We start from the raw sequence: 144,179 nt of genomic DNA, 5'->3' as shown, positions 1-144,179 counted from the left end.
CTGTACTTTCGCTCAGTTTAATTTTTAATGCAGTTTTACTCTTTCGATGTCTGCCGCAGATTGGCGTTTAATCTCGTTTCATCAGTAAACCCAAACCTGATTTTGCTGAGCGTTTATACATTTATTGCCCCTCCGAACTCCTAATATCTGTGATTTATTGTCGAATCGTATAGAAATTCATCTTCGGCTTATGTGGCTGACGGCCAGCTAAGACAAATCGAAAAGTGCCTTGGTTGCATTAATAGTTAATCAAAGAAAAGTGTAGGCTATGTGTGTGTGTGTGTATGTAAATTAAAAGCATCACTAAGGACATTTTGAAACCTAAGTGTATTTTGAACACCAAAGTGTTCACTACTAGCAATATTTTTTTTTCTTAACAGAACGGTCATGTGTTGGTCACAGGGCGCTGGTTAGGAAGTTAGGAAGTAAGCCAATCCAAACACGGATGCAACGCTTCCTCTCATCAGATCCTTACAGGATGCAGGAAGTTATCTGATGATGTCACATCCTATCACTGATGTAACCTCAGGTGTTGTATATTTCCGACAGGAAAATTACAAGATTTTTACAGGACAATCTAAACGGCGCTTGCTTGTTTGAAATATGTCAGCCCAGTCTCACGAAATTTCGTTATATATTCACATATTTTTTATTCTTTTTTCGTGCTATTTTCACGAATTTTCACCTTTTTTCGTGATCGTATAACGAATTCCTGTTTTCGTGTTATTATCACGTATTGGTTACTCAACTGTTTTGTCCTATTTTCTTACCATTGTCGCTTCGGTTTAGGGTTAGATTTACATAAAATGACATCCCTAAACAAACCCAACTCTAACCCTAATTTAAAAATAAATCAGAAAAAATTGTATAAACCAATATATAAAGTTACATTCTAATGCAAGCACCAAATCTAACCCTAAACCCAAGCGACAATGGTTTAAAAATGGGAAAAGCAGTTGAGTAACCAATACGTGATAATCACACGAAAACAGGAATTTGTTATACGATCACGAAAAAACACGAAGATTTGTGATAATAGCACGAAAAAAGGATAAAAAAAATACGTGACTATATCACGAAACTTTGTGAGACTGGGTAGCATATGTATACGTGTGTAATTGTAAAGTTTTGGGTATGTTTAAATGTCGTAGATCTTTACTATTTGAAATCATATTTTTTTGTGGATCCAATAATGTTAAAGGAAAACACCACCGTTTTCAATATTTTACTATGTTCTTACCTCAACTTAGACAAAGTGATACATACCTATTTTTTTCAATGTGTGCACTTTTAATCTTTGTCCAGTGCTTCTTGAATGTGTTAGCATTTAGGCTAGCCCCATTCATTCCTATGGCTCCAAACAGGAAGAATTTAAAAGCCACCAAACACTTCCATATTTTTCCTTTTTAAAGCCTGTTACATGAGTAGTTATATGAGTAAGTATGGTGGCACTAAATAAAACGTTTCTTTAGAGCCATAGGAATGTATGGGGCTAGGCTAAATGCTAACAAACTCAAGAAGCGCTGTACAAAGATTAAAAGTGCACGCATTTAAAAAAGACAGGTATGTATTATTTCAGCTAAGTTGAGGTAAGAACATAGTACTCGGCCAGACTCTTTTTTCCAAAGTGTTTTTCATAAATCATGCACCCCGCCTTTAACTTTACAAATTAAAAAAATTCAACTTGTTTTTAGTTATGTCAACTTCATCACAAATAATTGGTTGAATTGACTTGCAAAACTAAAGTGTTTTAACTTCATGCTGCATTTTTTATTTACATTTTCGTATGGAAACCATTGTGTACCGACTAATATAGCTTCGAAGGTCTATGTGTGTGTTTCTGTTACTGAAAAAGACCAAAGCCTCATCAGACAGAAAAACACAAGTTGAACTCATACCAGGTTGTCAAGGAAACAAACTTGTCACATCTTCATTACTTTTAATTGTTTTTCTTCCTGATAGGCCATATGTTTTATGATTTAACATTTTAATAATGAAAACCAGCAGGCACAATTACCCACAAAAATGAACAAGCTGTTTAATTTCAAGTTTTTCAGTCCAGCTGGACGTTTCAGGATGTGTGTGTGTGTAAATCTTTTATTTGGGCTCCCCCTTGTCTTGCCAAAACTTTGACCTAAAATTCTGGACTTGGTTCTTTCTAATGAAATCATGGCGTTACACCCTCTCGTCTTACACAAATGAAGTCAAATCCTATCATAGACGTCTTTTACATGACGTGAAATTGTTTGTCTTGCGTTTTTTTGCAGGTTTCCGAGAAACCGCCTTAAAGTGTTCATTATTTCGGTGGGCAGCCATAAAAAATGGAAATTGAGCCATATACGCACTAAATATGAAGATATGGGAGTGACACTGGAGTGAATCCCCCAAAACTTGTGTGTGTATGCAAAACAGGAGTCACTCCAGTTTACAACATGAGTTTTAGTTTAAGTGCCAATGTTAGGATTTCCTGAAGAATTTTTAAGATAAACCACAAGTCAGATCTCTTTGATATATCAGATATATTTTAAAAACCCCCAATGTGATTTATAATACAGATCCTGTAGCTCACTTGATAGGGTTTGATCTTATTCATCACATGTACGGCCTAAATAAGTTACTTTGGATAAAAGCATCTGCCAAATGCATAAAAATGAAATGAAAATAATAAGTGATTCATCTCCTGTTTCAGACCTCACAGGAATCTCCAAAAACCAGGAATGTTGAGGACTTCTGGATACAGAAATGAACGCTGTCCTTCATTCTCATGGTGTTGTAAGTATCCAAACCCTCAGCACCATTTTTCCAACACCTCATAAAGCTTAAGCTCTTTGTGTGTGTGTGAGGGCTGAAATGATTCACCGCACCATGGAAACATGGCTCACGGCTTCCTGGCGCACATATGGAGATTGTAATGCTGCCTGTGATCTCATATCAAAAACAGCGTTAGACCACGAGAGTTCAAACCGGTCTCTAGGGGACAGATTCATCTCAAAAACCTTTTAAAGAAACAGCTCACCCAAACATAAAAATTGTGCGTTACCGCAAAACAGGTTACCATTGATAATGGCTTGGTGTGTGTGGTTAAATTCTTAGGGGTTTGAGTTGTTATGGTTTGACACTTTGTAGGGTTTACAAGCACTGTGATGGACAGAAAGAGGAGAGAGAGAGGGTGAGATAGACAGCGAGAAGAGATTTTTTGGCTCATGAATTTTCGTAAGCTTTTCTGTGTCACATTATACAATCCAGCCCACAGCTCAGTACTGCTGACACACACCTCAGCTTTAAAAGATGAAAGTAAGATGATGCATATTTCATCAATTTGTATCATATAAACATGATGGGTAATATTACAAGAGCTGCTATGGTAAAGCAGTTAACTATAGCTATACCAATGGGACAAAATTGCATCTTTTTTATGTGGATGATGGTAGACATTTGCTGACCGGAAATAAGTTATTTTTGTTTTTTATCTGTTTTTACCAAGCAAGTTTACAACCTTAAAAGACAGTCATAGAAACAAAATGCATGTAGCTTTCATAATGTGCCAAGTTTTCATGTCTGGCCAGGGATAATTATTTTAAAAAGCAAGAAGGATCGATTTTGATTTCTCGCAGTTTTAATAGGGTGCCACAAAGATGGGAAGTTAGCGGGACTGGTTCCCTCGCCAAAAAAATAAAAAAAAAAATATTTTTTCCTTAGAGTTTTAGATTATCACCAAAATTAGGCTTATTTGACTTTATATGGCGCTGCACAAATCGATAGGCGGATGACGTCAAAGTACCGCGAGAGTGATTCGAGAAATCATACGAAGAAGTCTAATTTCGAATCGCTCTCGCTGTACTTTGACGTCATCCGCTTGTCAGTTCGGAGATCGCATTTATAGGCTGCATAAGTCAACGTCTAATTTCAGAATATTAACAATTATAAAGTTCATTATTTTTCTTAATTAATTGTAAATTGTTGTAACATGCTTATGACTTGCGATTGTAATGCTCAGTTAACTTAAATAAACCAGACTTGATGACGTACACAAACTGCAGCGTTCTGAATCGGATTGAAAAACAGCCTGTGATACTGCCCCTAATATTTATCTTTTTTTAATCTTTTTTTTACTCACTATTTAAGTTCATGTAAATTATAATTTCAGATTTCTATCGATTTATTTTCTTTATTTTTTCTAAACAATTTATTAGTTATACTGTGTTGAGCCTGTAATACCTATCTACACTGTAAATGTATATTTGCCTTTGTTGTTTATATATTTTTGTATTCAATAAAAAAAATAAAATAAAAAAAAGGATTGAAAAACGGCCTGTATTTTAACAGCGCCACAATTTTTGATTGCTCGGTTTGTTAGCCAATGGCGTGTCAGCAGTCCAAAGCTCCTAGCCAATCACAATGCTACAGTCACATCATGAACCCGCCCAAAGTCGCTCGTTTAGGGGCGATGCATGTTCTTTGTAATGTTTACATGGAGTGACAGAGTCGTCTATAGAATACTAATCTCGAAGCAACTCACAGCCGCTGGAGTGGAACTGGATTCAGTTAAGAGATTACATTTTCCTCAAAATATCCCATTTGTGACATATCTGGGTCTCTACGGGCCAAAATGTCACAATGTAATGCCCTGGAAAAAAATCTGATATTGTGACAAGTCTCAACCTCAACAGTGCCCTGCTTTCAAAGAGGTGAGAAAAATTATATAAACACGCAAGCATCCATTCAGCATACAATTTGTGGTAAATTATATTTGCATTAAAGCAAATGAGTGTTTAAATTCGGCACTTTCGTGAAAAGCATTTGTGCAGGGTTAAGGCAAAGAAATATGACAGGATTATATTTTAAAAGTGAACATTTGGAGAAACATTTGAGTGCTTATCTTGTTAACCAATAAAACAGAGGTGGCTTTGAATGTTTCCATTGTGATCTCACAGAAATTCGTAACTATTTTATGAGGTAATAATATGTGTATGAATGTGACTCGTACACACCCATAAACCTGACTTCACTGGTGAGACCACAGATCGTACATGGCACTTTAAAGTCTCATTTGGTGCAAAAAGGTTCCCCAAATTGCCTCATTACAATCATCTAAACAAACTTTAGAGCAATTTATGATCAAACATCTGACAAAACACTCCAATACTCGCCATACTCTCACATCTCTGACATAATGTTTTCCATTCCCCTCTGAACAATGGTGTGTGTTTGGACCGAAGCCCGCCGCGGTGCCGTAATCATTTACTTTACTAGAAACAGACGGAAGGTAAGCGTCTCCGTTTACCCGATCAACGGACCCGGTTACGCGGCCCGTCCCTGACAGAGTCGCAGTAAGCCGCGTGCAGATGTGAATTATGACCTCAGGTCAGTCAAACAGGCTGGTTTCTGTCCAGACATTGTTGGAATGAGGGTCTGTTTAACTTAAAGTGTGGAGGGGTTAGCGGGACCACAGCAGCGCAATTACAAAAGTATGCGTGCACGCACATACATAGCTTGTATATGTACACACATTGCAAACTGGATCGTGTTACAAATACATTTATCTGAGGCCTAGAGGTCTGGCTTAAAGCCAGCTGTCTGCTGAACTTCACGTTATTAAAGCCAATACGTATACGAAAGAGTGTGTGCACGTGCGCGTGTGTATGCATGTGGATGTCTACTAGTGCGACTTACAGTGCAACATACAGGTTATTAGTAACTTTATGGGATCAAACCCATGATCTTTTGCATTATGTATGTACAGTGTAGTATCTATATATAGACACACACAAAGAAAGAGAGATTATTGCACTCTCTGTTGTTTAGCCTGCATTCTTTATCTGTGACTATCAGAGGCATTTAATATGGCTAGTAAACTGCTCTCGCATGGCCATTAAACTGCATTTAACTGCTGCTAGCTTGTTCATTTATCTGCCTGTGTGGTCGAAATAACTGCATGCAGGTCTGTGTGTAAAGCAGCCGTCTTAAGTCACCTGCCTGCGAACATTAACAGCCAATGTGGATCAAAGTGCTACTTTTGTTAGGTGGACTATTTTGACTTTAATGTGGTTAATTGTGCCGTTTCGTCCCTCGAGGCCTTGGCCAGCTGGGAACATTTTTTGTATTGTCTGGGGCAATGCAGGTATAAGTGTGTTTAACATCAAACATGAGAAAGCCATTGTAAAGATATTTTGAAATTGGAAATTGTTAAATTGTTTTGTTAATAGAATATTAAAACCCAATTTCAGCCTGTATTAAAGGTATAGCGGAGGATTTTCTCGAATTTTAGAAAAGAACCGCCTTCTCCACTTTTTTGCGCAACACTCCTGATTGACAACTAGGAGGACCAATAGTCTTGATGATCCACCCGGAAAAAGAAAATCCTCAGCAATACCTGTAATCAACATATTGGATCTTTAAATATAGTTGATGATTTAATTGGTTAGTATTATTCTTCCCCTCCCACACAGCCTTGGTTACATCAACAGATAAGAAAAAGTAGTTTGATGAAATATTCTCTTTAGAAACATATGGGCTGACGAATCGAGCACAATAAAACCTGAGATTTTTGTTAAGAAAGGTGTGTATTTATATTTATGAAATTAAAAGTTTTTTGGGTCAGTGACAAGAACTGTTTGGCAAGATGAGAAATTGAAATATTTGTAAAAACTTGTTTCAAAAGCATGCATCAGGTTTATTTCAATGCACAGTATATGCAATAAAATTTACATTTGCACCATTTCTATGAAATGGACCTGAAAATATCAAATGGTGTAACCGCCAATTGCGCCAAAGAATGAAAAATATTAAATATTTTATCCACCTTGATGGTACGTAAGAGTAATAAAAAAATAATTTTAAATATAATTTTATTAGTTATTTCTAAATGTACATTTTAATTCGTTTTTGTAATATTTGTCCTGACATATGATGAAAACAGCTGTTTTCTAAATAATTTTTGACAAATGATGTAAAAATGTATGTAAAAAAATCATATTACAATAAACGTGATTACAATAGATGATTATATTTTATTTCACATTTTTTATGAATATATTTATATTTTCATTAAAAAAATATTAGTTATAGACGGTTGCAGCAGTAACAACATAAACAAGCGGCTGTCGCGGTCCGCACGTAACGTCCGGTAAACTCCGCTAATAATAAATAACAACAAAGTTTTTTAAACGTAGTTTATTTATATAACAAGCAAAAAACAACACATAGATTACCTAGGACACCAAAACATTTTTGAAATTATCCCCCAAATATTCTTTTAAAATGAAATAAAACCAGAAATTTTAGGCTTGGTCCTCAAAAAAGAGAATGTATGCAAGTAATCTGCAAATTTATTTAGAATTTTTTAACCCTTTTACATTTAATTTATTAATGCGGAAACAAAATAATTAACTCCACGTCATTGACCAATTAGTCATTGTACCACAGACCTGTTGAATGCTTAATTCTGATTGGTTGAGAAATGTGCCATGGGTGTTGATTATTTTTCTGTAAAATGCACACCTAACCTGTCAAATGTCTTAAAATAATCTGGTAACCGTGATATACGCAGAATAAATGACTCCGGGTCATTGAATTATTTGAAAGTAGTGCACATTATCACCTTGGGTGTGCATTGTTTTCAAATAATTAATTGGCCTATCGTCAGTTGTTCCTTACGTAATTGAAATGCCTTTTTTCATTTGTCATTTTGTATTGGTATTTAACACATTTGACTTATAAAAAGTCTCCTCTCCAGTCACTCTTTACTGTCCTTTCTTAATAAAGATAAAAAGCTTAAAAACTCAATATCCTAATATATTCAGTAAACCTCATTTAACCGGGTAAAAACTTGTGCATCTTGACGTACACGTGCCGTCGTTCATCCAATTCTCATACGTGCCCTTAGAGGACTTTGCTGAAAAATCATTGAGGCGTTTAACGGATTCTGTCGCTATTTCTGATTGGCCCGAGGCTGGGTGATATTTATAAAACATTACATGTAAGGAATAATTGAAGATGGGCCATTGAATTTTAGAAAATAATGCACACCCAAGGTGGTAATGCGACGCCGAGTGCCGGTACACCGCATGTGTGCATTATTTACAAATAATTCAAAGGACCGGAGTCAATTATTCCGGTTACACCACGGTTACCACAAGCATTGCTCTGGTGTCTATTTTTAAGACATTTGACAAGTTAGTTTATGGTTTACTGAAAAATAATCAACAACCATGGAACATTTCTCAGCCAATCAGAATACAGCATTTAACAGACCCCTGGTACAAAAAGTAATATTTAAATAGTGTTATCAGTTATACCCTAAGCTTAACCACAAGCAACATTTAAAGGTGCCATGTGGGACTTTTAGCGCATCTAGCGAATTGCAAAAAGCAGCTCCCAAATGGCACACTCCGGACTTGTGGACTCCCTCAGAGTCCACACTTTGATGACATCCTGTAGTGTAGACCTTGGGGACCCTTGACGCGAGTCCATGAGGGCGCACCTGATTCATATTTTGGGACAGACTCAAGCATCACACCAAAAATAGAAAGATAAGTTGCCCATCAGTGTGAACTCCTCCCATCCGTCGTCTGATTGTCCGCAAGGACTTCTGGGTTGGTAAAGTGCGCTAAGCCTGCAGCAGTGCGGGCTTCGCCAAAGACCACATCAAGGGTGCAAAGGGGGTGCTGATAAGCACACTTCACAGCGTAAAAATGACAGATTGGACACCCTACGGACTCGTAGACTAAGCGAGCAAGCGCAATTTAAGGCCACAAGACAGTAAGTCCACGTAAAGTGCGCCATTTGGGACAGGGCCCTTTTTGAAACGCATAGGGAAGCTATGGTAGCCGCCACAGGACAAATACGTCATTGTCTGAGATGACGTAGTAACAAAATGCGCTCTGTAGAACAGTTTGTCCGTTTAAGGCTACTGTAGAAACATGGCGATCCAAAATGGCCACTTTCATGTAAGGAGACTCGCGGTGTATGTAGATAAAAATGGCTTATTCTAAGGTAATAAAAGCAAAATACACCACTGATAATATAATTATGTATATTATATTGCATTTCTGTCAAGACAGACAGCTGGCTTTCTGACATTGCATCTTTAAAAACATATTCCCACAGATGTTTTGGGGTGCGGCTTATTTCTTAAGCTCTTCTAGAGGGAAGTGTGCGCTTATATTTTGTGTGTGTGTTTGTCACATACTGTGTGTGTGTGTGTAGTGTTCTTAATGACCCTGTCATATGCCTGCAGGCCTGTGCACTGTGTCTCTGTCATGGGGTCTTTATTGCCGTAGTTTGTGGTTATGTGTATAACTGTGTGTGTGTGTGTGTGTGTTATTGAATGCATGTCCACATGTCTGTTATTCATGTTGCGTAAACGGCAGTACTGCAGGGTATAGAAGAAATTGCACAATACATTTTATCTGCTGAATGCACACTATTTCTTTCATTCGTGTCTGAATGTGCATTCATACATATGAATATGGTTTGACTCTTATGTTTGTGACCGAATGCTGTCTTTACACACACAGAGACGCACACGGTCGCAGATGCTTGCAAACAAACAAAGTCAAATCTGCATTGCTAGTCGCATTTCCATACTGCAGTAAAAACATGTCAAGCTCCTCCCTTCTCCCATGAGCTATTATTTGCATGCCTGCATGTTTGTACGTGATTGTGTGTGTGTGTGTGTGTGTGTGTGTGTGTTTATGTTCAGTTGCAACAAAAAAACTGATGAGCAAGCAAAATATCTGAGGCAGAAAATGGGATGCAGTGAAATATAATTTCAAAAGTCAACATAAAACAGCATTTGTGATTTAACCATCATGTGACATTTTTTAAAGGAACAGTGCACACAAAAATGAACATTCTTTTGATGTCACTTAAAGACATTCGTGGACATCAGCATTTTTCTGTTGTTTGCACCAGTATACTTAATTCTGTACTTAATGGTTATTATATTAATTTGTTCTTTCTAACCCCAAATAGCTGGAAGAAATCTGAAAAAAAGACAAACCAAAGCTCAGGTCTTAGAAGGTTAAACAAACAAAAACACCTTAACCCATCCCTAACCCAACCTAACCCTAACCCACAGCATTCATTAATCCCAAAAATAACCATTTAGACCATTAACCCAACCCAAAACCTTCAGCTTTTTCACACTTTCATAGCATAATCACGTCTACAGTTTTCTCCACCATTAACACTCAACAGTGACTTAAACTTGCAATCACGGTCAGATCCCTGCGTTTCCTCCGAGGGTCCGGTGTCAGGCACCAGCTGCAGCAGACATGCCTTGAAACTCACAAGATGAGATACAGATCACCTCTAAAAATACTCATCTCTCAGGAAATAGCGGGTCACAAACACACAAGCTATTAGGGAGGTGCGCACGATGCTTGTGGTTTGAATCTTAACTGTATTCGTTTACAGTATATTAACATAACCTGAGATTTTGACATATTTAACATCATTGTTTGATGTAATGTATTATTTGATCATACTCTTTGGGGCAGTTTTCCAGACAGGGTTTAGATTAATCCAGGACTATAGTTATATATGGACATTTAAGTAGTTTTGGGTCAATGACGTGCTGTTAATTATTTTGTGGCCGTATGGTTCAATTAAATCTAAAAGGGTTAAAATTTCAAAATAAATTTGCAAATTACTTACATGCGTTCTCTTTTTTGAGGACCAAGTGTAAAATTTCTGGTTTTCATTTTGAAATTTGACCGGTCTGTGTCAATTGGTGTAACTAGTATTTTCTTAAATGAAAATATAAATATATTCATAAAAAATGTGGAATAAAATATAATCATCTAGTTTAGTGTAATATCATTTTTTTACATACGTTTTTACATCATTAAAAACAGAGCTGTTTTTAGCATATGTCAGGACAAATATTAGAAAAACGCAATAAATTTACATTTAGAAATAACTAATAAAATTATATTTTAAAATGATTTTTTTATGGTTACGTTAACATGTCATCAAGGTGGATAAAATATTAAATATTTCTCATTCTTTGGCACAAAAAACATCATGTTTGATGCCTGAAGAAGATCGAGAGATCGAAACGTTGCAATAAAGCATTTTCTATTTTTGCAAGTGGATAGTGTGCGGGACCTCTCTTTTTTCATTTGACAATATTTGGACTTTCGTGTCCTGCTCTCCTACGCACCTATCGTACACAGGTGTGCGACGTTTATGTGATTGAATTTTATTGCATAAAATTAACATAAATACACTATGTGGATTGAAATAAACCTGATGCATGCTTTTAAAATAAATTGTTTTGAATTAATTTCTCATCTTGCCAAATCCGTTTTTGTCACTGACCTTTTTACAAACAAACCTTTCAAAAAACTATATTTGTGTGCATCTTGAGACCAAACAATGGGACCGATATGTTAAAATATGTCATGGTTAGTGTTGTTAGTGCTGTGTTTGTTTTGATCATGCAGATAGTTAAACAAATTAGCAAACAGTTCAAAACAACACAAACGGAAAATCTTTCGTAATCGGAAAGCGTAACAAATGAGTCATTTGATTTCCCTTCAAAATAAACAAGGATGTTTTTCTCCAAGTAGAGCATGAAATTTCCTTTATTTCATTGGTCGGGGAATGCAAGATTTTTAAACATAAATTACAATAAATAGCATTTTCACAGTGCCTTCGGTGATGCTACGCATGCGATAATACAAACGTCTGCTGAATCGGTTATTCAAGTTTTGCTACTTGTTTTTTTAGTTATGGGTCAACAGGGACAGTTTGCATGGTGCGGATTTATAACACAATGAGGTATTAAGACATTTATAATGACGGCGTAAATAAAACCTAAATGTTTAAACAAGATAGCATTCGTTCTCTGTAAACACAATTTTTTTCTTGGCTTAAATACTTGCATTCCTCTACAAACATTTACAAAAAAGGAAATAGGGGAAGCTAGGGTGGAAAAAATGCATAAAACGATTGTGAAAGAGACAGCAGACATTTATTGGAAGACTATTTTGGTACTTTCCTTTCAAAATGACATTTCTTTAGTTGACACGAAACGACTGAAAGATTAATTTACTGCTGTTTATAAAAGAAACAGAAAGGCATTGACATTTTAACACTGATCTTTGTGTAAACCCAGACAAATTCACATCTCATTGTATAGTGCAGCCCAAGTGTCTCTCTCTCTCTCTCTCTCTCTCTCTCTCTCTCTCTCTTCTGTATAATAGCAACTAGGCACCAAAGCATTCATAGCTGTACAGTAAACATGCCACCAATTGTGTGATTTATCTATCTATCTGTAATGTGACAACTAAACATTTTTATCGGCAATGTTTGACAATAATTATGCTACCCAATTTATGGATCCATAAATAATTGAACAAGCAACCAAATAAATAAACAGATGCTTGCATAAGTGTTTTAATTTGAGGTGGTATTCTTGACACGTGATTCTGCCGTCATGCATTTCTGACGCTAATGTTTTAAGAGGCCCCGGGCCCTTGAAAGGCGCAGTGAAAATGATGTACTGCCCGCAATTAGCATGGCTACCCAATTAAATGCGCGGCCATTCAGATACTGAGGTTGTGAGCGAGCGCGTGTGTGTTCCCCGGCGTCATTGGCTTTGGAGAAAATAAACACACGGGAGTCTTTTTGCCCACGGCAAATTTGTCATTTTAATTGCACCTCTGCGTTCGCAGTCTGCCAATAGAAACACGCGTGTGTACACAAACACACATCTGGCCACACACCCACATTCACATTAGGACTGGGCGAAAAAATGATATAGCAATAATTTATTTGCGTTTGTTGTTTGTTTATGCTCCAAATATTTTTGTCAAAAAGAAACAAATGGGTTAGAGTTACGATGCTGCCAAATTGTATATTACCAGTGAATCACTTGCAGAAATTTAAGGGTTAAAGAGTTTAATGGTTATCTGTATGATAACCTTGTCGGCATGACATACAAATTGTAGATTTAGTTACGCGTGGAATTCGCCACTTACAAACAAATTTAGATCATTAGTCGTCTTCTAAATTGATTTGTCATTAATCGTCCATTTCCATGTTGCATTAAAACATCCCTCTGGATTCTGAATAAATCATTTTATGGCCAAGGATATTATAGCTGTTTGGAGCCGCAGGGTAAACAGGACTGTGGTGAACTGAATTTACATGCAATTAGTGGTAATGTCAAGGGTTTGGTGATGTCAGACGACATCAGCGTCTCAATCTTTCTCCGTTCAGTGATACGTATGGGAGAAGGTGCCAGTCTGCCTATTGTGCATTGAGAGTTGCTTTAAAAACAAGAATATTTGCTTTAAGTAATGGAGAAAGAGAGTTTGTTATGAGAATTCTCACTTCAGTGGTTTTTCTTTAACTTTGTTTGGATGTGCTATAATTACTATAATACACTAAAGTATACTACAATTTACTACAGTTTACGATAGGGCTGTAACGATATATCGTGTGTCGCATTAAAAAGACCTGTCTAAAATGGAATCTGCATTGCGATTCTGTGTTTCATGCACAGCTTGTGCGTGTACTATGGCGTTTTGGTCAGTAAGAAGTCCGTTATTAATCTAAAATCATTATGAGTCTGAGTCGTTCATAACGTGCATTTAAAAAAGCAACACTCGTTAAACAAAATCATTCAAAATATTCTTTATTATCATGAAAATACCTGAAACAATCTGAAGAACGGCGATATACATATTCCTGTAGACATTTCCTGGAATAGGGTTCGTAAAGCTACTTCTTCTGTTGCACAATTGGAGTTTCTGCACGAGAGCGCCCCCTAGCTTTTGGATGTGGCGCATTTCACCGTAATTCGTTCAAATTCATTCATTGAGAAAACACGCATTTGCACGATAAATCGTTACAGCCCTAGTTTACGATATTAAATATTAAAGTATACTACAGTATTTACTACATCAGTTCACTGTAGTATGCATTAACAAAGTGGAGTTTAAGTATACTACTGTATTTACTACAGTTCATTAGTTCACTATAGTTAATTCTTAAGAATATTATAGTATGCATTAACAAAGTGTAGTAATTACAATAATATGAAGGTATACTACAGTATTTACTACATCAGTTCACTATAGTATGCATTAAAAAAGTGTAGTAATTACTATAATACGCTACAGTATACTACAATTTTACTGTAGGAAATATTTACGTATACTACCTTATTTACTACAGTTCATCAGTTCACTATAGTTAATACTACAGAATATTATAGTATACATTAAAAAAGTGTAGTTATTACAATAATATACTACAGTATGCTACAATTTTACTATAGGAAATATTTAAGTAGGCCTATAGTAAAATATTTACTACAGTTCATTAGTTCACTATAGTTAATACTGAAGAATATTATAGTATACATGAACAAAGTGTAGTAATTACAATAATATGAAGGTATACAACAGTATTTACTACATCAGTTCACTATAGTATGCATTAACAAAGTGGAGTTTAAGTGTACTACTGTATTTACTACAGTTCATTAGTTCACTATAGTTAATACTGAAGAATATTATTGATGCATTAACAAAGTGTAGTAATTACTATAATACGCTACAGTATACAACAATTTTACTGTAGGAAATATTTAAGGATACTACCTTATTTACTACAGTTCATCAGTTCACTATAGTTAATACTACAGAATATTATAGTATATATTAAAAAAGTGTAGATATTACTATAATATAGCACAGTATACTACAATTTTACTATAGTAAATATTTAAGTAGGCCTATACTAAAATATTTACTACAGTTCATCAGTTCACTATAGTTAATACTACAAAATATTGTAGTATACATTAACAAAGTGTAATAATTATTACTATGAAATATTCTACAGTATACTACAATTTTACTATAGTAAATATTTAAGTATACTACGATATTTACTACAGCTCATCAGTAAATTATAGTTAATACTACAGAATATTGTAGTATACATTAACAAAGTATAATAATTATTACTAAAATATACCACAGTATACTAGAATTTCAATATAGTAAATATTTAAGTATACTACCTACCGTATTTACTACAGTTCATCTGTACACTATAGTTTATACTACAGAATATTGTAGTATCCATTAAAAAAGTGTAATAATTAATATACTACAGTATACTACAATTTTACTATATAAATATTTAAGTTGGCCTATACTACATTTACTACAGTTCATCAGTTCACTATAGTTAATACTACAGAATATTGTAGTATACATTAACAAAGTATAATAATTATTACTAAAATATACTACAGTATACTACAATTTTACTATAGTAAATATTTAAGTATACTACCATATTTACTACAGTTTATCAGTACATTATAGTTAATACTACAGAATATTGTAGTATACATTAACAAAGTGTAGTAATTAATACTATAATATACTACAGTATGCTACAATTTTACTATTGTAAATATTTAAGTATACTACCTACCGTATTTACGATAGTTCATCAGTTCACAATAGTTAAAACTACAGAATATTATAGTATACATTAACAAAGTGTAGTAATTAATACTATAATATACTACAGTATACTACAATTTTACTATTGTAAATATTTAAGTATACTACCTACCGTATTTACGACAGTTCATCAGTTCACTATAGTTAAAACTACAGAATATTATAGTATACATTAACAACGTGTAGTAATTAATACTATAATATACTACAGTATACTACAATTTTACTATTGTAAATATTTAAGTATGCTACCATATTTACTACAGTTCATCAGTACACTATAGTTAATACGACTAAATAGTATAGCATACATTAATAAAGTATAGTGATTACTGTAATATACTACAGTATACTACAATTTACCACAGTTTACAATAGTAAATATTTAGGTATACTTACGTATTTACTACATCAATTCAGTATAGTTAAACTACAGAATAGTATACTTTAACAAAGTGTAGTAATATACTACAGTGTATACGGTTAACACTAGTAAAAACTAAAGTATACTACAGTTTATTTTCATGTGGGACAATATTGGGATTTGTACACATGTGGCATTGTAATGCTAATAGCTTAAAAATATCACAGAAGCAGCGTTAGTAAACATAGGCCTCCAGTGTTTCGTAGCTTTGATAGCATCTCTGCATGTGACGGGCGAACGTCTGTAAATTTTAACACATTAGCTCAAAGCCGTCGTGTGTTTTGAGCAGTGACTGTGTGAAGTGAAACGCTCTGATTGCACCGCAGGGGATAAAGAAGGCAGAAGCCACTTCACGCTTCCCGATATGCCATTACAGACCGTGGGATTGATATAATGACGCTGTCTTCCGAACGTACAATTTTCACAATATTATTCTGTATCGAAATAGCACAGACTACCGAAAATGTGTGTGTGTGTGAGTGCATGTGTGAGGTTATGTGTATGTTTGTGTGTAGAAGTGACAAATAGTCTCGGTGAGCATGCTGTGTGAAATCAAGCACAAATAGAGACAGAGACCGTAAGGGGACTGACACACACCATCTCACCCTAGTGCTCCTATAAAAGTGAATTTGTCAGTAATCAGACTCCTGTTGTCAGACAAATCCCTCTTCATTTTCCCCGGCGTCTTTTTTCTGGTTCTGTCCAACTGACCTGTTTCCTGTCTGAATTTTGGTAACCGCAGGCAACACATCGGCTCTGTTTGAAAACCTTTGCAGCTTCCTACCTAGATCTAATTTAAAGGCGCTGTAGGTGTGATACAGTACCAACATAAAGGCTTTTCCAATATATTACCAAATAAAATACCTCAGTTTGGCCAAATCCTAAGCTATAGCATTGCATGCAGTTGAATCTTGTTCTAATAGCGCATTACTGACATAAACTTCAATATTTTATGAGTTTCATCACACTTTTAACTAACACTTATAACTGTTGTCTCAGAGCAGCAGTTGTGCGTTTTACTGCCAAAACAGAAATTATTGCAATAAGAGTGAATCAATACGGCGCAGGTCCGGTTCCAGAAATCTCAAATCGATTCCAAAGCGCACAACCTTTCCTTGTGGACCCGCAAGGGTTTTGGACGTTTTATACTGTATAAGAAAGTTTATTAGCTGAGAACAAAATGCACATTGAATTTCTCCTTGAAACTGACGATATAAATAAATTAGGGCTGTCAAAATTAACGCGTTAATAACGCGTTAACGCAAATTCATTTTAACGCAACTAATTTTATTAACGCCGATTAACGCAACGCGCAATTTCTGTTTGACCCTTGGTCCAGCCCATAGTTGAATGAACAGAGACGCAGACAAATGGGAACCTGTCTAAATAATTCAAAGGTTTTCATAGAAATAAGAACATTAACCAAATCGTCTAGCAAATCCAATGCTCTAAATGCTCGTTGGACATCTGAAATGATCTATATTTATACGTCTGAGGTGTAAAAGCCAATTTATACTTTTGCGTCAGGGTTACGCCGTAGGGTACGCCAGACGCTACGCACGTAGGCAACGCCGTCATGAGCATTTATACTTCTGCGTTTTTGTTGCTCTGCAGTTACACCGCCGAAATGCGTAGGAGGAAACACAATGCATTCACGCCGACCAATCACAGATCTTGCGGTCCGCGTCGTTTCGACGTGTAGTTACATTTTTGAGGAGGTGCACGTCAGGTACTGCGAAGGCTACGGCGACAGGGTTCGCGTCTATGCGTATGTTACGGCGTACCTACAGTGGGGCAAAAAAGTATCCAGCCAGCCACCAATTGCTCAAGCCCTCACACCCAAAAAGACGAGAGAGGCCTGCAACTTCTGTCAAAGGCACACGGCAACCACGAGAGACAAAATGAGAAAAAAAATCCAGAAAATCACACCGTCTGACCCTCCAAGAATTTACTTGCAAACCATGGTGAAAAATAAGTATTTGGTCAATAACAAAAGTTTATGTCAATACTTTGTTATATACCCTTTGTTGGCAATGACAGAGATCAAACGTTTTCTGTAAGTCTCCACAAGGTTTTTACATATTGTTGCTGGTAGTTTGGCCCATTCCTCCATGCAGATCTCCTCTAGAGCAGTGATGTTTTAGGGCTGTCGCTGGGCAACTCAGATTTTCAACTCCCTCCAAAGATTTTCTATGGGGTTGAGATCTGGAGACTGGCTAGGCCACTCCAGGACCTTGAAATTATTCTTACGAAACCACTCCTTCTTTGCCCGGGCGGTATGTTTGGGATCACTGCCATACTGAAAGATCCAGCCACGTTTCATCTTCAATGCCCTTGCCGACGAAAGGAGGTTTTGAGTCAAAATCTCACGATACATGGCCCCATTCATTCTTTCCTTAACTCGGATCAGTCGTCCTGGTCCCTTTGCAAAAAAACAGACCCAAAGCATGAGGTTTCCACCCCCATGCTTCACAGTAGGTATGGTGTTCTTTGAATGCAACTCAGCATCTTTCTCCTCCAAACACAAGAAGTTGAGTTTCTACCTAAAAGTTATGTTTTGGTTTCATCTGACCATATGACATTCTCCCACTCTTCTTCTGGATCATCCAAATGCTCTCTAGCAAACTTCAGACGGGTCCGGACATGTACTGGCTTAAGCAGGTGGACACATCTGGCACTGCAGGAATTGAGTCCCTGGCTGCATAGTGTGTTACTGATGGTAGCCTTTGTTACTTTGGTCCCAGCTCTCTGCAGGTCATTCACTAGGTTCCCCCATGTGGTTCTGGGATTTTTGCTCACCATTCTGGTGATAATTTTTACCCTACGGGATGAGATCTTGCGTGGAGCCCCAGATCGAGGGACATTATCAGTGTTCTTGTATGTCTTTCATTTTGTAATAATTGCTCTCACAGTTGATTTCTTCACACCAAGCTGCTTACCTATTGCAGATTCAGTCTTCCCAGCCTGGTGCAGGTCTACAATTTTGTTTCTGGTGTCCTTTGACAGCTCTTTGGTCTTGGCCATAGTTGAGTTTGCATTCTGACTGTTTTAGGTTGTGGACAGGTGTCTTTTATACTGCTAACAAGTTCAAACAGGTGCCATTAATACAGGTAACAAGTGGAGGACAGAGGATCCTCTTAAAGAAGAAGTTACAGGTCTGTGAGAGAAAGAAATCTTGCTTTTTTGTTATTGACCAAATACTTATTTTCCACCATAAACCGCAAACAAATTCTCAAAAAATCAGACAATGTGATTCTCTGGATTTTTTTCCTCATTTTGTCTCTCATAGTTGAAGTGTACCTATGATGAAAATTACAGGCCTCTCTCATCTTTTTAAGTGGGAGAACTTGCACAATTGGTGGTTGACTAAATACTTTTTTGCCCCACTGTATAACGCGCACCTAACGCAAAAGTATAAATTGGCCTTAACGTTCCCGTCCTTCTAATGCTTAATCTAATACAAAGATGCGTCTGAATTCATTTTGGTTTCGCTTTTATGCATGACTTAGAAAATAGACTGCAGGACTTGCTTGATGTTAAAAGAGTCATTAAGAGAGATAAAGTTCGGTACCTGATTAATGTTAAAGAGTTATTAAGAGCGACAAGACTCAAAAGCGATCTCCTCACGCTGACTGACATCTGAAGTGCGTGCACACAGACGCGCGAGTGCGCGACCCGGATATATAGACATCTACACAAAAGTTTTACAAATATCTGCTTTGATAAGAATTCACGCAAGTAGGATCTATAATCTGTTATGTATTAAGTAAATGTTTGGTTAACTGTTGGGTAAAAATATCTGATGTGTAACATTATATTAGATCACTTAGATTTTAAGCAGTCTGTCACAATGTCAATCAAACAAAAGAAAAAAAGTTTAACATATATTGATTATGTTTTTGCTTTGTGTGTGCTAAATCTTATAGTTTTATCAGTGATTTTAAGGTATTGATGTGGTAATTTAATGTATGGATGTGGTGATTTTTCTGGTCATTTAACTTTGCTGACTCTTTCAACTTCAAACAGGTGTAGTTCTGTCTTATTTTGTTATATTCCACCAAATCATGCATTGTTCTATGTTTTAATAGAGAATGTCAAAATATATACAACAATTTCTTTGAAAATTAGCTAATTTCGACTAAATTTGACAGCACATGTCAAAAATGATGCAGCATCAAATAAAAATGGAGAAAGAAAATTCTTCTTAAAGGAAAATGCATATACAAAACAATGGCTTGATGGTTCTGTTAAAAATGTAAACAGGCTGTTGTTAACATACATTTGCATAAAGCATCTATATATGTATATATGATCAGAGTATTAAAAACCTGAAAAGTGTTAAATTAGGGTAAATTTAGAACGGATAAAAATGTGCGATTAATTTGCGATTAATCGCGAGTTAACTCATGAAATCATGCGATTAATCTAGATTAATTTTTTTAATCTATTGACAGCCCTAAAATAAATATAATTTTGCAATTTATAAACATACACAGCTATGAAATCCTTCACTGAAAAACATATTACTGTACAAAGAAGTATTGTGGTAGTATAAAATAATGTCTTATGAATGTCAAAAAAAAAAGAAAAAAAAATACTACTTCTACTACTACTATTATTTAATAATAATAATAATAATAATTTGCCTTCTCTGACATTTTTACTGCACCATTGAGTAACTTATTTGTAAATCTTAACATTGTGACCTCTTAAGGGCATCTCTTTGTAGATGTTTAAAGGGGTCGGTAAATCTAAACGCAACTATTGTGAGGTCAGAAACAAACAGAACGGTTTCTCTCTGTCCAGACGGGAGCTTGCGCTGTGTTTGCACGGCACACAGAGACGTGTGGAGCAATAATTAGTCTTGACAGTGATGTGACAGCAGAAAGCTCAAGGGCATAGTAAGGCGAAAAACCAAAGGTAAACACACACATAGACACACATCTGAGCTGTACCACTGCCTAATGACCAACAGTAAACCAATAACTAGTTGGTCATACTGGTTTAAACTGCTTAAGATGATTTATTTATATTAGTAGCTTTACGAAAATAAACCATGTTTTTGTGGTTTAACTGTAGTAATTATGTTTTTGGTGTATTAATTACTATTAGCAAAACCATGGTTTTACTAGAGTAACTATGTTTTTTTGGTTTTAACTGTAGTAAAACCATGGTTAATTTTCATAAGGGTACTGTTTTCACACCCAGCACACCATAGTTACCACATAGCAATGTGCTAGCAACCACACAGCACACCCTACCGACTGCAAAATGCTAACAACCACCCAGCACACCTTAGTAACCACATAGCAGTTTACTAACAACCACTCAGCACGCTCTAGTAACCGGATAGCAATATGCTAGCAACCACTCAGCACACCCTAGCACCTATATAATAATGCTAGCAACCACCCAGCGCACATTAGCACCCATAGATAACTAGATACGACATTCGACCACTCCATATATGTAGACGCGTCCGCCATTTTAGAACGGTTCTGAGGCATACGTTACTCACAGCTGTTCACTGTTTAGCCTTTGGTAGTTTGATTGTGAATCTTGTATTAACGCAGTATTCATTTTTTTTTAAATACAGTAACTTTTTAATGCAGTGTTCGTTAACGCTTTCGTCTTGATGTATTGTGTAAGCAGTTACAATGTTTGGGTCTACATAGCAGCACGTAACATTTGATAAATATACAGTGGTACGATTGTCGGCGCACAGTCAGTTTGTTTGCTCTCGGACTTGGCAGGGTTGCCAGATTTGCGTCAATCCCAATTACCTATTCCCAAATACCAAAACTTTACTCTCATAAATAAAATAAAATTATCTTAAAGGCGGAGTCCACAATGTTTGAAAGCCAATGTTGATATTTGAAATCACCTAAACAAACACGCCCCTACCCAAATAGAATCTGGACCTTCTGTTGATAAACCCGCCCCACACATACGCAACCCGGCAAGGATGTTGGTTAGCAGACACGCTCCTTACTGCTGATTGGCTATCAGTGTGTTTTGGTAGTCGCCCCGTCTCCTTTTCCAAAGCGTTTTTCAAACATCGTGGACTCCGCCTTTAATATTTACAGCAGGTGAACAAAATACTTCCACATTTAATTAGTGAGAAAAAATTCATGACAACTGTTTTGAAATAATCAGATTTTGCATGAAAATACTGTTTCATACCGCCTAGGAACGTTCCAATATGGCGGACGACATACACAAAACAGCCCATAGAAACAGCTGCTAATGACATGTCTATGTTAGCAACATGCTAGCAACCACCCGGCACAGTTTAGCCAAAAGATAGCAACGTGTCAGAGACAGTAGGTACTAAATTAGATAAATATGGATAGTATGAATGAATTCGGACGTACTACATCCGCCATGTTAATACATCACATTACATATATTGTCATAACAAAAAGTTACTCGTTAACTGGATCTATGTTAAACACACGCAATTAAACCACAGGGGACAGCTGTTTTATATATGTATTTGCATTTAAATAGAGCCACGTTACCGCTTTTGGACATTTTTGCATAAAGCAACGCCTCTCCTTCTTCGTTGAATAACGGGATAGTAAAGGGTCTATCGAATAAACAATTCGGGATCTTGAAGTAGTAGGTCATCCGGGTATTTTTCGCCTACTGTTTTTGGAATACTATGACTTCGGACATACTACTCACCTCGCCTACTGCATTTCGCCTACTATATAGTATGGAAGTAGGAAATTTCGGACGCAGCCCACCTAACACACCCATATAGCAAGAGACTAGCAACAACCCAGCACACCCTAGCGACTGCATAGCAACATGCTAGCAACAACCTAACACATATTAGCGACTGCATAGCAACCACCCCAACAATTCCCAACATTAGTATTGTTTGACACAGTCAAGCATCATTCAAATCAGGTTGTTCTTGCTGAGATTAATGAGATGTCTTTCTCTGTTTTTCTGCTGGTTATGTTTATCTTTTGATATGACTGAATATGAAGAAAAAATATTAGCATTTTTTTTCTAGCATGTTTTGTCTCAGAATAAATAAATGCCAAACATAATAGGCAAATTACCATTTCTTCGGGGTATCAAGCAGCCGTGTATGTGTATGTGTGTGCGCGCACAAGTCTGTGTTTCGGTGATAAGAGGTATTTTATATATGAAATAACTCCAGGCTTGCAAATATTAGCTTATGTGATTAAAATATGCTCTTTGAAATTCCTCTTGAGCTTAACAAGCGTGTCTAAATTCAGATTATAAATCATTTCACGTTATGGAAATTCATTCGCTGAGTCACTAGTAAGAAATTTTATTTACGTTTGAAAGGTGCTTTTATCCAAAGCGACTTACAGTCCATTAAAGCTATACATTTTATCAGTGCTTGTATTCCCTAGGGATCAAACCCATGACCGCTGGGTTGCTAATGCAATGCTCTACCAATTGAGTTACAGGAACAACTATTTGTTATATTAATTATTTCATTCAGTTCAGTTAAAATGGTGGCCAAAGAAAGCAAAGTTTTTCTCACAGAAATGTTTAATGGTTTTAGTATAGCAATACAAACTTTAATAGCTACAGTATATTCGCAAATATATTTTTAATTAACGTAGCTTTCCATCCAAATGATATCTTGAGACCAGTGGCGGCTCGTGCAAAATCAAAATATGTTTTCGGAGTGTCATGTGTGTTGCTTGTGCTTTTATAATATGTGTTTGTTGCGTCATGTGAACCATGTGCATCACGTGTTTTGTCAAAATAAGTGCCTGCTGCACACACATCAAAACCGTTTATGATAAAAGTTACGCTCGCTTTCACAAAATACACGCAAGACACTCCCTTAACGGTAAACTCAGATTACGCATGAGATTATGCGAGTATCTGGCAAAAGCGAGCGTCTCTTTTATTATAAACCCTTTAGATGCGTCTGCACAAGGCACTTATTTTGACAAAACACGTGATGCGGATAGGATAACTCGCCACGCAGAACACATATTTAAAAGTTACGAACCAAACAAATGACGGGCTACATGCATGTTGTGACGAACTTCGCATCAAGTGCTCTCGAAAAAAGAAGTCACCGGCCGCCACTGCTTGAGACCAAACATTAATCTTGGAAATTAGCGAAGAAAGACACAATTTGGCAATGCTAGCATTGAAACGTTGTGCAACGGTTAGCCTTTGCAAAGGTACAATTGTTTATGACTAGCTAAAATAAGATTAACGTCTTTTAACATACACGACCAAAACCCTAAAATTAAGAAGTAATAAAACTGAAAAAACAGTCGCAGATCATCCAAAAATTTGACAATTTCTTACTACTTGGATATCAACGCCAAAGCACAATTTTAATTATTTAAACTATTTAAATGTACGTTCGCAGAAAAGAACAAGAAATCCTTTCTGCCGTGCGAACTCAAACTGCATATTGAAGCAAGATATTTAAATTCAAAGATGTGTAACCATCAGATAATTTACATGTGACTCTATTAACACACAGGCTTGCGCATAAAACCCCTGCTGTCGCAACGACTGTTCGACATCAAAACACATCGCGGCTGTTGAACGCGCGTTCGATGTATTCTTAATGAAACTCATTTAAATGAGTCATTTATCAGGGCAAAAAAACAGCTGCTCGCCCCTCTCAGATCCTCCGAATCTTCATCAGGGATCTAAATTAAAATGCTCGCATTAACATTTTGCAATGGACGGTCGGGGGTTGACAAGCTCTTTTAATAAAGATCACACAGAGCATAATATAAACCGGTGCTACTGTAGCTTAATTGGTAGCAGTGCAAAGGTCATGGGTTCAATCCACACACATACTAGAAAAATGTATAGCTTGAATGCACTGCTTTGGATGAAATACATTGCCAAATGTATAAATGTAAATTAATATGGCTTGTTGGGTTTGATTTCAGTCACATATTTCTTTCTCTTTGTATTTTACGGATGACACCCGAGACAGTAAGGATCTCTGCATTGATGCACCTGCTGGTTTGATCTCACTGGATCATTCGCATATTGCTTGACATCATGTGACATCTGCTAAACCTCTGACATGCCGGAAGAGACAGGTGTTTCTGTGTTGCTTTAAATGGGCGGGACGTGACCTAAAAACCTGACTGTCCCTGACCTGCACATTAAGGGTTTGTGTGTTTCTAACCTTGAAGGTCTGCTCTGGTGTAAGTGTGGTAATGATGAGTGTTTGTGTCCCGTGCCCTTTTGATCTTTGCAGCCTTAGCTTTTGGGTCGAGAAAATACAGAAATGTTTGCGTAGAACAAAAAATGCACAATCTTTGCAGACACAACAAAAGCATTAGACTAAACAAAACATGATAATAAGATTTATAGAGCTAAGATGCAAAACCCGTTAATGGGGCGTACACAGCAAAAATGAATTCAATGATTTGCGCGAGTAGATTACATACAAAGTCGATGCAAAGACGCGAACTCCAGCGGGGCGATGCGAATGACGTGAATTGGGCGGCGCAATTGCCGCAAAAACACGTGCTATTTTCGTAAAACGCGTCTTTGCGCAAGTTGAAAAGTGTTAACTCATGTGAAAGTTCGCATGATGCAAAGTTAAATCCCACGAGTAATCTAAAGCGTTGAATGCGATGCTTCGCGTTTGGTGTGTATGCACCATAAAAGTGCGTCTGACTTGTTTTATTGTAAATTAGGATTTTTATCAGCCTCTTAAGGATTTTGCCAACGAAGCAATATTTCTGAATGACCTGAGGCCAGGATTAAGCAGATTTGAAGTGAAAGTTTATATTTGATGGACGTATAATACGTGCTGAGAGCATTCGATTAATATCATCATCTTATTTTTGACGGAGGTGGCGATTTGGAGGCTTTCGCATTTGTGCTCCTCATTTGTTTTCGATTAGAAGTGTTTTTCGTTATTAGGTTGCAAAATAAAACTTGAAACGTAATTTTTTTAACAAATTCACAAAAGTTAATGCAATTCCAATAAAAATATTTCATATATTAACAGGGTTGCAGATTTTTTACCAAAGATTAGTAACTACGGTACTTAAATTAAGGTTTTAAACACAGGATCTTTCTGTAATAACATAAAAGCTAGGCGTGTGCTGTGATTATCTTTTTTCTGCTTGGTGCGTTTTATACACCAGGCAGACAGCCAGATACCTCAGGACGCCCTTAGTTTTTGGTTTCATGCCAGTGGATGTTTCAGGCAGCGTAATTGATAACTAATAGACGCAGTAACCTATGCCAGAGCTGCGGTACAATCATGGCATCAAATGGTAATATAGTGATACTCATAAATATTATATATAATATATATTATGCAGTAATTTATATTTACCATAGTACCACCACAATAACTGTGTACAGGTTAATACCATGCTATTAATTTAAACAAATTTGGAAAGTTACTTTCAAAAAACACAATGATACCAAAACCATAATATACCCAAAACACCATGACAGTACCAAAGGTCTTAAAAGGTCATGGGTTCGAATAAGCTTTCCATTTTTTTATGTATGGTTTGTTAGGATAGGACAATATTTGGATGAGATATAACTACAAAAAAATCTGGAATCTGAGGGGGGCAAAAAAATCTAAATATTGAGAAAATAGTCCTTAGAAACACATATTACTAATAATACATATTTTGATATATTTTTGATATTTTGATATAGGAAATGTACAAAATATCTTCATGAAACATCATCTTTACTTGATATCTTGAGGATTTTGGGCTTAAAATTGTATCATTTAGACCCATACAATATATTTTTGGCTATTGCTACAAATATCCCCATGCGACTTATGACTGGTTTTGTGGTCCAGTATATGTAAATATACCATTTAAGGGCACCTATTATACAAAATCCACTTTTATAAGCTGTTTGGACATAAATGTGTGTTGGCAGTGTGTGAACAAAACCCCAGCAGTCTCATTAGACATGCCATTTTAATTCTCTTAGCAATGTGATGTCACACTGCTAAAGCCCCGCCCATGGCTGCTAACTGACAATCCTGTATTACCATAGTTTCTGCCCTCAGCAAGTTGTACGCTGACTGCTATTTTCTCTGCGCTTCCCCGCGAAATCGGATATGTTTTAATTGAAAGCAGTTACTGTCTCTTTTGGTAAGAGAGCTAGAGAGCAGTAGCTAATTTGCATTTAAAGGTACAGACACGAAAACGGCTCGTTTTTGCTCCCACCCAAATAGGAGCGTTTTGTACATGCTGAAATAAATTATCTTTGGGGTATTTTGAACTGAATTTTATTCACAGACACATCCGAGACTTATATAGCCAGTGTTGGGGGTAACGCATTACAAGTAACGCGCATTACGCAATAATATTACTTTTCTGAAGTAATGAGTAAAGTAACGCATTACTTTATAGACCATTTCATTGGACGCATGTGCGGTGATGCGATATTTGCTAAACTGAACTCTTGAACAAATACCTCGTCCAAAATAACAAATGTTTTGGTTTCCTACGTAATCTACGTGTTGTTGTTTTTTTGCTTGTTATATAAATAAACTACGTTTAAAGTACTTTGTTGTATTTATTCTTAGCAGAGTTTACCGGAGGTTACGTGTTGACCACAGACGCTGCTTCTTTATGTTGTTACTGCTGAAACCGTCTATAAATGTACACATTAATATTTGAGTTATTTATTTATTATTATTTTGTTTATTTTTTATTAGTTTTTTAAAAAGAAATGCAACTTACTTTTCAGTTTAATTAATTTAATTTAAAAATAAAATAATGTACTGAATTAAACTGAACATATTAACGTAGAATTACACACTCTGTGCGCCTGAGCGAGAACAGTCAGAAAAGGAGATGGCAGACCAGAGCTTGAGATTTTTGCGAGCATAAAAACACCTGCAAGGCCTGAAAGAGATCAAGCCTCAGCCAAGTAAGAAAACGTAACTTAAAAGTAACGTAAGCATTACTTTCCGTGAAAAGTAACTAAGTAACGCAATTAGTTACTTTTTTGGGGAGTAACTTAATATTGTAATGCATTACTTTTAAAAGTAACTTCCCCAACACTAAAGATAACATCTTGTTAAAATAGGCATAATATATGCTCTTTAATGTGGTATAAAGTAAAAGTACCACAATTGTTGGCATTTTATTGTTTGCTTTTCGAACAAATTGCCTGACTTGGATTTGAAGGGCATGTTTTGTGGGTATTTTGTGTTGATCAGGCCGTTTTGCTTGACTTGAGCCGTTGGGTCAGCTTTGATGCGGGAAGGGTTGGCTGTCGCAGGGAGTTTGGAGCGCACTCAGTGACGAGGAGCGTAATGGAGTTATTTCTACAGACAGGGACGTGATGAGAGCGCCTGAGGATTTCGAACACCAACACACACAGGATGCTGCGGGGACAGCTGTCCCCAGACGCTTTAAATGGGCACAGTAAGGCAAAGGTCGTGTCCATATTGGGCAAGGTCATCAATGACCCACGGAGGGAAACATTTTGATGTCTTACACTAAAGATGAGTGATCTGTTTGTGTTGCTTAGTCTGACTAGTCGGTAAATTCAGGCTTAATAAAGTGCTGCCGCTTTTTTGAACACATTATTGAAGTAAGCAGGATACATCCCAGAGAGCAGACGACTTTGGGCCGGATCTGCGCCAAGGTCAGCAGCTCTGTGCAATTCCGTTGAGGAGTCGTGTGCTGTTTCCACCCAAAATTCTAATTGTCTGCATTTACTCCCCACATTTCTGGCTGTGGAAATACGGCATTATCACACATAGATAGTCTTAAAGGTACATACGCTACCAATACATCAAAGCTATCAAAACACCAGGTTTGTAACCTATTCACCACCTTCGGCCAATCTCAAATCGCCTGCTCTCAACAATCATCTCGCTATTATGTGTAATCTTTAAAAATTTAAGGCCTAGTTATTTGTCGAATTTCTGTCAGTCACCATATTGAAGAGCTGCACTTAGCATCTGTTATCTCCGACAAACATTTCTAATTGACGTCTGGTGGACGTGACCCTAAACCAGCCTAATTGAAAAGTCTCTCTCTCTTCTTTGCTATTACGTTCAGGTCATCTGTCCTTGACCCCTGTTTTTTGTGTGCTCTGTTTTCTGGAAGTTTCTCTCGGTTGCCGTGCCATTCACCGGATCCCACCGAGAGCTTTTCACCTGTCTCCTAACAACTCCCACAATGCAACACTGTACATCACAAGACTGACAATTAGAGAAATGAGAACCGGTATGTTCTTCCGAGACCGAAAATAATTGGATCGTAAGCGTTTGTGGACTCCTATGTGACTTGATTTACTTTTCGCAGCAATTTGTAGCAATTACCGTGATCGAGCCAATTTGTCATTATTGGAATCATTACCTTTTCGCCTTCTGCTTTATACTGAAGATTGTCTTATTTGGAAACAAGCGACAGCTGAAGTCAATCTCTTGTAATCACGTGGGATTGCTTTGTAAAGGTAAACATTCCTGTTTCCTAAACGGCGTTTGAAATTCTTTAGCTCTGCTTTTGTTAAACTGTCAGTACGGAGACACATTCTCATTGTGTACACACCTGTTTCCTTGTACTGTATGTCACCAAACAAATATTCAGAGAGTGAATGGACAAAAGAATCACCTGTGCAAACGAAATTAACCAAATTTTTGTTCCGTTTTCCTAAAGTCGAATAGTTTAGAAATCACACAGGAAATACAAAAATACATGCAAGATCAGGAGTCGAGGCAAATGTACGCTACGTTTATGATATGGTGATATAAGAATTACTGTTCATCACTAATCCGAGTTAAAAATACCTTTTACCATTCAATCCGTTTATCATTTTGTTGATAGAGGGCAGGAGGGTTCGGATTTTGGAGAAAAGATGTTTATCAAATCTCATCGCCCTTGAAAGGGATGACATCGATTCGGGAGCCAGACGATTCCTGACCCATCCTGCCCTTGAAGACGATCAATATAGGCACGCTCTCCGCTTCCTGAACCTCAGGAGAAAATAAAAACCAAATCACCAAACTCAACACGAATAAATTCAATATACCTGACGTCCATTATCGTGACAAAAGTTTGGGATTTAATGGAGTTTAGATGGAAATGATTACCAATAAATCGCTACAAAATAACATGCAATAATTAATAATATACATAGCTTCACAATAGGTTTCTATATTGAGCAATTTACAATCTTGAGCAATTTATAATCAAAAAAATTATATAAAATTACATTACATCAATAAATTAATAGCTAGTAATTCGTTTATCAATAAAATTATTTATAAAAGTAACAACTTTACAGCAATTTATATTAAACAATTTTTACATTGCATCATGCAACGTACAGTATAAAAAATAACGAAACCCCGCCATGTGTACCGCCCCTAACCCTGTGTACGTTACAACCAGCCTGATCTCACGAGAATTCGTAAGTATTTTACGAGTTGGCTAATTTGTCTGAATTTATACGAAGTTAATTCTACAAAAACTTTATTATCATAAAAACAATAACGAAACCCCACCCCTAACCCTGTGTACGTTACAACCAGCCTGATCTCACGAGAATTCGTATGTATTTTACGAGTTGGCTAATTTGTCTGAATTTATACGAAGTGAATTCTACAAAAACTTTATTATCATAAAAACAATAACGAAACCCCACCCCTAACCCTGTGTACGTTACAACCAGCGTGATCTCACGAAAATTCGTATGTATTTTACGAGTTGGCTAATTTGTCTGAATTTATACGAAGTGAATTCTACAAAAACTTTATTATCATAAAAACAATAACGAAACCCCACCCCTAACCCTGTGTACGGTACAACCAGCCTGATCTCACGAGAATTCGTACGTGTTTTACAAGTTGGCTAGTTTATATGAATTTGTACGAAGTTAATTCTATAAAAACATACGATTATCATAAAACAATAACGAAATCCCGCCCCAACCCTGTGTATGGTACAACCAGCTTGATCTCATGATAATTTGTACGTGTTTTATGAGTTGGCTTATTTATATAAATTTGTACGAAGTGAATTCTACAAAAACATGGTTATCATAAAAACAATAACGAAACGCCGCCCTGTGTACCGCCCATAACCCTGTGTACGGTACAACCAGCCTTATCTCACAAGAATTCGTAGGTGTTTTACGAGTTGGCTAATTTATATAAATTTGTACGAAGTGAATTCTACAAAAACATGGTTATCATAAAAACAAAAACAAAACCCCACCTCTAACCCTATGTACGATACAACCAGCCTGATCTCACGAGAATTCGTACATGTTTTACGAGTTGGGTATAACTGAATTCTACAAAAACATACGATTATCATAAAAACAATAATGAAACCACACCCTGTGTACCACCTCTAACCCTGCGTGCGGTTCAACCAGCCTGATCTCACGAGAATTAAGCCCGATTTATAGTCGTGTGTAAGTCTGTAGCCTGTGCGTAGCTCTGCGCAGCCTGACGTGCACCTTGCAAAATTTTTAACAGCGCGTCAGATCTACGCGGACCGCAAGCGCTGTGATTGGTCCACCAGAACCCCTCCCGTAAAAAACAGCGTCATAGGTATTTCCGTTTGCGATGGTGAAAACAAAGATGAGCCAAGTTGAGGAGTGATTTTACTCAAACTGCAACAAAAGTCGCTGTTTATTTACTTTCCATTATTGCTGGTCTTCTCAAAACATACACAACAAGTTGCTGTTTCTTCTTCGTTTGTGGGTTAACTTGCCAAGCTTCTTCTTAATTGACGGTCGCGCTGCTACTGTGGTTACACACGTGGATACTGCCTACCAGTGGTCTGCGCGTGTTTGCATGTCGACGCAGACGACGACGCAAAAGTATAAATAAAAACCGACGCGGAACCTACACCGCTGTGGCTCCGCCGTAGGACCTACGCACAACTATAACGACCCATTTAATAAGTATTTTGGCTAATTTGTATAAATTCGTACAAAGTGAATTCTACAAAAACATATGATTATCATAAAAAATAAAACCCCGCCTTTAACGTCACGGGGAAAAGCAAAACTTACAAAAATTTACAAATGTGGTCGTACGGTTTACTACGAATTAGACACCTATGCGTACCAAAATACGTACGAATTGCCATGAGATATAGCGTTCGGTACACCTGATGGTTTTCCAAGATGTGAAACTCTTTTCTTTTTCATCAAGATCAAATGAGTACTTTTGAAGTTTCAGTAGGCTTTTTTATTGAGTTGGAGTCCAGTCTGAAACTCTTAGTATCCTTTCTTTTCTTTAAAGCGCTATTCTCTAATAATTGAGAGCTGAAAACCTCCACAACCTCCAAGTTAACCTTGACTGCATCATAGAAACCCGAGGATGCTTCTGGAATGATATTTTATCTTCTAGTTGACCTCTTTAAAGATATAAAGTATATTCGAGGCACGCGTGTAGTGGTCCGTAACCTCTACATCTTGCCCTTGATTGCAACATGTACGAATGTGAATGTCGGCAGGTTTTGTTGCTCTCCAAGGATATAAATACAAGATTGTATATCTTTGTGTGCGCTCGTAGAAAATCTAATCTAAACAACATGTGTAATATGAAACTTGACCTGTGCAACTAAAACAAAAATCCATGTTTAAAGTTTAAATCAGGATAGCTCCACTTATTTATGCTGTTTATTGTGCTTCCTTTGAGTGTTAAGTGTAGTATTTTAATTTTAATAAAAACCAGGGGACCCCACCTAATTTATATTTTTGTGCTTTATAGGGGGTCCCTCAATGCTTATAGGAGGTCTGGGACCACCCCAGCCCCCCCTCAATTCGCACACTGGATAAACCCCAGCAAGAAATAGCCATCATTTGACCGTCTAGGTTAACTAGATCCGATATAGTCCGTCTATGAGTAACCCAATTTCAGCCAAAATGAACTTGAATTAGGTTACATGTCGTTTTTGCCCAAATAACTTGCAGATTCTTTGATATTCAATCATGTAAGGAAATTCAACAGTGATTACAAGGTGTTTGGTTTCATTTATTTTTGGGCTAAGGTTAGTCAAAAATCTAGACGTCTGGGTTGTGTATGGACAGCTATTATATGTCTTTTAAATCCAAAATTATTTGCTGGGACCTTTCGTATTATTTAAAGAGGTCACATAAGATTTCCTTGCTCGATGTACCATGCAGAAATGTAATACGTAACATTTGCATTGCAAACCTACTTTCCTATCCACCCAGAACATGTTTTGCAAGACAAGAGAAGTTTTTACAATGAAAGTAAATGGGGACCGAGGCTTTTAATTTTGCCTAACATTTCTTTTTGTGTTCCACAGGAGGAAAAAAGTCAAATGTGTTTGAAACAGTATAAGGGTGAGTGAATGAATAAGTGTCAATATAAAAGTGAATAAATGATGACAATGTATTTATTTATTTTTTTGGGTGACTTGTCCCTTTAAGAGTACGGAGCCCCTAAGGGGACATGGAGCAAAAATTAAAGTTTAGTTTTGCATGGGCACGTGAAACTATCGCGTGGGCACGTAAACTATCGTGTGCGCACATGAAACTATCGCGTGACTACACGCGATAGTTTCACATAAGCACGCCAAACTAAACTTTTTTTTCAAAATCCTGCACATGACGGTTTCGCGTTAGCACATGAAAGTTTCATGTGAGCACATGAAACTAAACTTTAGATTCAATGTCACCTTAGGGGCTCGGTATAAGAGTGTAAAGTTGACCCCAGCTTTTTTTTATTTTCACAAAAGTTTTACAAAATGCCTTCCAGGAAAATTTTCTTCTATAAATATATAAACGTACAAATATATCAAATAAAAGAACAGACCCTTTTCTTTCAAAAAAGAAAAAAAAACGGAAAAAATATATTAATATATTCATTTGTTCTCGTTTTATAACCCCTTACATAAGGGTAGGTTTCTTCAAAAATACAGAATTTTGGGCAAAAAGCTGAAATAATAGAATTTTTGATCCAATTCAGAACGATTCTCAAAACATACACAGAGTTTAAAATGATTTAAATTAGTTTTTGCTTCAGTTTTTTATAAATTGGTTAAAGGGGGTCGCACACCGGCTGCACAGCTCAGCGCCGGGCCGTTCTAAAAAAATCAAACACATTGTTTTCTATAAGTATACGCACACCGGCTCCGCCAGGTGGCGCCTGTCCGCGCTGCCCAGCTTCGACTCGGGAAGTTGCTCAAATCACCTGTCGCACCACACAGCGCCACTAACATAGTTTAACATTAAATAACATCATATTTGTCCCAAATCATTAACGATTAACATTGGCTGCTAACGTATATTTTGCAATTACATACATTACGTACATTTTGAAGTAGATGCTATCTGACGAAGCTCGCGCTATTTAATGTGTACTTCCGGTTTACAATACCTCCGAGTTGTCCAAGACGCGACTCCATGCGGCGCAGCATGACGCTGAGCTGCGCGGCCGGTGTGCGATCCCCTTAAGAGCGCCATCTAGTGGATAATTACAGATTACAGTAAAAACTCATCTGGAAAGCGTCATTGGCAGGGAAAAGTTTTCTCTTAATTAACGAGATAACTCGTCAATGGCGGGGAAAGAGTTAAGGAAATCTATACTTATCTCAGATCATGTAACATTGTCATAAAAAACGTCCCTTGCTGTTTCTGAGGTGGTACCCTTTTAAAACATTTATACATATCAGTACCTAATGCTACATATCAGGACCTTTTTATAGGTCCCAGTGATAGCTGTAGTACAAATTTTGAATTTTTTTTCTGACGAGGTATGTGAATGTCACCCATTAGTATCAATAGAGCTATGAAGTGTGACTCTTACACCCTTAAGACATTTGTAACACAAACCAGATTCATTTGTCAGACCAACTTTACTACAATTAGATGAGCTTGTAGTCCAGCCATATTAAATCAGATCAAACTGATGAATCTTATTATCTGCCTCTGGCTCTCTATCTCTCTCTCTCTCTCTCGCTCGCTCACTGTATGTAGTTGAAATATGACATGATGGTAATTAACTGCTCTGCTTTAGTGTGTTGATAGCATCATTCAACATATGGATGTCATGTTAATCTCAGGCATCTAGATGTGATGTGACAGCACAGACTCACATTATGCAAAATTTAAAGGTTTAAGTCATTTCATAGGTAGTAAAATAACGTCTCCTGTTTTGGATTAATGTGCATAGACGACTATAAATCAGACTTGGATGTAACTTTGTGTTTCTGCTGGTCTGTACGAGTCATGTGTTTGTTTGATGATGTGTAATGTTAATGTCAGGTGAATTAGGTCAGTGATAATCTAGTATCTGGGCAATAAAGGTCAACGTGTAGACATCTGCCCCAGGTCAAATACTGTACTTTATTGTATATGTCAGGATTTTTCTGCGTATGATTGCATCGTGGGATGGTAGATGATGTATGGCCACCAGAATCTACAGATGAGTCTTGATACACCGCCTGCAGTTTGTAAAATGATACACGTTATGAATTTTAATGCATCACCCAGTCAAATTTATTCAGTTATGTCAACAAGTTAAAGTTCAGTTATATCTCCACCACATGTCATGATTTGACGGTGTTTATCATACTGCTTGTATTGTTGTAGTATTTGATAGATGTACAAAGTTTATATTTTGTCAACAATGCTTTTTTTGTCTAATGACTATTATTTTTAAACCTTGATCCAACTGTGCACATTTTTCGACAAATGCATATGCAATAAGGTGAGGCACAAAAATAAATTTTTGGGCCATTTTTGCCTTTATGTGATGTAGACAACAAGAAAGTACAGGGTGGAGGGATGGGTATGGTATGGGATCGGCAAAGGACATCGAGCCGGAATACGAACTTGGGCCGCCGAAAGTGCATTTGCATTATATGTCATATACACGATATTACAAAATAATAATAAAAAACATACAGTATAGAGCAAATTTGACAGCTTGTTTTGGGGTTCAGTAAAATAAAATAACTTTCGAAACGTGTCTTCACACAATAGAGCTGATACTCCCTGCGTTAGTGTTTCGCTGTACTTACATCAACCAGAAACCCTGACTGAAATACTGCTATATGAAAACCTTTCATGTTATTTCTACTTCAAACAAGACTTACAGATGCTGATTGATGAAGCGTGAGTGACAGACAACATCAAAACCACCGTATGTGTGTGCGCGTCTATACCGATGTTTACTCGCTTGACTGACTCTGAATCGATGAACTTCAGGAGGTGCAGTTTGTGTGGACCACTCCACTTATATCACATATTTCGGCATTTTCCTGCTGCTGTCGCAAACGAAGCATATTATTTCTGTTAAGAATGTTTTTCATTTCGGGAGGCAATGGTGTAGTGTTCGAATTCCAGCTCGGGGTCCTTTGCCGATCCCGTACCCCTCTCTCCACCCTGTACTTTCCTGTCCTCTCCTTACATACTATTAAATAAATGAAAAAATGCCACCCCTCCAAAAAAAAATGTCATGTAGGCATTTTTAGCAGATTACAAAGTGAGCCATTCGTCTTAAAGCCATACGTCCTCATTTGTTTGTCAGGTTAGAATTTGTTAAATTATTACCTCAGTTTGCAAACAAAATGTTAAAACAATGTTTGTACTTTGTTTAGTTGTAGGTCAAAATTCATCAACAATCATGAAATATCTGTTAAATAACGTTTGGAAATATAATGTTGGCTTTTTGTTTAACGCATGAACACAATTTGCAAACAAAATGTTAAACATCCACTTTAACAATGTTTGTTTGTGCTTGGCGTGTTTGTTCATTGCAGTTCTTCAACAAAACACAAAATATTTATTAAATGTTTGTATAATGTTTGTTTGCCTTGGCACCACTTCTCACAAACAAAATGCTAATAATTCACTTTAACAATGTTTGTTTGTACTTTGTTTGGTTGTACGTCAAAAATTCAATATTTACTTTGTTTGGTTGTACGTCAAAATTCGCGAACAAAACCTAAAATATCTGTTAAATAACGTTTGTAAAACGTTTGCTTTTAGTTTAATGCATCACCACAATTTGCAAACAAAAGGTTAAGCATCCACTTTAACAATGTTTGTTTGTTTACTTTGTTTGGTTGCACGTCAAAAATTCTCGAACAAAACACAAAATATCTGTTAAATAACGTTTGTGAAACATTAGCTTTTTGTTCGACGCTTCACCACAATTTGCAAACAAAAGGTTAACCATCACTTTAACAATGTTTGTTTGTTTACTTTGTTTGTTTGTACGTCAAAAATTCTCGAACAAAACACAAAATATCTGTTAAATAACGTTTGTAACGTTTGATTTTTGTTTGACGCATCACCACAATTTGCAAACAAAAGGTTAAGCATTCACTTTAACAATGATTGTTTGTACTTTGCATGTTTGTTCATCGCAATTTGCCAACAAAACACAAAATATCTATTAAATGTTTATAAAATGTTTGTTTGCCTGGTCACCACTTCTCACAAACAAAATGCTAATAATTCACTTTAATAAAAAAATTCTACTATGTATGTTTGTACTTCAAAATTCACGAACAAAACACGAAATATCTGTTAAATAACGTTTGTAAAACATTCGCTTTTTTGACAGATCACCACAATTTGCAAACAAAAGGTTATATGTACACTTTAAGAATGTTTGTTTGTAATTTGTTTGTTTGTACGTCAAAATTCACAAAGAAAACACAAAATATCTGTTAAATAACGTTTGTAAAACATTTGCTTTTTGCTTGACGCCCTTACCACAATTTGCAAACAAAAGGTTGAACATCCACTTTAACAATGTTTGTTTGTAATTTGTTTGTTTGTTCATCAAAAATTCACAAAGAAAACACAAAATATTCTGTTTTTGTTTGACGCATAACCACAATTTTCAAACCAGAAGTTGAACATCCACTTTAACAATGTTTGTTTTTTTAATTTGTTTGGTTGTACGTCAAAAATTCACGAAAAAAAACCAAAATGTCTGTTAAATAACTTTGTAAAACTTTTTCTTTTTGTTTGACTCCCTTACCACAATTTGCAAACAAAAGGTTGAGCATCCGCTTTAACAATGTTTGTTTGTAATTTGCTTGTTTGTACGTCAAAAATTCATGAAGAAAACACGAAATATCTGTTAAATAACGTTTGCTTTTAGTTTGATGGATCACCACAATTTGCAAACAAAAGGTTAAACATCCACTTGTTTGTTTGTACTTTGTGATGTTTGTTCATCACAACTCTCAAGTTAAACATGTGTTAAATAATGTTTGTTTGGCTCGTCACCATTTTCCACGAACAAAATGCTAAACATCAACTTTAACGAAAGTGGTTTGTACATTTTCTAACTTTCGACCACAACTGTATGTTTAGCCAAGGATAAATAAAGGTCTGTTGACTATTGCCACACTTCAGTTTCACAAAGGGACACTTGTTATGTGCTCCTAATGTGTTATATTGTTTGAGGATGCACTCAGAGGGAGAGACGGTCAATCCGATGTACATTTATTATCATGTGTGTCTACAGAGGCGTCATATGGTGGCCCCATCCGGTTTATCTGTCTGGGTTCGAAACACACGCGCTGGGCTTAATGTGTGTTGATGGAGGCAGGTTAGGACCCCAAAACGTGTGCGTGTGTGCTGTGTGCCATGCATGTCGAGAGGGGAGGAGGTTGTGTGTCTGTTTGTGAATTTCCCTCAGGTGAAGAGCTCTCTCTATGTGTGTGTGTGTGTGACATACATTTCACAAAAATGCTTAGTATGACAATGATTTTAGCCTTCGGAAAATGTCACTGTTCAGCTCTCTTTCCCTTAGCACAGCGCTGTGTGTGTGTGTGTGTGTTGCGAGGGAGTGAGACAGGCTTGTGGCAATTCTGTGACACAAATGCACACCTGCCAACACATGGACAAAGCAGGTGACCGAGCAAAATAACACCACAGTATATCCTCTGCATACTGTATGCAAAAGGAATGATATGTTATGCAGTGTATTTTATATTTTTTTATTATCAGCATCGGCTAACATATGCAAATTAAATCCTCTTTAAATTCTCCCTCTTTCATGCCCCCCTGTCGTACTGTATATCCGTTCTGTTCCACACTGCTAAAACTATTGATATTAAATACTCTTTCCTTTTCATCATAATTAAGGCAGCGATAAGAACAAAGGCTTTGGGATGGGAGGAGGGTGTGCCTCAGGACAGAGAGGGGTTTTCTGGGTCCCCTGCTGAACTGAAAACCCCTGGAGCTGCTGCCACCCACTGCTCCGCACGAATTAAACTGACAGCAGCTTTTTACACAGAAAAATATTAAAGTCCTGACTGTGGGAGAAGAGTGCTGTGTGAACGTATTTGATTTGCAAGACTTATTTCATGCTACGGACATAAATGAGGCAAATCATTTGGTGTGTCCATAAATGTATTTGTTTATAGACATATTGGACTTTTTTTGTTTAATACTCACGTGACAAAATACTGTAGCATACTTCAGTGTTTACTATAGTAATTTGTAGTATATTAAAGTATAGTTACTACACTTTGTAAATGTATAATAGAATGTTACATAATGAACTGTTAATGATAAACAACTGAATAGCATAATAATTTTTATTATTTACTATAGTAAACTGTAATACACTGTAGTATTTTATAGTCATTTAATGTATGCTATAGTATTCTTTAGAAATAACTATAGTGAACAAATAAACTTTAGTATATACTGTAGTATACTTTCATATTTACTATAGTAAATTGTTATATACTCTAGTACATATAATAATTAATACACTTTGTTAATGTATACTATAGTATTACATAGTATTAAATGTGTGAATTGATGTTTGTAGACTACTAAATACCATAGTAAATTTGAGTATTTACTGTAGTAAATGCTAGTACCCTATAGTAAAGTATAGTAATTGAATGTATGCTATAGTATCCTTTACTAAAAACTATAGTAAAGTGATAAACTGCAATAAATACTGTAGTATACTTTAATATTTACTATAGTAAACTGTATTATACTGTAGTATTTCATAGTAATTTAATGTATGCTATAGTATTCTTTAGTAATAAATATAGTGAACTGATAAACTGCAGTAAATACTGTATTATACTTTAATATTTACTATAGTAAACTGTAATATAGTCATGACACAAACAATTTTGTGTGTCCATAAATGTATTTGTTTATGGACATATTGGACTTTTTTGTTTAATACCCACGTGACAAAATACTGTAGCATACTTCAGTGTTTACTATAGTAATTTGTAGTATATTAAAGTATAGTTACTACACTTTTTAAATGTATAATAGAATGTTACATAATGAACTGTTAATGATAAACATATGAATAGCATAATAATTTGTATTATTTACTATAGTAAACTGTAATATACTGTAGTATTTTATAGTCATTTAATTTATGCCTTAGTAATAACTATAGTGAACAAATAAACTTTAGAAAATACTGTAGTATACTTTCATATTTACTATAGTAAATTGTTATATACTCTCTAGTGCATATAATAATTAATACACTTTGTTAATGTATACTATAGTATTACATAGTATTAAATGTGTGAATTGATGAACTGTAGGCTACTAAATACCGTAGTAAATTTGAGTATTTACTGTAGTAAATGCAGTAACCTGTAGTAAGGTATGGTAATTTAATGTACTATAGTATCCTTTAGTAAAAACTATAGTAAAGTGATAAACTGCAATAAATACTGTAGTATACTTTAATATTTACTATAGTAAACTGTAATATACTGTAGTTTTTATAGTAATTTTATGTATGCTTTAGTATTTTAATCTTTAGTAATAACTATAGTGAACTGATAAACTGCAGTAAATAATGTATACTTCAATATTTGATATAATAAATTGTAATATACTGTAGTACATATAATAATTAATACACTTTGTTAATGTATACTATAGTATTATAGTATTAAATGTGTGAATTGATGAACTGTAGGCTACTAAATACCATAGTACATTTGAGTATTTACTGTAGTAAAAGCCAGTAACCTGTAGTAAAGTATAGTCATTTAATGTATGCTATAGTATCCTTTAGTAAAAACTATAGTAAAGTGATAAACTGCAATAAATACTGTAGTATACTTTAAAATTTACTATAGTAAACTGTATTATACTGTAGTATTTCATAGTAATTTAATGTATGCTATAGTATTCTTTAGTAATAAATATAGTGAACTGATAAACTGCAGTAAATAATGTATACTTCAATATTTACTATAGTAAACTGTAATATACTCATGACACAAATCAAATGTATTTGTTTATGGACGTATTGGACTTTATTTTGTTCAATACCCACGTGACAAAATACTATAGTATACTAGTATTTACTATAGTAATTTGTAGTATATTACACTACACTTTGTTAATGTATGCTATAGTGTTACATAGTATGAACTGATAATAATAAACTACTTAATACCAAAATGCATTTTATTATTTACTATAGTAAACTGTAATATACTGTAGTTTTTATAGTAATTTTAGTGGTGCCGGGGGGGGGGCCCAGTTTTAAAATACATTAATTTATTATGAATTCTGTGAAATTAAACCTAAAAAAAAAAATAAGGCAGCACTACTTTGTATAATTTAATGTTTTGTTTAATTAAAGTGTGAAGTTTTAGAACTGTTTTTTGTCATAAATTTTCTTTGGGGGGGCCGCGAAGGAATGCACCATACACAAAAGGGGGTCGCACGCTGAAAAAGTTTGAGAACCACTGTGCTATAGTATTTGAATCTTTTGTAAGAACTATAGTGAACTGATAAACTGTGGTAAATACTGTATACTTATTTATTTGCTATAGTAAATTGTAATATACTGTAGTACATATAATAATGACTACTTTGTTAATGTATACTATAGTATTACATGTTATTAACTGTGTGAATTGATGAACTGTAGGCTACTAAATACCATACTCAATTTGAGTATTTACTGTAGTAAACACTAGTAACCTATAGTAAAGTTGAGTAATTTAATGTATGCTATAGTATCCTTTAGTAATAACTATAATAAAGTGATAAACTACAGTAAATACTGTATACTTCAATATTTACTATAGTAAACTGTAATATACTGTTGTATTTTATAGTAATTTAATGTATGCTATAGTATTTGAATCTTTAGTAATAACTATAATAAAGTGATAAACTGCAGTAAATACTGTATACTTCAATATTTACTATAGTAAATTGTTATATACTGTAGTACATTTAATAATTGCTACACTTTGTTAATGTGTACTACAGTATTACATAGTATTAACTGTGTGAATTCAGGAACTGTAGGCTACTAAATAAATACCGTAGTACATTTGAGTATTTACTGTAATAAATGCCAATAACCTATAGTAAAGTATAGTAATTTAATGTACCATAGTATAATTTAGTAATAACTATAGTAAAGTGATAAACTGCAGTAAGTACAGTTATACTTCAATATTTACTATAGTATATTGTAGTATGCTGTAGTATATTATAGTAATTACTACACTCTGTTGATGTATAGTATTCTGTAAATACTATAGTAAACTCTAGTAAATACTGTAGTATACTATAGTAAGATTCAAAAACAGTAGAGTTTCTAGGAATTTTACTACAGCTTACTTTAGTAAATATTAACATATACTACAGTTTTTCATGTAAGCAAGTGGTTCCCAACCTTTTTCCCTTCAAGGCCCCATAGTTGCCCACAACAATATTTGAAGACCCCCACTTACTGAATTTTTTCCAAATAAAGTGTGTAGCTGTCTGTATATTCACTACTAAAATTGCCAAAAAATAAGAAACATCTTGATTTTTGCATGTTTTAACTTATTTAAATTCTTGTTTTGTCCAGCTTTTTATAATTTTAAGTCATCTTGAGGCCCCCTTGGAAATCTGCTGAGTACCTTCTGTGGTCCCCGACCCCCTGTTTGGGAAACACTGGTTTAAAAAATGTGTCTTTAAATGGTTTGTTGATTTTTTTTAAAGAATTTTATGCTTGAACTCCAAGTATGCGTAGCATGCACATGTGAAGATGGTTGCATTTTTCACTCCAGATGGTATGAAGTAAACTCCAGTCAGCTATGAGAGGTCGGTCAGCTCACACCACACACGAACACCTTCGAAATATTATGAGTGCCAGAATTTCCAGTCATGGGTTTAAACAAGTCAATGTGGAAAGAGAATAAGGAATGTTGCTTTTCTGTTATTAAAGCCTTTCATCACTAAAGGGCACATGTTGCTAAAGGCAGAGATTATCCTAAAACTTGTTTTCTGTCAGTCAAATTTAGTTCAAAGACCCGCTGTGGTTGAAGATTTGTTTGCACGGGGCCAAAAGGAATTACGATTATGCTGTTTACCTGTAATGTGATGGAAATTCGATTTTCGTGCTTGCCATTTGCAAAACGGGTTTGATGCGTCTCGAAAGTTCCCCGGCATCGCTGATGGCGATGAGGCGCTTGTGAGTTGGCGGCGACAGATGTGATTGTTTCTCAAAGCGAGCAAGTCTTGTGTTCATCTGAGGGTCGGAAAATCAAATTAAGTTAATGAGCCGCCAGCAGTCCTCCATCATCTCTCCTGAGAAAGAGAGGGAGAACGAAACGGCTACGGGAATGTGCTGATTCTTGGCACAAGGCCTTGACAGCGTAGCATAACGGGACCTGTTCTGAGTCATACATTTTGTTCAAGTCCCTTGGTCGGAAACCTGAACCGTCCGAGCGACCCTAATACATGTTTTACCAGTATCGAGAGATCAGACGGCCTGATTTGACGCATAAATTAGGCTGAGATTTGTACAGCATCATTTTACATTTCGAAATCCATTTTACTTCCGTATTTTATAAGGTTACGTTTACACGACAGCAATCTAGTAAAAACTGAAATGTGTTCCTTTGCAATTTTGAAAAATTCAATGAACGCACGACAACGCTGTTAAAATGTGTTTATAAAGATCTTTATAAGGATCTACACGACCAAATATGCTGTATTACGTGTTCCAGTCCAGTAGATGGCGATGGTACTGTGTAAAGAAACTAGTGCTGGGCAAATGATTAATCGCGATTAATTGAATACAAAATATGTTTTTTTGCATTATTTATGAGCGTGTACTGTGTGTAATTATTATGTATATTTAAATACACAAACATACATGTATACATTTAAGGAAAAATTTTTATATCATTTTTTATTTATATATATAATATATAATTGCTCTTAATAACTTTGTAAACATCAAGCAGGTCCCGAACTTTATTTTTTAATTCCTGCATGTTTTTTTAAACAAAAATCTCAAGTGGATGGACACTATTTACTAACGCTGCGTCTCAGTTTATCCAACAATGTGCTAGGCTTAGGGTTAAACAGAAATTGTGCCTTGTGTTAATCGCACGTTAATAAAATTTGTGTCGTTAAAATGGATTTACGTTAATTTTGACAGACCTAATAAATAATAATTACACTCAACACGCACACATATATCATGCAAAAACTGTACTTTTTTGTAAAAAAAAAGTTTGGTATGTGATTAATCGCGATTAGTCGTTTGCCCAACATTAAAAGAAACAATACACACATGCGCACATACACATTCTTCTAAAGAGCGATAAATACAAACAATCAAGGACGGCAAAAGCATCGAGCAGTTTTGTTTAGACGGATGATCAGGTTTGTTTATTACTAAAAGTGACCCTCTCCGATAAAGCGGCAACATTTTGTAATGTTTGCTGGAGTAGCATAAATATATTTAGTATTTTATGTAGGGATGCACCGATATGGAAATTTTGGGCGATACCGATAACCGATAAAACTTTATATTTGGCGGCCGATAACCGATATATATATAGGCTGATAAATATTCCTATTATTTTCACAATGAAAAACTCGCAGACCGCGGACATCTTGTCTTTGCGCTAGACTAGCATACTCTTCTTAAGCCGGCAACACGTGTCATCTTCGTGCTATGTCACAGAAAGCACCAATCAATACTCCACATGGCCAGCAATGAGCAAGTGAAGTGGTTCAACAAACCAAAATATCCATCATTTATCGACTTTCATTTATGGGCCTAATTTTGCTATCAGACCGATAAACGATAATATTAAAAATAAGCAGTTATCGGCCGATAACGGTATGTCGGACGATATATCGTGCATCCCTAATTTTATGCGATGCAAACACATCCCTGTAAGCCACCATTGTTGTTTTGTGTATACTCGCGCATGCATATAGACTGAATTAAAACATGCATTATCATATATTTGCATTTTTAAAGTTTACAAAGAACTTGCACTTTGGCACCTATCTTTAACTCTTTCACCGCCATTGACGAGTTCTCTCAACAATTAAGAGAAAACATTTCTCTGCCAATGACACTTTTCTGATGAGTTTTTATGGTAATCTGTAATTCCACGATTATCCACTAGATGGCTCTTTTTTATAAAAAATGTATACTATTTATAAAAAACCGAAGCAAAAACGAAATAAATTAATTTTGTAGTCATTGTTTTGATCATCGGTCTACAAAAATGCAATTATTTTAGCTTTTTGCCCAAAATTGGGTATTTTTGAAAAAACCTACCCATATTTAAGAGGTTATAAAAAGAGGACAAAAGAAGATATGATTAAAGTTTTTTCTCGTTTTGTTTGTTTGTTTGAAAGCAGAGGGTCTGTTTTTTATTTGATATATTTGTATGTTTATATATTTATAGAAGAAAATTTTCCTGGAAGGCATTTTGTGAAAATCACAAAAAATGCTGGGGGCCAACTTAAAAAAAAAAAAAAAGGCTGGCGGAGAATGAGTAAAACAAAAGTTTGTGTTATCAGGACCCCAAAACATTGTTGTGTAAGCAAACTTTCCCCATTTTCAGTTGTAAACATTGTCGTGTAAACAGCACATCTAAGTGGAAAACTAGGTGGAACTTTGATCCTATCCATTGGGAAATGATTAGATTGTCATATGGATGGATGGATGCTTCCGATGAACCACCATAAAGGCTTTAATAAATGGGTGGGGTGGATGAAGGGCAGTAGTTAAAAAATAAGGACATCGGCCGAAAAGTCGTTTCGTTTATCATTGCTAAAGGAGTTGTCCCTCAAAAATGTCCTTGACCAGTGTGTATGAGGGATGATATGCTCATATAAAGTTTAATATCTGCCGCAGACAAATGCCAAGTAATTAAGATTCAGCTCACGATTTGGATTTGAATTAACAGGGTGTCGAGACTCGAGCACAGCAGGCAATGCTTAATATTACGATTGTTTATAACACTGATATATCTCTCTTATATTTTAGTTTTAGCAAATAACAGGCCTAAAAATATGCGCTTGTTGTTATGTATTACATTTAAGTTAATAGTTAATCACCAAGCCCATTTGCTGTATCTTCAGAATGCAAATTCGCAACAGAAAGCAAAATGCTTTCATGCATTCTTGCATGTTGACCTTGCAGGCCCGAGAGATGGTCACGCTGCAGCACGTGCTCCCATGCGTCTCGCCCTGCACCGCAGAGAGCCGCTGACCCGTTAGTTTCCTCACCCAGCCTGAATACACCAGATGGTGGCTGCTGGTGATACAGATGCATGTGTGTGCATCTGGCTGAAATTTCACTTCATTTCAGCTCTGTTCTGACAGACATGTCACTCAAACTTTCACCCGGTCCTCCTCGAGGAGTCAAACAGACTTTTACCCCCTGATGACATTTTCACTTTGTCTCGCATTCAGCTACATAATCCTCATGTTGACAAAAAACACTATAATGGTTCCATTACAAACACCATTACAAAAGTCCTTTATGTGGTGTTTTGTCTTATTCCATTAGGATTTAATGGTGCTTATTAGTTCCCATCCACCAGATAACATACCACCAATAGAACCCAACACATTACCAGTAGATACAATGAGACCATTATGTTTTCCATTAAGACCAATACAGTTTTCATTATAACCATTTTACTCTTTAATGTTGTTTCCTGTTTAGGTTTTTGTTTCTGATATCTTTCTATTCAGTTATATACTGGAACAGGTACAGAATAGAAATGTTTGGCTTCTGCTGACACCTGCTGGATATGATCTGTTAACGCATGCGCAATGTCATCGTGACGCAATCGACCCGCACGATTTCATAGCGGCACACTGACTGAACCTGGACAGAAATAAAGGTGAGGAAATTTTGCATTATATGCCTTTTTAACGAAGCTTATGCTTACTACAAACATTTTCTCAAATGGGATACGATATCAATAAAAACAAAATGATTACTAGACAGATTTAGTCACGCAAAAAGGGAAAATCATAGCATTACATTTATATTAAACATTTAAATAAACTTTCATAGAGCATTCAAACGTTCATAATATATTAAAAATCTTCCATAAAGCATTTAAAAATATACATTATTTTGAATAAATCAAAGAGATTTAATTTAATCTATTAATTTAATTCTGTTCTGTTATTAAGTCTAGTTTTGTGTGTGTGTGTGCGTGCGTGTGCGCGCGCGTGCGTGTGTGTACCGATGTAGACAAAAATTATAAAAATATGGTGCCTTGTGATAAAATAACACTGTTACAGAATGTAAAAAAAAAGATTTACGTGAAGAACAATATGAGGCATTACCTAAAATTATATTCCGTAAACTATACAATAATCACTTGCATAACAAAATACAGTTTTAAACAAATATTGTATAAAACAGATATTTAACAAAAATAAAATATTTACTTTTGTTTCTCTCAGAAACTTTATTAGGAAAAGTCACTTGAAAACCATAAAAGGCCTGGTACACAAGAGAATTTTCTTACATAACAGACAAGCATAGTAAAAATAAATAAATAAAAATAAATTGATATAAGAAAAAAAAACTTTAAAAAAAAGAAAGACGGGCTTTTCTGTAATATTAAGGTTCTCTACGAAATAAAATAATTCTAAAGCACCTTTTTCTTCATTAATTTTAATGAAGAGAACTAAAGACATTATTCCTTGTGAAATATGACACATTTTGGAATAGTTTTCAGGAATGTATTTTTATGAATAATTTCCCATGAACAATAAACGAGTTAATTGCACTAAAATAAAAGTATTTTGTCCTTGACGGCGCTCCGTTATGACGTCACTGGTCACATGTCTCAGCGTGTGGACGTGATCAACAGACTGGTGAGCGGACAAGGCGAGTACATGCTGTGCTTTACGTTTTATAAACTGAAAAAATAACTACATATTGTGACATAACTTGTGTTATAAACGTATAATTCCAGATGAACGCGTGAGTGACAGTTTGACGCTAAAGTCACGTGTTAGCTGTGCTTTTATTGCGGGTAAAGTGGTCAGATCGCAACAGCAGCAGACTGTGTGGTTGTTTACATTAGCTGTTTTTGTTTGTGCTATAATTTAAAAAACAATTTATCTTTGCCATAAGTGTTTGTAAACAGTCTGTTATTTACAATAAAGTGTTGTTATTGGCTTATTTGGTAAATTATGTAACCGTTTGTTATTGAAGCAACATAAATGTGTAGAAAGTCAAATGTCTGCAAATTCTGTACTTAAAAATACACATTAAAGCTTTTAAATATTATTTAAACACACATTTTAATATATGTAACATTATATGTCTTCCCACATAGACGTTCATTGTAAATGCATTACTGTAACACAATACTGTTTGTCTGTACATGTGCTTTATTAATTCCAAGTATTTATACATTGTTCCCATAACCAAATTTGTGTTTGTATTTGTACAGGTTAAAGTAAAGCACGACTGTCGTCACCAGTATGGCATGTGTACGTTATAAATTGATAGCTCAGTCAGTGCTATAACATATATATATATATATATATATATATATATATATATATATATATATATATAATTTATATATGTAGTGAATGTAGTAGTATGTTTTTAATGTTACAGGTGCTCTGCAGGAGGGTCAGACAGGTGAGCCGGTCATCTGTTGTTCAAGAGCTCATTCACAGAGCATCAGCAGTTCGCAGATTTTCAGCCGCTGGATCAGATGAGCCGTATATAGCTATACCATCTCAAGACTCGGGTATGCAACCTATGCGTTGTTTGTCTTATAAGTGTTTTACAGTTTAAATGGTTTAAATGCTATTTTAACATAATGATATGTTAATATTATAAATGATCTTCTGGGGTAAAATGCTACAAATGTTTACAAAACTTCATGAAACCTCCAGCAGGTCCTAGAACAGTATGGCCGGATGAGACGATGGGTCCATTTGGACCTCAAGATCAGCGCTTCCAGCTGCCAGGCAACGTAGGTTTCGACTGTCATCTCAAGGGTACGGGGTTACAGTTTAAAGGGCCCGTCCACCGGACTTTACCCGATGTCTTGTCAGCGCCATCCAGCACAGAGAGACACGAGTTTATACTTGCTCAGTTTGTTCATGAATATCAGGTATATTAAAAGCAGTCTGAAAATAAAAGTGAATTTGTATTGTATTGTACCGACTAACGGGGTTGAATTGTTTATTTGTGATACGCAGGGTAAAGAAGTTTCACTAAAGGCACAGACGGTCGGTAAAGCCGAACACTATTTTAGTCGATCAGATGTAGAATTTTCAATGCGTTCCTGTCCGGAGCTTCTCAAGAAAGGTGACCTTGATTTAACGCTTAAAGTCGTATTCAAAATATATTACCCTGTCTGTGAATCCAGTTTAAAGATAATCTAATTTTAAGATTGATTTCAATCTTTGACATGAGCGTACTTAGTCAATATTAAAGATATCAAGGTTATATTTTCACTGTACATCACAAAAAATGACATCAGCTGGGTTTTCACAGGCAGGGTTATGTATACTTTAAATTGTCGCTTTAACACCAATCTTTGTTTTACTTTGACAGAGTTAGAGCTGTTTTTCCCGACGCTACCGATGAGTCCCATCACTGTTGTCACGGTAACACAGAAGAATGCGAAGACGGATGTGGAGGATGCGGAGAGAACGCAGGAACAACTGTTAGACAATGTGAGTCCGACCCTTTAAAGGCCCTTTAGGGAAGTCGCGCACTACACTGCAGAAAATGAATGTTTTTCTTGATGAGCAAAACGACGCAAGAAAATAAGTCTAGTTTTTAGACCAAAAACGTCAAATTGAAGTGTTTTTGTGCATAAAACAAGCAAAAAAATCTTGGAAAATTTTTCATAAACACTAAATTCAAGAAAAATGTAAGAAAAATTTGCTTACCCCATTGGCAGATTTTTTTGCTTGTTTTATGGACAAAATCACTTAGATGTGATATTTTTGGTCTAAAACTAGACTTATTTTCTTGGGTCGTTTTGCTCATCAAGAAAAAGCATCTTAAAGGCGGAGTCCACGATGTTTGAAAAACGCTTTGGAAAAGGAGACGGGCCGACTACCAAAACACACTTATAGCCAATCAAGCAGTAAGGAGCGTGTCTACTAACCGACATCCTTGCTGGGTTGCGTATGTCAGAAGGTCCAGATTCTATTGGGGTAGGGGCGGGTTTTGTTTAGGTGATTTCAAATATCAACATTGGCTTTCAAACATCATGGACTCCGCCTTTAATTTAAGAATTTTTAGATATTTTTACTGAAAACAAGACAAAAATATTAAGTAAAATTTTTCTTGAAAATCATTTTTTGCTGGGTTGGCAATATTTCAAGAAAAAAAATTCTTAGTATTTTTTTGTTTTCAGTAAAATCATCTAAAATTATCAAATTAAGATGCTTTTTCTTGCAATTTAGACCAAAAATATATAATTTAAGTGATTTTGTTCATAAAACAAGCAAAAAAAATTGCCAATGGTGTAAGCAATTTTTTCTTGGATTTAGTGTTTGAATTTAATATTGAAGTAAACTCATATGTTAATATTATAACAAGCAAAAAAATCTGCCAATGGGGTAAAAGCAAAAAAATCTTGAAAATTTTTCTTAAACACTAAATTCAACAAAAATTCAAGAAAAATTTGCTTACCCCAGTGGCAGATTTTTTTTGCTTGTTTTATGGACAAAATCACCTAAATTTGATATTTTTGGTCTAAAAACTAGACTTATTTTATTGGGTCGTTTTGCTCATCAAGAAAAAGCATCTCCATTTTAGAATTCTTAGATATTTTTACCGAAAACAAGACAAAAATATTAAGTAAAATTTTTCTTGCAAGTCATTTTTTGCCGCGTAGGCAATATCTATACCGCAAAAATTATTTTCAAGAAAAAAAATTCTTAGTATTTTTTTGTTTTCAGCAAAATTATCCAAAATTATCAAATTAAGATGCTTTTTCTTGCAATTTAGACCAAAAATATCAAATTTAAGTGACTCTGTGCACAAAACAAGCAAAAGAATCGCCAATGGTGTAAGCAAATTTTTCTTGAATTTAGTGTTTAAGAAGAATTTTCAAGGTTTGTTTGCTTGTTTTATGCACAAGATCACTTGAATTTGATATTTTTGGTCTAGGGACTAGACTTGTTTTCTTGGATCGTTTTGCTCATCAAGAAAAAGCATCTTAATTTAAGAATTTTTTTAATAATTTTACTGAAAACAAGACAAAAATACTAAGTAAGATTTTTCTTTAAAGACATTTTTTGCAGGGTAGGCAAAATCTACACCGCAAAAATTATTTTCAAGAAAAAAATTCTTAGTATTTTATTTGTTTTCAGTAAAATTATCTAAAAATTCTTAAATTAAGATGCTTTTTCTTGCAATTTAGAACAAAAATATCAAATTTAAGTGATTTTGTGCATGAAACAAGCAAAAAAATCTGCCAATGGGGCAAGCACATTTTTTTTATTTAGTGTTTAAGAAAAATGTTCAAGATTTCTTTGCTTACCCCATTGGCAGATTTTTAGATATTTTTACTGAAAATAAGACAAAAATACTAAAAACAGTGTATTTTTAGTGCAGTGTATATATGCAATATCTTTGACTTTTCATTGCAGTTTGTGAGTGGCGCTAAAGAAATCTGTTTCACGTTGTGGCGAGGAGGATACTGGGCAGATTTCATCAATCCCATGTCTGGGAAAGCCGTAAGTACCTTCGGCTCTGTTGAAACATCTGTATTTGAGTCGTATATGAAAGGTCATTAAACTTCTCTCTGCAATTTCTTTCGTAGTTTTTTGGCGATCAAACACAGGACTCTATTCTACAGGATGACGTTCGGCGTCACGCCGGCGGCTTTCACATCGAGGATCTTGCGTCATGCACGCTCATCCGTCACGTCTTAAAGGGGCCGCCGACGTTTGTGTTGACGCTCATCACTAACGCGCCTTTCAACAGTCTGATCATGGAGAAACTTCAGGGACACTCCAAAGCTTCAGAGGAAGGCGACTGACGTTTTTAAAACTTGCACATTGTCCCGAAAATGAACTGTACTGTTTTTCGTCACTTAAACATAAGAGAGATTTAACTGATTGTGATGTTACGGAAATCTTTGTTAAAGGTTTCTCGTGACTGTGTTGATGCGATTTGATTCAGAAAAGGTGCGCAGGAATGCAGTTTATTTATAAAATATGAACACTTGCAGTATTGCCTAAACACACAAAATAAAGCAGGTCTGAAACCACACGGTGCTTTAAACCATCAGCCTTTTATCACACGACAGTTCGACTTGAGCGAGCGTACTGTTGGTAAAACATCGTCTAGAGACTGGACATCTGAAAGAGAGAAAATAGGGTTTATTTGTCATTTTGTTTCACGTTCGTCTACAATAGATCACAAACTGTTAAAAAAAGCACTTGTGTAAACTTGTAGTTTGGTTAGCTATGATTTACACAGTGTTTCTTAATGAAATGTGAATGAAATGTTTGGCCTCACCCAAGGTTTGCAGAAGCTCAAGTATGAATGAATGAAACGCGGGAAAAAATTCTTCATGTTCTTTTAACTTTATGATGATGCTGCAAAACAACACAATAAACTGATATGTTGCTATAAAAATACTGCACGGTGAACTTTTTATTTAAATGTGTCTGTAAAGTTTCAGCTCAAAGTACCCCACAGATCATTTCTTATTTCTAAATTTGGGTAGAAGCAAAAAAAGTGTTGTTTTCATGTGTGTACCGTTAACTCTCTCCACCATTCAATTACACTGCAAAAAAATATTTTTTTAAGAAAAAAAGTTCTTAGTATTTTTGTCTTGTTTTCAGTAAAAATATCTAAAAAGTCTTAAATTAAGATGCTTTTTCTTGATGAGCAAAACAACCCAAAAAAAATAAGTCTAGTGTTTAGACCAAAAATATCAAATTTAAGTGATTTTGTGCATAAAACAAGCAAAAAAATCTGCCAGTGGGGTAAGCAAAAAACATTAAATTCAAGAAAAATGTGCTTACCCCATTGGCAAATTTTTTTGCTTGTTTTATGCACAAAATCACTTAAATTTGATATTTTTTGTCTAAAAACTAGACTTATTTTCTTGGGTTGTTTTGCTCATCAAGAAAAAGCATCTTAATTCAAAAAATTTTAGATATTTTTACTAAAAACAAGACTACTACGAAAACTAAGATTTTTTTTTCTTGAAAATAATTTTTTGCAGTAGACTTATTTTCTTGGGGGCATTTTGCTAGAATTTTTAGATATTTCTCCTGAAATCAAGACAAAAATACATAAGACCCTTATGCCTCGTTTGAGATCGTTTAGAGTACTTTGCAATTTTAAACTGCATTAAAACTGTTTAGTGTTGGGGTCCATTAAAGTCCATTCAAATGAAAAAAATCCTGGAATGTTTTCCTCAAAAAACATAATTTCTTCTCGACTGAACAAAGATAGACATCAACATTTTGGATGACATGGTGGTGAGTAAAAGATTTTTTTTTTTTAAGAAAATTGACTATCCTTTATGTAACACTTTTGGGTAAAATTAACCAGTCAGCCAGTGGCCGTAGGCGGGGCTTTGTTTGTGTGACATCACATTAACAAGAAAGTCAAAGCAGCATTTCTCAAGAGAATGTGCTGGTTTAATGGGGATTAAAACCTGGTGCATTTTCTTATCTGTAGCGTTGTTGTGTTCACACACTGCCAACACACATTTATATCTGAACACCTTATAAAAGTGGATTTTGCCTAATATGTCTCCTTAACGCAATAAGAGCATCTATTTGTGTTAACACTAGTTTGCAGGAATCATAGCAATCAGTTTTGTTTCAGATTGTTACTTACCTTTCTATATCAGTGGTTTCCAAAAGGTTGTAAAGTTCCTGACCCGTGTCATCATTATTAGTCTGAGACACAACAGCAGCGACTTTGTTGACAACCTCGCTAGGTGGCGCTCTGTCATCTAGCAAAGGATAAGATTGTATTTATTTAGAGTGAAGTCACATTTTATTTATTTTAGTGTTGCAAATGTTTTTACTTGCGTTTGCGTAAATAGTTATTTACTCTAAGTATCAACAGTCTTATGCTGCGTTCACACCAAAAGCGAAAAGTCAATGTAAAGACGCGTCTACTCACGTCTGGAGGTCTCGCGGCGCGAATAAGGTGTTTAGCGTGACAGACGCGAATTCGCCTTATACACGCGTCCAGTTTGCGCGAATGACGCAAATTCGCGTATGACGCCCGAGTTGAACACTTTGAACTTTGGCGTTAATTTGCGCCGCGTTAACCAATCAGGAGGCTCTCCTTGCCCCTCCCACAAGAAGCGGACTTCGCCTCGGATGCGCGTCACTTTCGCTTCAAACGCTTGCTTTTTACGCGCGTCAATTTCGCTCTAGACGCGCGAATGCATTCAAAATGTTTAAGAGGCAAACTACATGTGGTAGACGTGAATTTGACACACTATTCGCGTTTGGTGTAAACCCAGCATGAGGTTTGTCCTCTTAAAAATGTTTAGAATAAAAAGATAACACTGTTGAAATGCATAAGAAACTATCAGATGTAGATATATAAAAAATGTGGGTTTTTTCAAATCTTCAATAATATTAACTTTTGATTGCTGGCCAATGTCCGAATCATACCCAGGTTCAGCACATCTCGAAGGTTCCTCATGGCGTTGTTCATCTCTCCCAGTTTGCTGTAGACCTCATTCATCCGAGGATAAATTCCTGTCAGGGTGGGGGCATCGAAAAGCTGCTGAAAGTGAGCGACCATCGATTCCAGCGTGTGTCTGGTAGGACTCCGCAGAACCTGCGAGACACCATGAATATCACCAGCTAACGTCTTTCTTTAAGAGCCAGATCAGGGAACACATATAATGATAAAAATGTGTGAGGTGTGGAGATGTACCTTGTCGTCTGATGCCGTTTCATCGAGTAGCGTGTCGACGATAAGCATCAAATCTTCCACCCGGACGTTATCTGAAGATGCAGTGGTGCCGGCTTCTGGCTGCCATGGCAACAACCTCTTTTGCAGCCTGCCAAGTGACCGATGGACTTCCTGATGGATGTACATACACATAATTATTTCATCTGATTGATTCATTTAGCAGTCACCAAATGCATTATACTTACAGATAAAGCGTTTAGTTGTTGGCTCCAAACGTTTAAAGTGGGAACAACCAGTTCAACTTCCCCCTGTTGTCTAAGCAAACCCAGAGGTGCCCTGGGATTGGTCAGGATTGCTGTGATGTCACGTAGGATCTGCCAGATACATATGCTCATGACATCAGACTATTTTAATAGCTAATTATGGCTAAACGCCTAAATTTACCTTTTCCAGTCTCTCCGCAGATTCGGCCTGTTTGCATCGATCTTTCACCTCCGAAATGAGATTACTGACATCGACTTTTAGTTCCTTACAGACCTCCTTAAAAAGCCAGAAACAACCACATAGATGAAAGACATCACTAAAATCATCAAAACAAGATTAAGGCTTTACCCATAATGCAATGCATCTGTACGCACCATAAGGTATCTCTTGCAGATAGAGGCGTCCAGGTGCTGGATGCCGGTGTTGTCGGTGTTTAGTGTCTCTATCGAGTCTTGTGTTTTTACAGATGACCTGTTAAACAGAAGTGTGGATGTGTGAGATGCAACCATATTAAAAACACAACCTAAAATAGTTCACAGAAATATGACATTTTTGAAAAATGAAGTTGTTTCAAACATGCTGAACACAAAGGAAGATAATTTAAAGAATGTTAATAACCAAAAAGATCTGGGGCACCATTGACTTCAACAGTATACTGCAAAAAATGATTTTCAAAGAAAAAAATTCTTAGTATTTTTGTCTTGTTTTCAGTAAAATATCTAAAAATTAAGATTAAATTAAGATGCTTTTTCTTGATGAGCAAAACGACCAAAAAATAAGTCTAGTTTTTAGACCAAAAATATCAAATGTAAGTGATTTTGGGTATAAAACAAGCAAAAAATTCTGCCAATGGGGTAAGCAAAAAAATCTTAAACATTTTTCTTAAACACTAAAATCAAGAAAAATTCAAGAAAAATGTGCTTACCGCATTGGCAGATTTTTTTGGCAAAAAAATCACTTAAATTTGATATTTTTTGGTCTAAAAACTAAACTTATTTTCTTGGGTCGTTTTGCTCATCAAGAAGAAAGCATCTTAATTTAAGAATTTGTTGATATTTTTACTGAAAACAACACAAAAATAATAAGAATTTTTTTTCTTGAAAATCATTTTTGCAGTGTAGGAACAATATAATACAATGGAAGTGAATGGTGCCCCAAATCTGTTTGGTTAAAGATATCTTCATTTGTGTATGCAGATTTGGAACAACTTGAGGGTGAATAAATGTTTCATTTTTGGGTTAACTATCCCAGATGGACACATCATGCGCTGTTTTTCAGAATATAAGTCTAGTTTGTAGACCAAAAATATCAAATTTAAGTGATTTTGTGCATAAAACAAGCAAAAAAATCTGCCAATGGGGTAAGCAAAAAAATATAGAAAATTTTTCTTAAACACTAAATTCAAGAAAATTTTGCTTACCCCTTTGGCAGATTTTTTTGCTTGTTTTATGCACAAAATTACTAACATTTTATTTTTGGTCTAAAACTAGACTTATTGTCTTGGGTCGTTTTGCTCATTAAGAAAAAGCACCTTAATTTAAGAATTTTTAGATATTTTTACTGAAAACAAGACAAAAATACTAAGATTTTTTTTCTTGAAAATCATTTTTGCAGTGTAGGAACAATATAATACTATGGAAGTGAATGGTGCCCCAGATCTGTTTGGTTAATAACATTTTTAAAAATATCTTCATTTGTGTATACAGTTTTGGAACAACTTGAGGGTGAATAAATGTTTCATTTTTGGGTGAACTATCTCAGATGGACACATCATGCGCTGTTTTTCAGAATATAAGTCTAGTTTGTAGACCAAAAATATCAAATTTAAGTGATTTTGTGCATAAAACAAGCAAAAAAATCTGCCAATGGGGTAAGCAAAAAAATATTGAAAATTTTTCTTAAACACTAAATTCAAGAAAATTTTACTTACCCCTTTGGCAGATTTTTTTTGCTTGTTTTATGCACAAAATTACTTAAATTTTATTTTTGGTCTAAAAACTAGACTTATTTTCTTGGGTCATTTTGCTCTTTAAGAAAAAGCATCTTAATTTAAGAATATTTAGATATTTTTACTGAAAACAAGTCAAAAATACTAAGAAACTTTTTTCTTCAAAATAATTTTTTGCAGTGTAGGAACAATATAATACTATGGAAGTGAATGGTGCCCCAGATCTGTTTGGTTAATAACATTTTTAAAAATATCTTCATTTGTGTATACAGTTTTGGAACAACTTGAGGGTGAATAAATGTTTCATTTTTGGGTGAACTATCTCAGATGGACACATCATGCGCTGTTTTTCAGAAAATAAGTCTAGTTTGTAGACCAAAAATATCAAATTTAAGTGATTTTGTGCATAAAACAAGCAAAAAAATCTGCCAATGGGGTAAGCAAAAAAATATTGAAAATTTTTCTTAAACACTAAATTCAAGAAAATTTTACTTACCCCTTTGGCAGATTTTTTTTGCTTGTTTTATGCACAAAATTACTTAAATTTTATTTTTGGTCTAAAAACTAGACTTATTTTCTTGGGTCATTTTGCTCTTTAAGAAAAAGCATCTTAATTTAAGAATATTTAGATATTTTTACTGAAAACAAGTCAAAAATACTAAGAAACTTTTTTCTTCAAAATAATTTTTTGCAGTGTAGGAACAATATAATACTATGGAAGTGAATGGTGCCCCAGATCTGTTTGGTTAATAACATTTTAAAAAATATCTTCATTTGTGTATACAGTTTTGGAACAACTTGAGGGTGAATAAATGTTTCATTTTTGGGTGAACTATCTCAGATGGACACATCATGCGCTGTTTTTCAGAAAATAAGTCTAGTTTGTAGACCAAAAATATCAAATTTAAGTGATTTTGTGCATAAAACAAGCAAAAAAATCTGCCAACGGGGTAAGCAAAAAAATATTGAAAATTTTTCTTAAACACTAAATTCAAGAAAATTTTACTTACCCCTTTGGCAGATTTTTTTTTTGCTTGTTTTATGCACAAAATCACTTAAATTTGATATTTTTGGTTTAAAAACTAGACTTATTTTATTGGGTTGTTTTGCTCATCAAGAAAAAGCATCTTAATTTAAGAATTTTTAGATATTTTTACTGAAAACAAGACAAAAATACTAAGAAACTTTTTTCTTCAAAATAATTTTTTGCAGTGTAGGAACAATATAATACTATGGAAGCGAATGGTGCCCCAGATCTGTTTGGTTAATAACATTTTAAAAAATATCTTCATTTGTGTATACAGTTTTGAAACAACTTGAGGGTGAATAAATGGTTCATTTTTGGGTGAACTATCCCAGATGGACACATCATGCGCTGTTTTTCAGAAAATAAGTCTAGTTTTTAGACCAAAAATATCAAATTTAAGTGATTTTGTGCATAAAACAAGCAAAAAAATCTGCAAATGGGGTAAGCAAAAAAATATTGAACATTTTTCTTAAACACTAAATTCAAGAAAATTTTGCATACCCCTTTGGCAGATTTCTTTTTGCTTGTTTTATGCACAAAATCACTTAAATTTGATATTTTTGGTTTAAAAACTAGACTTATTTTATTGGGTTGTTTTGCTCATCAAGAAAAAGCATCTTAATTTAAGAATTTTTAGATATTTTTACTGAAAACAAGTCAAAAATACTAAGAAACTTTTTTCTTCAAAATAATTTTTTGCAGTGTAGGAACAATATAATACTATGGAAGTGAATGGTGCCCCAGATCTGTTTGGTTAATAACATTTTTAAAAATATCTTCATTTGTGTATACAGATTTGAAACAACTTGAAGGTGAGTAAATGGTTCATTTTTGGGTGAACTATCCCAGATGGACACATCATGCGCTGTTTTTCAGGGTTTGTCTTACTTGACGCCACTCTGTTGGATAATCCGATCCATTCGTCTCAGTTGTTGTTTGCAGGTCTTTAACTCTTTTACAGTGGGTCTGAAACACAAAGGGACAGTTCACCTTAAAACTTGGTGATCCAAACCCCCGAAAACTTTTTTTTCCACATTTTAACCCCTGTGTGGAATGGACATCACATGTTTTGTGGTTCAAAGCAATAAAAATGCTGATCAACAATAAGGCACACTGAAAAATCAGGTCTGAAGGGGTTAATAAACAATAAAAACTCCAGGGTTCCCACACCTTAGTTAACTTCAAATTCAAGGTCTTTTCAAAGACTTTCCAGGTCCAATACCCTCGAATTCAAGGACTAAATGTGGGGACACTTTTCAAGTAAGAGCAAGGTTACATCCTGTTACTTTTTAAGATACATTGTTACAGTTCCCTTTATAAGGTTTATTTTAGATAAAAAGTGCTTTTTCAATTCTTATGGTTCTTAACCTGGACTCCAGATCATCTTTCAGCTTCTGGATTTCAGTTTTGAGTTCTTCACGCTGAGCTTTGGTCTCCTTCAGTTGCTCCTGGTACGACTGCGTTGAAAACAAAGCCACGGTTACACACAGAGACCAGCAGATGTCAGTGTTGATCAAGACAAACACGACTTCAAAAGGGTCCTGTAGTTGGACAACGTGTCCGTGGGGTCTTTCTCCAGTCTTGACCTGTTCTTCTGGGAATTTAAAGAGTCTCCTGAGCTGCTTTTAGGCAATCTGCAAAGTAAGATGACACCTGTTATAATATGTTTAAGTAGCTCAGAGCAGGGAAAATGTATAGCTTAAATCCACTATAAGACACTTTGGATAAAACCAAGACAGCAGACGACTCTGGACCGGATACGCACTGAAGTCGGCAGCTCCGGTGCGAATCTGGCTCGGAGTCGTGTGCTGTCTAGAAAGCTTAAAACAGGACATTAATGTTTTTATTTATTTATTTACATTTTTGATGTTTTATTTAAGCAATAATACAGTCATTTATCAGCAGCACACTCCCAATACTTATATAAATACTCAATTAATCGATTGCTATGAGTTATGTTTCCAAAACTTACTTAAACTCATTTCGCAGCTGTTGCATTTGGGATTCATAAACATCAATGACATCCAAAATCCTGTAAAAGAAAATTAAATAATATATATATGACCCAGTCTATGAAAAGCTAGTATTTTTATGATTAAAGGCGGGGTGCTTGATTTCTGAAAAACTTGTTATTAAAAAATGGAATTGCAATACAAATTGAAAGCCCAACAAATCTTATATAGACATAATGACACATATCCCATGATCCTCTCTGTCACTCACTGCTGGTCTACAGTGCAGTCGGGTCGGGCTGATCTGCGGTGGATCTGTTGAAAGGCCTGGTTCTGTCGGGCCACACGTCTTTCCTCTTCTCTCACAGCGTACTGGAGTTTCTTCTGGAGCTGAGATATTTCATCTTTATCCTGCGACAGTTTTCGCTCCAGAGAGTGACATCGTCTCTGTGTTTGCACACACATACCAACAATTCAGATTAGTGCTGAGTTGATATACTTTTAATGGATACATGTTCATATGATACATTTTTATGATCTCCACTACAGGCCGCAAAAAAGATGGACGACATGTTTCCATAGATTTCCATTGCTGAGCCAAAATATCCCAAAAATGGGAAATAACATCTTGTGACACATAGATGACGAGAGTGCGCAGTAGTCAACTCACGGTATCAATCACAAACAAACTGATAATTTCGTCATGCCTTTTTGATAGCATAACTTAAACCAAATTTAATAGAAAAACGGACATGTAAGCGGACATCGGCGTTCTAAAAAATAACTAAAATAACGCAAACCATCATTTTGGAGTCGACTGCTCTGTATGCTTTCGAGTAGCTCTCGCTGTATTTTGATGTATGCGCATGTTGGCCTGCGCAGTACCGTATAAAGTCGAATACTACCGACACCATGTTTTTTTTTGAATGACTTATCGTGAGACAACAAAATTACGCTTTGGAATCGGTTAATAAAAACAATGTCATTTTGCAATAGTTTTTGTCTACATTTAAAAAAATAGCGCTACAGTTTTGTGCAAATCTTTAACGGAAACTTAGCTACTGTCTCTTTATCTTGGCAAATATTTTTGACCTTAACGCACGTAAAGACAACTACATTAAAGTAACCTGCAATTTTATGTTTTAAACAGAGATGGCAACATAGACAGAAAGATATGGACTGCAGCTTTAACTCTTTCCCCGCCATTGACAAGTTATCTTGTCAATTAAGTCAAAACGTTTCCATGCCAATAAAGCTTCCCTGACGAGTTTTGGCGGTAATCTATTACTCCGCTATTGTCCACTAGGTGTCGTTCTTACCCAATTTCTAAAAAGTACATAGTTTAATAATTCATAAATACCTCAGCGTCTTTCTTTTCCCGTTGGAGCTGAGTGAACTGGCTGTGCTGTTGAGCAGCTTTATTAATGTACGAGTCCTCGAGGTCCTGAACTTTGCCCTTCACTCCATCCAGGATGCCCTCCAGCTCGGTCGCCCTCTGAGATTGACGGATGGCTTGCGCCTGATGCTGCTGGACCTCCTCTCTGTTTTGAAATCACACGACACATGTCACCTCCTGTTTGTGAAACTCCAATTCACATACAGTACTATCTATACATTATCCATAATTAAAGGATTAGTTAATTTTCTTAAAAAAATTCAGATAATTTACTCACCACCATGTCACACCACCATGTCACCCAAAGTGTTAATGTCTTTCTTTGTTTAGTCGAGAAGAAATTATGTTTTTTGAGGAAAACATTTCAGGATTTTTCTCATTTTAATGGACTTTAATGGATCCCAATACTTAACAGTTTTAATGCAGTTTAAAATTGCAGGACTCTAAACGATCCCAAACGAGGCATTAGGGTCTTATCTAGAGAAACGATTGTCATTTTTGGCAAGAAAAATAAAAAATATGCCATTTTAAACCACAACTTCTCGTCTATCTCTGGTCGTGTGACGCGCCAGCGCAACCTCGCGTTATACATCATCACGTCATGAGGTCACAGATGATGTATGCGAAACTCCGCCCCCAGTGTTTACAAGTGTGGAGAAAGAGGACCATTCAGACGTTGTTGTATGTGGAATGATACTAATTAATGTCTTTGTGTCAGTTTATTGTTTAAAATGGTCCACAAATGTGCGTTTAATATATGTAACACGTGACCTTTCCACGTCATTACGCAATTACGTGAGGTCGCGCTGGCGCGTCACATGACTGGAGCAAGACGAGAAGTTGTGGTTTAAAAGTGCATATTTTTTATTTTTCTTGCCAAAAGTGACAGTCGTTTCGCTGGGTGGGACCCTTATGCCTCGTTTGGGATCGTTTAGAGTCCTTTGAAACTGCAATTTTAAACTGCATTAAAACTGTTAAGTGTTGGGGTCCATTAAAGTCCATTAAAATGAGAACAATCCTGGAATGTTTTCCTCAAAAAACATAATTTCTTCTCGACTGAACAAAAAAGACATCAACATTTTGGATGACATAGAGGTGAGTAAATTATCTGGATTTTTTTTTTTTTTAGAAAATTTACAAATTCTTTAAAATATGCTAGATAACTATTTTTTCATTTTACAATATGTTACAGTCCCACAAATGTGCTCAGAATCTATTTATTTTTTTAACTGTGCACATAAAGTGTGGATCATTCCATGCTTTTTTGTCTAATATTACCCATAACACCTTTTGGTAAGTTAACGATAGTTGCCTTTTGGCCTGTAACATATAGAGCCGTCAAAACCAGAGCCTGTTTTTACATGCAAGAAACTAAAAGTTAAGTAGTTATGGACTTAAAAGGCAGAATAAATAAGATTATTGCATTAACGTATCCAAAAGGCACCCATTGACTTCCATAGTATTTGTTTTTCCTACTATAGAAGTCAATGGGTACCATCATCTGTGTGCTAACCATCTTCTTTTGTGTTCCACAGAATAAAGAAAAACAAGAAAATTATAATTTTAGGGTGAACTATCCCTTTAATGACACCGAAGAACCTAACAACTATTTTGGGAACCATAAGAATGAACCAAAAGGCAAAATGGCCACTTATGTTGTGAAATGAATGTTGGTTAAAAGTATAGATAACACATCCGTCATGCCTGAAAGATTTCAAACTATCTGATCTCATGAACATCATCCTACATTATATCACATTACAGCAGATGGTCAGCATCCCTGACACACAGGGCTTTACATTATTGAGCGTGTGCATGACAGAAGTGATATGTTAAAGGATTAGTCCGTTTTCTTAAAAAAAATCCAGATAAATTACTCACCACCATGTCATCAAAAATGGTGATGTCTTTCTTTGTTCAGTCGAGAAGAAATTATGTTTTTTAAGGAAAACATTCTAGGATTTTTCTCATTTTAATGGACTTTAATGGACCCCAACACTTACACTTAACAGTTTTTTTCAACGGAGTTTCAAAGGACTCTAAACGATCCCAAACGAGGCATAAGGGTCTTATCTAGCAAAACTATAAAAAATATGCACTTTTACGTCATCACGTCAAAAGGTCACAGAGGACGAACGCGAAACTCCGCCCCAGTGTTTACAAGTGTGGAGAAAGAGGACCGTTCGGGCGTTGTTGAATGTGGAATGATAATAATTAATGTTTTTGTGTCAGTTTATTGTTTAAAACGGTCCTCAAATGTGCATTTCGTAAATGTAAAACATGACCTTTCTACGTCACTACGCATTTATGTGAGGTCGCGCTGGCGCTTTTCAGGACCAGAGATAGACGAGAAGTTGGGGTTTAAAAGTGCATATTTTTTATTTTTCTTGTCAAAAATGACAATCGTTTCGCTAGATAAGACCCTTATGCCTTGTTTGAGATCGTTTAGAGTCCTTTGAAACTCCGCTGAAAAAAACTGTTAAGTGTTGAGTTAAGTGTTAAGTGTTGGGGTCCATTAAAGTCTATTAAAATGAGAAAAATCCTGGAATGTTTTCCTCAAAAAACAGAAGTTCCTCTCGACTGAACAAAAAAAGACATCAACATCCTGGATAACATGGTGGCGAGCAAACCATCCGGATCTCCTTCCAAGAAAATTGACCAATCCTTTAACATATCATATGCACACACATAAATAATTATGCACACATTAATATGTATATAATCCATATTGCTGGACTCACTTCAGTTGGCTGTTGGACTGAATCAATTCTTGAATCAACCCTTGTCTTCGCTCTGAATCGGACAGCATGGTCTTCAACATCAGTCGCACGTCAGCTGCCGACTTGCGGTCCAACAGGACCAACTCTATAGACAACACGCAAACAATATCAACATCTGCGACAAAAACATATTAAACAGATGTAACAAAACATCACCTGCAAGGTTCTTGTTCTCGGTTGGATCGGCAAAGCTCACGGGTTTGAACCCATGATGCTGTAACAACCTGTTGACAGCCTCCCATTCTCTCTGTTCCTGCTGCAAAAGTGCATTAAACACGTGTCATCATTACATATATCATACATTGCAAATACACATAAACATTTAAATCTGCTACCTGAAACTGGCCGTAGGTCCACAAAAACACATACGTTCTGTCCCTGGACTGCAACGCTGCAGTTAAAGCTTTCCTATCCATGCTATCATGTATTAACCATCAAAGTCTCTGTCTCTACTGTTCTGTCTTGACCGACTTTGCATGCAAACCCACCACTATCTATCCACAGCAGGTGGACACGGGGGACAGGTCGAATTACTATACCAGCTATCCAAAAGTGCAATAGGAAACATTGCCAAATGATGATAGAGATAAAAACAACTCACCTGCTCCATTCTGGCTCAATGACCTGTAAGAAAAAAACCGCATTTGTAAAGTTTAATGTAATACGTTTGAATGCAAATGCATAGAAAAACATTGACTACAGTGGCATGCAATACTGTAGTATACTTTAGTATCTACTATAGTAAACTGTACTGTAGTATATTATAATGATTATTACACTTTGTTTATTTATACTATACTGTAGTATTAACTATAGTGGATTGATAAACTGTAGTAATTACTGTACTATACTTTAATATTTACTTTAGCAAACTGTAGTAAATTGCAGCATATTGTTGTATATTATGGTACTGCTACACTTTAATGTTTACTATAGTATTCTGTAGTATTAACTATAGTGAATTGAGTAACTGTAGTGTCCTTTAATATTTACTATAGTAAACTGAATAAAAGTATACTGTAGTTTATTATAGTAATCAGTACACTTTGTTCATGTATACTATAGTATTCTGTATTATTTACTATAGTGAATTGATAAGCTGTAGTAAAAACTGTAGAATGCTTTTATATTTACCATAGTAAACTGTAGTAAATTGAAGCATATTGTAGTATATTATGGTAACTGCTACACTTTGTTCATGTATACTAAAATATTCTGTAGTATTAGCTATAGTGAATTGATAAGCTGTAGTAAACACTAGTATACTTTTATATTTACCATAGTAAACTGTATTAAATTGAAGCATACTGTAGTAAATTATGGTAACTGCTGTGTTAAACTTAGTTAATGTATACTATAGTATTCTGTAGTATTATCTATAGTGAACTGATGAACTGTAGTAAACCCTGTAGTATACTTTAATACTTACATACTACACTGTAGTAAATTGCATCATACTGAAGTATATTATGGTAATTACTACACTTTGTTCATGTATACTAAAGTATTCTATAGTATTAAGTATAGTGAATTGATTAACTGTAAATAATAAAGTGGTATACTTTAATATTTTACTATAGTAAACTGTAGTAAATTGAAGCAAACTGTAGCATATTATGGTAACGGCTACACATTGTTAATGTTTACTGTAGTATTTTGTAGTATTTACTATAGTGAATTAATAAACTGTAAATAATAAAGTAGTATACTTTCATATTTACCATAGTAAACTGTAGTAAATTGCAGCATACTGAAGTATATTATGGTAATTACTACACTTTGTTCATTTATACTATAGTATTTTGTAGTATTTATAGTGAATTAATAAGCTGTAGTAAATACTGTAGTATACTTTAATTTTTACTATAGTAAACTGTAGTAAATTGCAGCATACCGTTGTATTATGGTAACTGCTGCACTTTGGTCATATATACTATAGTATTTTGTAGTATTAACTATAGTGAATTGATAAACTGTAAATAATAAAGTGGTATACTTTAATATTTTACTATAGTAAACTGTAGTAAATTGAAGCAAACTGTAGCATATTATGGTAACAGCTACATATTGTTAATGTTTACTATAATATTCTGTAGTATTAACTACAGTGAATTGAGTAACTGTAGTGTACCTTAATATTTACTATAGTAAACTGAATTAATGTGTAGTATACTGTACTATAGTTTATTATAGTAATCAGTACACTTTGTTCATGTATACTATAGTATTCTGTATTATTTACTATAGTGAATTGATAAGCTGTAGTAAAAACTGTAGTATACTTTAATATTTACTATATTAAACTGTAGTAAATTGCAGCATACTGTTGTATATTATGGTAACTGCTACACTTTGGTCATATATACTATAGTATTTTGTAGTATTAACTATAGTGAATTGATAAACTGTAAATAATAAAGTAGTATACTTTAATATTTTACTATAGTAAACTGTAGTAAATTGAAGCAAACTGTAGCATATTCTGGTAACGGCTACACATTGTTAAGGTTTACTATAGTATTTTGTAGTATTTACTATAGTGAATTAATAAGCTGTAGTAAATACTGTAGTATACTTTAATATTTACTATAGTAAACTGTAGTAAATTGCAGCATACTGTACTAGTAGATTATAGTAACTGCTACACTTTGTTTATGTATACTATAGTATTCTGTAGTATTAACTATAGTTAGTGTATTAATAAGCTGTAGTAAATACTGTAGTATACTTTAATATCTACTATAGTAAATTGAATTAAAGTGTAGCATACTGTACTGTAGTATATTATAGTAATCACTACAATTTGTTGATGTTTACTATAGTATTATGTAGTATTAACTATTTTGAATTGATAAACTGTAGTAAATATACTGTAGTATACTTTAGTGTATAGTAAACGGTAGTATCTTATAAAGATTATGACACTTTGTTAATTTATACTCTAACATTCTGTAATATTAACTATAGTAAATTGGTAAACTGTAGTGAATACTTTAGTATACTATACTTTATTATTTACTATAGTAAGGTTTAAAACATTATAGGATCTAGGAATTTTACTACATTCACTACAGTAAATACTAAAGTATAATACAGTATTTTTTCATGTGGGATGTCAGTTAATCTGTGTATGATCCAGGCAAATACATAGCAAAGTAAAATTAATGATGTATATATTTACATATACATTACGAACATGGTACGTATAAAATGGTTAACATTACGCTAAATATAAAATAGTATGCATATATGTGAAGAGTAGTTAATAAAACATTTTAATGTATAAACATATTTTACACTCTTTGAATGCTAATAAAATAATTTGAAATAAAACACAGCGAGTCACAAAGAGTCGCTACAAATGCAGGTGAAATTAACCGTACATTTATTATTTTAACAAATAAGAATGTAAATCTTACCTTTATGATCTGAAGATTGATGTTTATTAATTATTGTTTGTTAAAACCTCTGGTTTGACATTGTACAAACGGACAAAATGTTTACGGTTTCAAATAACTGCGGAAACTAACGCGATCACTCGCTTCCTGGTTTTGGGCCAATAGGAGAGCAGAACAGATAAGACACGCCCCTCACGGTTTCCGCTTGAATACTAAAGTTTCCCTCTGAAAACAAAGCGGGATTTTTTAGTGCTGTTACCCAGAGTGTACACTAGATGGAGACAGAGATCCAGCATTTATTTACTGTATATATAATAAACATGAATAAGTCTGTGATAAATTTGAGTATTTGTCTTATATTAAACAGTAAAGACGATGATTTTGTGAAAGATGAGAAATGACAAAAATGAATTTAAAAAATATGGATTAAAAGAAATGCTGAAATAAATCTAGAAATGCCTAAATAAAATAAAAAAGTGAATGTTAAGTAATATAAAAGTACTTTCGTGATGCAAGTATTTATTTATGCATTTACAGCATTTATTTATGCTTTTATCCTCCATAGTTTTCCATCATCCTACAGGTGAGGTAATGCAGCATATTGGATGAATTAAGGAAGCTTGTTGGCATTTACAGTGATTGTGACCCTGAACCCAGATACACAGTATATTATATCAAAATTTACATAAAGTGCACCTAGTTAGCATAATCTTTCAAAAAAAGCATTTTGTTATATCTATTTTAGCATTTTATGAACCTCTAATCTCACTTCACAGGTGTTGCTCTTTCAAATTCACAGATTCTGTGGCATTTCATGTCGGTTGTCCTGCAATGTGCAGCCATGGATTGGAAAAGGTCAATCTCACCTCTGAATAAAAGTCATGCAAATATCTAAACAGTTATCTGAAGGAAAGAAGCAGACACTTCTGAACTGTTTGCATTCATAACCCCAATCGCTAAACTAATGGACAGACTTTCTGAATTAAGCAATATATTAATATATTGAACAGGTAAATGCCCTTGGCATTTGAAATGACCTTTATGCATGTGTGCATACTATTATGTTGTTGTTGTTTTAATAAAATTACATTCATTTATAATTCATTGTGCCAGGTTGCCTTGACCCCTCCATTATTAACTTTCAATGTGCAATTGTTTTTGCTTTAATAACTTATTAATAAATTATTTCTGCATGAAATAGCATGAAAGTTTGACACATTTATTAAGCTTATATGCTTAAAAGTTCTGGGATTTTTCAACCCTGACCCCCACAGTATGCAGGTTGTGCATTTAGCACCTGTGAACGATTCATTTTGATGCTCAGTTAACTCGGGTAAGATAAACGCAATAAGTGCTCGGGTGTCTGTCCTCCCATCTGTTGACATTAAAAACTCTGAAGGTCCATTAAATAGCAAATCGATTGAATAAATGAGCTGTGACAAATGAAAAGAGGTTGAGGTTTCTGTATTAAACCGCAAAATCGGTGCAATATATCACAGACATGGAAACTAAGACATTCAGGATTAATCTGGTTTAAGTGTAAGAAATATAGTTTAGAATTACACAGTGTAAAAAAAAGAAAAGTTGGATTAACTTAAAAAATTACTTACTAATAAAAAAAATTCCATTATAAATTTAGTTGAATAAACTTAAATTTTGTAGGTGTTACCAACCAGTTGAACGAAATTTTTAAGTTGAACCAACAAATATTTGTTGGTTCAACTTAAAAAAGTAAGTAACTTTGTTGCCTTAAAATTTTGAGTTAATTCAACTTAAAAATATTAGTTGACTCAAAAAATTGCTCTGTCAACAAATATTATATATTACAATAAGTTGAATTAACTCAGCATTTTAAGGCACCCAGTTAATTGATTAATTTTTTTAAGTTAAACCAACTCTTTATTTTTAGAGTATACAAATTTTATTGTTTTAGTGGAATGCTTATGTATGGTTTTCTCACAAGTGCATGTTTACCACAGGTAAAAGTAAAGAAATGGCCATCAGTAATGAAACTTTGCCGGCTTTATTTGCGATTTCAGTCGTAAGTACTCCAGTCAATTTTCTTCAAAGCAAAAAGCTTTCATCCAAAACCCCTGACGTTTTTTTTTCAGTCTTTCGAATCACGTTATCTCACTTTGCCAATTGGCAACAACAAATACAACCGACGCGTTGTGAGTGCACGAAATTATGCTCAACAAAAACAGTTTAAGTGGAGTGAGACTTCACCTGTATGACTTCAACATCACGAGCGGCTTTCCTTTTCTACAGGCCTCACATCCTGAAAGGCAATTTGGAGATAAAGGACGAAGCCGGAAGCCATGAAAGGCGTCTAACGTTAATCCTGCCTCACCTCGAGTCTGTCTGAACCCTGAACATCATCCGCAAATCTCGTATTTTTTCCCCTGACCATAAATATATCCACAGCTTTCCTCGTGCACAAAGTTTTATGAAGTTACGGATGGCACTGGCAGATTGGAAGTTTTTTTGCGATGGCCGATAAGGTTCCTTTTATTTTGTTTTTTTACAGAGATGAGTCAAATCCATGCTTGGATTATCTTTGACTCTCTCACCTTGCACAGGTGTTGAGAGCTGATATGGACCAAACCCGCGTGCCACAGATGCACCGTGGGTAGGCGTGGAAATGCTGGGAGAAAAAAGCCATAGTTCTGCGGAGATAATCAGAAATCATCTCGCTACTTTTTATGAATTGGAAAAATTATTCTCTATTAAACGTAGGTTTATGTGTAATTTTACATAAATAATGTACATTTAGCTATGTGGTTTATGTAAAGATAAGCAGATATTTAACAGTGAACAAATGGAGAAAACAGGTTCCCAAGGTCAACCGGAAATCAGGTCATTTTAATATTTTGATTTCCGGGATTTAAAAAGTGACAGAATTTAAAAACTAAACTTAAATAGTAAATAAACATAATTTTATAGTTTTACAGGCTTATACAACATAGAAAATTTGTCTTTGCGGGTAAAGTCGAATCAATCACAAAGGACTGGAAAACTCATTACGATGTCAGAAGGTACGATAATCTTGTGAACAGAAAAAAAAGTGCCTTAGAGAAAGTCTTCAGGATGCATGCAAATGTAAAAAGAAATAAGAGGCAGTAAATTAAAGGAGTTTTAGATAAAAGCACTTCTAGCCGAAAGTGCCATTGTTCAAAGACCAATCCAGTCAAACAGACCCACAAGTGCAGATAAACACAATTTCACAATTACTGCAGCTAACCGCTTCATTTACCGCCAACCGGTGTTACGAATAAACAAAAGGTCGTAATTTAGTTGAATTAGGATTTGAAAAGCAAATCCACTTTATCCTTTTCTTTGTAAAACCACATTTGGTTTTAATCCTTTGCGTAGTGGATACTTCAATGCTTTCAAAAGTCTATGCTAATATTTATTTTGGAAAATAATTGTGACTTTTCAGGTAACACGTGTGACACTGTCTGGGTATTTGAATGATTGAATGATAGATTGCTTGACCAAAGTTGAGCCAAGAGTGAATCACAACCACCAGGATTTTGTATATTTATTATTTTCCTAAAGTTTCTATCTCATGCAGAGTTCGGGTCTTCGTTCGGATGCATAACTTAAAAGGGAAAAATATGTCCAATTCTGTCCTGGCAAAACAAAATCAAAGACACAGTAAAGACACAGCACACTGTCAGAATAAATGACTGAAAAAATGGTCCCTGGGACAATACACTGTAAAAAAAGTTGTTTCAACTTAAAGAAAGTAAGTTACCTGGTTGCCTTAAAATTTTGAGATAATTCAACTTAAAAATATTAGTTTTTACACAACAATTTTTACACAACTATTTATCAGTTAACTAATATTTTTACTAAAAACTAAATGCAATTTTTAAGGCAATCAGGAACCAACACATTTTTTTTACAGTGTTTATAAATCCTAATATGTACATACATGTATACATTTGGTACCAGTACCTATATACACTAATATGAATTCTTTGGTACCAATATGTACACTGCAAAAACATACTTTGCTGCCCTAAAACTCCTTGCCGAATCAACCCAGACTCACAAGTCACCTCAACTCCCCACCATCCATATTGACCACAGATGAGATGTTATAACTAAAGGTGAGTTGTTGAAAAAGTCAACTTCATTTTATAAGTTGTATCAACTCATCTCTTGTCAAGATAAATAATAGTAAGCTGACATGACTTGTAAATCTCAGCTGATTCAACAAAAAATTTAAGGCAGCAAAAAAATTTTTTTACAGTGTACTACTGAGTAATTTTACATAAATAATGTACATTTAGCTATGTGGTTTATGTAAAGTTAAGCAGATATTTAACAAAGTGAACAAATGGAGAAAATAGGTTCCCAAGGTCAACCGGAAATCAGGTCATTTTAAAGTTTTGATTTCCGGGATTAAAAAAGTCACAAAATTTATAAACAAAACTTAAATAGTGAATAAACATCATTTTATAGTTTTACAGGCTTATACAACATAGAAAATGTGTCTTTGCGGGTGAAGTCGAGTCAATCACAAAGAACTGGAAAACAACGTCAGTGCTGTTACATTCAGGTCCAGTCGGGTTAAAAAATTGCCACTGGCTTGGGTCGGGTCTTTCTTTTAAAAAACAAAAAATGTATGCACGTCAGGTTCGATAAAAAGTGATTCAGGTCATTTCGGGTCGTGTACATTTCTTTGAACCCCGAGAAGACCTCTACTACTGAGGTACTATAATATGAAGTACTAAAAGTACAAAGGTTTACTTTTTGTAAGGGTTTTTTTTGGGTCATAATGCTTTTATTGTTTTTCAACAAAATACTATGACATTCTTAAGATGAAACAAACAACTGAGTGATAAAAAATTAGTAAAAAATGTACACAAACCAAACTACACATAATTTAAACTGAAAAAAAACTACACATGTTAATTAAAAAAATGCTGGGTTATTATTATTTTTTTATGTGTAGCCTATGTGCTGGTTGATGTGCTTGAGTCAGTTATGATGCATGATTTCTATCATGAAATATTGGAGCGTATTATACAGTATATACTGTTTGCTCTATACTGTATATAATAAATAACATTTTACAAATTGCTGTAAAAAATGAAATAACCATTTTGTTTTTAAGTAAAACTAAGCCAGCATACTAGTCAAAATAAAATCATGCAACTCACCTTGCTGGGTTAGTTTAACCCAAACAAGTGTTTAGGTCATTCTGGACCCATCATACATGTTATGAACAGATAAAAGTTTGTAATAATAATAAAGGGTAAAACGTTCAACGTATCTCCAACCAAAAAGATCACATTTTCTCTCTTGGTTCAACTTAAGGGTTAAGGGCGAACTGGTCTTGTTCGATGGGTTTTTCCACCCATGCACCCAGTCCTGCTTTGTAGAAAGCTTTAAAGAGAGTTTGTTTGGCCGTGTGGTAGTCCGAGGCCGCTTGCTTTGCATCGTGATACGTGCTGGGCTGAAATCCTGGGATCCTTAGAGTCTTGTTAAGCTGAGATAGAGTAAAGGGATTATACTAATGATGGTACAACAGCCAAGTGTTTTTACAAATCTATATTTAGGGCAGTATGTATTTACCTTGGCATGCAGAGAGATCCAGCGGCTGTACAGGGTGTGTTTACAGAGATGTGAGGGGCGTCCCAGGTCATCTTTCCCTGTGGTGGCGTTAATGATCTCCAATCCCTGATCACCAACTGTCCAATTGGCACTGAAGTTCGGAGCTTTACCAGGCTGCCGTGCTTCTGTGTTACTGATGCCTGAAGAAGACAAGAGACAAGAGTTTCAGTTCTGTCTGTTTATCTATCCTATCATCCATTCATTTATCTGCCTGTCCTTCTATCAATCATCTATCCATATATCCATCTGTCTATCTATCCATCCATCCATCAATCCATCAACCCAAAAACAACCACCCACCCACCCGTCCTTCCGTCCGTCCATCCATCCATCCATCCATCCATCCATCCATCCATCCATCCATCCATCCATCTATCCATCTATCCATCTATCTATCTATCTATCTATCTATCTATCTATCTATCTATCTATCTATCTATCTATCTATCCATCCATCTAGCTGCCCATATATCTGTCCATCGATCTATCCGTCCATCTACCTTGCTATCCATCTACCTGCCCATCTATCCATATATCTGTCTGTCTGTCTGCCTACCTATCTGTTCATATGTTTGAGTCTATCTCTCCATCACTCTATCCATGTATCTGTCTACCTATGGGTCCATCCTTCTATCTATAGTCTATATATCAGTCTTTCTATCCATCCATCCACCTATCTGTCTGTCCTTCTATTTGTCTGTCTGTTTATCTATCCATATGTTCATCTATCTATCCATCCGTCCGTCCAACCATCCATCCATCTATCTTTCCCTCTATTTATAGTCTATCTATTATCCATCTATTCGTCCATCTACCTGCCCATCTATCGGTCCATCCATCTATCTATCTATCTGTCCATCCATCTATCTATCTATCTATCTGTCCATCCACCTATGTATCTATCTGTCTGTCTGTCCGTCCGTTTATCCCTCTATTTATAGTCTATGTATCTATCCGTCCCTCCATCCATCCCTCCATCCATCCATCCATCCATCCCTCTATTTATAGTCTATCTATCATCCATCTATCTGTCCATCCACCTATCAGTCCATCTACCTGCCCATCTATCTGTCCATCCATATATTCATATATCTGTCTGTCTGTCTGTCTGCCTGCCTGCCTATCTATTCATATGTTCGTCTATCTATCTATCTATCTATCTATCTATCTATCTATCTATCTATCTATCTATCTATCTATCTATCTATCTATCTATCTATCTATCTATCTATCTATCTATCTATCTATCTATCTATCTATCTATCTATCTATCCATGTATCTGTCTACCTATCTATCTGTCTACCTATCTGTCTGTCTGTCTGTCTGTCTGTCTATGTATCTGTCTACCTATGGGTCCATCCTTCTATCTATCCCTCTATCTATAGTCTATATATCAGTCTTTCTATCCATACATCCACCCACCTATCTATCTGTCTGTTTATCTATTCATATGTTCATCTACCTATCTATCTATCTATCTATCTATCTATCTATCTATCTATCTATCTATCTATCTATCTATCTATCTATCTATCTATCTATCTATCTATCTATCCATGTATCTGTCTACCTATCTATCTGTCTACCTATCTATCTATCCGTCTTTCTGTCTGTCTGTCCATCAGTCCGTCTATCTATCCATATTTCTGTCTACCTTTCGGTCCATTCTTCTATCTATCTTTCCCTTTATCTATAGTCTATATATCAGTCTATCATCCATCTATCTACCTGCCCATCTATTCATCTATCTGTCTGTCTGTCTGCTTTCCTGCCTATCTATCCATAAATATCCATCCTTTTATCAATCCCTCTATCTATAGTCTTTCTATCCTCCATCTATCTATCTATCTGTCTGTCTGTTTGTTTATCTTTCTATCCATATGTTTGCCCATCTATCAATCAATCAATCTATATATCTATCTGTCTGTCTGTTTGTTCATCTGTCCATATTTCTGTCTACCTATTGGCCTATTCTTCTATCCATCTTTCCCTCTATCTATAGTCTATATATCAGTCTATCTATCCATCCATCCATCTACCTGCCCATCTATCTGTATGTCTGTCTGTCTGCCTGCCTGCCTATCTATCCATATGTTTGTCTATCTCTCTATCTATATGTCTGTATATCTATCATCCATCCATCTATCTATCCATTCATTTATCTATCCATCTACCTGTCTATCTGTCTTTTCATCCATCTAGCCATCTGTCTAACTATCTATTCGTCCATCTATTTGTCTGTCTGCTTATCTATATATATATATATACATCCATCCATCCATCCATCTCTCTACTTGTACACCTATATATATGAAACACTCATAATAACAGTATCCATCTAATATCCATCTAAATATCTGTCCATTTATCCATAGGTCTATCCCTACACTATTACTGTCCATCCATATATGTATATATAATTGTTTACCACTGAGCAGGGGTCTGTTAATGTTGAAAGGCTGGGGCAGGTCATCTATGTCAGTGATACGCTGGTACATGGCTCTGGACAGGTGGTCAGCATGGTACAGGCTTCCCAGGATTAAACTAGAGAAGTAGATGGGTTCGGTGAAATAGCTCAAAAGAGACCCCTGCACTCCAATCACGTTCCATCTGGAGGAAGAGAACATAATGACAAAAATCAAAAGATACGTTATTAAAAAAAGGTTTAAGTACCTTAACATTGCATTTGAATCAGTGACATCGGTGAACCGTCAGGTTGTTTCTTATTAAGTGTTACAGAACAGGATGTGGCTGTACAGCGTGACACCAATGTCACGATAAAGGAACAATGTCAATGTCAAGCCGGGTTTTCAGCGCGCCATTGAAGCGATCAGAAAAATAACACCTGGGTCTATAATCTCAATCACCGTGATTTCGTCCTTCATGGTGAGGTAATGCTCAGCGTTCCCTAAAAGCCTCGGCACGCAGCTGGATCGTAACGACGGCATTTAACTGGAGTGGCTTTCCGAGCATCCAATGCGACGCGTGTGCATATTCTGGGTTTGTGTGTTTGTGGAGTTAAGGCTTCCCTCAGCAGGACGCCTGTTTATGGAGGCCATAATCAGAGCCCCAATCAGAGCCCCAATGCCCCTGCTCCAGGGTGCCGCCCGCTCCGGAGAGAGCTGAAGTGATTGGGGTTTCAGAGGCAAAACCACAGCCAATCAACTGCTTTCTGAGTGCCTGAGGGGGACAGAATGCTAATGAGGGGAAATGGTTAAAGGGGTTTGGGGGGGTAAAAAATTTGACATTAAACGAAACCTATGAATGATTAAATGTAGGTATCTCCGCAAAAGAATGCCACCTGATGCCAGCGGATGCTTTCCTAATCATCGCTGGAGGCGTTGATCACATTTAGATTAAAACTGTGGACTAAAGTCCAAGAGAAACCCATTCCACCTCCTCCACTGTGGATGACATCATCACAGTACGGTGGTGACATCATACCTGGCGATCTTGTCGCTGCACGACATGGTTAGCAATCTCTCTCCCTGCAAGACTCCATCCCAGGTCTGAATAGTGTTGCTTGTGCGTACCGGTATCGTTCCCTCTCCGGACTCGATTTTGGTTCGCAGCTGTCCGCGTGCCTTGCGGTTTGGATGCCGGTCACCTTGGTCTAAAAAATAAAAGCTAGAGGTTTGCTACAACATGAAAAAATCAAACACAAATCTATCCATCTCGTAAATGTTTCATACCTTCAGCACCAGCCTCGTGGGGTGAGAAGATCCGGGCGTCTCCGCAGGGTGACGTGCTGATATACAGATGAAACTGAATGTTGTCTTTTAGCCGGTAGCCGTGTTCGCTGCACCATCTGAATATGGATTTCTCATGATCCTCGGGTCTGTCACTACCAAGAACACAGATGTTTTAGCTCTTACAAATGATATTTATAATTGAAAAGAAGTCCACGGCCTGTCACCAATCTCATCAAATGCATCATTCATGGTAAATAAAGGCCGTGACCGATCAAATACGCACACAGAGCCGTGTCTGATCAATTCATTATCTGTATCTGATAATATATCCAAAAATAGCTTTTCATATCCACAGGCTGGTAAATGATTTGTCACATTTCAAGCTAAAACGTAATTAGACCCAGCAACCAAACAATACAACACAACACAGTTTTGCATAATTGTGGGATTGAAGTCAGAGAAGAAACCAAAACATAAACTACTCTTAAAAGTTGATAAACATTTATAAGATAAAGTTGATAAACATTTAACAGCTAAAAGTGAATAAACATTTATAAGGTAAAAGTTGATAAAAAAAATTGTGAATAAAAGTTGATAAACGTTTTTGCTAGTAATAGTTGATAAACATTTTTGTCAGTAAAAATGATAAATATTTTTGCCAGTAAAAGTTGATAAACATTTTTGCCAGTAAAAGTTGATAAATATTTTTGCAAATAAAAGTTAATAAACATTTTTGTGATTTAAACATTATTGCCAGTAAAATTGGATAAACATTTTTGCCAATAAAATTTGTAAAACATTTTTGCCAGTAAAATTGGATAAACATTTTTGCCAGTAAAAGTTGATACACATTTTTTGCCAGTAAAAGTTGATAAATATTTTTGCCAGTAAAAATGTATAAATATTTTTGCAAATAAAAGTTAATAAACATTTTTGCGATTTAAACATTATTGCCATTAAAATTGGATAAACATTTTTGCCAGTAAAAGTGGATAAACATTTTTGCCAGTAAAATTGGGTAAACATTTTTGACAGTAAAAGTTGATAAACATTTTTGCCAGTAAAAGTTGATGAACATTTTTGCCAGTAAAAGTTGATAAAAAAATTGCGAAAAAAGTTAATAAACATTTTTGCAAGTAAAAGATGATAAACGTTTTTGCGAGTAAAAATTAATAAACATTTTTAAGAGTAAAAGTTGATAAATATTTTTCCAAATAAAAGTTATACAAATTTTTGCAAGTAAAAGTTGATAAACATTTTTGCGAGTAAAAATTAATAAACATTTTTAAGAGTAAAAGTTGATAAACATTTTTGAGACCAAAAGTGGATCAATATTTTTTGAGAGTAAAAGTTATAAACATTTTTGCAAATAAAAGTTAATATACATTTTTGTGATATAAAAATTTTTGCCAGTGAAATTGGAGAATCATTTTGTTATTAAAAGTGGAAAAATATTTTTGCCAGTAAAAGTTGATAAAAAATTTGCCAGTAAAAATTGCTAAATATTTTTGCAAGTAAAAGTTACAAACATTTTTGCAAGTAAAGGTTGATAAACATTTTTGAGAGTAAAAATTAATAAACATTTTTAAGAGTAAAAGTTGATAAACATTTTTGAGAGTAAAAGTTGATAAACATTTTTGAGATTTAAAAATTATTGCAAGTAAAAGTTATAAACATTTTTGCAAGTAAAGGTTGATAAACATTTTTGAGAGTAAAAATTAATAAACATTTTTAAGAGTAAAAGTTGATAAACATTTTTGAGAGTAAAAGTTGATAAACATTTTTGAGATTAAAAGTGGATAAATATTTTTTGCCAGTAAAAGTTGATAAAAAAATTTGCCAGTAAAAATTGATAAATATTTTTGCAAGTAAAAGTTATAAACATTTTTGCAAGTAAAGGTTGATAAACATTTTTGAGAGTAAAAATTAATAAACATTTTTAAGAGTAAAAGTTGATAAACATTTTTGAGAGGAAAATTTGATAAACATTTTTTAGAGTAAAAGTGGATAAATATTTTTTGAGAGTAAAAGTTGATAAATATTTTTACAAGTTAAAGTTATAAACATTTTTGCAAATAAAAGGTAATATACATTTCTGTGATTTAAACATTTTTGCCAGTAAAATTGGATAAACATTTTTGTTAGTAAAAGTGGAAAAATATTTTTGCAAATAAAAGTTCTAAACATTTTTGCAAAAAAGATGAAAATTTTTGTGAGTATAAGTTGATAAACATTTTAACAGTAAAATTTGATTTATAATATGATAAAATTGCGAAATAAAGTTCATAAACATTCAGCAGGCACACACATTTAAAATTTTTTATTCTCCTGATAAATGGATGAAAATCATTGATGACTCATCATGCACCGTACAGATTTCTGTCCAATCAAATGCTTCAAAAATTAGCTGTAAACCTTAAGAGGAACCTGTCCTGTGATTAATTTCAATACCGCATTTAAATGGACCCTTAGAGAGAAATTCCATGTGTCTCACTGAGAAAATACTCCAGTTGACTATAAAGGTATCTGATGAGGGATCGTCGAGCGATGATTTCAGCGTGGCAGTCGTTCAGGGCCAGGCCTCTATCGCTCATGTACTCTCCATTTATACATTTGGTTCCCGTGGAAACGCAGATCACCTGAGCATCCTTCACATCCGTGCCTACAAATAACCAGGTGAGGTTTAATACCAGAACTCTTAAAAGAACAGAATTACTTAAGATTGTTACTTTGCGCCATGCTTACCTGTTGTCATGACGACACCCGCCAGGACTTTTCGCCGTGCGTGTGGGGAGGTGAAGTTGTCCGTTAGCTCGCGGAACTTTTCCACGACTAATCGAGAGACGGCGTCCGCAAGCACCTTAAAAAACAAACAGCTTTTTATGCCAACAATTCAACTAAATTAAAAATTAAGAGACTGTATATTTGTAAAATTAAGGTGTGCCAACTGTATCTCATCAATCAAAAAATCCCTTAGGATACAAAATGCTTGACTGACAGACATTATACAGAGCGATCTCATTGGACAGAAAGCTAAAAGCATTGTGATTTCCTGTTTGAGAACGGCTCATGTATCAGATTTTAATTAAGATTGTGTTTATTCTCATCTGTTGTTATCAAGGGCGAATGGGAGGGATTATGAACGGGATTGACTTGTGTGTAAATAATGCTTAAAGGTTTAATGCTTGACTTCCTTTCAAAGCCCAACGAAACATTCGTGTCTAGATTCTGAATTCATTAAAACTGTTCAATGAAGACTGGCAGGGGCTTCATAAGGACAAATGATAGTTAAGCAAAGCCACTGAAGCATAGAGTTTAATCGCATTAAGTGTTTATTTAATATCAAGCCTGATAAATTTAAAACAAAGGGCAAACGTATAGACATAGCTAAAGATTAAACTGTATATCCACAGAAATATATTCAAATGACAGAAATGCATTGCAATAACTGACGTAAAGTGTGATTTTAGCATATTGCGGCAATAAATAAGGCAACACGCTGTGCTTGAATTTAATGTAAATGTGGTCTTTAAAAGAAGGAAGTAAATTTGGTTGAAGAATATGGTTGACAATGGCAGAACAACAACATAACTCAGATCTGGAGTGACACCTGAATTAAGCTGCAGTGTGAACGCATTTGTTCACAGCAGTAGTAAAATAGATTTTTATCAGTATTTGGATTCCCTCCGAATCAAACGCATGACTTCTGTGTTGCTATCGCACATTTCTCACCTGAGGCAAGTGTAGCTGCAGTCCATCTCTTGGGATCGGCTGCCGAGATGGCGTTTGGTCTAGTTGCATGTTGAACAGTCCCGATAGCGCCGCCTGGGCCGCCCTCGCCTTCGCCAGCTTCTTATTCCTCCCAGAACCTTGGAAAATCTGCGTATCCACGGTAACGGACATCACAAAGTTCTTAGCGTGGCTCTCGCCGCTCTCCGCCACGAATTCGTACTTCAGTCCCGGGCGAAGCTCGTTTAAGATCATTACTGCGTTTTTGCCGCTGCCTGTAGGGGGTGCTGTTAGAGCCAAAGGTGGTGTGAGGGGTTGACGTGCCATTTTGTTGTTGTTAGGAGTCACGGGCAGAGGGTATTTGTTTATGGAGTGGAGAGCGCCATTGCTGCTCAGACTCAAGTAAAACGGGTCGTCCGTCGGTCCCGGAGTCTCGAATCCGTTAAACAGCATGTCTGGAAAATCCGCCTGGTCGGATGTAAAGTCCGCATTGACCGTCAGGGTGCGACCCATCGCGAGGTGAGCTTCAGACGCATTAGGAAACTGAACAAAAGAGCGTAGCGCTTTTTCGGCAGCATTCAATTTGGCTTTCTTCTTGGTCGGACCCGAGCCCTCGAACAACTGTCCGTTAACTTCGATCATCATAATGAACACGGGCGCGTGCACGGGCCCTGTCTGAGACGTGAGCTTGTACTGTAGGCCCGGTTTGATTTCATTAAGTTGCATGAGAGCATTTTTGGGCAAGACAGGCCCTTGGGTTTTCTTGCGTTTCTTGGACCTGAACTTGGAGTGGCCGTGACCTCTGTTGCCCTCCTCCAGAGGACGTTTTCTGCTTATTCCTCGTGCGCTTCTATTGGCTAAGTGATGCCCCTCACCCAGCCCCTCCTTCGAGGAGAGGTTATCCAGGTTGCGGTTTTCTTTAACGTCCATTCGACACGAACCTGCGATGCCCAGAGAGAATAACTTACAACGCCTTCGGTGCAGGACCTTGTAAATGTAAAATTTAGAGATTCTTTTATCTTTCTTTGTAACTGGATTGAAATGATGTTTCCAATTAAAGACATTCAATTAAAATTGTTATTTTTAATAAAGACAAAATATTTTTTACATTAGGTTAAATATTAAAAATGTTAAATTAAATTAAATTAAATTAAATTAAATTAAATTAAATTAAATTAAATTAAATTAAATTAAATTAAATTAAATTAAATTAAATTAAATTAAATTAAATTAAATTAAATTAAATTAAATTAAATTAAATTAAATTTAGTGTGATGGGAAAACGATTAATTGCGACCAATCGCATACTAAATAAAAGTTTTTGCATAATATTTGTGTGTGTGCCGTGTGTAACTATTATGTATATATAAATACACACATTTATGTATGTACTTAGGAAACATTTACATTTGTATATATAATTAATTAACATTACTAATATTTTTATATATCCTGTATTATATAGACGGTTTCATCGGACGCACGTGATACACATCTGGATGCGAACCTTACTTCCGTTTTCGTTTTTTTTAATGGTCTGACTAGATGGTAAACGGATCTCTTGAACAAATGCCTCGTCGAAAATAACAAATGTTTAGGTTTCCTATGTAATCTATGTGTTGTTTTTTGCTTGTTATATAAATAAACCACGTTTAAACAACTTTGTTGTTATTTATTCTTAGCGGAGTTTACAGCCGCTTGTTTATGTTGTTACTGCTGAAACGGTCTATATCAATTAATCTTTTTATATAAAAATATGTAAATAAAGTTTTTTTGAAATGTATACATGTATGTGTGTGAGTTTAAATATATATAATAATTACACACAGTTCACACACATATATTATGCAAAAACTCACTTTTATTTTTTATGCAATTAATCGCTATTAATCGTTTGCCCACCACTAACTTTTTCATTTAATAATTCCAATTTTTTATTTTAGAAATACATTTTGTAACATATTACTCAATAGCTTTGATTGACTTATTTCACTAAAGCAAACTACCAAAAAACAAAGAAACATCATGACAACCAGTTGGCAAAGGCAAAGGAAACTAGCGTAAATTTTCATTTATAACATCCTGCAGTGAAAGATTGATAAGTTATTCCATTTGGTGCTCAGAAAAAATAGATCTAGGGCCTCATTTATAAAGCGTGCGTACGCACAGATTTGATCATAAAGTGTGCGTACGCAAAAATCCACGGCAAAGTTCATATTTATAAAAACGTCTTTGACGTGGAAAAGTGCTTAGTGCCACGTCAGGGTCCGATCAGACATATGCACTTTTGATCGTTAGATTGCAGCAGATTTTTGGAAATGTAAGTCCTTTTTGCTGATGGTAAAGAATTTAAACAATGACATGTGCTTTTTTTATATGTTAATGACATTAATTTGGCATCGTTTAAATGCTGAGATTTATTACTATTCAGCTGTGCACAATTTCACGAGTTTTCTGTGCGCACGTTGGTTTTATGAATCACACTTACGCACTTTTGAGAAATGAACAAATTTAGACACATTTCTACGCAGCATTTTATAAATGAGGCCCCTGGATTGCTTGGAAGATAAGGGTTCGTTATCTTCAGGTGCGAGTCTATCTCATTATCTTGAAGAACCTGTTTGCACTAGTTTAATGCACAAAAACTTTAATAAAGAAAATCTAAAAGCGGTCCTAAAAAAGAACAGGTTCAGATCACACAAAACATCAAATAGTGTTTGTAGTGTTTGTGTAGAGAGTGTGAGTTTATAATCCTTACCAGGCTGAACCATCATATTGCAATTTCTTAAGCGTCTTATTCATTGCACTGCCTGTCTAAAAGTTTCCTCCTGGGAAAGTGTTAACTTTCTATTACTGACCCTTACAAACTCACTGACAGAGTGAGAAACAGGCAGAAAAAGCAACAATTAAAGGACTCCAATGATATCTATCTTTTTTCAATGCATGCACTTTTAATCTTTGGACAGCGCTTCGTGAATGTGTAAGCATTTAGTCTAGCCCCATTCATTCCTATGGCTCCAAACAAAAGTTTTATTTTGTGCCACCATACTTACTCGTGTAACTACTCATGTAACAGTCTTTAAATAGGGAAAACATGGAAGTGTTTGGTGGCTTTGAAATTCATCCCTGTTTGGATCCTAAGGAACGAATGGGGCTACGCTAAATGCTAACACGTTCATGACACGCTGTACAAAGATTAAGTGCACGCATTGAAAAAGATAGGTATGTATTAATTTGTCTAAGTTGAGGTAAAAACATAGTAAAATATTGAAAAATGGTGGTGTTGTCCTTTAATCATATATTTTAATTCGTGCTCCTTTATCAACAAAGTGTGATGGGACCTAGAGATGAAAATCAAATGTGGAGAAACACAGATGACAAATGCAAGACTCACTCATGTCTACATCTGCTCCCAGACTGAAAAACTTCTGCCCTCTGGGTCGCCCACCAACTCCTACCACAGCGAGCGAGCAAGAGAGAGAGAGAGAGAGAAACATAAAGATTTAAAATTCATCTCCGATCATCGCTGATCATGATTGTGCTTACTGAAGTCATCTGTTCCCACTTACGCCCTCCGCCAGCTCTGTTAATGAGGATAATTAAGCAGATTTAATGATGGGGGGAAAACTGATGTGCAGGTGCAATTATTGCCCAATTAAACGCTAACATTCCTTTAATGATCCAGAGGAAGAGAGGAGCGATACGACAAACATTCATCTTATTTCGGCATTCCGACTTCTGCTGATGTGTGAACAGAAACAAGTTCTAAAGAATTAGATGCCTGCTGGGGAGGAACGGCTTTGTGTTTTATTTGGATATAATAGAGATCAATGGAGTTTAGCGAATAAGTCATTAAAGAAGCATTTAACGTCGATTCTTCCCTTCCCTTAATATTATTATAGTAACCTTACCTTTGAGATCCTAATATGAACTTATTAGGTACAAAAAATTACTTTTTAAAAGGGTACCGCCCCCATGACAGCATTTGTAGCATCAAAGGTTAATTTTCAAGTCTATCACGCCCCTAAATCCAAACATTTCCATTAACATTGACCAGGACAAAATAAAAAGATGCTTGAAATCCAAAGGCATGGACATATTGACGGCTAAGCTCGAACGTGGTCTGTGTAGAAAAGACATGGCTGTCAAAACGAGACTTTGAAGGGCTGAGTGAAGTGGATACTGTTGATAAGAGAGGCTCGATAAATCACGAAAGCTATTAGAGCGAATGACACACAGTCACACACTTCAATGCGAGCTTCTTTGCGTGATATACTGACAGCTTGAATTCATTTCCCGTCATTAGAAGTTCTCGATCGTTTCAAAACATCCCATTCGAGAATTTCTCAGGTGAACTTAAAATCGTCTGAGATAAGTGCACCTGCTCGTTGACGCCGGCGATCAGCAATTGATGTTTACTGTGCAAAAGGAGGATTATCTGCGTGAAAAGGAAAAAGTGTGGCATAATTGAATGCGTTTCTCACTAGCCGGCTGTGCCGATGAACGTCCAACGTCACTCAACGCTGAGCAACAGCTTTTATAAAGTGAACATGCATGCAGACGGACGGATAGACGAATGGATGTCTTTCATATGTGGCCTGTGTGTGACAATAATGGACGGGTGAAGAGAAACAAATTAGTCAAGAAGAATAGCCTAAAGTAGGTTTTTTTTTAAATTAGGGTCAAGGGACCCAGAAGGTTCCGAAGGGTCTCCAGAAATGTTCAATTTGCTGTCTTTGTAACATTATATATTAGTTACTGATTACCTAACATGGTTTAAATGTTTCTTCATAAAAAAATTGGATATATTTTAGGAAAGGGGTCCAATGAATCCATATAACTCCATATAACTCAATGTACAAGCCAGAAATCAAGCTTTGGCCTACTAAAGGGTTAATAGTGCCACATGGTGATCAACAGTAAAAATGACAAATTTTACCTCTAACTGTGTGTTCACACCAGCCACGTTTGAGGCGTCAAATTCACGTCTAGTTTGACGCTTGAACATTTTGAGTTTACTTGCTTCATTCTCGCGTGAAATTCTAGTTATCGAGACATTCACGTGGAAATTCACGTCATGGGAGGTGCTTCTGCGACTCCGCTCCCTTTCTGTAATCACGTCACTACTAAAGCAAGCTCCTGATTGGTTAACGCGGCACATTTTCCCGCCAAAGTAAAATTTTTTCAACTTGCGCGTTTCCCGCAACAGCGCTCAATTCGCATCATCCGCCAAACTAGACGCGCGAATAAGGCGGAATCGCGTCTACCGCACCATGCTAAACGCCTCATTGGCGTCGCGAGACCTCTAGACGCGCGTCAACGCGTCTTTACATTGACTTAACATTGAAATCACTCGCGCTTGACGCCTCTACCACGGCTGGTCTGGACGCAGCATTAGCAAAAGGAAAAACCGCCAATCAAGAATGCATAATAATATGGTGTCATGGCTTTGCAATCAAAAAATGTCGTTATAATGGAAGTCAATGGGGGCAAAAAAGCCACAAACATCTGATTAGGGAAAAAAAATAAAAATTGATGCTGCACAAAATCTAAAAATGCATCAAAGTGAATGACTTTACCAATCTTTGACAAGCCCAAGACTGTGAAATAGGTTAAAAAAATCCAGTCCACAATGACTTTTTATCAGTCCCTCCACAAACACGCGATTATGCTATTGCATGATTTAGCGCATAATCAGCCAAAGTTCGCATATTTATGCACTTTCACAGATTTTCGTGTGCAAAATATGCGGGGCTTGCATGCTTTCATAATCCCCACATTTTTGTAGCAAAAATCACATATATCTTAGCAGAAAGTTGAAAATGCGCAACTAGATGCAAACTAGATGCGCGAATGAGGCAGAATCGTGTCCATAGATATGTATAAAGGCTAGATGTCTCGTCCGCGCTGCTGGCCAATTAAGTGGAACGTCCGCATTTTGGCGGCCATCTTACCACAGGGCGCTCGCTCACTTATAGCATTGAGTTTTAATGGTGCATGTACTTTTAAATGACCATAACTTGCTTAATTTTTTACCGATTTTCAAACAGTTTGGTTTGTTATAAACGTCAAAGATGAACCTATGACACTACATACTTATACTAAAATTAAAAAAAAATCATGAAACATGTTAAAGCATCCAGAATTATAGCCACGTTAATAACGTTGGTAAGAAACCAAACCGTTTAAAAATTGGTAGAAAATTGACCCAGTTATGGTCATTTAAAAGTACCTGCACCATTAAACACAAAGCTATGAGTGAGCGATCTGTCTGAGGTAAGATGGCCGCCAGGTGATGACATTAGAGACTCCGCCGTAAGACATCTAGCCTTTATACATATGTATGATCGCGTCTACCGCGCCAAGCTAAACGGCTCATTCGCGCCTTGAGACCTCTACATTGACTTAACATTGAAATCACAAGCGCTTCACGCCTCTACCACGCCTGGTCTGAACGCAGCATTAGAAAAAGGAATAACCGCCAACAATCAAGAATGCATGTTAATATGGTGTCATGGCTTTGCAATCAAAAAATGTTGTTATAATGGAAGTCAATGGGGGCAAAAACCCCACGAACATCTTATTAGGGAGAAAAAAAATAAAAACTGATGCTGCACAAAAACTAAAAATGCATCAAAGCCAATGCTTTTACCAATCTTTGACAAGCCCAAGACTGAGAAAAGGTAAAAAAATCCAGTCCACAATGACTTTTTATCAGTCCCTCCACAAAAACGCGATTATGCTATCGCATGATTTAACGCATAATCAGCCAAAGTTCGCATATTTATGCACTTTCACAGCATAAATTGCAGATTTTCGTGTGCAAAATATGCGGGGCTTGCATGATTTCATAATCCCCGCATTTTTGTAGCAAAAATCACATATATCTTAGCAGAAAGTTGAAAATGCGCAACTAGATGCAAACTAGATGCACGAATGAGGCAGAATCGCATGCATAGATATGTATAAAGGCTAGATGTCTCGCCCGCGCTGCTGGCCAATTAAGTGTAACGTCCGCATTTTGGGGGCCATCTTACCACAGGGCGCTCGCTCACTCGTAGCATTGAGTTTTAATGGCGCATGTACTTTTAAATGACCATAAATTGCTAAATTTTTTACCGATTTTCAAACGGCTTGGTTTGGTATAAACGTCAAAAAATTACCTATGACACTACATACTTATACTAAAAAAAAAAAAAAAATCATGAAACATGTTAAAGCATCCAGAATTATAGCCACATTAATAACGTTTGTAGAAACCAAACCGTTTGAAAATTGGTAGAAAATTGAGCAAGTTATGGTCATTTAAAAGTACCTGCACCATTAAACACAATGCTATGAGTGAGCGAGCTGTCTGAGGTAAGATGGCCGCCAGGTGATGACATTAGAGACTCCGCCGTAAGACATCTAGCCTTTGTACATATCTATGATCGCGTCTACTGCGCCAAGCTAAACGGCTCATTCGCGCCGTGAGACCTCTACATTGACTTAACATTGAAATCACTCCGCTTGACGCCTCTACCACGTCTGGTCTGAACGCAGCATTAGAAAAAGGAAAAACCGCCAACAATCAAGAATGCATGTTAATATGGTGTCATGGCTTTGCAATCAAAAAATGTTGTTATAATGGAAGTCAATGGGGGCAAAAAACCCACGAACATCTAATTAGGAAGAAAAATAAATAAAAACTAAAAATGCATCAAAGCCAATGTTTTTACCAATCTTTGACAAGCCCAAGACTGTGAAAAGGTAAAAAAATCCATTCCACAATCACTTTTTATCAGTCCCTCCAGAAAAACGTGATTATGCGATTGCATGATTTAACGCATAATCAGCCAAAATTTGCGTATTTATGCGGGGGTTGCATTTTTTCAAATACGCCGCACTTTCACAGAATAAATTGCAGATTTTCATGTGCAAAATATGCGGGGCTTGCATGATTTCATAATCCCCGCATTTTTGTAGCAAAAATCACATATATCTTAGCAGAAAGTTGAAAATGCGCAACTAGATGCAAACTAGATGCACGAATGAGGCAGAATCGCATGCATAGATATGTATAAAGGCTAGATGTCTCGCCCGCGCTGCTGGCCAATTAAGTGTAACGTCCGCATTTTGGGGGCCATCTTACCACAGGGCGCTCGCTCACTCGTAGCATTGAGTTTTAATGGCGCATGTACTTTTAAATGACCATAAATTGCTAAATTTTTTACCGATTTTCAAACGGCTTGGTTTGGTATAAACGTCAAAAAATTACCTATGACACTACATACTTATACTAAAAATAAAAAAAATCATGAAACATGTTAAGGCATTTAGAATTATACTCACGTTACTAACGTTCGTAAGAAACCAAACCGTTTGAAAATTGGTAGAAAATTGAGCAAGTTATGGTCATTTAAAAGTACCTGCACCATTAAACACAATGCTATGAGTGAGCGAGCTGTCTGAGGTAAGATGGCCGCCAGGTGATGACATTAGAGACTCCGCCGTAAGACATCTAGCCTTTGTACATATGTATGATCGCGTCTACCGCGCCAAGCTAAACGGCTCATTCGCGCCTTGAGACCTCTACATTGACTTAACATTGAACTCACAAGCGCTTCACGCCTCTACCACGCCTGGTCTGAACGCAGCATTAGAAAAAGGAATAACCGCCAACAATCAAGAATGCATGTTAATATGGTGTCATGGCTTTGCAATCAAAAAATGTTGTTATAATGGAAGTCAATGGGGGCAAAAAACCCACGAACATCTAATTAGGAAGAAAAATAAATAAAAACTAAAAATGCATCAAAGCCAATGTTTTTACCAATCTTTGACAAGCCCAAGACTGTGAAAAGGTAAAAAAAAATCCAGTCCACTATCACTTTTTATTAGTCCCTCCAGAAAAACGCGATTATGCAATTGCATGATTTAACGCATAATCAGCCAGAATTCGCATATTTATGTGGGGGTTGCATTTTTTCAAATACGCCGCACTTTCACAGCATAAATTGCAGATTTTCGTGTGCAAAATATGCAGGGCTTGCAGGATTTCATAATCCCCGCATTTTTCTAGCAAAAATCACATATATCTTAGCAGAAAGTTGAAAATTTTGCATTTACCTCACACAAGCGCAGCCATGTCCCCTGTTGCCAGGGGAACGTTATGAAGTGACGTGATAATGTGACATTAACATCATTGAAAAGCTGCAAAAGCTGCAAAAGTTTTTGCATGTTCCCGCATTTTTTGCAAGTTCCCGCAATTTTTACAAGTTCCCGCATTTTTTGCAAGTTCCTGCAATTTTATCCCATAAAATTGCATAAATATCGCTCACATTCCATCGCATTTTTAAAAAAACGTGTCGCAAGATCAAGGAGTTGATCAGGGGTTTTCTGGAAGGACTGGTTTATACTGAAAATCGATCATTTTGTGTGTTTTTAACAAATCAGTGACACCACTTACGAACTTGGCAATTAAAGAGTTAAAATCATGGAAGAGTTAAAAGCATTTGGTAGTTTTGATCAGTACTGAGGGTAATTAACAGATTTATGAAAAAAAATATTAATTTGATACATTTTTACAGCTGTTTAATTTGGTGGCTTTTTTTACAACCTGAAAGGGTAGTAAATTTGCCCACGGTATAGTGTTGAGTTTTTGAAAAATGTTCTCAAAATATGTCTCAATACAAGACTTGTCACCAAATACCATTCCATTTGCTGAAACACAGAGAAAGTTGTGGCCAAATTAAGACAAATAAATTGCCAAAAATGGCCTCAACAACCCATCAGGATTAAAGAAACGCAATCACTTTTATAATTAAATACAAAAAGCATTACGTTTAAACTTTTGCCTTGAACTTTTTAACTTTACTGTTCTGTGTGGTTGATGCACGCTCGCCTCTTAACAGAGCGTTTCAGATATCACAGCTATTAGCTAAACGCATTCTCGAGACAAAATGGTGTCACGGTCGCATAGAGACTCATACGGATGCAGTTAGCACGTAGCAAACCGCATATGGGCTTCTGAAAACAGCACTAGATGTAATAAATGCAGACATATTCAGTTCAGCACCATGGAGAGCTGCGAGCTAAGAAAGACAAATTCAGCACCACGGAGAGCAACCGGCTTATAATGCATACACATAGCCTGAGAGAGAGATAGTGAAAGAAATAGAGGAGACAGATAGACTTCCACTTACCATCTATTCTATATATTAATAATTCTCCAATTATCTATGGTTTCTTTTCCTGTAAAGCTGCTATGAATCAATGCAACGTTGTCAAAAAGTGTTATATAAATAAATAAAAAGGTCCAGTGTTTTTAGCGGCATCTAGTGGTAAGATTGCCAATTGCATCCAACCTCAATTTCGAAACTAATAGAGAAGCTACAATAGCTGCCGCAGGACAAACACGTCATCGTCTGAGACAACGTATGGAGGAAATAAAGCAGTTTGTCTGTTTAGGGCAACTGCAGAAACATGGCGGCGACTTCCATGTAAGGAGACACGCGGTGTATGTCGAAAAAAAACGTCTCATAGTAATGTAATAAAAACAATACAGTTCATTTTGGACGGTCTTTATACACCACTGATAATATAGTTAAGTATATTATATTGCATTTCTGTCAAGAGATACTTTAATAAGTGTATACACTCCAAACATCATATGCCATCTTGCAATAATATTTCAATATTTTTTACACATACAATAGACATAAGCCATTGTTCCTACCTTCATTCATGGCCTTGCTGATGATCCCTGCGGAAAGAAACAACAATTAAATAAAGTGATAGACTGATACAGAGATCATGTCGAATACTGACCATCATTATATAGTTATAAACTATTAAAAAAATCAACTTATAAAGAAATTGCTTACATACATGTTTAATGTTGAAATGTGTCTATCTAATTGAAGGAAACAGCCTTGAAAACAAGGTATTGTATTGTGAATGTATTATGGTAGATGTTTTCCCTATAAATCAACAATTTGTAAATGCACTTTTTTGAAGAGCCAAACTTAATAATAAAAACAGAACGCATTTGTTGTTAAGGTCCGGGAAACATATGAGTATTCACTTCCCAGCGGCTTGAGTCTCAGCTAGCTAATGCTGCTTTTGATGAGTGATAAACTTTCCAAAAATAAGCCGAAGCCAACTTCCAAACGAATGAAAAGCAATCGCCTTTAAAAGCACACGGTGGTGCCGCCACTGATCTCACGGGCAGGAGCGGTTAGGAAGGATGGCGCGTTTTATCAGCAAAGCTCCAGACTGGACCACATGCCATAGAGATGGATCTATCTCTCACACCATCAGAGAAAAAAGCGAGAGAGGGCGTAAGAGTCAGAACAGGAGACAGGTGGGCTGGACACGCTCTTAGTCTCGGCCGGTCAAACCGAACAGCTCGAGCTATGCCGAATTCATTAAAGTCACAGTTCGTCTAACAGGACTTTAACCCGCTACACTTGCTCCGGAGGAGATGGGATTTTTATCTCCCTGTAAGAGCTTGAGTGACACAGTGTGTAGAAATGCATAAGGATCATGTTTATGTCATTTGCTATGCCCAATATTCTATGAAAGTGCAATATTTGCAACCATGCATGTATTTTTTAACCAAACTGTTGGGTGTAAGCTTATAAACTGCATTTGCCAAACAATGTAAATAAAACGCTGATTCCTTACATATTACGTTAAATAAAAAATTATAAAATATAAATAGCATTTGAGACCACGCAGATCACAAACGCATTCATACCTGTCAAATGCTTAGCAATATATAGTATTTAAGAAGCTTCAAGATCAGTTAGGGAGGCAGCAAACTACAAATTGAATACCACAAAAAAAGAGATTGCCCATTGTCTTTATAAAAGGGGATTATGTAAGCAAAGAAAGACCACTCTAATACTGGAAAGCATCATCTTATCTCAATCTGAATGCAGGCATCTTACATTTACGTTTATGCTTTGCATTACAAGGTATACCATATTTTTACCATATTTTAACTATAGTGTAAAGTAGCACTTACATGATAAGACTTATGAGACTATATTGCTGATGTATGTCTTTGAGACTACATCGCTAACGTACGTCTTTGAGACTATATCGCTGATGTACGTCTTTGAGACTATATCGCTAACGTACATCTTTGAGACTATACCGCTAGCGTATAGTCTCAAAGTGGGGGTGGTGATGGCGCAGTATAGTCTCAAAGTGGGGGTGGTGATGGCACAGTGGATAAGACACTCGCCTTTGGTGTGAGAGACCCGGGCTCGAATCCACTGTGACACCACCATTGTGTCCCTGAGCAAGACACTTAACCCCTAGTTGCTCCAGAAGCGTGTGACCTCTGACATATACAGCAATTGTAAGTCGCTTTGGATAAAAGCGTCAGCTAAATGAATAAGTAAATGAATAAGTAACGTACGTCTTTGAGACTATATCGCTAACATATGTCTTTGAGACTACATCGCTAACTTACGTCTTTGAGACTACATCGCTAACGTGCATCTTTGAGACTATACCGCTAATGTACGTATTTAAGTCTATATCGCTAACGTACGTCTATGAGACTATATCGCTAACATACGTCTTTGAGACTACATCGCTAACGTACGTCTTTGAGACTACATCGCTAACGTATGTCTTTGAGTCTATATCACTAACGTATGTTTTCGAAACTATATCGCCAACGTAGGTTTTTGAGTATATACCGCTAACATAGGTCTTTGAGACTATATCACTAACGTAAGTCTTTGAGCCTATATCGCTAACCTATGTCTTTGAGTCTATATCGCTAACATACGTCTTTGAGACTACATCGCTAACGTACGTCTTTGAGACTACATCGCTAACGTACGTCTTTGAGACTATACCACTAACGTACATCTTTGAGACTACATCGCTAACCTATGTCTTTGAGTCTATATCGCTAACATACGTCTTTGAGACTACATCGCTAACGTACGTCTTTGAGACTACATCGCTAACATACGTCTTTGAGACTACATCGCTAACGTACGTCTTTGAGACTATATCGCTAACGTACGTCTTTGAGACTATATCGCTAACGTACGTCTTTGAGTCTATATCGCTAACGTACGTTTTCGAGACTATATCGCTAACGTACGTCTTTGAGACTACATCGCTAACGTACGTCTTTGAGACTATATCGCTAACGTACGTCTTTGAGACTACATCGCTAACATACGTCTTTGAGACTACATCGCTAACGTACGTCTTTGAGACTATATCGCTAACGTACGTCTTTGAGACTATATCGCTAACGTACGTCTTTGAGTCTATATCGCTAACGTACGTTTTCGAGACTATATCGCCAACGTAGGTTTTTGAGTCTATACCGCTAACGTAGGTCTTTGAGTCTATACCGCTAACGTAGGTCTTTGAGTCTATACCGCTAATGTACGTCTTTGAGCCTATATCGCTAACGTACGTCTTTGAGACTACATCGCTAACGTACGTTTTCGAGACTATATCGCCATGTAGGTCTTTGAGTCTATATCACTAATGTACGTTTTCAAGACTATATCGCCATCGTAGGTCTTTGAGTCTAAACCGCTAATGTACGTCTTTGAGCCTATATCGCTAACGTACGTCTTTGAGGCTACATCGCTAACGTACGTTTTCGAGACTATATCGCCAACGTAGGTCTTTGAGTCTATACCGCTAACGTATGTCTTTAAGACTATATTGTTTACGTACGTCTTTGAGACTACATCGCTAACGTACGTCTTTGAGTCTACATCACTAACGTACGTTTTCGAAACTATATCGCCAACGTAGGTCTTTGAGTATATACCGCTAACGTACATCTTTGAGACTACATCGCTAACATACACCTTTGAGACTATATCGCTAATGTACGTCTTTGAGACTATATCGCTAACGTACGTCTTTGAGACTACATCGCTAACATACGTCTTTGAGACTATATCACTAACGTAAGTCTTTGAGCCTATATCGCTAACCTATGTCTTTGAGACTACATCGCTAACGTGCATCTTTGAGACTATACCGCTAACGTACGTATTTAAGTCTATATCGCTAACGTACGTCAATGAGACTATATCGCTAACATACGTCTTTGAGACTACATCGCTAACGAACGTCTTTGAGACTACATCGCTAACGTACATCTTTGAGACTATATTGCTAACGTACGTCTTTGAGACTACATCGCTAACGTACGTCTTTGAGTCTATATCACTAACATACGTTTTCGAGGCTATATCGCCAACGTAGGTCTTTGAGTCTATACCGCTAATGTACGTCTTTGAGACTACATCGCTAACGTACGTCTTTGAGTCTATATCACTAACATACGTTTTCGAGACTATATCACCAACGTATGTCTTTGAGTCTATACCGCTAACGTACGCCTTTGAGTCTATATCGCCAACGCATGTCTTTGAGACTACATCGCTAACGTACGTCTTTGAGACTATATTGCTAATGTACGTCTTTGAGTCTATATCGCTAACGTCTTTTGTCTTTGAGACTACATCTCTAGCGTACGTCTTACGAAAGATTTCCAATAATACAATGCATTTAAATTGTAAATTATTGCTACTTTGCAGAAATTAAAAATTGTGACAAACGTTATACATTTAAAAAAGCATTGGGTCCAAACATTAAATTAAATTACACCCCAATAGGTTAGGTTTGCCCCATCTGAACCAAGGCTGGGATGAAAATAAAGCAGCATTTTTTAGAGCATAGAAATAATTGTGAATTGAATTAAGCAATTTGTTAGGGTGTCAGTCAGTCTACCAGAGTATCAGAAGTGACAAGAAACTAAAAGTGATATATTCACGGAAAATACAGGTGGTTGGTTGGGTAAAGAATGGACAAACCCAATTGTTGGGTTAAATTACCCTAGAAAATTTCCAAATTTTACCCAACCATGGGTTAAAAATAACCCAGCATTTATTTTTTGGAGTGACAATTTTAGCAACGCATTTGGCAGAAGTCATTGTAATATTTATCCCTAAATCCAAACGAAATCCTTTAAGCCTAAACGCAAACTCAATCGCTCATCTTTCAACTAGTCAACACTACACAGGGAGGTCGATACTCGGACTGCAGACGGCGTAACCATGGTGAGAGATTAGCGGCGTGAAGTGGCCGTTCTAATGAGAGGAGATTAAACTTCACACATGAAAAGCTGTCGGGAGTGAACCTGCTATCTGCTGCCTTCAGCACAGAGAGAGAGAGAGAGAGAGAGAGAGAGAGAGAGAGAGAGAGAGAGAGAGAGAGAGAGAGAGAGAGAGAGAGATCTAGACCAAGAAGCAGAAGCAGATTTAATTTTGACACTTGTTAGTCTGTGTTGACTTCCAATTCGCACAAAATTGAGAAATATTAATTATTATTTTTTTTAGATTATTAATATTTTTTTGAGATGACAGACATAAAGAAAATACATACAGAAATTTATAGAAACAAATCAAATATATTAGAGCTATAAAATGCATTTATACAACAGAACAGCATATTTTTTATCTGTGGCAATTACAATAAATAATCAGATAATGTAAAAAATAATAAAAAACAACACATTCACTTGCAACATAAACTAAAACAAAGCCCACTCAACTCCTAACAAACGTTACGTCTACCACAAAATACATCACTTACAGTAAGGCATTCATATAGTAAGAAACTTTTTGTATCTAATAATATTTAAAATATTTCATATTCCTCAAGCGGCACACAGTTTACCTTTTCGTTCCGAGCGTTTTTTGCGTCTTCTCTTAAATCTCCTACGAACGAGGGAGTAATAGGTGCCCATGTTTTGAGTCCAACTCTGAGACTGAGCCATAATACAAAAACTGTACTCGCTTTCTCTCTTTCTTTCTCTCTCTGCTGATCGGCGGCCAACTTCAGGAGTGAAGAATGAGAACGAGAGACGTGGAGGACATAAAGGGAGGAGGAAAGTGTTTTGTATTTATGAAGAAAGGGGTGGGGCTGTCTGGACTGTTATATGGGTGCCGGTGGGATGCAACCAGGTGTGAACTCCACTAATCCTTTTACACTAACACAAACATACTTACATAGAGGTTCCTGTTGCCAGTTGTTGTTTTTTTAAGTATCAACATAGTCTCATAACATTGGGAGAAATCGAAAAAATGGGACAATTATTAAAATACATTAACTCATTCCCCACCAGCCTTTTTTTAAAGTTGCCTGCTAGCATTTTTTGTGATTTTTACTAAATGTTTCACAAAATCCCTTCCAGGAAAATTTTCTTCTAAATATATAAACATACAAATATATCAAACCCTGACAAAAAAAGTGATTCACTCAATTTTCATAGAATTTAAGCTATAATGAAACAAAAATCAAATTTTGTTTTTGTTTAAATGTTGCTTAAATAAATTGATTGCAACCACTTACCTTAAAAAAATTTAGTAAATTGAATGAATATTTTTTCAGTGTGCTTTCAAACAAATAAACTAACAAAATGAGGAAAAAAGTTTCATCCTATATCTTCATTTGTTCTCTTTTTATAACCTCTTTAATATGGGTAGGTTTCTTCAAAAATACCAAATTTTGAGCAAAAGCTGAAAAAATTGCATTTTTGTAAAGGAATTTTAGATTCAGAACGATGATCAAAACATACACGGAGTTAAAAATTAATTTAAATTAGCTTCAGTTTTTTATAAATTGGGTAAGAGCTTCATTTAGTGGATAATAGCGGAATTACAGACTAACGTAAAAACTCATCAGAAAAGCGTCATTGGCAGGGAAATGTTTTCTCTTAATTGACGAGATAACTCGTCAATGGCGGGGAAAGAGTTAAAATTTTATGCATTCTGACATAATGAGACAGTTTAAATGTTGGTTTCCTCATGCTAAACAGTTTTTCTGTGCCAGATGCACTTTGCCAGAGTTCATACAACTTTCAGAAAGTTTTTTTTAATGTTACAATCTTGCTTTATTTCTTTTATGGGCAATTTCAGTGCAGGAAGTACAGTGGAAGTCCTTATATGGGCACTTTAACTGGAATAGCGCACACACACACCAACCAAGAGCTGACACAAAATCAACCTCACCAAAGAAGTGTGTTGTTGTTTGTGAGAGAAATTTAAGCTAACATGACATAAGCAGAAACAGCGTGTGTTATGTGACCATTAAGAGTATGGAGCTGTAAAATTAATGTAGATTGTAAAATAATCTGAACTTGTGTAAATTTGATGAGTTCATATTAAAATTGTGCATGCAAAATTGATTATCAAAAGAGTTCTGGGCTTTTTTTAGTATATCATCTATTTTAAAAATACTTTGTTAATAAAATTAAACTTTTCTAATAAAGGAATATAAAAAATGCCTCAAATATATTTCTGTCAACAAGTAATTTCGAGCATTTAAAAACACATCTTCAGATTTAAAGATTTTTAAGATAATGAGAAACATTTCATTTAAGTGTTTCCAAACGTTTGATCACTATAAGACCCAAAAATGTATAATGACAGACAAAAAATTAATTCATTTAAGGGTTAATTTAGCTACTACCAGTCATTTGATGTATTTATATGAATTAATAATGTAGTATTTTTGTCATTCTTAAGAAACTTGACTAACATCACTATGAGATGATGTAATTTAGAAAATAGCAATGTATTAAATAATCATCTTTTTGTATTAAGAAAGTCATATAGGTTTATGCAAACTCTTTATTGAAGTCTCATTATCAATCCTGTGGCTCCCTCTAGTGGACTCTGTGTGTGTGTCAGGTCATAATACACACCTGTATGTTCTCTTCACTGCTTTTATTCAGCTGCTCAGTGTGTTGAGTGACCTGAAATAAAATAAGGTAGTTTTAATTGAACCATTCATAGTTCATAAACATTACTTTCAACAATCGCAGGAGAATCCAAAAAGTTATTGATATTAAAACACATATATTTGACGCACAAAACCAGTCATAAGTAGCACTGGTATATTTGTAGAAATAGCCAACAATATATTGTGGGTCAAAATTATAGTTTTTTACCAAAAACTATTAGGATATTAAGTAAAGATAGAGTTCCATTAAGATATATTTTGTAAATTTCCTACTGCAAATATATAAAAATGTATTTATTATTAATAATATGTGTTGCTAAAGACTTCATTTGGACAACATTAAAGGTGATATTCTCAATATTTAGATTTTTTGCACCCTCCGATTTCAGATTTTCAAACCTCGGCCAAACATTGTCATATCCTAATAAATGGAAATCCCATTAAGAATCAATTTTTGTTATTTACCCTTAGGACTGGTTTTGTGGTCCAGGATCACATATTGCAACACCCTAAACTAGCCAGTAGATGGGAGTATAAAGACATCTCACTAAAGTATAATGTGCATGCCACACACAGCCAGCAGATGGCTGTGTACACAGACTAAACCATCATATACTGTATCTCACATTGATGTCAAATCAGGTGAAGGTTCATTTAGACGGGGTCAAAATAATACTTTTAATTTAAAGGGCACCTATTATGGCCTTTTTATAAGATGTAATATAAGTCTCAGGTGTGCCCAGAATGTGTCTGTGAAGTTTCAGCTCAAAATGCCCCTTAGATCATTTATTATAGCATGTCCAAAATGCCCCTATTTGGGTGGGAGCAGAAACAAAGTTTTAATGTCTTTACCTTTAAATGCAAATGAGCTACAGCTCCTCACTTCCTTACAATCAGACAGTGAGCGATTTCAGTTAAAATAGATCTGATAAATACAGTCTAAGACAATAGTATCTAGTGGACAGAGTACAACTCACTGAGGGTGGAAACTATAGTAATGCAAAACTGTTAGTGGGTGGGGCTTTATCAATGTGACCTCACATTGATAACTGCATGTCTAATGAGACTGCTTTGGTTTAATTAGAGATTAAAATACAAGGAGTGGGTGGATTTTTTTCATAGTATTGTGGTTGTATTCACACTGCCAACACACATTATGTCCTAAAACCTTGTAAAAGTGGATTTTGCATAATAGGTGCCCTTTATAACGGCAGCAACATTATTTCATTATTACGTTATTAATTTATTGATATAAACTGCTTTAGCAATCTTCTGAATGCATTACATGCCAATAAAGAGAGTATATAAAGCACTTTCTGCTTACTTTTTCCATGCATGCATCTTACATTAACAAATGTGTTACTTTTAAAAATGTATAAAACAAGAATATGGTAATCATTCATTACCTTGAAATGACTTGATTTGATACCAACACTGTACTGTGGTACCACCAGTAGGGATGGGCATTCGATTAAATTTTTTTAGTCGATTGTCGGGAGAATTAACGATCGACTATCGATTAATCATTAATATTTTTATAATAAAAAATAATTATTTAACTTTTATAATTCAAAAATGTTGAATACAAAAATACAGCGTGTTTTCCTCCATGAGACCTTTATTACAAGATCAACTTGTGGCAAACAGTTAAACTACATTTAGTTAGACAAACGGAACATGAAACGGCGCTTGAATATGCGGTGCTCTTAAGCAGTGGAACCTGCAGCTGCGAGCCGCATTCTTAAAAAGAGACCTCATTTGTTCCAAAAAATCATGACCTCTTCATGATTCTTTTTTTGAAATCAAAACAGAAGGTCACAGATAACGGAGTATGGTGTCAAATATTGCACCCTGGTGGTAAAATGTTGAATTGCTGCCACACAGTGAAATTCATTTAATTGCTTCAAGACACACGCTACGCTAGGCAACGCAACCTGCATTAGATAAAAAAAGTATTCGATTAATCAATAACAAATTAACGTAATCGACTAAATTCTTAACAATCAATTATCGATCGTCGATTAATCATGCCCATCCCTAACCACCAGTGTATTTTTTTGTTGTTGTTACTTATTTTAGAAAAACACATGGGTTAGATCATATATCTGACCACAATAAGATGAATATATATCAAAACTTCAAAGCAAAAAGTTACTGTTACAGATCTTTTTACACTTGAGAAATTATTTGAGACAGAAAACATCAATGAATCTGTTAAAGTGACGCTGGCCCCCGACCTTACATCAACCTGATCTCAGCCACCGAGAGCTTAGCAGTAACTGTAGTATTCCCATAAGATTCATTCTAATACAGTGATGAAGATGAAGTAATACAGTATGAGCATACCAGAAAAGAGCATCAAATACATACGTCAGGAAGATACTGATAAAGAAACGATTAGGGCTGAAACGATTCATCGAGTTACTCGATTTACTCGATTCAAAAAATTCCTCGAGGCAAAAATTCTGCCTCGAAGCCTCGTTAAATTCCTATGACGCGCACTACACGCGCCGAGATCTGATTCACACGGACCGTTGTTCAATGTTCAGGAAGCACATCATAGCGCGTGGTACATTTTGAATTTAGTTGGCGCGATGGCGGAGCGAATATGTCCATAAACGGCAGAGAGAGACTGTCTAAAGTTTGGGATCATTACATTCAGCATCTGAACTGAAAACATCCACTGCTGTTTCACCAAGCGTCGATGAAACAAGGTAACGTAGCTTCCGCTGATTTTAATCCCATACTGTATTTGTAGCGATGTAGTTATGCGGTTTGACTAGATATGATGTTTAGCTTTGATGTTTTTAAGTAGTAAACGTATTCACGTTCAATTGCAGGAGAGTATAGATTAAAAAAGAACCCCTTCACACACACGCATGCACTACAGGTGTGTGTACCAAAAAACGGCACCACAGTGCCCATATATGGGCAACTTGTAATCTGACATATTTTGTTCAATAATAATAATCTCTGTCTTATTGGAGTTTAGCATAAGGAAGTTATTCTCTCTCACGCGAGTCAGACCGATTGCGCAATGCATCACATATGCTTAAACTTTTATGTAGCCACGCAACAATAATTTCAGCATGCATTCACTGTATACAGCGGGACGTGATGTTGTGATTTTTCGAACGGATTCTTAACCTAAAATGCACCGCAATGCAAGTGATGCAAACCAAATGCAGCGTTCTATTGAAAAGTAATGTATGTATTTCTGCAGTACCAAAATGCAATGAAGCAACTGAACGTCTGACTGGGGTGACACTCTTCCTCACGCACAGAGCGCGCGTGCACACACACAAACACAAACACAAGTGCATGTGCGCGCATACACACAGGTTGTTACCATAGCAAATAGGCTCACCCCAGAAATGATATATTATATGTTAAAAGCCTAATGGTAAATGCTGCAGGTGTAGAAATGTACATAAACCAGATATTTACTTTGATGTCAGGGCTAGATTACAGCATGAAACCTGTTGTGCATATTAATAAATTAAAGTGTTTGATTGTTGGCACTGGCACTTATAAACACTAAATGGGTAAAAAATTGAAATAAATAGGCTTATTTCTTGGAGCCAAATACCTCTGGTTTTATTAGAAATAAAAGCCAAATGCTTGAAGATTTTACAGCCAAGTCATTTTCGTTATGCATTATTTGTTTTGGTTGTTTAAAAACACACAAAAAAATTATCCGATTACTCGATTAATCGATCGATTCAGTGCTAGATTAATCGATTACAAAAAGAATCGATAGCTGCAGCCCTAGAAACGATTGATATAAAGAAAGCTTAGCTTTAGACAAAAGTGCTTGTGTTAGTTTAAACTAAAAGGAACATAAAGAGGAAATGAAAGAAATGAGAGAGAAGGAGAAGGAGAAGAAAAAGAAAAAGAAGAAGGAGGAGGAGAAGAGGAAGGAGAGGAAAGAGATGAAGACGAAGAAGGAGAAAGAGAAGGAGAAGAAGATGAGGAGAAGAAGAAGAAGGAGTAAAAGAAGGAGGAGGAGGAAGAGGAGGAGGAGAAGAAAGAGTAGAAGGAGAAGAAGAGTAAGGAAAAGGAGAAGTAGTGGGAGAAAAAGGAGATGAAGAATAATTATAAGAAGAAGAAGAAGGAGGAGGAGGAGAAGAAAGAGGAGGAGAAGAAGAAGGAGGAGGAGACAAAGCGGGAGAAGAATGAGAAGGAGGAGGAGAAGAAGAAGCAGAAGAAGAAGGAGAAGACGAAGAAGGACAAGGAGGAGGAGGAGAAGAAGAAGAAGGAAAAGAAGGAGAAGAAGGAGGAGAAGGAGGAGAAGGAGTAGAAGGAGTAGAAGGAGTAGAGGAAGGAAAAGGAGAAGTAGTTGGAGAAAAAAAAAGACGAAGAAGAATAATAAGAAGGAGGAGAAGATGAAGGAGGAGGAGGAGGAGGAGAAGAAGAAGAAGAAGGAGGAGGAGAAGATGAAGAAAAATGAGAAGGAGGAGGAGGAAAAGAAGGAGATGAAGAAGAAGAAGTAGGAGGAGAAGGAGGAGAGGAAGGAAAAAGAGAAGTAGTTGGAGAAAAAGGAGACGAAAAAGAATAATAAAAAAGAGGAGAAGAAGAAGGAGTAGAAGGAGAAGAGGAAGGAAAAGGAGAAGTAGTTGGAGAAAAAGAGAAGATGAAGGAGGAGGAGGAGGAAGAGGAGAAGAAGGAGGAGAAGATGAAGAAGAGAAGAGAAGAATGAGAAGGAGGAGGAGAAGGAGGAGGAAAAGAAGGAGATGAAGAAGAAGAAGAAGGAGGAGGAGAAGGAGGAGAGGAAGGAAAAAGAGAAGTAGTTGGAGAAAAAGAAGACGAAGAGAACAATAAGGAGGAGAAGAAGAAGGAGACAAAGAAGAATAATAAGAAGGAAGAGAAGAACAAGAAGAAGGAGGAGGAGGAAAAGAAGGAGAAGAAGGAGAAGAAGGAGGAGAAGATGAAGACGGAAAAGAATGAGAAGGAGGAGGAGAAGGAGGAGGAGGAAAAGAAGGAGATGAAGAAGAAGAAGAAGAAGAAGAAGGAGGGGAAGGAGGAGAGGAAGGAAAAAGAGAAGTAGTTGGAGAAAAAGGAGACAAAGAAGAATAATAAGAAAGAGGAGAAGAAGAAGAAGAAGGAGGAGAAGACAAAGAGGGAGAACAATGAGAAGGAGAAGGAGGAGAAGATGAAGACGGAAAAGAATGAGAAGGAGGAGGAGAAGGAGGAGGAGGAAAAGAAGGAGATGAAGAAGAAGAATAAGGAGGAGAGGAAGGACAAAGAGAAGTAGTTGGAGAAAAAGGAGATGAAGAAGAATAATAAGAAAGAGGAGAAGAAGAAGGAGAAGGTGAAGGTGAAGGAGGAGAAGACAAAGAGGTAGAAGAATGAGAAGGAGAAGGAGAGGAGGAAAAGAAGGAGATGAAGAAGAAGAAGGAGAAGAGAAAGGAAAAGAAGTCGTTTTAGAAAAAGGAGACAAAGAAGAATAATAAGAAGGAAGAGAAGAACAAGAAGAAGGAGGAGGAGAAGAAGAAGGAGGAGGAGAAGATGAAGAGGGAGAAAAATGATAAGGAGGACAAGAAGAAGAAGGAGAAGAAGAAGAAGAAGGAGAAGTAGGAGAAGAAGGAGTTGAAGAAGAAGGAGCAGAAGAAGAAAGATGAGGATGAGGAGAATGAGAATGTGAAGAACGAGTTGGAGGAGGAGACAAAGAAGGAGGTGAAGGAGTAGAAAAAGAAGGAGACGAAGAAGAAGGAGGAGGGAGAAGAAGGAGGAGGAGGAGGAGAAGAAGAAGGATGAGAAGGAGGAGGAGAAGAAGAAGGAGTCGAAGGAGAAGAAAAAAGAGGATGAGGAGTAGAACAAGGACAAGAAGAAGAAGAAGAAGAAAAGGAAGGAGAATAAGGGAAAGGAGAAGAAGATGAAGGAGAAGAAGGAGAATGAGGAGGAAAAGGAGAAGAAAAAGAAGAAATTGTTTCAAGTCATTAAGCATTTCACATATTGCAATATGCAAGGAAAAAATAAATAAATAAAAAATGATCACAATGTGAGTCCCACTAATATCGTATCTGTATATGGAAATCAAACCCATGACCTTTGTGCTGCTAATGCAATGCTCTACCAGTTGAGCTGCAGGAACACTAAATCAGAACAGATCTATAACGTTTACTGACAAAGATTTCAGATAATAACTTGCAGTATGTGCCAACAAAAGCCTTGTAAACCAATGAGAATTAATGAAAAGCTGCTTTGAAATGTCTTCAAAACACACCGCTGCCTTTAAGTGAGGCCACACACCCAATAAAACACCACCTGCTGCGATAAGACCCCCATACACACACACACGTACACAGAGACGATTGATCCTGTCCTGACATGCCTTTTACACTCAGGAGTCAAAACTTAGTCTATAATGAATAAACTACACACTGTAAAAAGGAAATTTTCATTTAATAGTACAGAATGAAAGATTCATCTTCCGGCTGCCATTGGTTGGGCAAACGGCTAGCTCCGCCTTTAACCACCACATTATTGATTGAGTCAATCTATACTTACATTAACTAATGCATTTGGCAGATGCTTTCATCCAAAGTGACTTAAAGTGCTATACATTTAATTATTATGTATGTTGCCTGGTAATTAACCCATGACCTTTGTTTTGCTAATGCAAGGCTCAACCAACTGAGCTAAGTTCAAGAGCTTGTGAGAGTCAAATATCTACAATTCGATCTGGCTTTCAAATGTTAAGAATTTGTGACCCTGGACCACAAAACCAATCATAAGGGTCAATTTTTTAAAATTGAGATTGATAAATAATCTAAAAGCTGAATAAATAAAATTTTAATTGATCAATTTCAATTTTGATCAATACACAAATATACCCGTGTGACCCATGACTTTTGTGCTCCATGGGTCACATTTCATGTTTCTGAAATCATTTATAAAAAAGAAAGTGCTAAAACCAGTCGGCTGTTGCCAATCAATTTTTACGACTTCTCACCTCATCTGCCCGGGTTACGGCCGTCGCTCGTTTAACATTCACAGTTGAGCTAAAAATAAAAGCTGTGGTATCCCATTGTGCAGCTCGCAATTTAACTGCGCCAATCACACACAAATCTCATTCCCGAAACTTTTATAAGCTACTAAAACAATCGATGAAAGCAAAGACCTCATTTTGAATTTAATAAACGGTTTGCAAATGTACAGTATGATTGTTTGTGTGTAAGCAACAAACAACATCAATTTTATGCAATAACTAAATAAGTATAATTTTGCAGGGAAAAGAAGTTGATAATGATAATGAATGACATATAATAATAAAATAATAAAAAACATAGCTATTATGGTTATATTTCAGACAAAACTTGATTTCTGATTTACTAAAAATTTACTGGATTTTGGTTCTCTGACATGGAAATATTTATAATTAAAAAATCTAATAAATAAAAAGCTTCAGTGCATGTTATACTATAAACATTTACAGTAAAGAAACGTGGTATTTGGTGATCATTGGAAAATGTAGAGACAATAATAATGAATATAAATGTGTCCAAGAAAAAAATTCTCATCCTCCGCAACAATTTTCAATAATTGTTTAAGCCCTCAAGGAACTAACATTTCCCCCAAAAAAAAATTGTTGGAAGGGACATAATTGACTGTGACACTTAAGATGGCTACCAGGTAAGCAGTTCTTATTTTTCTCTCCAGATAAAAGTAGAAATTTTGTTTGTCATAGTACCTAGACAACTTTTTAGTTCTCATTACCGAAACATGAGTTTGTAAATGCATATTTAATGTTGTGGTAATGATAATTTTTTATAATGATAATCTACAAAATGTAAATAATTCTATAGGAAATATTTTTAAATGCTCTAATGGTTATATTAAGATCAGACCTTAATATGTGCAAAAAAATGGCTTCAAGGGTTTTTTTTAAAAAAATCTGATGCTGGACACCATTTAAGTCTGGATTTCGTGAGAATCACCCAGCTGGGGTAGATATTTTCAGTGAGTTTTTTTTCTTACAGATTATTATTATGACTAAGCATGCAACAAAAATGGCTCAGATTAAGTAAACATATTGAAAAAGTGACAAACTAGTAACTAAAACAAGATGTGACCATAAAACCTCGCTGAAACCCTACGGCAACACAAAATTTATATATACTCACAAACTAATTGACAAACAGAACACAGGTGGACACCATTAGAAAAGACAACAACAGAGCCATGCAAAAAATAAATATTCAAAATAAAAGTCATAGATTTAACCTTAATAAAAGACAAAGCAACACTAATGAGGTACGTTTTTTTAATCATCACAGGTTAAAATGGACTACTGTTAGTATTTTGTACTAAAATATTTTTATTATGAAGATCAAATATTACTAGAATTTAAATGCACAAACTACATGAATTAATTTGTCAAAAGTTTATCCATATACATATGGTTAGTTATTATTTATTTATACACACACTTTGTTTTTTTGAACTAAACAAGATTGTACATGTTTTATATTTCACAGTATGACTTTTGTTTGTGCTAATTTGTTTATTTTTGTTTGCTTTTTTAAATCAACCATACCACGTCCTTGCTTCCCTCATTTCTTGCAGTATTCCCACTCGCCCGGGCAAAGGTTTTAGTTTGTTTTACTAAACAAACCATGATTGGAATTTAAACAAAAAACAAAATCAAACCTGGAGCTTTGACAAATATATTTACAGGTACCAACAACCTCCTGAGACCCAGCAAAGAGGTTTGGGAATTATTTTTACCTCAGTATAATACTGAAATATGTAAAAATTTTATCCTATAAATTATTAACATAGCATCTTTTTAGATTAAACCAGGGCTAAATACCAGATATATTAGTAATACAGTTAGTTAGGACAGCTGCCCCATTCAAAGGAGCACATCTAGCAAAAAGTCAGTCAGTATTTTTTTTAATGCTAATTTTTAAACCAAATAAAACATTAAGGCTGTGATGCATTTGATTGAATACGGTTAAACAAGATCTGTTGCATTAAGGTTTAAGACAAACGTTACATCGTATGTCTTCAGATTTAGATGATGAACGATAAAATTGACCATTAATTACATTCTGTCTCTTATTTGATGCGTGCATATGAATGCATTGGTAAAACGCAAGTACTAAATGCAAATACACGGTATTTTGACGTAAATAATGATAAAAAAAATACTTACAGCAGGTTGTTGGATTTTTACACGAATCCGGACAAACAAAATGACTCCAATGAAGCGCAAAATAAGAAATAAAAGGAAAGTAAAAGACTATGTCGTAAAGATGTCCTAACGCGTGCAGAGCATCATCTCATGTCGTACAATGAATCACGTCGCGTCGCGTGCTTTCGTCTGCGATACAGAATAAAGCAATGTAGCGGAGGACAAACCACATACACGACACCTGATTGGCCAGTGAGTGGGCGGGATCTTATACCATCTGACGTTTGATTGGTGGATTAGAGTTTGACAGGCCGTGCGATCGCGCTGATTGGTTAAAAGGACAGTTGACGGTTTTATTCATAGTGAGAAATTTACAGATTTGCAAAGCTGTCAAGTGTACGTACAACAAATGAAAAAAAAAGAGAAATAATAAATATATATAAATACATTTTAGATTATAGTACAATGTAATACACATGTAAGTATTTGGACAAAAAACGCAATTAAAATTGTATGAACGTAAATTATATAGCCTAAATAGACCTGAAGTAAAAAATACTGTGGTATAATTTAGTATTTACTATAGTAAACTGTAGCAAATTGTATTATACTCTGATAATCGCTACATTTTAGTAATGTATACTGTAGCATTCTGTAGTATTAATTAATAAACTAGTAAAAACTGTAGTATACCATAGTAAACATTAAATTTAAAAACACTATAGCATCTAGAATAAAGATTTTTACAGTATTCTACAGTATTTTTTCATGTACACATGGCATTTATTTACATTTATGCACAAGTTTAGTAATTACATTACATTTTCAATTCATTAAATACAAATTAAAACCTATTAAAATATTATACATTAAGCTGTGGCTAAAGTGCCCAAATACATGGGGCTGGGGCAACTGTATATATGTTTATATTACAAAAGAGTATACTGCTACATGTACTGTAAAAAAATTGCTGTAATTATGCAGCTGGTTGCCAGTAACTTACTGTAGAAGAAAAAGTCTAAAAATGTTTCATGTTCATTTAACTTTGAACAAACTGTTGCCAGTAAATGTAAAATCTACAATATGTTACTGGCAGCTAGTTGCCAGTAATACTGTAATTTCTAAAGAATTTTTTTTACAGTGTAAGTATCACAGTGTACATTGAAGGCCCCTTATAAAGAGACATGACTCATCTGGCTCCTCAAACCTGCGCAAATACCAAAAGAGTCATGAAGTTGTGTAGACAAAGACAAAAGCTGACGATGCTACTGACCCTGTGTGTGTAAATCAGGCAGCGGGTGGGCACCAGTGTGACTCATATGAGGGGGAATTGGGATGGTTAGGCATCCGACCCACTGATGGATGAAGATGTGGTGATGAGGAGGCATCACAATGCAGCACGCGAGCACAGGCCGCCCCCATACACTGAAGCATATTGGTTTATATAACAGGCAATGCATCATTTTAGAAGCACTGCTATTATTTGAAAATAATCCATCTCATTTTGCTTACTACACATACACAAGAATCATAAGATAATACTTTTATAAATTATAAATGTGTGATTTAAGGAATTTGAGCTAATGTGACAATGAAGCAATAAAGCTTGTTTTTTAGAGGTTAATGTAAATATTTGAATTCAAAATCTCAAGGAAAATAATCTGGCATAAAAAAAGAAATGATTGTGACATTATTTAAATAAGCCAACCTTTCAAAGTTAAATTTACCGCATTATTCTAAAAAAATGTTTGATGAAATGGCTTATTTTTCTCATATATTCAAGTGAAATTGCATATTTCTGAGCTACAGCGCATATTAACAATGCATTGTTTTACACCTTATCAAACATAATTAATTGTATATTTTTATGATTCTTAATGCATCGGATATTAAAATAAAATAACATATTAAAGCAGAAACTTCTTAAAAATCCAACAATTCAATGTATTTGACCCTGTAGCTTTAATAATTGAAATAAGGACAAATGGTAAAAACATACTCGGATAATATTGTGTGGGTGAAAAATATCAAAAATGTACACCTACATTCTTATCAGTATTTTCTTTGGATAACCTCAAAAATCTAGTTACTGCATTAAGAATGTAGTTCAAAGCAATTCAAAAAATGAAAACACTCATGACATATGAATTTCTTTTCTTTGGCCACTTTTCTCAATATAATAAAAGTGAATTTGGACTAGGGCTGTTCGATTAAATGAATAAAACAAACCCAAACTCTGTGTATTACATTCCAAGAAGAATATACAGTAATTCGACCCACTAGGTGAAAATCTTAAAGCGAGCACTTACAAGAGTAACAGGTATCATTTACAAACAGTGAATGATAATTTAAACAACAGGAAAATACTTAAGACTGGGTCTGAATTAAATATTTAAGTAATTAAAGGTGCAGTGTGTAAAGTTTAGCAGCATCTAGTGGTGAGGTTGCGAATTGCAACCAATGGCTCAGTCCACTGCTCACCCCTCGCTTTTGAAACGCATAGAGAAGCTATGGTAGTCGCCACCACAAAAACATGTCATCGACGGAGACAACTTAGTAAAAAAAGTTTGTCCGTTAAGGGCTTCTGTAGAAACACGGCGGCACAAAAAGGCGACTTCCACGAAAGGGGACCCTCTGTGTATGTAAATAAAAACGTCTAATTTTAAGTCAATAAAAACATAACGGTTTAGTATAAAAAGGCCTTTTACACCCCTTATAATAGAGTTTTGAATATTATTTCGCATTTCTGTCAAGAGATCTTTTTAAAAATTACACACTGCACCTTTAAGTAATCATTGCACCGCTAATAATACCACAAATATGTCCTATTTTCCTATTCCAGTTTTATTTTCCCATGAGCCTGTGGACCTGTGTAAAAGACACTTATTAAACATCTGATAACATGATAATTAAAGCGTAAATCCAGAGAAGCAGAAAATTCATTCAACACTGAAAACCTGTTTATTAAATTACACTCAGACGGCAATAAATTCATTAGGCTATGTTTTCCATAGTGTTTATGTAGTGCCAGAACATCTCTCGGTTTTCATTTTCCAATAATAAAGAAATACGGCAACTTCTACCAGTGCAGCTCGTACTTGTTTGTTTCGGTATACCACAATCACAATATACGAGGTACAGTTTTTCTATTCCAACTGCAGGGCGGCGCTCTCGAGTAGAGTTAACTCTGTTCGTCTTCCTGTTTGAGTCTTTTGCGTAAATGTTCGCCAATCGCAGCCAAGGGGTTGGTCTTGAATGTTGGGTTTTTCATGGCTTCACCGAAGTGAGATATTTCGGTCTCACTAGAACAAGAATAAAACAACAACCGGTTTCAACTTACAATTGAAGAACCTGCTTACAATAAAACCATTAAGGCAGCCAAAATTTGGTTCAATGCTCTAAAACGGTTTAAAATATTTGTGTTAATCTCTCAAAACCTGTTATTCAATCCATCATGTTGAACCCAACAATCCCAAAAATCAATATATGTTGCGAATTTTAAAAACGGTATATTAGCGTATTTTAAAATCTTTGTAATTAAACAAAATTACACCATCAAAGTTGTATTAGTCCTTTAAAAAAATTTCATTTGCTGTGACCTGGACATATTTTTGCAGGTTTTAAGAGATATCCCTATTAACACCCAGATTTTTCACAAATAGACATAATTGATGGGATTATCTTACAGTAGCTTTCGTTTCTGCGCTGGTTTCATCAGGCTGAAGTCTGTAGGTTCCGGCTTCTTCTTAACCAAACTGAGACGAAACAAAATCATTTCAAACATTAATCTTAAAAAAATATTTGTAAAACAGAACATCTGCTCAATATTTATGAACTTAAAAGCATCAATAAAGATACAATCTGAAGTATGTCAGATCTCAAACGTTTCCTCAAATGTTATTTTATTCTGAGTTACTTAAGAAAACAAAAATGATACTTTAATCACAACAAAGAAACAGAGACATTATTACGTCACACATCAGTCCAGGAGTCTGCTTTTCAAAATTTCGTCTCTGAGTAAATGGCCGAGAAACTTACAAAAACTGTCAAAAATGGTTGGCTGGTAAATACCAATATGATAAATCTAACCCAGTGCTGGTAATCCATAAATACGGTGATGTGACTTAATTTATCAAAATATACATTAATAGCCTTTGTGTGATATAAATTTGCAGTTTGTGCGTACTGTTTAAGGTTTACATTTGAACACTTACTGTAACATGGGTTCAATCACATAAAAAATTGTAGCAATCAAAAGTAAAAAGCAAACGTTTTAGTGTATTTATAGACAATCTTAAGTCAATGATTTGTGTGTTTTGGAAGTGTTTGATTTTTTGACAAAGAAATGTGGCATGTACTAACGCTTTATTTTTCCGGTGTGAGCCAGCAGGAGTTTTTAGGGATGGAAGGAGCTGGGAGAGTTCAGGAAGGGCGTCGGCCAGGGGCCTCATGTCCCCCACGACAGGCGTGGCTTTCCTCCGCGCTTGCGCCACCTGCTGTTGACGCTCCAGTTTTATCGAACTGATCTCTAGAGATTATAAAACAAACTTCACATTAAACAGATCATGGACTAACTTGCAGTTTTCTGTAGGGCTGCACAGCGATTAATCGCGACTAATCGATTGCAGAATAAAAGTTTAATAAATGTGTAATAAATAAATAATAAATCTGTACACACACATGCCCACATATGTTTAAGAAAATTTACATGTGTATATACATTTTTAAATTTATATATAATTTTATTATATATAAATAAGATGACACATGCATGTGTGTGTATTTATTTTTACATAATTATTATACACACACACACACACACACACACACACACACACACACACACACACACACACACACACACATATATGATGTAAACAAAAACTTTTATTCTGCAAACGATTAGTTGCGATTAATCGCTACGCAGCCCTAGTTTTCTGGTAAAGACAAGTACTGGACAAGGTCAAATTTAATTTCATGCTTGCTGGTTTATCATTTAGCAAACTTGAAAGCAAAATTAGCTGTGTTACACTTGTATGTTAGTACAAATTTGAGTGTAAAATAAAACGTATCACAAATAAAATATAAAATTCTTATTAAATAACTAATTTGACCAGCTAAGAATCAATAAAACGATTATTTTATCAACAAATTTATGCATAGTTCTGATAATGGCCTCGGCACTTATTCTTTGTAATAGTTTACAATGGTCATTACAATTATCTTAAAAGAAATTCAGGTCCCACACGTCCCGATGTTTGTCTCATGCCTAGGCTGTGATGTCACAGACAAAAAAACTACTGAGAGAACTGAATGATGTCATCCATCTACAAGCAAACCTCGGTGACAGAAACCAGTCCACACAAGGTGACTCCGTTCAACAAAAACAACTACATATAGGGAAGAAAAGACAGGTTTAAGGCACCACACTGTTAAACAGTATGGGAATATATTGTCTTCATAGAGCTATGCATGGGGTTTGGTCTATATCATTTTGCAAACATAAAGATCAGGTCATTGTTACCCAAAAACAGGCCTCTTTGTTTCTCGACAAAGTGTTAGTTTGTTTCTTTTTAATATATCATGATGATATCCAGACATCTCAATAATGAACGTCTGCTTAATTGGATATGTTTGTCTAAACCTAATATCAACTAGTCTTGCATATGACTCAAAAAGGTAAGAGCAAGACAATGCCCCACAAAAATAAATTTCTCTGAAGGCGAATGCTCCAAACAAACACTTACTCATTATTATTTATGTAACTATACAGACTTTTTACCAGATCCTACACAAATATACCTGACAAGCAGCAGTCAACATTTACTTGAGCTGTTTTATGGAAAGGTCGGTGTCTATTAACAACTTATTCTTATTCCCACTTTTTTAATTTCCTGTAAATCTGAGATGTCTGCAGGCTTGGGTTACAGCTTGAGTCTCATTACATCCTAATTATAAAAGCCTTCGGTCGAGTTGTGTTACACGACGCATCGATCGACTGAAACGATTACAGGCGTCAGAATCAGAGTATGGTGTTAACAATCCTGCCATATCCGTGACGAAAGTTCCCGTCGACCGGAGAGATGATCTTATTAACTGCACCATGCACTTGCACTTCAGTATGTTTAAGACGTTTAATTGATATGATTATTTTGCTTTATCGTAAAGAAAAACTTTTTGATTGAAGATGAAAAGTGACCCTGTCTGTAAAATCCAGGTTAAAGTCTCATTATCTAATGACAGGGCTCCAGACTAACTTTTTTCACTACGAGCACAGTGACCCCCAACAGAAAATTTTAGGGGCTCAACCAGAAAATTTAGGGGCACACACTGTAAATCAACATGCTTACCAAATATTCACATTTTTACTAATTTCCACTGTATAATGTGCTGTTTTCAAATTCAGTGTCACATCACACAAAAAAGTTCAAATTTACTGGTCGCACATTGTGCGACTGGATGTAAAATTTAGTGACACACTCTTAAATGTTGGTGGCAGTCTGGAGCCCTGAATGATGAGATTTGGAGCATCAAAGTTTGATTTCACATTGATGTTAGTCTTTGACGTAAATTTACTCGTCAATATTAAAGATATCAAGGTTATATTTTGTAGGATTATTTAATGTAGTAAATCATAAAAAAATGACGTGGGTTGTTACAAGCAGTGTCACAAATAATACTTACTGTTAAGCCATCTCTCTCTACGTTCCTTCATTTTTAATTTCTTTGATTGTTTTTTTTCTCCTGAACCTGAAAAAGAAAAACATGGATTATTATTCATCAATTCACCCCAAAACTTTCTGATTTTATTTCTTTAAATTATGTTTTCTGATTATGTTTCTTTAAATATTTAAATATGCATTTTAGGCACTAACATACCCTAACACTGGGGTGTTAATGGGAAATTGCAAGGGGTTCATGAAAAAATGTAATACAAATAATTCATGAAATGTAAATAAAAACTAGGCCTGGGCATAGATTAATCTAGATCTTATAAAAAATAAAAGTAATTTTTTGCATAATATATGAGTTTGTGATGTGTGTAAATATTATGTATATTTAAACACATACACACACACACACATATATATTATATATATATATATATATCTTTTTTTAGTTTTTTTTGTTTGTTTATTTATTTATTTTATATATATATATATATATATATATATATATATATATATATATATATATATATAAACAAAAAAAACAAAAACAAAATAATTTATATATATATATATATATATATATATATATATATATATATATATATATATATATATATATATATATATATATATATATATATATATATATATACACACACATATATACATATATATATACATATATACACACATACATTTAAGAAATGTTTTATTTAAATATCGTTTTTTAATTTATATATAATTTAGAATATATATATACACACACATGTAAATGTTTCTTAAATACATACATGAATGTGTGTGTATTTATAATATATATATACATAATAATTACACACAGCACAAACTCATATGTTATGCAAAAAAATAACTTTTATTTTGTATGAGATTAATCTATGCCCAGCTCTAATAAAAACATTTTAAATGAAAAAAAAAAATCTAAATAAAACGCTTACTAACAAAAAAATATTTTATTTGTTTCATCTGAATGTGATGTGACCATTAACTAACACTACAATATATCAAAAAGCTGAGAACTCATGCAAAATTGACAGATACGTTTTATGTACCAATAAAAGAAAATTACCAAATGGAGATCCAAGGACATGTAATAATAACAATAACTACGTAAAATCTTACTTATAAAAAACTTTAAAATGGATGAAAAATGAATGTTTTTGAAGTTAAACACAAATGCGCTATTAAATATTGAAATATTTACTTAAAAACTCAGGGACTACTAAAAGTAAATAATTTAGGTGAAGGGTGTTCGGCAAACAAAATTTTTTGAAAATTTTATATATAACAATATTTTATATTTTCTGAAGAAAAGCTAAGTGTGCTGGGATTGGTTGACAATGTGGTGATATGCCGTTAAAAGGCACCTATTATGCAAAATCCACTTTTACAAAGTGTTTGGACATAAATGTGTGTTGGGATTGTGTGAACACAACAACCCTACAATGATAAAAATCCACCCATTCCATCACTTTTAGTACCCATTAAATCAAAGCAGTCTTATTAGACATATCGTTTTGACTCTCTTATCAATGTGATGTCACACTGGTAAAGCCCCGCCCACGGTCCCTGGCTGACAGTCCAGCACTACCATAATTTCCACCATCAGCGAGTTGTACGCTGTCCAACATATCTCAATCATTAGATAGTATTGTCTCAGACTGTATTATCAGGAATCAGATCTATTTTAACTGAAAGCGCTCACTGTCTCTTTTGGTAAGGGTGTGAGGAGCTATAGCTCATTTGCATTTAAAGGTACACACACAAAAACTGCACATTTTAGCTGCCAAATAAAGATGGGCATTTTTGACATATATAATAGATGATCTGTGGGGTATTGAGCTGAAACTTTACAGATGCACTATGCACACCTGAGACTTATATTACATCTTGTAAAAATGGGCATAATAGGGACCCTTTGAAGTGATCTGGGTGATAGATAGGGCATTGTTTGGGTTTGAAAACCACTGTCATAAAAGGTGGTTGAGGAGTTGCACACTAAAGTCAGTAGTTAAGTCTTAAGAGTTTTGGGTTTCTCTTAAAACATCATTGTCCTTATATGTGATGGGTCTGAAATCAAAACAAATGAGTTTCTATCCTTGAAGAGGGTTTCACGGTTGGTGCAGATGTTTGGGTTCATTTCAGTTTTGTTTTGTCTGCAAGCACAAATTCAGCGCACCTGTGAAAATAACACGCTGGCAGCCAATCAGTTAACAACACAGGCCGCCATCATAAAGGTTGAGGGTTCAGTACCAGACAGGAAACACAACCATGTTGAGTGCTGCTGAAATCACAATTTTTGCTCGATCGCAAATGTGACCTTGAAAAATGCGCTTAGCAAGATGAATCGGCATTCAAACATATTTACCTTTTATACTGTGTTGTACTTCCAAGTGAAACACGGCATTCCGGGAAAATTATGATGATCCAGACATGATTTTATCCACTTGGATTTAACGTGATGGTGGAAGTTAGGCTAGTATATAAATGGTTACAAACACTGAAAAAAATGATTCATTGAATTTAATCAATTTTTTAAGGTAAGTGGTTGCAATCAATTTATTTAAGCTACATTTAAACAAAAGTTTTATATTTTATTTTACTTTACTAATCTTTTTTGTTTAAATGTAGCTTAAATAAATTGATTGCAACCACTTACCTTAAAAAAATTGATTAAATTTAATTAATATTTTTTTTCAGTGAACTTATTGTGGATAAAGGTTCGGCCAAATGCGTCAATGTAATTGTATTATTTCAAATAACTTTTTCTGCCCTACCTGGCTTTTCCCAGAAGACGAATGAATTCAGAGGCAGGGAAAGGCATCACACATTAATATCATATAATAATATTCACATATTTGAAATTTAAAAACTTTAATTTCTTTTTAATATTGACTTATCTGTAAGCTTCATTACTTTTTAAAAATTCACAGGCCGCAAATCTCCTCCCCTCTTTAAAACGATTTAATTTTTCTTCTGGTTATGAGGAATGACTCGAGGGAGGGGCCCGGAAAAAGATCGCAGCGATTAGCGATTAGCAACATGACCCAACTTCCAACAATCCATCAGTTCTCAATGGATGAATTCGAGTCCCGCCCTACTTTTTTTCTCATTTCAAGACGTTTCACTCGGATTTACGCAACGACGGTGAAAATAAGACAATCGGTACTTCCGTTTTATGACAACTTCAACATACATAATATATGTTTGAATATACATTTAAAAGTTTCTTTCTTAAATAACATGAACTGATGGATCGTATGAACCATGCTATCCAGGCATTTATTAACTCTTTCCCCACCAGTGTTTTAAAAAAAGTTGCTAGCCAGCGCTGGCATTTTTTATGATTTTAACAAAAGTTGAATGCCTTCCAGAAAATGTTCTTTAAATATATAAACATACAATATATCAAATGAAAGAATAGACCTTCTGCTTTTAAACAAAAAAATCATCCTACCTTCATTTGTTCTCTTTTTTTCACCTCTCAAATATGTAGGTTTCTTCAAATACACCAAATTTTGTGCCAAAAGCTGAGATAATTGCATTTTTGTGACGGACTTTTGATAGAGATCAGATTAGAGCGCTGATCAAAACATACACAGAGTTTGAACTGTTTGCCCTAAGGGGTTGCTTCGGGGTTTTATAGACGGTTCATCGGACGCATGTGCGCTGAGGCGATACACGTCTGGATCTGAACTTTACTTCCGGATCCGTTTTTTTTAATAGTCTGACTAGTTGCTAATCTGATCTCTTGAACAAATGCCTCGTCGAAAATATCAAATGTTTTGGTTTCCTAGGTAATCTATGTGTCTATATGTATATAAATAAACTAGGGATGCACCAATATGAAAATTTTGGCCGATACCGATAACCCTTTATATTTGGGGGCCGATAACCGATAGGAAAGTGTTTTCTCTTAATTGAAGAGTTAACTTGTCAATGGCGGGGAAAGAGCTAAGAAGGTAGAGTTATTAAAGCAATTTCGAATAATATATTAACATGCAACAGGGTAGCGTAAAAATACAAGTCATACAAAAAACAAAGGGACAAGAACAAAAAGGACAAAAAAGAAGGAAGGAACCCAACACTTTTTGGTACAGTAATAGAATCAAATGAATAACACGGTTTTCATTCTATAAATTAAATATAATTCATCTTTTTAAAGCCATAGAAGTGATTTTCGTTTTGTCTTCTGTAGTTTGATTAACATAGTGACAAAAACATACGCATTTCTTATAAGAGAAACTGTCCCTTTAAGAACGGATAAGCGCAGATCAATACATTGACACAACCGATTTCTTTCTGAACTGTATCTAATACTTGCTAAGACTGTGGTATTACAAGATAACGTGTGTTCTTTCAAGCACAAAGAAATTGTGTGTTTGCATGCTTTTTGAAACACGCATCTCCGTGCGTGTGCTTTTGAGTTTGTCCACATGAGCGTGTGCGCAACAGCTCACTTTAGCATCTTTGTCGCTTAAATACTCTAAAATCGCTAAAATATTAACATTTGCAAAACTTATAAACGCATGCAAATGATAAACTGTCTACATAAATAGTTATTTCTTGACTGATTATTATAGATGCGATAAGTTTCATGCATTTGTGATTTTTCTGCATAATTCCCACAAAAAAAAAATATTTTTTTGACTGCGTGGACCAGCCGTCAATCTGTCAAGCATTAACCAATTTGTATTAACAGTATTTCATGCAATATTTTATAATTTTAACATGTTTACATTTACGTATTTACAATAGTAGACCAATGTGACTAACAAGCGAGGAACAGCTTTTCAGGTCACTTTGCAATGTCAGTCTATGTATATATGTGGTTTTAATTGATATCATTGCCTCAGAATTATACAGTGATAATGTTTTACAGCGTTTTGTGTGTTATACTCGAATGATGACTTTACGTCCCTAATGTAGAACACAGAAAAGGCGATTGACATAAAAGTTGCACGAGAGCGATTCGAAATCAGACTTCCTTATGATTTCTCAAATCACTCTCGTGATACTTTGATGTCAGCTGCTTCTAAGTTCTTGCAGCGTTGTATGAACTCAAACAAACCCAATATCTGGGATGCGTGTTGGATGACGACAAAGCGTGCGTCTACTAACAACGCGCTGATACTCCATATCACAAAAATCGGATTTACATAATTAAGATAAGGTCAGAAAATACGGAAATCCGTATTTATACGGAAAAATCACATCCCTGTGAGAAGGGAACAATTTTAATCTGACGTTCACGTGTCGCAGCTGTGAGATCCTGTACGTAATGGGAGATAATAAGGCATGTTTGTCCCATGAAACAGAAGGGAACTGTGTTATGTTTAGATTACAGCAGGATGTCTGCTGTTTTAGACGTATGTCACTTCCTGTCGCTGGAAACTACAATCTAATCAGGGGAACCATATTGTGTATGTAATGATTGTGTTGAAGGCCAGGGACCAAAATAAGTGGAACTATGTACCTGTGTGTGTGTGTGTGTGTGTGTGCGTGTGCGTGTGCGTGAGAGAGAGAGAGAGAGAGAGAGAGAGAGAGAGAGAGAGAGAGAGAGAGAGAGAGAGAGAGAGAGAGAGAGAGAGAGAGAGAGAGAGAGAGAGAGAGAGAGATAGAGAGACTGTGTAAAATTGTTCAAAGTCACCAAGCTTTATTTATAGACCACAGACACACGAAGGTCAAGTTTTTTGCATGCATAGCTAAAACGAAATTTGGGTTTATTTTTTTACCGAAATGTTTGCAAAATACTACAAAAATGCCACTTTACTTTAAAACGTCACTTTGAATTTTTATCTGATCTGTCATGTGAGCTAGATGTTAAAAAAGCTTCACTACACCAAAATGTATTAACATTCTCTGAAAATAACTTGTGTATTAAACTGATGCTGATCTATAAAAAGAAGGGAATGAAAATGTGTTGACCTCTGTGATTATAATCGTGAACAAATTTTCGGTTGCCAGGCAACTTACAAAGAAAGAAGCATTTGGATAAAATGTTTGGCCACCGAAAACTGCAAAATTACCTACAGTTGACCTTTTTTGTTCTGAAATCGATGTTTACTGTGGACAAACGTGCGTTAGGACACTGCTTATATTTCCAATTATGTAAAAAACAAGCTGATTTTTCAGAGATACGTGACAAAAACATCTTGACAGAACGTTGAAGTGCACAGATTTAATCACAAAAAATAATTTAATAGATATATTCTGCATATACATCTCATAATTTTGCATTTAAAGGGGACATACCATGAAAATCTGACTTTTTTCATGTTTAAGTGCTATAATTGAGTCTTCAGTGCTTTTATCAACCTAGAAAATGTGAATAAGATCAGCCCAGTAACTTAGTTTTGGTAAACCATTCTCCACAAGCATGTGAAAAAATAGGTCATTGAAATTTGGCTCCCCTTGTGATGTCAGAAGGGGACAATACCGCCCCTTAATATGCACTATCCAACCACGGCACTGCCATTTTAATTTGCTATAATGAATTATTTACATGTAACGCAGCCGCAATAAAGCAACACAACCGCTTTAAAGTAACGTATCGCAACGGTAGTAACGAAAACCGTGATAAAGTAACGCAATGTAACAGCAATAAAGACAACGTAACAGTAATAATCTAACCGTAACAGTAGTAATGAAACCGTAATAAAGTAACGTAGGCGTAATAAAATAACATAACCGTAATAAAATAACATAACCGTAACAGCTGTAACGAAAACCGTGATAAAGTAATATATTGTAACAGTAGTAATGAAACCGTAATAAAGTAATGTAACCGTAACAGTAGTAATGCAACCATAATAAATTAACATAACCGTAATAAAGTAACATAATCGTAATAAAGTACCTTAAACGTAACAGTTGTAGTGTAACCATAATAAAGTAACATAAGCGTAATAGAAGTATTGTAACTGTAACATAAGTAACGTAACAATTTTAACTTGCTATAATAAATTATTTACATGATATTTTGACCTTAAACTTCACATACGTACTCTGGGGACACCAAAGGGGTCTGGGGTCCCCTTTAAATATCACTCTACAGCTTCAGACGGTAAACATTAAAAATATATAAATTAATTAAATTACTTAAAAATTTGTATAAAAAAATGAAAAAGGTCTTAACATATCTAAACGGTTTCCAAATGTAGTTGAGTTTTACAAACATGATGAATTTTAGGCATGCATGCTATAAAAAGACCAAAATTAAATTTTAAACGGTGTCTGGAGTTTTTATAGCACACATTATGTCCTTTATATAAACGCCAAAATGTTTTATTGTTTTCCAGCAGCAATTGGAAATAAATTTAATATACTTTAAAGACATTTGTGGCATACGGTTTCTGAGATTTGTGTAGTAGGCTATTATGTTAGTGTCAATCATTTAAAAGAGGTGTGGCCTGTGTATGCTGGAGTTTAAGCCCAAGAGAAACAGCCATCTCAAATATCCATCGACTTCCTGCAAGGAAAAGCTGAACCTCTGAAAGATTTGATCTTGTTTGCTTGCAGGAGGCCCAAGAGATGAACCTGAGAGTTATTTATTAGCAATAAACGATTGTGTGTCATGCATACATCAAAACAATTTTTCTCAGTCCACGATGAACATGCGCAGTTCTCTACGCCCTTCTTTTGATATACAGGCATTGAACAGCTAAAAAACTGGAAAAACTGCAATCCTCTCTGAATAAAAGCGCACAGAGGCGTCTCGATAAGATAATGATAAGTGTCTCATCCTGTGACCCATGTTTTCCATCTACGCAACTTAAGAGATTGTGACTTCTAAAGGAAAGACCAGAAGTTAGACTTCAGATGTCCAGGGGCAAATAAAAACATCATTGCTTTTACGAAACGATGATGTTATAAATTACGAAAGGAGCTTGGAATGATATTTACATATTAACGTAATTTCGTTGCGCTAATTTGACAAATCTTTCAAGATGACAACCATGCCATTGCACATTTTTAAGGAGTATATTAAGAAGAAACTTTTTACTAAGTGTGAATAAACTGGCCTGACGAATCAATATTTTTAAAAAATCAACGCATAATTGTTAAGCAATTTAAACCAAACAATCTAGCTTTTCATTTTACTTTTAAGCTTCGAGTAACCTTGAAAATTAAAAATGCAAACTTTGTGTATCCCATATGGCTTTGATAATTGCACACATCCAAATTTATTTGCTCACCAGTTTCAAGATGCAGATCTGAAACCAGTTTTCTACTCTTTAATGTTTTAAACCATTTAAAAGTAGTCGCTCAACTGCTCTCAGAGCAGTCACAGGAGGCTAAAAACTCAGTATATCATTCTGACCAACAACCACCACAGAAATATCAACATTCGTGTTTTTGCGCTGTATCTGCCCGATAGCGATCTCTGCCCTGCTGATATCTCCATGCATCACTCTCGACGCTAGAAACTCAATCTCAGCCTCTTTGCCGCAAACGAGAAATGGGGGGGGGGTAAAAATCCATAACTCCCACCACATCCATCCCGGGGTGAGCATCATGTTCAGAGAGCTGGCTGAAACGGACACCGCCAATTAGCAGCGGACAGGACTTTTGTGCTGCCTTCTCCTTACTACAGTCAGGGGAGCTGAGCTAGAGGTGAAGGAGGTCAATTTCTGAGGTCATGCGGAGACACAATACCTCCAATTAAGGAGCCCAATGTTCTCGTTCTGTCAAAGCAAAGCCAGGGCCGCATTGATTCTCCATGTCTACTTCTCTCAAGTGCTGCCTAGACTGAGACATATTTAAAGAGAACTAGATCCTTGATCTGTATAAATAAGGATATTAAAACAAATAAAGAATATAAGAATTTAATATTAATGATGGTGGTTTATCAGATTTCTTGACTTTCACGTAACCATTTTATTTAGCTGGTCAATAATAAAACATAGCTAAATACAAATATAACATAATGAACAGTAATAAAGTAACTTATCAGCAATAAAGTAACGCAACCGTAATAAAGTAACACAACCGCAATAAAGTAACATATCGTAACAGCAGTAACGTAACCGTAACAGTAGAACATAATTGTAACAGTAGTAACGTAACAGTAATGAAGTAACGTAACCGTAATAAAGTAACGTAACCATAACAGTAGTAACATAACTGCAAAACAGTAACGCAACCGCAATAAAGTAACGCAACCGCAATAAAGTAACGCAACCGCAATAAAGTAATGCAACTGCAATACAGTAATGCAACCGCAATAAAGTAACGCAACCGCAATAAAGAAACGCAACCGTAATTAAGTAACGCAACCGTAATAAAGTACGCAACCGTAACAAAGTAATGTATCGTAACAGCAGTAATGAAACCGTAATAAAGTAGCACATCATAACAGTAGTAACGTAACCGCAGTAGCGTAACCACAATTAAGTACCATAACCATAATAAAGTAACATAACTGTAATAAAGTACTATAATCGTAATAAATAAACGTAACAGTAATAAAAAGTAACATATCGAAACAGTAGTAACATAGCATAATGTAATGTAGCATAGCGCAGGTTAATGTAACGCAGGTTAACATAACGCAGGTTAACGCTGTGTAGGTAATGTAGCGTAACATAATGTAGCGCAACATAGCATATGTAGAATTGAATCTAAAAACTAACCCTAATTCTAACCAATTAGGGTTTTAAAATATTATACTATAATATTATAACCATAAACAACTGCTATAACATAACCGCAATAAAGTAACGTAACCGTAATAAAGTAACGTATCATAACAGTAGTAATGAAACCGTAATAAAGTAACACATCGTAACAGTAGTAACGTAACAGTAACACCAGCAGCGCAAACATAATAAATTATCGTAACAATGTAACGTAATCGTAATAAAGTACCGTAACCGTAATAAAGTAAAGTAACGGAATAAATAAACAAACGTAACCGTAATAAATAAACGTAACCGTAATAAATTAACATATCGTAAAAGTAGTGACGTAGCATAATGTAATGTAGCATAGCGCAGGTTAATGTAACGCAGGTTAAGGTAGAGTAATATAATATAGCGCAACGTGGCATATGTAGAACAGAATCTAAAAACTAACCCTAATTCTAACCAATTAGGGTTTTAAAATATTATATATTATACTATAATATTATAACAATAAAAACTGCTGTAACGTAACCGTAATAAAGTACCGTAACCGTAATAAAGTAAAGTAACGTAATAAATAAACGTAACAGTAATAAAGTAACATATCGTAAAAGTAGTAACGCAGCATAATGTAATGTAGCGTAGCACAGGTTAAGGTAATGCAGGTTAACGTAAAGTAGGTTAACGTAGTGTAGGTTAACGTAGCATAGGTTAACGTAGCGTAGGTTAACGTAGAGTAATATAATATAGCGCAACGTAACATATGTAGAATAGAATCTAAAAACTAACCCTAATTCTAACCAATTAGGGTTTTAAAATATTATATATTATACTATAATATTATAACAATACAAAACTGCTCAAAATATCAGCGTATTGGTATTGCTAAACCCAATTTATCTGTCCCTGATGATCAAAATGTCATCAAAAACTTTATAGTTATAAACTCAAGGCTTGGGCTTTTCAATCTCCTGACGCAACGCAGCAAGGCGCAATAAAACGCTCACAGGGAACAGTGGCGAACTTTCTTGCATTTCATGTGTTTATGCTGCTAGCTGTTGCCGTCTGTGGTTCTTTATACTGAGGTTATAAAATCACTCACAGATCTCTCCAAATTAAACAGTGGGTTTCATCGGCGGCGTGTTTCTCCAGCTGTGAGCATTCTCTGCAAGAAACGAAGACACGCTCGGTGCATTAAGACTGAATCAATGTACTCGATGTGACTCAAAGTACTCTGTGTATCTGCACTTTCTAAATCCAGAGATCAGCGTGCCGTGAAGAAGTATGTACTTTTCCGCAACGTTAAAATACCATCTACCTTTCATTTTTATGTACAAAAATAGTGACGGTATGAGTTAGCTTTTTGCAGAAACAATAGCAAAGGATACGTGGGTGACATAGGGCGATAGGAAAGTTTGGAAATAATGTATGTTTGTATGCATACTATACACTACATTGCACACATATACAGCTTCATAGAGAGATCACCATCTCTCACTTACATGCATAAAAGTAGCTTTTATATCAGAGGCAGGTGCCGGGACACAAATAATAAAGATTCATTCATTTGCATGCTACCATCCAGACCGTCAGCAGTCACGTCAGTGCATTGATGTGATCTTCATGCATGAGTTATTTATACTGCAGAGAGCCAAGAATAGAGCGGCGCTCCTGACTTAACCTCAATACTCGCGCAAATCTGACTTTTAAAGGGAAAAAAATCAAAGCTAGAGGACATGCCTGGTATATTTATTTATTAGGTGAATGCTGTTATTCAAAGCGAACACATTTTGCATTTATTTCACTTACACAACCTCACTTTATCTAAATGATACTGTTAACAAGTCATACAATTAAATGCAAGCAGTCAATGCTTTGAAGTCAACTGCAATATACAAGTGGAGTAACCTGAGATTGCATCGCTCAATATTTGCGAAAACCTTTCCCATAAGTGCCTGGATAACTAGTTGTATTTATGTTAAGAGTTTATGTAAACAGGCTTGCTACATTGTGCCATCTAGTGGTAACGTCTATTTATTGTATGCATTTATAAAATTAGATCAAAAGCATTGAAATACTTTGTGGATGGCGTATCATGTTGATGATCTACAGGCATTTGCCTTTATGCATTTAACAGATGCTTTTATCCAAACATTGCATTTAAGTTATACATTTCATCAGTATGTGTGTGGGAATCGAACCCATGACCTTTGCGGTCATTATGCAATTCTCTACTAATTGAGCTACAAGATGCTTAAAATATACGTATTAATTTCTTTTAAGGCTACAAGATATCTTGACATTATCTTAATATTGCAAATGTGCATTGACTTTTAACCTTTAAACGGTAGTGTACATATGCTGCAAAATATGCTGTAAAATCAGTTTAAACTGTGTTGCATCGCTCACCTTTCTGTTCACCTGCTGGCTGTTTGTTTACGGTCACATCTGACGGTTCATCAAACTTCAGAGTTTGAACTAAAGACTCCGGAGAGATTTTTGTCCCAGCAAAAACTCCACTGGGAAAATTAAAAGCCTACATGGAAAACATGAAGCAGAATAATGACATCATTTACAGCAAGTCATCTGAGGACATATTAAACACTAAATATGGAGCTGATGATATTTAAATAATAAATAACACCTGGCATATGCCTTACAAAACAGTACTGGGAATGTACCATAGTCTAAACATGGTATTAGGAAATAATTTTACATACACTATGGTACTGAATGATTACCGCATTCAAATACAATGATATATGAATGGTTCCATAATAAATGTCAATAAAACATAGTATTACTTTGGCATTACAATGGTACGCATTTTTAAAGTTGGCTTCATAAATGAAATAAAACTGTAGTATTATACTTTACTAAGCTTATTGTAACGTCAGTAGTATACTGCAGATTATTATTGTACTATAATGACTAAACTTCGTTATGTAGTATTACGTATAGTAAAAGGATAAACTACAATATTTACTATGGTAACACTATAGTATATATGAATTTTACTACAATTGACACAGTACATACTAAACAAACCTTGTTACCTTTGCATTGTTGGTTGTATTGCTGTCAGATCTGTTTATTTTGTTCTGCGTTGAATCTGTTTTTATGAGTTCACTGCTCTGCACGTGTGTTGATGGTATCGGCGCTTTCTCCAGATTCCTCAACGTTTGTCGTTTCTCGTTTTCATTTTCTAGCTTTACGGCGCCGTGATGAAGCTTTTGTCGGATGCGTTTAATCTTGCCCACCATTTTGCCTCAGTTTGTGGGTTTTTGATCTAAATGGCGAAAAGTGCGACACGTGCGCACTTTGACAGTGTTTGGTGTTACATATAAACTTGTCCGAATCGACATGTAAAAGAAAATCAGTTCCGCCCCAATTATTCACAGAAACCACGTCTGACAGAATTTTTTGTGAGTATGTTTCACAGTTCATCGAAATATTTAAATTTGATCATATTCATATAAAATATATTCTAGATACTTGTATGATGAATGTATGGATAACAACAAAAATAAGTTTAACTAAAGACAATGTAGGAACTGCAAATGGTCAGGATGTCGTGCACAGTGCGAAAAAAAAACAGAATAACAGACTAAAATATTAGTAAAATATTAATGTTTTATTCATATAACAGTTAATACCAAAAATGCAAAAATGTTTGAGAAAATCTTTTTAACCTTATATGTTGTTTTTGTTTATTTATTAAAACATAAACTTGTTTTAGTTTGGCCCTTTCCCATACGGCAAAAATATCTTCAAATATAATTTTAAATATATTAAAAATTGCCAAAAAATATATTTGTTATATAAATATATTTTATTTTGGAATATGTTTACATTAATATTTTGAAAAATATTTTAAAAATAAATATATTTTAAAACATTTACAAATATGTTGAGACCATATATTTTAATCCAAGGAAAGATTTGCACATTGCCATATAAGAAAAATGTCATGTTCATGTTACAAACGTTAAAAGACTTTAATTTAAATGAATGTTTTCAACTTCAAAAAATATGCTAAGAATCAACTTCACTGTTAATAAAATGTATTTTGTATATTTTTTAAATATATATATTTGGCCAATTTTTTTTTTTGCCATATGGGTTGTAAAATTAGAAATGTATTTGCTTGCCCCTAATAAACATTTTGAATTATATGTTGATATATGAAGGTTAAACTAAATATATTTTCAAATTTAAAAATATATTTAATTAAGCCTTACCTTCTGCAAAATATATTTAGGATAAAACATATTTTTGGCCAGAAAGTGCTTTTTTTGCTGTATGGGTTACAAGCACCACGATTTTCCTTAACAAACCTTAACTTTATGTCAACCTCTGGCAACGCAAAATGAAAATCCTTTCAAACTGATCTTTATTCATTGATGAATATGGCAAGTCAATACATACATACATACATACATATATACAGGCAAAGCAAACAGTTCAAGGGTCACCAAGTCATGTTACAAAAAACAGTGTTTAGAATTGGCCCATATGGAGCATAGAAATATAAAATATATATAACACTATAAAAACTAGCAGCATATGACCAAAAAAGAAGTCTGCATTACGTTAAAAGGGGGTTTTAATGCACATATTATTATGCATTGTGTTATTATACAGTGGTACACGAGGTAGGTGGGGATGGAAACAGACAGGGTTAATTTTCAAAGCCCTCCTTCGGTATCTCTGTGTAACTGAGTCGGGCCCCTGAGGTTCTTCAGGGCCACAGTAAGATTGTAACTGAGCCCTTGCGCTGATGTCCTTATTATCGCTTTACTTAAATCTCCTTAAAGCTCACAAGCTACTGTAACTACTGAACTACAGGCTTTAATTTTTAATATTGCACCTTCTCCAACTTTTGGGGTTGGCTATGGGTGTTTTGCAGGAAAACGCCAAAAATTCAAAGTTTTAGTAGAGCCAAACTGAAGTGATTTAGAAACAAAATCTATTAAGATAATAATTCTGGAATACATCAAATATACGATTGAGTGAATGTCACAAAGTCATAATTCACTTCAAAGTGAAATGATTTTAGGCTGTACAGGCTCTCACAGTATTAACGCTTGTAGTTCTTTTTAACTGAAGTCACAAACATCTTAAACAGTTAAAGTTGTTAAATAACTACAAAATTATTTGGCGTGCAATTAAACTAAATACATTAAAATAAAAACAAAACTATAATGCATGAGAAATGTGAAATGTGTAGTAACAAATTGGATTTAATGTTATGTAAATAAGTGATTGTGCACTGGGAAGACTTGATACTGCTGCATTTTTTGAATATTAAAATGTAATGTGCGTGTGTCACTTTAAAACACCTTACGTAACATACGCCACAGTCGTTTTACATTAGTTTTGTTACTAGGATGTGAACAAACAGCGAGGCAGGAGCGATGCTTGTGCCGTCTTTAGAAAGGAGATGTATGTGACGATATCCTGTAAACAAATGCACAATATTAACAGCAGCTGAATTTTTTTTATGCACTGCTTCAGAAAGGCATTCGTCAACATACCTGGTTGAATGCAGGTAAAAGGGAGCGTGAATTGGCCCACAAAGTCGTTTTTCGATGTTTTGTCGTAATCTTCCACGACAAACCTTACCAAAGCGAGCTCAGGCACGTGAATGTTAAACTGAAGGGTGTCATACCATACTGGATTAAAACCTGCACACACAAATAAAAAAGTTATATGAATATTAGTGCAGTGGAAATACTGATGCTAATATTTATTTTAAATTATTTTGTACAACATTGGCGTAATTTTAATGTATTTATTATTTGTTTTGCGAATCTTTTAGCTTAGCTAAGAGCTTAACTAGCATCTGGTTTAGTAAATTATGTATAAAAAATGTTATATTGCCAAATAAATTAGTTATATTAGCTGAAATGCCAAGATGTACCACAGTGACCTCACTAGATCATTTTTAGGTAAAAACCATTAGCTTCACAAAAACACAAAAAACAATTATGTTTAGTCTCTGAAATGCAACCAGATCTATGTTTTAACTACATCTAGACTTTCTCAGTCTAGACTCAACTCCAACCTATACGTTTTAACCGACCGTTGTTGTCAATGTATCTGGTTTCCTGCTTGGCCTGGTCCATCGATACGCCGTAAATTTCCACCCGAACGAGCGGGTCAACAATCGAGCCCTCCTTGATATTCACTTTGGGAAGTTGCTGGCCACTGATTACCTGAGAAAGAGACACAAAACATGCACTTATAACAAATAAGGATGTTGTAGTTGCAAAACTTGATGTTTTCCGTACCTGTATGGACAAACTGATTGGTTGGTATCCTTCTTGGTTTTGTGGGTTTTCTGGGTCAAACCTCTTATCTGTCTTGCACATAAACGTCGGTTTCAGTACGTAGCCACAGCACCCGTTTTGACTGAACAAGCCATCATTAAGATCCATCTCCACCCCTGCGGTCTGAAAGTTTAGAGCAACTAGAACAGAAGGAAAATATGAAACAAGAAGAGAAGAAACAAGAAAGCAATGTTTATCAACTGAAAAAAATTACAAAATAGTCTTGGTCTGCCAGCCAAATTGGTGTTTAACCCTAACCGGCCCTTATACCCTTGTAAACCCTTGTGTACCCTTGCCAAGTAAGGCCAGAAAACAACCTAGTTTAGGACATTTTTCAAAAGGAAAGAAAGCGGTCAAGAAACTATCTGAACCAGAATCTTATGAATTAACCAAATCCTCAAGAAGTCTCAGGTAGACTTACCAATTTGGCACCCTGCATTCCACATGTCCTGTGGGTTGAAGTTCGACGAGTCAGTTCTCAGGCCGCTGGGGTAAACCCGAGTTAACTGACGAGCGTTATGAAGAACAAACTCTGCTCCTGTAGTATCACGAAAAACACAATATTGCAATTGAATTCTCCAAAAATAATTGATGAGTTATGAGCAGTCAGAATCACATTTCCCTTACCTGCTTCTCGTATGTGTTTCTTTGCTTTGGACTCTGTGAAGGAGGAGATCTCGTAAAACTTGGAGTGGATTTGAGAATGTTTAAAGCCGCTAAAGTGGACACTCTTGCAGTATACCACACAGTCAGAAAGCTCCTTAGAAAGACCCTGTTTGGATTTCTAAACAGAACAACACAAATTCTAAGTTTTATTTCCTGCTGCAAAAAAATAAACAATCCAGACTGGTGGTTAAGAAGGTTTGCTTGTCTTAACTGGGCACCATGCTGGTTCCCACTGGTCTGTATGATGGTTTTAAAGGTATACTGGTTCACTTGTTAGTAAAGTGACATGATTGTCAAGTATGGTAGCCCATACACACTGCAAGTTGTGAACATTCACACTATCACCGCAGTGCCCGGGGAGAAAATGCTGATAAGGTACCTTGCTCAAGGGCAGCTCAGTTGCAAGACTTTAACCAGAAACCTTCCGGTTACGAGCCTGACTCTCTAACAGTTAGGCCATGACGGCTTAGCTGGTCAGTCTTTGAGACCAGCTGGCTGAACAACAACTGGGCCAGGCTAAACTGGAATCAAGACCACTATCTATCTTTCAAGTATAACACCAAAATGATCATCTGTGTTGCTTCTACTTGTAGAATTAAGAAATTGGGTGCAAAACTGGTTTTAGCGCAGGGATTAGGTTAAAACCAGATTGAACAATGTGGTTTTACTACAGTCATTTAGTTCAGGTACCCAAACCATTGAACCCAGGGCTGCTTAAGCTGTGCTGCAACAGGCAACCCTTGGGTAATGAGGCCATGTATCCACCTGGCTTCATCTTACACTCCCATCTGTTAGGTTTTCTTTTGCCAACCTGCTGTGCCACTTTAATAGAATATTCAGATGGTTGATGTTTCAATTCTGTTCAATTCTGAATTTCAGTCTGTTTGTCAATAGCCTAAGCAGTGCAAATTAAAAGTTAAACCTCCATGCCAGACTTTGCCGGTTGATGAGTCAATGAGATGACTCGATCTTGGAAGCCTAGAGGGGTGATCCCTGACTGCAGCTAACCAAAGTTCAAAGAATCAAGTGTCTCATGAATCAAGTGTCTCAGTGCCAGCTTGCGCACATGGACTATCACATAGCAGAAGACAACAGAGGATAAGTCATTTCTTTCTTATCTAGCTCTCTCTTCATATCTCTACCTTGTGTTGTCTTTCTTGCGGTCTTGTTGTCTTTATATCTGGCACATTCCATAAACTTGGCAAATCTTGGGGATAATCTTGGGGATTTAAAAGCAGATAATCCACCGATTTTCAGTGGGCATCAAGTGCCAAAGTATTTTGCTAGCTTACATGAGAAGGATCAGTTCCATTTCAGGGGGAACCTTACAATTTGTTTCATCTAAAGTTGGCACATTGTAGTAAATCTATTTAAGTATATTTGAATCTTGCAGTGGTGGGCAGAGCAAAACTGTTGCTTGAGGCCTTAGCACCCTCAACAAGACTGATGTTTATTATTTTACAAACCACTGAAAATTTTTAGGTAGGAAAACAGTTTGCACTGTATTCTGTAGCTAACTAATTGTGCAAATGTCATAGGTTTGATTCCCAGAAGACACACCTACTGATATACCTTGCATGTCCTAAGTCCCACTGGATAAAAGCATCTATCAATGCTGTTGTTGCTTATCCAAATGGGAATTACTGAACATCTCTCCTGGATCTTATTAGGATCTTGGTCAAGGACATTATTCTGGATAATCCTCACTTGCATTTTACCCACTTGAATAAACCACTAGACTGTTGACCTGACCATCACTTAAGACATGACAACACAAGCAAACCAAGAGTGTATTGCCTCCCATGTGGAAAATTCAGTTTTTGGGTTTGTAGATATTTTGGGTTTGTTCAGTCTGGTCATTAGTAGATTATCTTAGATCTGCAACAAACCAGCTGATCTAACCAGCTTCAAAATGTTTTTACAATCCTTGACCAGCCAGTGACTAATGATCAGGTACTGACCAGCTAGATACCATGTAGATTAATCTTCCAATGGGGCTCAAAATAATGAGGACAATGGTGTTTCAAGAAGGATTCAATGTATATATCACAGTACCTTGCTTCTATGCCTTATGCTGTCATTGCGATGATGTTCGTCATCAATTTCAACCGCTTCCTCCTCCTCGCTCACCTCTCCCGTCAAAGGGTCGCCCACCAGCCCATTCATTTTATCCTCTAATCCTCCTATCTTCTTTCCTTTCAACAAAATCTTCCCTTTCAGGTCCTACACACATATGGAGAGGAATCACAATCATCTGTACCCATTAACGAATGCCATCAGCCATCATTCAAGTAATGCAGTAAATCTGTACTCTCAACATATTTGGACACACACTAAAGAAAGCATCTGATTAAGAGAAATGTGTAAGCAAGAACATTTAAGAACCTGCTTTCATCATAATAAGTGTAAAATTGCTAAAAAGACTAGCATGTCTGCATAGGGCTTCTTAACTAGACTTTAATAGTCAACCAGCTTCACCAGTAAACCATGTTAAAAAACAAGTGGAAAATGGCTATGCTGGTCCACCAGCTACTGTAGATCAGCATTTCCCAACATAAACCAGTCACGGCCTCTATGGATATTTACGCAGGACTAGGTTGGCCATTTCAGCATGGTTGAGCATGTGTGGTGGGGGCATATTATTGTTTGCTTTAATAATTTAGCGTTGTTGGGTCGCACAGACAAAGATCATATGGCGGCCGCGCAGCTGAAATGACGGGGAAAGTGAACATATCCTGAAGAGGCCATCATACTCTGAACTGATACATGTCCAATCACGTGGTGGAAACTTTAGGGTCATCGGTGTGGACTCTTCAAGATGAATAACTTAAGTGAAGTCGACTTGTTAAGTGGACTCATTAAGTGCTCATTAAACTGACCGCATGCATCCATGCTCACCTCTGGGGATGGGAGGCTGACAGGAGTCTTTCCATCTAAGGTGCTTGTCAGCAGCTGGTCTCCAAGGATCTGGGTGAGGTGCTGGGCCATAACTTTCTGCTGCTCTACACTGCAGTGGTTCTCAATGGACAGGATAACGGGGTACTGTGATGTCTGCAGAGGGGAGAGTGTATGTGTGTGTGTGGAGTGAAATGAAAGACTTGACACACAACAGCCATGCCAGGCAGGGGTCGACTGCCCCAGATAAATTTACACACACACACTCAAAGAACATAATGCATAGGTTTAAAGTGAACCCCATAGCCTTAATCTGTGACACACGCAGAAGTTACCTTAAACAGCACTCGGTTTAAGAGAAAGAAAGATGAGGATTGTGAAAAACATTGTAATTGCTCATTACCATGGCATGGTACCATAGTATTATTATCAAATATGATCACTTACTCATTATTAGTATATCACTACAACAATTGTATGTTTTTGTTAAGGTCTAACTGTGCATTCACACCAGACGCGAATTAAGCGAATAAATTGCGCTATTTGCGCGTAGTTGGACGCTTGAACATTTTGAGTTAACTTGCTTCATTCGGTTGTGAAATTCAGATGCGAATATGCTCAATTTGCCAGCTTTAGCTAGCTTGTAGTCTCAATATGAGTAAAGAGGGTTTTTTACAACTTACCAGATTGTCCGACCTCCTCAATTTCTTCCAAGCAAGATCCTTTTATTCCTGCTTCTATAAAAGTAGGAAGATGTGTCGTATAGTTGCGGGTGTCCACATACATCGACAATGATTTTGTCCTCAATTGTTGTTTCGTATTTCTGCCTCAGCTCACTACGTCGTTATCACGTCACTACTAGAGCTAGCTCCTGATTGTTTAACGCAGCGGCAATGTCCGCCAAAGTTCACATTTTTCAATTCACGAGTTATGCACGTCAAACCGCCGAAACGCTCAATTTGCGCAGCCTCATTCATTTGCATCTGGTGTGAACGCACCATAACAGTTCTTCTTTTGAAAGAAATGTCAGTCAAATAACAACACCTGTAGCTCATAACGTACCTTAAATGCATATTTGCCCAGCACAGAGACCACATCCTTGAAGAAAATCTTTGAGGTGAACGTGTGCCCATGATAGACAACCGGCTCTCCATTTGGTCCGTCCCAGCAGTCCACCTCCACACATCTGCAACCACGTTTTAGTGCTCTGTGACACAAGTAGACAGTTCAAACATTTCAGCCACGTGTAGCTTTAATTCAAGGTAACTACCAAAACGAATGGGGTCAAACACACACCATTGGTGTTCTTTGAAACAGTGGACAACAATAGAACATGCAATTTGTGGCTTCCAGTGATCTGCACGTTGGGTTGTAAAAACGTATACCGTATATAGCCTTCAATGCTGCTTTGTCCCCGGATTTGGTCCTCCAGGAGGTATGTGTTATGAGAAGAAGATATGAAGTAATGGGAAAGAGGTTGTGTCATGTCCTGGTAGAGGTCCATCTTGGCAGGGTTAAAAATGGAGCCCTCCGTCGAGCTCAGGTATATCAACAATCCGTCGATTGTCATGACGTGCAACATTTTAGCTATGGGAATGAAGTTCAAAATGGGTCAAGCTAGAGAACTAGCAAAGATGGCAATAGTAATACGATAGTGAAAAGGTAAAACTTTAGCTACCCGTGACTGATGGCTCATAGCGTTCGATCAGTTTGAAGGCGTACTGCTGTACATCATTCTCGTGTAGTTGTTCCTCCCGCAGAAAGTCTTCGAGATCTTGAAGTGTCAGTTTCTGTCCGTCAGCCGAATATTCCTGAAACACTCGCAGGACATCTTCTCGCTGCGTTAACATTTTGTAGAAGAGTACAAACTCGTCGTCTTCAAGTGTACCTGACTCAGATTTGTCTGCCATCTTCGGAAAATAAAAAAAAGTTAAAAATGTACAAAAGAGTATAAACACTGATATGGACTTCCAAATCACTGCTACATACACACCAAATGCGTAGAATCGCTTTGCTCGCTCTAGATTACTCGTGGGATGTAACTTTGTTTCATGCAAATTTTTCGCTTGAGTTTAATATTTTCAACTTGCCCGAAGGCGCGTTTGAGGCGAATAGCGCGTTTTTCCGCGGCAATCTCGCTGCGAGGATGTGTCTGATCGTGTCTTTACATTGACTTTGTATGTAATCTACTCGTGCAAACCGTTGAACTCGCGTTTCATGTGTATGCCCCAAAACTAATGTACAACCAAGTTCTTCTTGAATACCTTCTGAGACAATAGTATCTTTAGCCGCATTAGTGGTACAATGTGCTAACAAACACATTTAGAAAAGCTTTTGGGTAAAATTAACCAGTCAGTCAGTGGCCGAGGGCGGGGCTTTGTTTGTGTGATGTCACATTAACAAGAGAATCAAAACAGAGTCTGCTTTGGTTTCATGGGGATTATAAAAGAAGGAATGGGTGTTTTTTTTATCGCAGGGCGGTTGTGTTCACACACTTCCAACACACATTTATGTCCAAACCACCTTGTAAAAGTGGATTTTCCATAATATGTGCCCTTTAAGCTACAACTTAAGCTACAATTAGTTGCTATACGGTTACCGTAAAGAGCCGCAGAGCGTGATGCTCGTTCATGTCCACATTCATCATCTTCAACAGATCTCGGACTTCCTTAAAGGCGGAGTCCATGATGTTTGAAAGCCAATGTTGATATTTGAAATCACCTAAACAAACACGCCCCTACCCCAATAGAATCTGGACCTTCTGTTGATAGACCCGCCCCACACATACGCAACCCGGCATTTGATTTGATTTGATTGGCTATAAGTGTGTTTTGGTAGTCGGCCCGTCTCCTTTTCCAACGCGTTTTTCAAACATCGTGGACTCCGCCTTTAAAGTTCATTCGTCCATCCCTGTTTTTGTCTGCTTTTTTAAACCAATCACAGATCCATCTAGATGCAGCACTTAAGAGAAAACAACACTGATTCGTTTAACGTGACTTACCCAGGTACGTGGACAAGCAATCGGTGATGCATTATTGTGGGGTTATGGTTTAATGTGATCTATTCAAGTAGACGTGTCAGACCTCTATCAACATTACAAAGTAATTTTAGGCTAAGAGCAAGAAAAAAGGGCTTTCTTTAGTGGCGGCTCGTGACTGCTCATCCGAGGGGCGCAAATTCACAATATGTGTTCGGAGTGTCGTGTGTTGCTTGTGTTTTCAAAATATGTGTTTGTTGCGTCATGTGAACCATGTTCATCATGTGTTTTGTCAAAATAAGTAGCTGCTGCACAAGTGTCAAAACTGTTTATGATAAAAGAGACGCTCACGTTCAGAAAACTCTTGCTCGGACCTGAATTTGCGCATCTTGGACTTTTGCTCGGAACTGAATGCGCGCATCTTGGACTTTTGCTCGGAACTGAATGCGCGCATCTTGGACTCTTGCTCGGACCTGAATGCGCGCATCTTGGACTCTTGCTTGGACCTGAATGCACGCATCTTGGAATCTTGCTCGGACCTGAATGCGCGCATCTTGGACTCTTGCTTGGACCTGAATGCACGCATTTTGGACTCTTGCTTGGACCTGAATGCACGCATCTTGGACACTTGCTCGGACCTAAATGCACGCATCTTGGACTCTTGCTTTGAACCTGAATGCGCGCATCTTGGACTCTTGCTCGGACCTGAATGTGCGCATCTTGGACTCTTGCTCGGACCTGAATGCGCGGATCTTGGACTCTTGCTCCTACCTGAATGCGCGCATCTTGGACTCTTGCTCGGACCTGAATGTGCATGTCACAAAATTCACGCACGTGAATGTGCACGTCTTGGACTCTTGCTCAGACCTGAATGTGCGCATCTTGGACTCTTGCTCGGACCTGAATGCGCGCATCTTGGACTCTTGCTCGGACCTAAATGCGCACATCTTGGACTCTTGCTTAGACCTGAATGCGCGCATCTTGGACTCTTGCTCGGACCTGAATGCTCACATCACAAAATTCACACACGTCACAAAATTCACGCAAGACACTCCCTTAACAGTAAACTCTGATTACACATAAGATTATGCAAGTATCTGGCAAACGCAAGCGTCTCTTTTATCATAAACCCTTTAGACGTGTCTGCAACAGGTACTTATTTTGACAAGGCACGTGATGCACATAGGATCACTTGACGTGCAGGACACATATTTTGAAATTACGAACCACACACATGATGGGCTACATACATGTTGTGACGAACTTTGCATTGAGCGCCCTCGAAAAAAAGAAGTCACCGGCCGCCACTGGCTTTCTTATAAATCTATACATTTTCTGTGATTCTATGATTGTTTGATAGAAATGTTGGTCCACAAACCATCTTTTTCATCATCCTTTTTTAAGCATGTAAATGGGGGCCATCGGCACTGCTAACCTGGTGTAACCTGGTTATCCTGTAATGCCTTTTACACTGTGTCAGTATAAGATAGACAGGGAGGGAATGATAGACAGGTAGATAAAGAGAAACAGTAAAGGATACTGGTCTAGTTTCTCTCTCTGCCCCATGTTTTCCAGGTTATCAATGAGTTTGCGTATCCCTCTAATCCAAGTTTGTGCCTCTTCGGCTGATTCGGCCACCAGGTCTAAGTTGCCACGCCGTCCACGAAACACCAGGGTGAAGCAACGGTCGGGCGGGAACTCGTCGGCGATGCTGAGAAGAACTTCCGATTGGTGCCCTTCTCGTACAGCTTCCACATCACTCACAGAAACTATAGACACAAACACATTTAAATTGACTTTGTGTTATTCAGTAAAGCTCATAATAATGGCTATTAAACAAAAGATCAGACTTCACCAACTAAGACCAAGATAAGACCAAAATCCAGACAAGACCTAACATGAAGACAAAGACTAAAAGGTATTAATGAAGATCTAAATACTAAACACCTTGGAGGATGTCCAAGTACTGCAGTACTGAATAGTTTTACAAAAATGTCTGGACAATGTATGATTTCTCGTACTTACAGGTGGAGTGAGCGTTTCCAGCTTTCTTGCTCTTGTACCAGATAGTCACGCAGTCTTCTTGTAACCTGAAGTACCGCTGCTTTTTCCATGTCCGAGATTTGATTTTTCTCATCACTGTACCCACGATCATAGACTTCAGGTCATCATCATCTTGGATACCTGATCAGTACGGGGATAAAGAGGATCGAGGAGCATTCAGACAAAAGGTAACGTACCTGACCCAGTTCCCAATGCACCCAGTAGACCATGTCAATGTAAACAACACCAACATAATAACTTATTGTACATTGGTGCATTACTTACAAACTGTAAACTATGCATACAAACAGACATCTGCATGAGGACATACCATAGATTTACTATAAACAGAATAGCAATGCATTGTGTATACATCATTATATGTACAGAAACTTACGTAAGCTCCTTTCTGTAGAAGCCATCTGCTGTTCTGTCATTCTAAAGGCATCTGCTGTTTATTACAAAAAGGTTAAAGAAGTCAAGACATTTCTTAAACATGGGACATAATCATTTTTTAACCACAAAATAAATATAAACCACCAAAGCAACATTTTCATCATAAATACTTTTACAAAAAAAATGCTGGGTTAGTTTCAACCGAGTGTTGGGTCAAACAAAGAAGTATTATAACTCTGGTTCAAATGTTTTAATTATTTCTTATTTTAGATCAAATTACTTAGATCAGTGGTTCTCAAACTGGGGTCCGGGGCCCCCAGGGGGGCCGCGAGATGGTGCCAGGGGGGCCCCAGTTTTATGACATTTTATAAAATAAATTAATTTATCATGAATTCTGTGCAATTAAACCTAAAAAAAAAATAAGACTACTAACCAACAGCACAACACTACTTCGTATCATTTTAAATGTTTTGTTTAATCAAAAGTTAAGTTTTAAAAGAGTTTCTTGTCATAAATTTTCTTTAGGGGGGCCGCGAAGAAATGCACCATACAAAAGGGGGGCTGCACGCTGAAAAAGTTTGAGAACCACTGACTTAGATAATATAAAATAAAAATTTACATCATGAGGCAATGATAATGCATTACACAAACATCATAAAAAGTGTAAAAAAAAATAACATTAATTACCCACAGTTTATATTTAATTTCAGTAAAGTACTACACTTTTTAGAGGTTAAAATTAACATCTCACCTTTAACCCATTTTAAAAGCCTAATTTCCGCTGTTGTGCCATTCATTTGATTTACATGCATACCATATCCATATGAGTATTTCTTTAAAGTGCAGATGCAGCTGTTGTTGCTTCAAAACCATTGATAGAGGGCTTAATACTAGATCAGGTCCCATTCAGAATTTATACCAAAAGCAACCTGCACCCCACCACAAACATATGCAAACTCAGGCAAAAATCTTATACACAGAGAAAATTATTTCTGCACTGTAATTACAATTAATTTCAATGTTCTTGAATAGTGAAGAGTTGCTATAAATTATAAAAGTAATGTTGAAATAACTTAAAGGGACACTTCACTTTTTTAAACTCTTTCCCCGCCAGCGTTTTTAAAAAAAAGTTGCCAGCCAGCGCGCCAGCATTTTTCATGATTTTCACAAAAGTTTAATGCCTTCCAGAAAATGTTCTTCTTTAAACATATAAACAAACAATATATCAGATGAAAGAACAGACCCTCTGCTTTCAAACAAAAAAACTGTTTCATCCTACCTTCATTAGTTCTCTTGTAATCACTTCTCAAACATGGGTAGGTTTCTTAAAAAACACCCAATTTTGAGCAAAAAGCTGTGATAATTCCATTTTTGCGAATGACTTTTTATAGAGATCAGATGCAGAGCGATCTTTAAAACATACATGGAGTTCATTCTCTTTCACGTGAGGCGCTACTTCCGGGTTGTATAAGTTGCGGAATAATGGTGGATAATAGCGGTGTTGCGGAAAGATGGAAAATCTCGTCAGAGGCGGGGAAGCCTTTTCTCTTAATTGACGAGATATCTCGTCAATGGCGGCGAAAGAGTTAAAATATCATAATTTCCGGCTCCCCTAGAGTTAAACATTCGATTTTTTTCCCGTTTTGATGATATTACGTGGTGGCTGAAAGTAGTCCCCTTGGTAACTTTCAATAGCTGGGGACTATTTTCAGGCGCTGCGTAATATCACTATGCCTGCTGCAGCCATGGTACGGCAGTAAAGTCCTTGATTATTACGCCAGTATGAAAGTATAGTTCCTAGCCATATTGGCCTAGAAAATAACAACTTTTAATTTTCTGTCGGTCTTAGTACACAATGTAACTTGCAGAGGAGTTAAGTTTTAAATAGGAAAAATGTCAAAACTCTGGTTGTTTTTGCGCGATGCTAATGGTCTAATCAGATTCAATAGATTATGCTAAGCTATGCTTAAAGTGCTACCGCCAGACCGGGAGATCAGCTGAATGGATTCCAAAAACGTAAAAATCTAATGTTTAACTCTAGGGGAGCTGGAAAATGAGCATATTTTTTAAAAAAGTTTAGTTTTATTTTTATAATTTATTGCAACTCCTCGCTAGTCAATAAAGTTAAAATAATTGTAAATTCAAGTTGATTAAACTTTAAAATGTAAGTGCAATAAAATTTCTGCCATTATAATTAAAAAAATGCTTGGTTATTTTCAACCCAGTGCTGGGTCAGAAAGGGACAAACCCAGCCGTTGGAAAAAAATTAACCCAGAAAGTGTTTATTTTTGACCCAACAATGGGTTTAAAACAACTCAGCATAATCCTCTTAGGTTGGGTTCATACCTTTTGAGTCAATAATAATTTCAAAATTTTCTAATATATATATATATATATATATATATATATATAAAAACATTTAATAAAAATAATATGCAAAAGAAACGGTGCTATATAGCACCAAAAGTGGTTCTTTGCTTGTAATCATAGAAGAACCGTTTTTAGTGCCATATAGCACCGGTGAAGCACCTGTGAAGCACCTGTGTAGAACCATATAGTGCTATGTAGAACCAAATGTGGTGCTATAGTGGTGCTATATGGCCCCTATATGGTTCTACACAGGTTCTTCACCGGTGCTATATGGCACTAATAACGGTTCTTCTATGATTACTATTCAAATCAACAGTTTTGGTGCTATATAGCACCGTTTGTTTTTTTAGAGTGATAGAGTTAACATGAACATGAACAGTAAACAAATGTATTGGTATAAACAAAATTTAAGTAGAAAATGTTTTTGAATGTTTTTTAACCTTAAATATTTCACTTAAAGTAAGAAAAAGTAAGTTTTTTTTAAGTAGAGCAGTTTTCACTTTTTACAGTGTGTATAAACATACTGCGTATTGTTAATGTTGCCTAATGCAGTGGTTCTTAAACTTTTTCAGCGTGCGGCCCCCTTTGTATATGGTGCATTCCTTCGCGGCTCCCCCAAAGAAAATTTATGGCAAAAAACAGTTCTAAAACTTCACATTTTAATTAAACAAAACATTAAATTATACAAAGTAGTGCTGCCTTATTTTTTTTTAGGTTTAATTTCACAGAATTCATGGTAAATTAATGTATTTTACAAAATGGCATAAAGCTGGGGCCCCCCTGGCACCGTCTCGCGGCCCCCCTGGGGGCCCCGGACCCTAGTTTGAGAACCACTGGCCTAATGGATTAACTAATGTTAATGAAAGTGTTCCTAATATTAGTTTGTCAGTGTCTCCACGTGAGCATTTAAAGACGTGCGGTAACTACTGGCCTTGTTGCCATGGAGTTGCAGGTTTCACGAGGCGAGGGCCAGACGTCTGATGTTAAACATGGCGGTCAAAATTATCAACATCACTAATGAGTTATTTACAACATACCATGTTGCGAGAGATTACAATACAATAGACCTAAAATAATTATAAAATAACATGATAATAATACTCAAATAATATTAAAAATGACCAAAGAAAGCACACATACTTTGGGTAACTCGGGTCTAAAAGACAATTATGTTTACTTTCCAAACCAAGAGTACATAACATTATTTGATTGGAATAAATCTTTGTCTCATGTATTTTTTTAATGTTCAAGTCACTAAATTTAGCCATAAACAAATGCAAGTTCCAGCATCTCTTCATAAATTTTACTAAAGTAGTATCATATTACATTTCCCAATGTAACAGTCAAAAAGGCGCACTTACCATCTGCACGCTCATAGTCGGATCTTTGTTTACGCTTTTACCAGAACCACGATCCAGTAGAAGCCGGAGTCATGTGGCCCTGGCCTGACTGCTGCGGAGCCGATCTGACCGTCCTCCACATCTCGCCACAGCTGATCGTACCACAACACACCTCCCCTATGACGCACAACACACACCCACAGATCCACAACACAGGTCCTATTCTCCTCAAAATGCACTTTCTATCTTTCTCTTTTCTGTTTCTGTCTCCCCACCCCTACAGACTTGTGTTGTCTCTCCCGAATCCTCTATGCAGATTAAACGAGGGTATGTCAGTTTTAAGAAGGAAACACAATACTGCGGATTACGTAACGATTCGAGCCTTCGGTGTCACATTCCTGTCGTGTGACAGCTAAGGCTTTATCAGCAGTGATATGTAAAAAAATTTTTCCAGTACAATCTTAAAAAATGGGAAGTAGGCCACCCTTTAAAAAGGTCCTAAAATGTACCGTTTGGTACAGAGATGTATACATTGGGTACCAATATGTACATTTAAGGTACTAATATAGGTAACTTTGAGGTACCTTGAGCTGTTTGGATTTGTTTTGTGGGGGATGGATGCACACTTTTTGGACTTGAGGGTCGTGGACCCTGTGGGTTCGCATTTGATTGGCTGGGGGATCTAAGGCATTTTCTAGAATAACTGAAAATGTCATAGTCTAAAAGATGATGGACATATGCATCTTGCACGGCCTCGGGGTGAGTAAATCATGGGTTTAATATCATTTTTGGCCGAAACTATCCCTTTAAATAATCGTCTCATCGCAATTCTTTGACCTCATCGCTATGATTTCAAATCACCGCAATGATTGCACATCTCTTTAAAAACACAAGGGGAGCTGCAGCGCTTGTATAAACGAGACCGTATTAGATGGCGCTTCTTAACTGATAGTGTAACGTAAAATATTGCAAAGCCATTCAATACAGTGGGAAAAACAGCATTTAAAGCAATGCTGCAAAACATTGAATTTTCTGTTTTTGAAATATATATTCATTAAATAA

At 35.8% G+C, this 144,179-nt stretch overlaps 5 protein-coding genes and 2 long non-coding RNA genes across 13 annotated transcripts; 3 read left to right on the top strand and 4 right to left on the bottom strand.

Annotated features, from left to right (window-relative positions):
* The first annotated feature begins 4,341 nt into the window (after nucleotides 1-4,341).
* LOC141359547 (uncharacterized) lies at nucleotides 4,342-39,476 on the top strand. The gene is made up of 4 exons (XR_012366040.1): nucleotides 4,342-4,688; nucleotides 33,201-33,237; nucleotides 38,384-38,795; nucleotides 39,007-39,476. It is a non-coding gene; the product is annotated as an uncharacterized lncRNA (long non-coding RNA).
* An 8,473-nt stretch (nucleotides 39,477-47,949) lies between these two features.
* mmadhca (metabolism of cobalamin associated Da) lies at nucleotides 47,950-52,786 on the top strand. 4 transcript variants are annotated; one of them, XM_073862188.1, is made up of 8 exons: nucleotides 47,950-48,030; nucleotides 48,615-48,654; nucleotides 48,788-48,923; nucleotides 49,075-49,292; nucleotides 49,381-49,489; nucleotides 49,739-49,860; nucleotides 51,793-51,879; nucleotides 51,966-52,786. In XM_073862188.1, exons 2-8 carry the CDS (start codon nucleotides 48,646-48,648, stop codon nucleotides 52,182-52,184), a joined length of 900 nt encoding a protein of 299 aa, XP_073718289.1. In that variant the 5' UTR covers nucleotides 47,950-48,030; nucleotides 48,615-48,645; the 3' UTR covers nucleotides 52,185-52,786. The 4 variants fall into 4 exon arrangements, with proteins under 4 accessions (XP_073718289.1, XP_055073760.2, XP_055073761.2 ...); XM_055217785.2 differs by having other exon boundaries at nucleotides 49,072-49,292; XM_055217786.2 differs by having other exon boundaries at nucleotides 48,019-48,043; nucleotides 49,072-49,292.
* On the bottom strand, nucleotides 52,421-67,965 carry cep70 (centrosomal protein 70). 2 transcript variants are annotated; one of them, XM_073862187.1, is made up of 18 exons: nucleotides 67,832-67,964; nucleotides 65,014-65,036; nucleotides 64,569-64,668; nucleotides 64,374-64,497; nucleotides 61,597-61,777; nucleotides 60,508-60,683; nucleotides 60,257-60,316; nucleotides 59,815-59,918; nucleotides 59,653-59,743; nucleotides 59,173-59,250; nucleotides 55,684-55,780; nucleotides 55,490-55,585; nucleotides 55,291-55,419; nucleotides 55,067-55,216; nucleotides 54,799-54,967; nucleotides 54,005-54,122; nucleotides 52,667-52,746; nucleotides 52,421-52,506 (listed from the first exon to the last, which is right to left on the bottom strand). In XM_073862187.1, exons 2-18 carry the CDS (start codon nucleotides 65,020-65,022, stop codon nucleotides 52,433-52,435), a joined length of 1,836 nt encoding a protein of 611 aa, XP_073718288.1. In that variant the 5' UTR covers nucleotides 65,023-65,036; nucleotides 67,832-67,964; the 3' UTR covers nucleotides 52,421-52,432. The 2 variants fall into 2 exon arrangements, 1 of the variants encoding a protein (XP_073718288.1); XR_012366039.1 differs by lacking the exons at nucleotides 52,421-52,506; nucleotides 52,667-52,746 and having other exon boundaries at nucleotides 54,799-54,993; nucleotides 67,832-67,965.
* A 4,293-nt stretch (nucleotides 67,966-72,258) lies between these two features.
* On the bottom strand, nucleotides 72,259-107,992 carry adarb1a (adenosine deaminase RNA specific B1a). Of its 3 annotated transcripts, XM_073861486.1 has the most exons (12): nucleotides 107,805-107,992; nucleotides 98,607-98,657; nucleotides 91,575-91,601; nucleotides 84,252-84,311; nucleotides 80,861-81,798; nucleotides 79,874-79,988; nucleotides 79,624-79,790; nucleotides 77,129-77,282; nucleotides 76,881-77,049; nucleotides 75,865-76,046; nucleotides 73,397-73,575; nucleotides 72,259-73,310 (listed from the first exon to the last, which is right to left on the bottom strand). In XM_073861486.1, the coding sequence occupies exons 3-12, from the start codon at nucleotides 91,582-91,584 to the stop codon at nucleotides 73,134-73,136; spliced, it is 2,151 nt and encodes a 716-aa protein (XP_073717587.1). In that variant the 5' UTR covers nucleotides 91,585-91,601; nucleotides 98,607-98,657; nucleotides 107,805-107,992; the 3' UTR covers nucleotides 72,259-73,133. The 3 variants fall into 3 exon arrangements, with proteins under 3 accessions (XP_073717587.1, XP_073717586.1, XP_073717588.1); XM_073861485.1 differs by lacking the exons at nucleotides 98,607-98,657; nucleotides 107,805-107,992 and adding an exon at nucleotides 96,578-96,998; XM_073861487.1 differs by lacking the exons at nucleotides 91,575-91,601; nucleotides 98,607-98,657; nucleotides 107,805-107,992 and having other exon boundaries at nucleotides 80,861-81,844.
* Nucleotides 107,993-110,721: 2,729 nt separating this feature from the next.
* Nucleotides 110,722-127,465, bottom strand: slx9 (SLX9 ribosome biogenesis factor). The gene is made up of 6 exons (XM_055217912.2): nucleotides 127,155-127,465; nucleotides 126,508-126,634; nucleotides 114,468-114,533; nucleotides 112,146-112,311; nucleotides 111,470-111,538; nucleotides 110,722-111,085 (listed from the first exon to the last, which is right to left on the bottom strand). Exons 1-6 carry the CDS (start codon nucleotides 127,359-127,361, stop codon nucleotides 110,965-110,967), a joined length of 756 nt encoding a protein of 251 aa, XP_055073887.2. The 5' UTR covers nucleotides 127,362-127,465; the 3' UTR covers nucleotides 110,722-110,964.
* Nucleotides 127,466-129,052: 1,587 nt separating this feature from the next.
* On the bottom strand, nucleotides 129,053-143,279 carry plcd4a (phospholipase C, delta 4a). The gene is made up of 17 exons (XM_073861709.1): nucleotides 143,139-143,279; nucleotides 139,409-139,462; nucleotides 138,994-139,152; nucleotides 138,509-138,737; nucleotides 136,874-136,940; nucleotides 136,591-136,659; nucleotides 135,670-135,901; nucleotides 135,377-135,578; nucleotides 135,054-135,198; nucleotides 133,995-134,147; nucleotides 133,152-133,319; nucleotides 131,058-131,214; nucleotides 130,852-130,968; nucleotides 130,392-130,570; nucleotides 130,184-130,316; nucleotides 129,636-129,785; nucleotides 129,053-129,558 (listed from the first exon to the last, which is right to left on the bottom strand). The coding sequence occupies exons 2-17, from the start codon at nucleotides 139,446-139,448 to the stop codon at nucleotides 129,467-129,469; spliced, it is 2,292 nt and encodes a 763-aa protein (XP_073717810.1). The 5' UTR covers nucleotides 139,449-139,462; nucleotides 143,139-143,279; the 3' UTR covers nucleotides 129,053-129,466.
* Nucleotides 138,731-143,305, top strand: LOC129452665 (uncharacterized). Its single transcript, XR_008647208.2, has 3 exons — nucleotides 138,731-138,886; nucleotides 138,996-139,199; nucleotides 143,183-143,305. It is a non-coding gene; the product is annotated as an uncharacterized lncRNA (long non-coding RNA).
* The last annotated feature ends 874 nt before the right edge of the window (nucleotides 143,306-144,179 follow it).

Source organism: Misgurnus anguillicaudatus, chromosome 23, assembly GCF_027580225.2.
Source record: "Misgurnus anguillicaudatus chromosome 23, ASM2758022v2, whole genome shotgun sequence".
Classification (NCBI taxonomy): Eukaryota; Metazoa; Chordata; class Actinopteri; order Cypriniformes; family Cobitidae; genus Misgurnus; species Misgurnus anguillicaudatus.
This window is presented reverse-complemented; position numbering and strand designations above follow the sequence as displayed.

Bases quoted from the DNA above. Each gene is read 5' to 3' on its own strand.
- slx9 (XM_055217912.2), bottom strand. From the start codon at position 127,361: ATGGTGGGCAAGATTAAACGCATCCGACAAAAGCTTCATCACGGCGCC. The intron at 126,635-127,154 runs GTAACAAGGTTT...TTTTCCATGTAG, and splicing joins ATACAACCAACAATGCAAAG to GCTTTTAATTTTCCCAGTGG. The intron at 112,312-114,467 runs GTAAGTATTATT...TATAATCTCTAG, and splicing joins TAGAGAGAGATGGCTTAACA to AGATCAGTTCGATAAAACTG.
- plcd4a (XM_073861709.1), bottom strand. From the start codon at position 139,448: ATGACAGAACAGCAGATGGCTTCTACAGAAAGGAGCTTAC. The intron at 138,738-138,993 runs GTAAGTACGAGA...TTGTGTCTATAG, and splicing joins TGGAAACGCTCACTCCACCT to TTTCTGTGAGTGATGTGGAA. The intron at 135,579-135,669 runs GTAGCTAAAGTT...TCATTCCCATAG, and splicing joins CTATGAGCCATCAGTCACGG to CTAAAATGTTGCACGTCATG.
- mmadhca (XM_055217785.2), top strand. The intron at 48,924-49,071 runs GTATGCAACCTA...TGAAACCTCCAG, and splicing joins TATACCATCTCAAGACTCGG to CAGGTCCTAGAACAGTATGG. The intron at 49,490-49,738 runs GTGACCTTGATT...TTACTTTGACAG, and splicing joins TCCGGAGCTTCTCAAGAAAG to AGTTAGAGCTGTTTTTCCCG.
- adarb1a (XM_073861485.1), bottom strand. From the start codon at position 96,677: ATGGCTCAGTCTCAGAGTTGGACTCAAAACATGGGCACCTATTACTCC. The intron at 91,602-96,577 runs GTAAACTGTGTG...TTCTTTCCGCAG, and splicing joins AAAACGCTCGGAACGAAAAG to GGATCATCAGCAAGGCCATG. The intron at 77,283-79,623 runs AGTGAGACACAT...TGTGTTCTTGGT, and splicing joins GTCAACTGGAGTATTTTCTC to AGTGACAGACCCGAGGATCA.
- cep70 (XM_073862187.1), bottom strand. The intron at 59,919-60,256 runs GTAAGTTTTGGA...CTTACTTTGCAG, and splicing joins CAGCTGCGAAATGAGTTTAA to ATTGCCTAAAAGCAGCTCAG. The intron at 55,781-59,172 runs GTAAGACAAACC...TCTGTTTAACAG, and splicing joins ATCCAACAGAGTGGCGTCAA to GTCATCTGTAAAAACACAAG.